Source organism: Dasypus novemcinctus, chromosome 24, assembly GCF_030445035.2.
Source record: "Dasypus novemcinctus isolate mDasNov1 chromosome 24, mDasNov1.1.hap2, whole genome shotgun sequence".
NCBI lineage: Eukaryota > Metazoa > Chordata > Mammalia > Cingulata > Dasypodidae > Dasypus > Dasypus novemcinctus.
The window spans coordinates 4,922,723-5,066,606 of NC_080696.1; the positions used below are offsets into that span (position 1 = coordinate 4,922,723).

General features: G+C 46.6%; 1 protein-coding gene across 2 annotated transcripts; it reads right to left on the reverse strand.

Annotated features, from left to right (window-relative positions):
- Positions 1–1,944: 1,944 nt before the first annotated feature.
- Positions 1,945–87,574, reverse strand: FERMT1 (FERM domain containing kindlin 1). Of its 2 annotated transcripts, none has more exons than XM_071211541.1 (15): positions 87,488–87,574; positions 84,359–84,530; positions 77,711–77,944; positions 74,129–74,275; positions 49,821–50,034; positions 47,680–47,782; positions 37,285–37,392; positions 36,754–36,885; positions 35,181–35,230; positions 29,589–29,713; positions 28,471–28,577; positions 27,144–27,365; positions 26,240–26,364; positions 22,784–22,925; positions 1,945–21,118 (listed from the first exon to the last, which is right to left on the reverse strand). In XM_071211541.1, exons 2-15 carry the CDS (start codon positions 84,507–84,509, stop codon positions 20,945–20,947), a joined length of 2,034 nt encoding a protein of 677 aa, XP_071067642.1. In that variant the 5' UTR covers positions 84,510–84,530; positions 87,488–87,574; the 3' UTR covers positions 1,945–20,944. The 2 variants fall into 2 exon arrangements, with proteins under 2 accessions (XP_071067642.1, XP_058143522.1); XM_058287539.2 differs by lacking the exon at positions 87,488–87,574 and adding an exon at positions 86,887–87,082.
- Positions 87,575–143,884: the final 56,310 nt, after the last annotated feature.

The following is a 143,884-nucleotide window of genomic DNA, read 5'->3' on the forward strand; positions in this document are numbered from 1 at the left end:
ACCACAGCTTAACCTTGTTATCTGGACTGAGGCAAGCCTTGATTACGGTGTCAAATTCACCTGTCATTCATGCACTCACTCAGCACTTTGTCAAATGCCCACCTTGCAGTAGATAGTCCCCCAAATGCTGGAGCCGCGGGGGCCTTCCTCTCCGGGAGCTTTCATCCTGTTGCAGGCTATGGATGGTCACATGCCAGGAAATAACAGAACTTGGTGCTGGTAGATTGGGCTACAGTGAGCATGATAAAGGAAACAAAGAGGGTAATATGAAAGCAGGGAGAGCCTTCTGTGCTTGAGCACTGTGGCCGGAGACGTGGCAGGGGCCGTGGCGTTGAGCAATGCGCGTGGCAGGCTCCGTGTGTTAGGTCACTCCGGCGGCTGTGTGGATGGTGGGCAAGACTGAAGCTGGAGAGTTACTTAGGAGGCTGTTGAAAGTGTCCGGGAGGGAGGCGATGCTGGCTCGAGTGTGCCGACAATAAAGGTGGAAGCAAGTAAACACGGTGGAATTAGATAGTGGAGGTGGAACTGACAGGATATAGGAGGGATTAGATGCGCGGGAGAAAGGGAGGCTCTGAGCGTGGTTCCCACGCATGGCCTGAGAATCGGATGGGGGTGCTGTTTCCTGGGAAACAGAAAACTAAGAGGGCCTCAGATTTGGAGGCATGGAGAGGACAGGCTCTGGCGTCTGTGAGGCCTCAAGGAGAGGCGGGGAGGAAATGGGACCTACAGATCTGGAATGTGGGAGAGGCGTGAGCTGGAGCGATCCACCGGGAGGCCTCTGGGTAAGGACCGCCTCAGGCTGAGATCACCTAGAGAGGTGAGAGAGGAGGGCACTCAGCCAACCTCCGAAGTGGGGCAGGGGAGGAGGAGGAATCGGCAGAGGCGGCCGAGGAGGGGCCGTCAGTAAGTAGGAGAAAGCTCTGAGGTTTGGAATCACAAAGGTTGAGAGAGGGAGTGGATGTGGCTCAAGGAGTTGAGCACCCGCCTCCCACATGTAAGATTCCAGGTTCAGTTCCTGGTGCCTCCTAAAAACAAAAATGTTGAGGCGCGAGTGTGGCAATGCCGGGGGCACAGCCAGCCTGCTTCTGGCAGGCTGACTGCAGGGAGGACGGAGAACTGTCCACTGGCCTTGCCCTCCTTTATGACCTGGACAAGAGCAGGGCTTAGCGGGGCGGTGGGGACAGAATCAAGGGAGGATTGAGTTAAAGAAACGAAAAGTGTGTTTTAACCTTAACTCTTTGGAGAAGTTTTTTTTGTGAGATGAGCTGAAAAATGGGGTAAGATAGATTAAACTATTTTTTAACTTTTTTTCAGGGTGGGAGATACTGTCCTGGTTATCCATGCCCGGGTAGTAAGTACCCCAAAGCTTCAAGGCTGGGACCCACAGGCCTTGTATTCTACTCCCTGACTTTGTGGGTTAGGAATTTGTTCGGATGAGTCTCTGGCTCTCCACAGCTCTTCTGGGCCCTCCTGCTGGTGTTGGGTTGGCGAATGAGCTGATCCTGAGGGCTAAAGTGACTCCACTCAAGAGTCCAGCGCCTTGGATGGGGTGGAGAGAAGCTGGGCTCAGCGGGGACTGCCTGGAGGAAAGCCACGTGGCCTCCTGGAGGAAAGCCACGTGGCCTCCTGGAGAGTGGCCTTGGGGCATTGAAGCTCCTGCCGGGGGCAGCTCAGGGCCAGGAGAGTTCCAGTGAGGAAGGTGGCAGCTGCAGGGCCTTTTGTGACCCAGCTGGGGAGTCACACACAATCACTGCTGCTGTACACTGTCGGCCAAACCAGCCTCAAGCCACCCAGACTTAAAGGGAGGGGCAGAGACGCCACCCCTGACGGGAGGATGGCTGTGTCAGAGTAGTCAGTGACCCGAGGGTATCGGGAATGAAAGAAAGAGAAAAGGGGGAAGGAAACGAGAAAGAGCGAGAGAGAAAAAGAACGAGAGAGCTGGGATCAGGGGATCTGTGAGTAGAGACTCATCAGACAACTTTATTGATTACAAGGGGCTCTTATATACCACAGTGTACGTGTCTACAAGCAGGCCCACAGCAGCCTACATGCCATTAAGCATAAACATTAGCATTAACATAGTGTACTGTGACATCAAGGAGCGACACGTATTAACCATCAACATTACCTATAGTCTAAAGAATTTTTTTAAAATCTTATTTCAAGGTGCAAAGTCTAAGTGTTCTATACATTACAAAAGGTATGAGCTCATCTTTTCCTTCAGCCTTTAACAGCTTCAGCCCATTGCTGGGAACTCCCAAATCACCGCATTCCTTAGGTTGCAAGTGTAGTCATGGAGACAGCACGTCTCTCCTTGAGAGGCCACTGTGCCTCAGTTTCCAATATTTCCCCCTTTTTGTTTTAGTCGAGGTGACTGTGCCTGTCTTAGGTTGCCCTCCTCTGAGGGTCTTACCTGTCATTGACTACCAGCCAAGCTCTTCGACTTGGGGAAATTATTGAAGCACTTTTGCTAGCACCAGATTATTCACATGTCCCATGGCTGTTACGCTTTGCAATTTTCTTCGAAAGCACTGTCCGGCACAGGTGAGAATAATGAGCAACAGAACAAATATGATTAGCTCTAATCCTAAAGCTGACAGGAAATGCTGTGATTTCTAATTTACTGGATTATACTTATTGAAATGAGAAATCAAATCATTAAAGACATATCCTTATCAGCTACATTAATCTGATTAAGGGATTTCTAATTATCTTTTTCTGTAATTCTTCTATTTCTATTGACATATTACCTTTATGACCTATCAAATGATTCTATATCTGATTAATTATATGCAGTCATAAAGAAATTACTTTCATTCCAACCACACCTCAATCCCCTAAACAAGTTTAAATTATACAATTGATCTCCAATATGCTAAACAGCAGATTCTAAATTATTAACCCAATTATTTAACTGTTCATCAATTGTGCTCTTGGCTGTGCCACAAATCACTAGCATTTTTATGCCTATCATGCACATATTGTTGAGTCTGTACTTTCACGCAAAGCTATCATAGCAGTAGCAGAAGCTGTAATGATTCCAATTAGTCCCAAAATGCTTATAATAAGCAGTCCAATAAAGAATTTAGTCCATTTCAAGAATTTTTATGCAGCAATAATTGACTTTCAGAAGATGACTGCCAAATCAACATCATTCTCACCGGTATCCAGATGCATTTTCTTCTTCTGGTCAAGGCTATTGTTTTTCCGTCCTGCAACACACTTCCTGATATGTATACAAGGTACCATTTTCATAAAACAGTGAATCATTCTTAATAGTTATCTAACCAGTTATGAAAACAAATGGGCTCTTCAACACAGGCTTTAAAATGGTATGTTTAAGGATCAAATATATTTCCCAGCCATTCATACAGAGGGGCAATTCCAAAAATTATTTTCCACAAATTATTTTGCAGGTTATGACTATGAGTGCCATTGGTCCAAGGGGCTGGTATCCATTTTCTTTTGTGATGTTAACAGTTCCTGCTACAGTAGCATAAGTAGATGGCACACAGGCCCAAAGTCCATAGGCAGACACAAGCTGCAAGTTCACAGTTCCAGAATTTGTAAAGTTAATGTGATGCATGGCAGCAATTGAAAAATTTTTATGATTAAAGTTAAAATTGCCACATGTTTCAGTGAAGTTATTTTAATCTCCGGCCGTATTTCCACATTTCCCCCTTTTTGTTTTAGTAATGAATACAGCTTCAGTGGGTTTGAATAGTGCATCTGAGGGCTCATTCCTCTCAGGAGCAGGAGGGCTCTGATGTCACAGTCATTGGAGTAAGCATGAAGGAACTTATGGGGGATGTTTATGAGCTGTTGGCGAGTAACCGGAATTGCTGGGCTAGGCACCACAAGGTTTGGTACTCACGATGTTCGCCTTTCTGGTGGAGCCACTCTGCCTTTTCTCAGGTTTCAGTGGTAAGCCCTGGATCTTCACAAAGGCATCTGCATCAACAGTCTTGTTAGAGGAGTGGCAGGGACATGACAGTCACCTGTTACTACCAGCAGTATCCTGGATGTTTTTTCATAATCTGAGGGTGATTTGTAACAGTCCATCATTTCTGTCTTGTTTTCAGTATTTGCAATCTATCCCTGGATAGGGATGGCCATCTTTAGAGTGACCAGACACTATTGGGTTAAGTCTTTCACTTTTAGCAGGGCCTCCCATGCTGCACACAATTGCCTTTTATATTGCACTTTTGACCTCCTTCCAGAATTGTGATTAAAACCCAAGGGTTACTTTTAGAATTTTGCTTTTTCACAAACTCCACCCAAAGCCAATATGGGTGCTTGCTCCATCCAATTCACAGTTAAAGTCCAAAATTTACCTTCTTTTTATTATTTAAAGCAGCTTGCTGGAGGTTTAGGTTTCCCTACTTCCATGAAGGACCTTTCCCAGTTAATGCATACAATGGTTTTAATGTTTGAGACTAAGTGAGAGATGAAAGATTTTTAGCACTTCAACATTATTACAAACTCTGTTAACATGAGAAAACATTGCATTCCATCATTTATAACAAGAGGGCATAGTTTTATCCCATCCAACCAAACCACATTTTAGGAATTTGGTAGAGCAGCAGGGACTTTGCAACCTGTCCCAATTGTTTGCTTAGTTCAGGCTTTTAAGAGAATATACTATTATCTCTGATGTTTCTTTTCATTCTGAAAAAAGGATTACTGGCTAACATAATGTCATCAGTAGAGTTTCAGCCACCAATTTTATGCAGCTAGATTATTATCACCATGCCAGGACAGATGGTTGGGCTATGCACACAGCCTTGGAGAAGCACTGCAAAGTCCATTGTTGGGTTTTCCATAGGTAGGAGAATGCAGGCTGGCTTGATTTGCCTAAGGAAATTCTCAGCACGTTTTAAAACAAAGTGATAGTGACATAGTTGGATGTTAATTTTTTGCAACAAACTAGCAATATTTGTGACTGCTGCATACTACAATGTTGCTTTAATTTATGATGAGAGGTTGTTTTTGTGACACATACTCTTAATATAATTAAAACCATAATTAACCACATTGTAATTCTCTAATATTATGCTAAAATATTGGTAAATTTATACACTCTTAAGCATTCATAGGAACCTTTTACTCATACAACTTTAACAGAGGGTTAAAAAATCCTGTTAATTTTCTAACACTTTTATATAAACACTCAACTTATAACATTAAATGAACTTAACTGTTACTTTAATTTTTCTTTCAAGGTAAAAGAACAAATCTCTTGTAATTAGTTTGAAATAAAAAGAAAGCAGGTTTAAACATTATTTTCCTTTAAAAGAGATAAGAACCTTTCTTCCTTGAACACTGAGGAAATGAGGTTAAAGCATAAGAAGCTGTTTTGATAAAACAGACTCTTTGTATACTGATTATTCAGGATATAAACTTTCTATAAACTTTCACCAGAACAGACTAATGATTTCAGAGACTTTGAAAAAGGACAAAATTTTTAACTTTGATACATACTACTTGATACTAAGGATTTTTCAAACTTTATAGACAGGCCCATTAAATCTTACTTAACTTTAACCATAAAAATTTCTTTCCACAAACCTTCTACACTTTCAGTATTCATTCAGGTTTTGTCCCACATTTTACTCTTTCTCAATAATCAACCATTTTATCTTAGGACGAAATCATCTCCTGTTTCCTTAATAATAAAAACTCATTCCATATATCCCACATACTAAGTTACCAGGCAAACTTCTTACAACATATCACTGCCATCAACACTAAATGAGCTTGTTAAAATAATGAACTTTCTTCACTTTAAATACTTAGTAGTATGTAATACCAGAAACAGTCCCCTAGAAGCCAGTTTGCAGGGAAGACTAGCCACCAACAAGTTTTCCTGTTATAAAATTACCTTTTATTATTATCATATCAATTCAGTTTTATGTATATTAAATAATGACTTTTTGGAATTAGCCACTTAAATACCTTAATTTAAACAATGCTTCATTAAACTTCTTATAATTATTTATAACTATATAGACTATATTATTTTAAGACAACTTTTACCTTCACAGAACACATTCCCTTAATTAAAGTTACCACAATACCTTCTACAACTTGCCACATGCAAATTAAGTTCTAAGAGTTAATGAAAAATTAACCATCCTATTTTAGGACAAAACACATCTTTTAGAAAAAACTTACTAAATTTCAGTCAGCATTCCCACAAACTTTTAACCTTCTTTAATATTCATTTAAGTTTTACATCCTTCATTTTATCCTGTGAAGAAAAATAAACTATTCATTTCAATCTAGGCAAGAACCATTTTTTTATGAAAAGGCATAGTAATTTTGTTAATCAAGACTTACAATTTTTATCATTGTAGATATCAGATATCTTATTAACGTTTAAACTTAAGTATTAATGTAAGTGCTTATTTAATTTTTGGCCACTTGAATAGAGCTCTTTTTTAAAAAAAATTTTTACTAATTTAATATTTACCATCCGGAGGTATCACAATATACACTGACATTGAACCAACAGACAAACACAAAACAATTACAACACATTAACAGAAACATACAGTTTATTTACAATCAATTCATAATTCTTACTTTCTTGGTATAGCTGCTTTTAAGTCCTCTGTTATACATCACACCTTAGATTGTACTTTTTAAGATTTCTTCTGGAACCCGTGTTGCCTGTAACATGCAAGCTTGTGCTGGGAAACATTTTTTATTAGTTACCAGCAATCAGTTAAGATAACTTGAGCAACATAAATGTAGTTAAGTTCTTATTTTGCAGACCATTAACACACATTTTTGGATTATTACTCTGTAAGACTATACTGAGACTTGGAATTCCGGAGTAAACTATTGATTTAAAACTGAAAATTCCGGGAAACGGACTTGGCCCAGTGGTTAGGGCGTCCGTCTACCACATGGGAGGTCCGCAGTTCAAACCCCGGGCCTCCTTGACCCGTGTGGAGCTGGCCATGCGCAGTGCTGATGCGCACAAGGAGTGCCGTGCCACGCAGGGGTGTCCCCCGCGTGGGGGAGCCCCACGCGCAAGGAGTGCGCCTGTGAGGAAAGCCGCCCAGCGTGAAAAGAAAGAGCAGCCTGCCCAGGAATGGCGCCGCTCACACTTCCCGTGCCGCTGACGACAACAGAAGCGGACAAAGAAACAAGACTCAGCAAATAGACACCGAGAACAGACAACCAGGGGAGGGGGGGAAATTAAATAAATAAATAAATAAATCTTAAAAAATAAAATAAAATAAAACTGAAAATTCCTTTTAGACCTTGATAAAAATTTTGTACTAATTTTATTATCTTGGTTAAATAAGCCCAATCAGAATTAGCATGGAAACAGAACACACCAATGTTGCCATGTTTTTCTCTATTTCCAGTGGCTTAACTCTATTAACCCTCACTAGCCCACAGCTACATTGTCATGTAGACAGCAGGGGATTTGCAGAGTTGCTGCCAGAATTGTTTCCTCATCTTAACACTTTAACGGAGAGCTTTCTTACAAGCCTGATCTCACTAACAAGGACTTTATTTAGTATTTTTACCTCTTTTAAATCTTTCAATAGTTTAAAAGGTTTGGGCTCATGATGAAACTGGACACCGCTTGCAGATTCTTTGTATCTGGTGGTATTAATAGCATGTAACCTTACCGGGAAAGCAGATAATTGTTTAACATAAGGCAAAGCATCGGCAACATTTGAAAACATTTCTAATTTAGGCTTAGTAACAGCAGGCAATTCAGTAGGTGCAAAGGGTTGTACTGGATACACAGAAGATATTTCACTAGGACACTTCACTGAGCTTTTGTTGATGAAAGGGTTAATATCAGGATGAGGGGAAAAACCTGACAGTTCCCCCTTCCCCTCAACCTCCTGTTCTTGGTCCAATTTACTTTCTTTTATTTCAAATTTACTTATGGGTTTAGAAAATATAGTAATTTCATCTTTCTCTCCTTCAGACTGTAAAGGATCTAAGGCAGCAGCAATTTGCTGGCACAAAGCCCACACAGATAATAGTATAGTTTCTCCCTTTTTGATATGCTCTATGTAGCACCCTCATTACCTATTTCCACTGTTTAAAGATTCTTTAAATCTGCAGTTTTCACTGCGACTCCGACAGTTAAAAAAAAAAAAATTCTTCCAAGCGTCCTGGTTGATTACCCATACCCTGATGCTAGCGGAAAGCAAAACTTAATAATATGAAGCAGCAATCTACCCGGGTTAATTAATTTTGACGCTCCTTACCTTAAAAAAGGCTTTTCAGCTTCCCACGTTCCCGATCCAGAGGTGGGAGATCCTATGCTGCCGTGTCTTGATGAATCCTCTGCCTTGGGCCCCACCTCTGGGCACCATTTGTCGGAGTAATCAGTGACCTGAGGGTATCCGGAATGAAAGAAAGAGAAAAGGTGGAAGGAAACAAGGAGAAAGAGCGAAAGAGAAAAAGAACAAGAGAGCTGGGATCAGGGGATCTGCGAGTAGAGACTCATCAGACAACTTCTCTGATTACAAGGGGCTCTTCTATACCACAGTGTACGTGTCTACAGGCAGGCCCACAGCAGCCTACCAGCCGTTAAGCATAAACATTAGCATTAACATAGTGTACGTGACATCAAGGAGCAACACTATTAACCATCAACATTACCTAAAGTCTAAAGAATTTTCTTTTTAAAAATATCTTATCTCAAGGTGCAAAGTCTAAGTGTTCTATACTTTACAAAAGGTATGAGCTAATCTTTTCCTTCAGCCTTTAACAGCTTCAGCCCATTGCTGGGAACTCCCAAATCACTGCATTCCTTAGGTTGCAAGCGTAGTCATGGAGACAGCACGTCTCTCCTTGAGAGGCCACTGTGCCTCAGTTTCCAAGAGGCATGTCTTCAGACCTCCTCAGACACAGATGTGTTTGCAGGCAGGACAGGAACCCACCAGGAGATGGGGAGAGGCGGCGGTTCTGAAGAGCAGAGGAAGCCGCAGGGTGGGGTCCTTTGGGGCCAGCGGGGGCAGCTCCTAGGGGCTGGAGGTTGGGCACTTTCCCCACTGGGGCAGGAGGGCAGGCGAGGCTGGCAAGTGCAGGCTGCTCTCGTGTGACGGCCACACGCTGCTCAGTGGTGCACAGGTGCACAGGGGCACAGGTGCACAGGTGCACAGGGGCACAGGTGCACAGGTGAGAAGGCAGGTGTTGAGGAGGGTTGAAAGGAATAAAAGGTCTGACAGGAACAGTAGGTACATTTTTAAAAACAGATTTCAACAGTGATGGCTTTCTATCATTGCTCAAAATAATATAGATTGTCCGTACTTGATTATTAACCCTCAATATATTTTAATAATGAATCACTTTATTGGTGGTTCTTAATCATGCCTCATAGTTATGGAACCTGTCAGAGATGCTCCAAGTTCTAGGTAGTTGCTGGTCAGTTCTTGTTCACACCACACTCGTTTTAGATGGGATCTACAGCCCATTATTTCCGTTATATTGCTGGAGAAACTGAGATTAAGTTCATAAAGTATGCCTGAGAAAGAACCCAGGATTTAGAACTCTGAAGTCATTTCCATTTTGAGGAGAACACCTTTTTGTTTTACTTGAGAGGAAGTTTGGATCACCAGCTTCTGAAAGTGATTTAAAAAAAGAAAATGTCTGTCAATCGATGGCCATCGGTAGGCTATGTCCTTTGCAAATGCTTTGTCTGTCGTTAGAAAAATGGTAGTAAAAAAAAAAATGGTAGTAATTCTTGTTCTGGAATTGCTTTCAGAGAGACTTTATGACTCACACAGAGACTAATCATCAGGATTACTTTATTAAGTCAGTCACCAAAATATTTTGTTTATTACAATCTTATAACCCACCTTATTTGGTCTTGGATAGTTCTCAAAACTGAATCCCCACGAAAGCAATGAAGATTCATGAACAGTAAGGATGTTGCAAAAAAGGTGAGTCAGGCTTGCCCGAGAATGTCAAAAGGGAAGTTCCAAGGACGCTTTGAGCAGCTCTGTTGAAAAGGTCCATATGCATTTCATAGGGTCACGTCACGTCAGGCACAGATGCGATCTTGAAGTCACCCAAACCAAGCCTGTTCCCTATGCCCACTGGCTCCCCTTCTTCCAACGTTCATTTATATTTCTTTACCAATTGGGGTTCCATCCACCCAACTAGCCACAGTAGAAACTACAGGCAGCTTGACCTTCTCCTCCATCACTCTACAAATTCACTGTTCACCATGCACCACAATCAGCAATGCGCTCAGATGCAAGGTGAAGGAAACCCAAGCAACAATGGCTGAAACACATAGGCTCATTTTTCTTAACTAATAAGAAGTCCAGAACTAGGCAGCCACTGGCTATTCTTTGGCTGCTCCTTGGTGCCAGAGACTTGTTTTTTGGCTCCATCCTCTTTAGCATGCTCCCTTTATTCTCATGATTGTTGCCGTCTGGTTGCAAAATGACTGCTGTTTCTCCAGGGGTCAAATCCATATTCAAGCAGGAAGAACTGGGAAGAGCGAAGGGTGAAGCCAGCTGCATCGCCCTGTATCAGGATAAAAAAGGCTTTCCCAGAACCCCCCAGGTCAGTGCACCCTTTAGGCCTCACCGGTCAGCACTGGGCCACATGGCCACCTCTCTGCAGGAAGCTGGGAAGTTGGAGAATGGGCTTGTCATGGTGGGTGTTAGACCGCTAAAGATCGCCCTGGGGCTGGACACACTGCCCAGCCTAAACCAAGTTCTGCTAGTGTGTTAGTCAGCCAAAGGGGCGCTGATGCAAAATACCAGAAATCGGTTGGTTTTTTAAAGGGTGTTTATTTGGGCTAGGAGCTTACAGGTACTGGGCTATAAAGCATAAGTTACTTCCCTCACCAAAGTCTATTTTCACATATTGGAGCAAGATGGCTGCTGACGTCTGCCAGGGTCCAGGCTTCCTGGGTTCCTATGCTCCTGGGACTTGATTTTCTCTGGGTTCAAGCTTCCTTCCTTCCTGGGGCTGCTTCTCTTTCCTCTGAGCTGACTTCCCAGGGCTCCAGTTTAAGGCTTCAGCATCAAACTCCAACATCAAAACTTCAGCATCAGAACCCCTCAGATCTGTCCTTCTCCATGCCTTTTATCTGTGAGTCCCCACCCACCAAGGGTGGGATTAGTTAACGCCCTAATCATAACTCAATCACGCCCAGGTACAGATCAGATTACAAGCATAATCCAATATTTCTTTTTGGAATTCATCAATCATATCAAACTGCTACGGTTAGCAGGAAAAAGGGACCAAGGCTGACAGGTCAATGGTGTTGGCCGCGATGGCACAGTCTGCTGACTTCAGTTCTGAAACAACTCTCGGACCTCCCTTTCCCTCCTCTGGCTTCGCTCCATCCCCCAGTGTCCCTTAACTAGTGATCACAGCAGCCTCTGGCCTGACTCCCTATTCCCAGTGTGGCCGCCCTCCAGTCTTCCTCCATCGGCTGCCAGACTTCGATTTCTAAAATGCACTTCTGGGGAAGCGGACGAGGCTCCACTGATAGAGCGTCTGCCTACCCTATGGAGGGTCCAGGGTTCAAACCCAGGGCCTCCTGACCCATGTGATGAGTTGGCCCATGCGCAGCACTGATGCGTGCAAGGAGCGCCATGCCATGCAGGGGTGTCCATTGCGTAGGGGAACGCCATGAGCAAGGAGTGCGCCCCGTAAGGAGCGCCGCCCCACTTGAAAAGAGTGCAGCCTGCCCAGGAGCTCGCAGAGCTGACACAACAAGATGATGCAACAAAAAGAGACACAGATTCCCTGTGCCGCTGATAATACAAGTGGGCGCAGAAGAACACACAGCAAATGGACAGAGAGAGCAGACAACCGGGGGGAGGGGGGGGCAGGGAGGGAAGGGGAGAGAAATAAAAATAAATCTTAAAAAAAAACGCACATCTGATCATTCACTGGCTCCCTCCCTCTTGATGGCCCCTCTGCCAAGTGCCCTTCTGTCCACGGCAAACCCTCACTCATCATTCAAGGCTCAGTTTTGATGTCTCCTCCTCTGAGAAATCCTCTCTGATTGGTCCCTGACTCTAACAAAATTAATTATTCCCTCTCATGTCTTTTTTCCTATTTCAAGCAAACTGCTTATTATACCCCATTATAGTTATTTGCTCAGATGGTTATAAGTGTCTCTCTGGTTAGCTTATAAGCTCTGTCCAGTGTACCACCCTTAGCAGCTGGCAGGTGCCTAGCACGTGGCAAGTGTTTATGGCAGAGACAGCTATTTGTCTCCTAAGATCTCTTCTCGCCTTCTTCTTTAGTTAAAGAACCTTGATTTAAGCCCATGGCTTCTTTGAATAGAGACCTGGAGCTAGTTGAAGACATGGGACATGATGGTTGGAACTAAAGCAGCCACCTTGGGCCCAGGGGATAATTCTGTGAGCAGAAGCTGTGTGTGGTGGCCCAAAAGGATGAAAGGAGGTGGGTTCCTGTCGTGGTATAAAATGCCTTATACCATGCCTTAGCAATTTTAGGGGAAGAGAGAAAAAAAACTCCTTTCTTATTTGAAACAGTATTGAGTTTTCTGTCACTTGCAGCCAACCTTAATTCTACCTGATGGAGTTCTTTATATACATATGATTGAGGTGGTCTGAATTATAATGGGCTGAATTCTAGCGTATGTTGAAAACAAATGGCCCCTACAGAGGTTTCAGATACATATCCTGACATCTTTCCTATGGGTCATGTAGTATTTCAAAAACATGCGAGTCCCAGGCAGGGCACAGCTCCCGAGCCCACGTGCACCAGCTACCTCCAAACGCAGTGGCGCCCGACCCCTTAGCCTGGAGCGGCTTTGCTTGGGTCACCAGCAGCGGATGATTCCACAGCTTCGTGCCACGTGGCTTGGCTGCCACGTGCTTTCTCGATGTCCACCTGATTAGAGGACGTTTATAAAGGGAAGAAGAGAGCCCGGCAGGAGCTCGGTTCCGTGGCCGCCGCCCCTCCCGGGTGGGCATCTACATCCTGGCACTGTGAGCCGTCCACGTGCCGTGGGGCGAGCGGGGCCAAGCAGCGGTGGAGGCCGAGCTGGGCTGGGCGCGTGGGCGCAGCTCTGTCAAGCTCCTGGGTGCTCTGTCGGGGAAAAGGAAGAACTCTCTCCTCTCCTTAAACTCCCCTCACCCAGGTTTGCAAACGTACGTGATGGTCAACGAGCGGGTCAGCTGTGCAGAGCTGACTTTTTTTTTTTAACTGGAAGTATTCACAATTTTGGCATTTGAAATCTAGGGTCAAGTACCTGGAGGAAAAACGATAAAGTTTTGGAGGCCTTACCCGAACTGCTCTGAGAAAAATCAGAGCAACCAAGGTTCTTGGCCCAGGAGTCTTTGCAGTTCACACAGGAACCTCAAGAGCACGGTTCTCGAGTCAGAAGTCCTGGGTTCAAATCCTGACTCCCCCACGCTAGCTGGGTGACTTTGGAAATTTGCCGGCCCTCTCTGAGCTGCTTGAGAGCTCGGTGTGCGTTTCTTCCCAACTCCATGTTCACTGATACCATCTTTGTAGCTTGAAATTGACCCTGGTGGGGTCTGTACACCCCAGAAATCTGCTGCAAATCAGGGCTCCCCGCCCCTAACCTGAGAAAGGTGATGCCGCCTGCCAGCTCGCCGCGGCGCCGTTGCACGCGTAAGTGGCGCTAAGAGCTCCCTCTCCCCGAGGCGGGGAGGAAGGCACCGCGGGAGGCGCCTGGACGGGTGCGGCACGAAGGCACATCGCGGGCGGAGCCTTTGCCAGGAGTCAGGAGCTGTGCCCTGGGGTGGGGAGCCCGAGCTCGCGCCCTGGCTCGCAGAGCCGCTGACCTCCTGGGTCCCTCTCGCCCCTGGGGCCTCCCACTGCCCCGACGCCCTGTCAACCTTCCCAAAATGCCTGTTAAATGGCACAGACGGTGGGGGTGGTGTTGACACGTGATGCCCGAAGAAGCCCACGCACAGCACAAGACCACCTGGCAGTGGAAACTGGGCCATGACCGAGGAATGCTGGAGTCCAGGACTATGAGGAACTGAGCAATTCCACATCCCTGTGTCTACAGAATTGTTAGTTTTCACGTATGCTCCGAGACCGCAGCGAGGGTTTCCTTCTCTTGTGGTTTCTCCGGTTTCCTTTCTTGACCAGGAGGATGCTCTTAGCTTTTGGTTATGGTAAAACCACTGTCACATTCAGAATCTGCAAGAGAATTTACTGGATGGGTCAGAAGAGCAAACAAGAGACTGTCTTAAAAGATGGCGCATTGGGAGCGGATGTGGCTCAAGCAGTTGAGCGCCTGCCTCCCCCTTGGGAAGGCCTGGGTTCAGTTCCTGGTGCCTCTTAAAAATACAAACAAGCAAACAAAAACCAAGTCCGGGGAGCCAATGTGGCTCAGTGGTGGAGCACTGGCTTCCCACATATGATGTCCCAGGTTCAATCTCGACTCCAGGTACTTAAAAAAAAAAAAAGATGAAGCATTGAACAAAAACAGAGCATCCATATTCTACGTCCTCGGAGGCTTTACCTTGCGTTGGTTAGGGAGGAAGCTCCATCCCTGCACTGCTGGAACGCAGTAAATGGAAACTTTGTCTTCCTCTTTTTGTTTTTTACTCATCAATGAATCAGTCCATTTCCATGAATCTGGAAAGGCTCAATAGCTTAATAAAATATAAAAACTCAGGATATGGGACAGTATGTAGCCTGAAAGGACACACTCCAAAATGCTGGTGCCATGTGGACAGATTCCTCCTTCTCCTCTTAGGGATGTTCCGTCTTGCATTAGTCAGTTATTCCACAAGCATGCTGCGTAATAAACAAGCACTCCACTCGGCCAGGCTGGGCTCCAGGTTGTGGACTAGGTTCTGATCGGCTTCGTGGCTCATTCCGTGGCTCAGGCTGCAGGGGCAGCGACCACCTGGAGGAGCCCGCTGTCACAGTGGGACGGCAGCGGCGCAGGAGGCCAGCTGATGCGCCCATGCCCACTGGAGGCCTCAGCGTGCCTCGTGCCCACCGGGCCAGCAAGGGGTGGGGAGGCCATGCCACCCAGTGTGTGTGTGTGGGGGGGTATTTGCTGAGCAGTAATTTGAAACAAAAGCACATGAGCTTTTATAATTGAAAACAAGCTCTCATTTAAAGTAATATTTTACATTTGTGTTGCATTCCATTGTTTTTATTTTATTTTATTTTTTAAAGATTTATTTCTCTCCCCTCCCCCCCCACCCAGGTTGTCTGTTCTCTGTGTCTATTTGCTGCGTCTTCTTTGTCCACTCCTGTTGTTGTCAGCGGCACGGGAATCTGTGTTTCTCTTTGTTGCGTCATCTTGTTGTGTCAGCTCTCCGTGTGTGTGGCGCCATTCCTGGGCAGGCTGCACTTTCCTTTCACGCTGGGCAGCTCTCCTTACGGGGCGCACTCCTTGCGCGTGGGGCTCCCCTACGCGGGGGACACCCCCGCGTGGCAGGGCACTCCTTGCGCATCAGCACTGTGCATGTGCCAGCTCCACACGGGTCAAGGAGGCCTGGGGTTTGAAGCGCGGACCTCCCATACGGTAGGTGGATGCCTTAACCACTGGGCCAAGTCCGCTTCCCCATTCCATCGTTTTAAAAACATTTTGGCACCATTCCCTCATATATACCTTCCAATAGCCCAGTGACACGGTGGGAGAGGAGGCACTCCATTTTTTTTTTTAATCCCCATTCCCCCTTGTCGCTTTTTTTGCTTGCTGCCTACTCTCTGTGTCCATTCACTGTGAGTTTCTGTGTCTGTATTTATTCCCCCCCCCCCCTTGCAGCTTGCTTGCTGTCTGCCGTGTCCACTCGCTGCAGGCTCTTCTGTGTTCTCGCTTTTCTCCCTCTTTTTTGTTGTGTCACCTTACTGAGTCGGCTCTCTGCGGCGCTTGTGGGCCGGTGGCTCTCTGCGGTGTGGGCCAGCTCTGCCTTCACAAGGAGACCCTGGGACGCGAACCCAGGCCTCCCATTTGGTAGACGGGAGCCCAGCTGGTTGAGCCGCAGCCGCTTCCCGGCACTCTGTTTTCAGGAGGAGGAGCTTCTGGCTTACGCTCTTCCTTGACCATTCCTCCCCGATTCCACTCTCTCCTGCCATTTTAAGCACCCGAGGCTGGGCAGGGCTGGGGAGGAGGGGGTGGGTTCCTGGGTGGCCCGGACACTCTCTGGGTTCAGACCAACCTGGCTCGGAGCCCCAGCTGCGCCTGGTGGCAGGATGCTCCCTGGGGCAGCAGCTTCATCCCCTGCCCGTTTCCTCACGTAAAATGAGAAGGGCAGCTGCGCCCTCGAGGGCCAGCGGAGGGAGGTGCGGAGGGAGAGCTGTCTGTCCACGTCGCCCTGGCCCCTGCCCGTTCGCCCCTAAAATCAAGTGCCTACTTGTGGGGAGGGCAGGTGGGATCGCTGTACGTGCTGCAAACCTACCACTGCTTTGAAAATAGAGTGAAACCGTAAGAGAGGCATAGCGACCCACGGCGGGCAGGCATCGGGGGCCCCAGCTACTCCTTGGCTGCTGGATGCTCCTTGCCTTCCGGGGCCGTTTTCAGCAGGTAGCGGTGCAAAGGGACAAGACGCGCTCACAATAAAGCAGGCCCTGTCAGGGAACCCGGTGACAGATTCGGGGGAGAACGGAGTGGACCAGCGATCGAGCGAGGCTTCGAGCTGACCTCTGAGGACCCAGGCTATCAGCTGCCCCCTGCCCTGCTGGGGAGGAGGCACTCAGGCTTGGATTTCTGAGAAGCATGTTAAACCTGAAAGCTACTCTTGAAAATATTCACCTTTTTAGACAGAGCATATTGGAGAGGCTATAACTAGACAGTTCTCAAATCCACATATACCTTTAATTTAAAAGCCATGTAAAATAATAAAAAACCCCACAGATTTCTCCAGGTAGTGTAGCCAAGAAAGCAAACGGTTATGGAAGGCACATGAGTTTAAAACTTCATCCTATGAAGTCAGGTAACATTTTGTCCCCCAACATTTAAAAGGAAAGTCCTTCAGTAGCTCTTTGGCACAGCAGCCTTTAAGGCTTTCTTCTCTAAAGTCTCACTGGTTTTTCCTTTGGGACGTCCCATGTAAGTCACAGGAAAAACGCTCCTTGGAAGGTGCAATCAACAGAGACAGTTTGGTCAAAACAGCCAAATCCTTTGCGTGTTTTCATGGAAATGCCAGACAACTCTGAAAAGCTAAGAGGACTGGACAGAAGGTGCAGCTTTGGTCCTTGTGCAGAAGTGTTGTTGGCAGCTGGCAGGGATAACTTGACACCAAGGTGTATCGATCCACGATGCTGAAAAACAGCCGAGATACGTTAAAAACCACCAAAGTGCCGGAACATTCGGCGTCGACATCGGGGATCCTCCGCCGGCTTATAATCTTCAAGACCCAATGAGGTTCTCAAATCACAGAGCCCAGACTACAGAAATACCCAACCCCGAATTAGGGAAAGTATAGTTGGCACTAGCTTCTGCAGGAAACATTTCAGGGAGAGTTCTTTGTGGCATGCACCGGATTTCCAAGAGCCCGAGCTCCTTGCCAGCTTTGAAGGAGGCCCCAGCAGTTCAGCTGGCAGCGGAGAAACCTGCTGTAACACCCACCTCCGGGGAGAGGCCGAGAGAGTAATTTCCAGACCACAGCTTCTGGCTTGGGGCCTGCGGGGATCCAGCCACGGCCAGCTGCGTGGGCTCCTGGGATTGCTGCGCGCCCCCTCTAAACAGTCTTGCTGGAAAGTAGCGGACAGCTGACCGCCGGGCTCCTGCAGGCCCGGAGCGGCACATCCTGAGGACGTCTCCAAAAGGCAGCGGAGCCTCTGCCCACGGCTGGCAACCCCGGTTCCTGGTGCGGCAGGAGAACACGTCTGAAAGCACGACAGAGCACCCCTCGTGTTTCCCTGCACACTGGGTGCTGCTTTTCACCGCCTCAAAACCCACCCCTCCCGCCACCAACAGACCAACACAGAGAGCGTCAGCCCGGGCAGCCCTTAGCTGGCCTCGAGCAGGGACGGCACAGGGAGCAGACGTGGGGGAGGCCAGCGCTCTCCAGAGCAGCCGCCAAGGCCAGGAAGGGCGCTGCAGCCGCCCCTCTTGGGGCCAAGCGGGGGTGCCGGCTGGGCCCGAAGCTCCGCCGCGGGGTGTTTTCCGAGGGGAGCCCTGCCCGGGCCGTCCCGGGGCAGCGCCGTGGGGCGAGCCACCGTCTGGGCCGAGGGACCCTTAATGCCGCGCTCCTGCGTCACCCGAGTCTTCAGGAGCTCAGAAGCGGCCGGGGGACCCCAACCACGCAGGGGGGCTTGGGGTGGGGGCGGTACCCCGAGAAGACCCGTGGCCAGGACCCGATGGGTCGTCGGTCATTTGGGCAGAGGTCTCCCCAGAGCGCTGAGTCTGAGGGCGGGGGACCAGCCCCGGCCCCCCAAAAAGTGTGCGCGTGGACCCCCGCTGCCGGGTGTACAAGACGAGAACTAAAGTCGCTCAGTTAAAGATAGACGTACTCCGTTTCACCCCCGAGTTTATGGGATAAGATTTGTACTGGCTCCGTGTGATTTTTTTTCTGTATTCCAATACACCTTTACGGACCCTGAAATTTGAATTTTGTATGATTTTCTTGTGTCATGAAAGATTACTCCTCTTGATTTTTTCCAACCACTTAAAACCGTGAAATCCACTGTAGCCCACAGGCAGTACAAAAACAGGTGGTAAAAAAAGAAAATAAAAAAACAAAAGAAGAAAAACAGGTGGAGGCCTGGACTGGCCCACAGGCTGTAGCGTGCCAACCCGGGTTCCAGGAACACATGATGCCGCTCATGAGATGCTGGCAGGCCGGCTCTCGCCGTCGCTGTCCTCGGTTTCCTCAGCCGGGCCGCTCCTCTTGCTCTCTGTGCTGGACGACCTGACGGTGATCACAGCCCTTCACCACCGTCGCTGGAAATCCCCAAAGCTTTAACTGGGGCTGACCCTGCTGCTCTGCCTCAGCTCCACTCCAGGGTATCTGCTGCGTAACAAATCACCCCCGAGCTCAGGGGCTCTCCTTACTTATTTTTTTTTTTTAAAGATTTATTTAATTCCCCCCCTCCCCCGGTTGTCTGTTCTCTGTGTCTGTTTGCTGCGTCTTGTTTCTTTGTCCGCTTCTGTTGTCGTCAGCGGCACGGGAAGTGTGGGCGGCGCCATTCCTGGGCAGGCTGCTCTTTCTTTTCACGCTGGGCGGCTTTCCTCACGGGCGCACTCCTTGCGCGTGGGGCTCCCCCACGCGGGGGAAACCCTTGCGTGGCAAGGCACTCCTTGCGTGCATCAGCGCTGCGCATGGCCAGCTCCACACGGGTCAAGGAGGCCCGGGGTTTGAACCGCGGACCTCCCATGTCGTAGACGGACGCCCTAACCACTGGGCCAAAGTCCGTTTCCCCTTACTTAATATCATTAGCCTTGCTGTGCACGAGGCAGTGGGCTGCCGGGGCGGTCTCCCCCATCTGGCTGAGCGTGGCTGGCCTCACCGGTCTCTCTCATCCACCTGCGCGCCCGTGGCTACAGGTGGGCGGCTTTATTAACCTCTCCTGGCTCCCTCTCGCTGCTGTATTAACCTCGCCTGGCTCCCTTTTGCTGCTGGTCCTTGGTGAGGACATGGGGGCTGCCTCGGCCCCAGCCCCAGCAGGCTCCTGGGCCGAGCAGGCTCCTGGCAGAAGCAGGAGCCCCGAGACAGAAGGTCCAGAAACACCCAGAACTCCTCGTAGCCTGTGCTGAGAACTGGTATGCCCTCTTTTCCTCGGTGTTCTGTTGACCAAAAAGCCACAAGGTGTGACAGTTTGAGATTGTTCACGAATTCCCAAAGGAGGAGGATTATGGTATTGTGTTTGTCAACAAATCCGTTCCCCTGGGTGTGATGCCCTTTGAGGGTATGAAATTCAGTGGGGGCATCTAATAAAATCAGCTCAGGGCTTCTGATTCGGCGACGTCAATGAGGCCTGATTCAGGTCGAGTCCCCACCTACTGAGTGGGCTGATAGGAAGGGACACTCACTCAAGAACATGCTGGGAGAGAGTGAGCGCTGGCACTTTTGATCCTGGGGCCCCGGGGAGAGATGAGCCATTCACCTGATAGTTTGCAGCTGACCTTGGGAAGAGAGCCTTGACTGATAGAGAAGCCTGGAAAGAAACGAGCCCTGTGCAGGGAGAGAGGAAGCCCTGCGGGCCAAGCCCTGGGCCAGCTGCAGCTGAGAGGAGCCCACGGGGAAGCCCTCGCCCTCGCGGGGACCATCTCGCTCCAACACGAGTTAGCAACCAGTGAGACAGCAACCTCAGGTAGCACTCTTTAGGGCTTTCTCACTCTGAGTTTTTACCCTCAAATAAATACCCTTTATAGAAGCCAACAGATTCCTGGCACTTTGCATCAGTACTCCCTTGGCTGACGGCTACACAAGGTAAGCCCAGATTCTCAGCCCAAGGCACTGAGACACACAGGAGGGACAGCTCATGGCCAGTTTTGCGATCCACACACCCACGCTTTCACCTCACACAAGTATGTCCAGATAACGTCTGCAATCTCCACCCACATTGCCTTTCCCACCTGCATTTTCTACGTTAGTGGCAGCTCTGCCCACCCGACTGAGAAACCTGGGTGTCCTGGGCTGGTCCATTTCATCTCGTTTCTCGCGCGTGAGCCCAACACATCGACCTCTCTCCATCTTATCCCCTGAGAGCGATCTCAGAGACCACCGCCTCTCCCCCCACTGCTCCCCCAGCAAAGGCAGCTGAGGCCCCTTCCCCACTGGGGGCGCAGAGCAAGGGAGGAGCAGGATGTGCCGAACAGCGAGTTCCGAGTGAGCCGAGGACCTGGGCGACCGGCGGTGCCGACACCCCGTCTGTTGGTCTGGGTGAGCGGAGGAGCCCATCTGTCCAGGAGAAGCCCGTCTGCCCGGGAGAAGCCTGCCTGTCCAGGAGAAGCCCGTCTGCCCGGGGGGCCGCAGGTGGCCTGCCCCGCACGCAGGTGGCTCGTCCTGCCCACGTGGCCGCCTCACTCCTGGCCGCCGGTGAGCTTGTGGAAGAGCTCCTCGTCGAGCGCTTCGTCCTGGCCCTTGGAGCGGGTGGACAGGAAGATGTAGCCGCCGATGTTCTCGTGCACCACCTTGCAGTCGGCGCTCAGGCAGGTGAACGCCACGGAGACGTTCTGGTCGAAGTCGATGACCACCTGCAGGAGGAAGGCGTGGGCAAGGTCAGGCGCTGACAGAAGGGCGAGGAAGAAGCTGCTTGGCTGGAGGGGGCCCTGGAGCTGAGGGGCTGCCTGGCGGGGCTCCCCAAAGACAACCCAACCGCAACAGCAGCCCTCCACGGAACGCTACAGAAAACCGGTCTGCTCTCTTGCGCCCTCTTGTGGCGTGGACTTTGCTGCACACTTGGCAGAACATTCTAACAATTTCCCAAAGGTGTGCATTCATTCCACCTCCTGACCCCTTTAGGAGTAAGAACCTCCCAAGCTCGCCCTGTGTCGAGGGCAGGGTGTTTTGCAGACTCTTTAGTGCAGTGTAAAGGGCCCAGCTGAAAGCCAGAAACTCTAAGAACAAAAAGAAACAGACTTTGCTGCTTCTCAAACTTGGCTGCTCTTTGGAATTATATTTTAAAATATTATATTAAAAAATATTGATACCGCGCCCTGTCTCAGAGATTGTTTTTTTTTTTTTTTTGAGGTACGAGGGCTGGGGATTGAACCCAGGACCTCAAATGTTGGAAGCTGGCGCTCAACCATTGAGCCACATTGGCTCCCCTGAGTTGGTCTTTTCCTTTGTTTGTTTGTTGCTTGTTTTTTTGTTTTTCAGCAGGCACCGGGGACTGAAACCAGGACCTCCCCATGTGGGAAGCAGGTGCTCAACTGCTTGAGCTACATCCGTTCCCCAGAAATTCTGATTTAATTGGTCCGGGTGTAGCCTGGGTGGTGAGTGTGTGTGCCCGCGTGTGGATTTAAAGCTTTCCAGGTGACCTGAGCAGGCACTAAGGTTTTAGAGCGGCTGCCTCCGAGGTCCTCCAATAGCCGGCCTTCGTTTTACCTATAGGTCCCTGGGTGGCTGACAGCACTGCAGGGACAGGAATCCGGGGTTCTTGAAAAAAGTGTGAGTCGCTCACCGTCACTCTATGTTAATGGTTTTCTGCTGGAAAAATGAGAATGCCAAAGGAACGAGGGGAAACATTCTATATCAGCATCATCGGCATGTTTAAATTAGCAGACGCTGATGACTCCAATGTCATCGAGAATTTCCCATCGTGCTTGTGAGGCCTGACCCTCGTCGCTAGGGGGGAGGTGACGGAGCCTAACCACGAGCAGAGGGCTCGAGGGCTCCCAAACTCAGCACACTGAGCATTTCTCAGGGTGCCTGTGTCCCCCACTTGCTTCTCAAACAAATTTTCCCTTTTGGGACTGGGATGCTCTCCAAGTGGGCAAATGAATCTGAGTCTCAGCCAGGTAGACCTCCTGGCATCCAGTAGGTAGGATTTTTTGGGATTTATTTTGTCTGATAGTTACATCTCAGGTGGTTTCTGCTAAGTAATTATCAGCCTAAGTCTTACCTAATCCTATGATGAGGACATGCAAATGAATCAAACTGCCCAGCAATTTTAGAGTCTGTATGGAGAGTCTATCTGTTGACTAAGCCAACTGGTGGGGTTAATTCAAAGGCATTTGGCTTGTACTTGTTGGGAAATTGCCCAGAGTTACATGTGATGATTTTAGCAGACAGTTACCACCTGCTGTGTTTTGTTGGTTCTAAAGATAAGAACGCCTTTTAAAAATCAGATGATCTGCAAATCTGAGGGCACACACATTTACAGGCTCAATGCTGGATACCAGAAACTTTCATTTTACCTGGCGGATTTCCCAATTTACATTCCACTGTTTCATATTTGTAAATCTCCATGTTGTGAGTGGAATTCCAGTGGCTGCATCAATTCTAATCAACCTATTATATGATACTCCCAGAATATCATCTTTCTTATATCCTTTAAATCTGAAAAAAAAGAGATAACATTAAGAGAAGCAACTATTTCCTATAATGTACTGATTCACAAACAACTTCATAAAGAAAAGATAATACCAACATTTCTAAACCAGTGAAGAGCTAATGAGGGACTAGCTCCCTATAGGAAGGCATTTTCATTGTGATACTGGGAAAATGAAGAAAGGAGAAGATTGGGCTATCCTTGCCAACATTCTTAAGGTGAAACTGACATCAGAGGAAAGCGAAATAAGAGGTCAAATAGACTCATTCAAACTTAGCACCAACTATATGCTAAGGACCTCTTCTAGACACTAAGGATATAGCAGCGAAGTAAACAGAATTTCTTAGTGGGGTGTATATTCTCAGAGGCAGAGGGGCACAGATAAGTGAAATATATACGTGTGAGATAAGATCAGGAAGAAAAACAAAGCAGAGGAGGAAAGGGAATACTGGCAATGAAACTGTTGCAGGTTTCAACAGGAAGTTCTCAGTGAGAGGGTAACATTTGGCCAAATACCTGATGGCGTTGAGGAATGAGCCACAGGGATATCTGTGGAAAGAGGATCCTCGACAGAGGGACCGAGTGCAATAGCCAGAGCACGTTCCTGCATGTTAAAGAACCTGCAAGATCAGCGTGGCTGGGCACAGTCAACGAGCAGGAGAACATGCGCGTGGAGGGCGGAGGTCCTGCCGGCCATGGCGAGGATTTGGCTTTTACTCTGGGTAGGCTGAAGGCCTTCCGCGGGCCTCGAGTAGGGAATAAGATCTGACTTAGGCTTTAAAAGGACCACTCTGGCTGCTAAGTTGAAAGTCTGGAGAGGTGAGGGTGGAGCAGGGAGATCAAGTAGGAAGAAGCCAGGATCCAGGTGGGAGATGATGGACAGCTGGCCCCTGGCCGTGGAGGAGGCAGTGAGAAGCTGTCAGGTTCTACGTAAACTCCAAAGGTGGAGTCAGTAGGATTCGCTGATGGGTAGGATGTAGGGCGTAAGAGAAAGCAAGGAGTCAGGATGGCTTCACGGGATCTGGCAGGAGAATCTAGAAGAGGCTGCTGCCATTTACTGAGGCGGGGAAGGATGCAGGCGGAGCAGTGGAGGGCGAAAGGTGGGGAGCTTGGGCAGGCTGAGAAGGTAAGTCCGGTGCACATCCAAGGGAGATATTAAGTAGGCAGTTGGATTTATGAGCCTGCCGGTCAGGAGAGAGTTCTGGGCTCCGAAAGATACACGTTTCAGAGTAACCAGCAGATACAATTAAGCCAGAAGAGTGGCTGAGCCCCAAAAGGGTGAGCACAGATTGAGAAAAGGAGCAATTTAAGGCCTGGGGCCTGTGTCCTCCAGGATGAATGAGGTGGGAAGGTGAGAAGGAACCAGCAAAGGAGGACAGAAGAGCTGGCCCGTGGGGGAGGAGGAGAACCAGGGGCCTCCTGGAAGCCAAGTGAAGCAAATGTGTCAAGGAGGGGGGCACCCACTGTGTCAGATACTGCTGGGGGGGGGCAGCTGCAACAAGGCCTGGGGACTGGCCGCCGGCTTCAGCAGTGCGGAGGCTGCGGGCGGCCTTGATGAGAGCGGTTTTGGAGCAGTGACGGTGGGAGACACCTGCTTGTAGTGGGTTCAAGAAAGAAAGGAACTGGAGACAGTGGGTTCAAGGAGCTTGGCAGTGAAGAAGGGCAGAGAAAGGGGACAGCGCCAGGAGGGGGACACGAGGTTAGTTAAAACACCCAAGGTCAGAGAGCTGGTCGATGTCAGCCGCCGGCGGAAGCTGGGTCTGGTTGGCTCAGGAGCCCATGGTCCTTCCAGTCCAGGCTGATCCCAGAGCTGTCACTTGTGAGCATGCGCATGGGCAAGGGTCCAGGGCTCTGTCCCGCCCCCTTGGCTGTTTTGCTGGGATAAACGAAACCAGGAGTTGCTGGTTTGGGACAAGCACTGGGCACAGATGTTATATGAGATTTTTTTTCAGTGAACAGAGAAGTCTGAATAGACTCCCGTGCTAGAAGGGGTGGTAGATGCCATGTCTTTGGAGAGATGGAAGCAAACACCGTATTTTCCTAAAAGTCAGCTCTTTAAAACACAAACCAATCTTCCGTTGCACTGAAAAAAGGACAAAGTGGGGGAGAGTACTTGCCTTATTTCTGGAGCAAGCAAAGCTTTTCCTTCGACATCCACCTTCCTTACTGAAGGGAGAAATGATCATCTGACTCACTCGCGTGCGTGCTTGGGGACCCCTTGGGGAACCGTTCATTTATAGAGTGGGAATGAGCCACCAGGGCGGGGGTCACCACGGGACACGGGCCTGTGACCCTGGCTAGCAGGAATCTGGACGCGTGTTCTCTTTTGCTCATCTCAGTGTTCTCAGTCTGTGAAAAGGGAGGGCAGTGGACGGGCCAGCAAGGTCTTCAGGCCCCGGGAACCTGAGCTCCGCGGGAACAGGGCGCAGGGGAGAGACGCAGGCCCTGCTGAGGCCTCTGTCTGGAGCCCGACAAGTTCCCCAGAGCCACAGCACGAGACACCAGATGTAACCCGACAGGGGACCCTGAGATGACAGGAAGCCAGAGTGCCTAAAATCCACACGGGACGGCCTTCCTCTGGCTTTGCAAATGAAGCTACCCTAAAAGAAGCCAAACTTTGGAAAGTTTAAAATTCTCTTCACATTTAGCCAGGTTTCAGGGGAGCTGGTGCTATGAAATGAAGGCACGGAAGACTGCTCTGGGCAGCCAAAAGTGTTTCAGCTGCTTGCGAAAGGGCAGTATTCTAAAATGCAAAGTCTTCCATGTTCTTGAAGACTGGGCTCCTGGGAAGTCACTTAAAATCAAAGGGAGGGAAACGGATGTGGCTTGACCAATTGGGCTCCTGTCTACCATACAGGAGGTCCAGGGCCTCCTGGTGAGGGCAAGCTGGCCCACGTGGAGTGCTGGCCTGTGCGGGACGCGGCTCTGCGCGGGAGAGTCGCCCTGTGTGGGGAATGCCACCCAGCGCGGGGAAGTCGCCCCAAGCGGGAGTGCTGACTGGCACAGAGAGCTGGTGCAGCAAGATGATGCAACAAGAGACACAGAGAAAAAATGAGAACACATAGCAGAAAAGGGAGCTGAGGTGGCACAAGAGAGGAATCACCCCTCTCCCACTCTGGAAGGTCCCAGGATCGGTTCCCAGAGCTGCCTAATGAGAAAACAAGCAGACACAGAAGAACACACAGCGAGTGGATACGCAGAGCAGACAGTGGGGGGAAAGGGGTGGGGTGGGGTGGGAGAAATAAATAAAAAATGAATTAAAAAATCTCTGGGGAAAAAAAATTGAAGGGAAAGCAGGAGAGGCAGGGAACGGTGGAATCACCTGACCAGGTAGTAGGTGAGCCCGAATTCAGGTAGAGACTGCCACGCCTGGATGAACCGCAGCTTGGCTTCGACCAGGGGCATCTGCGCCACGTTCTGATGTGCTTCCAGGATGCGGGCTGCCAGCTGGACAGGAGGAGGAGGAGACATGCAACGCTCGCCGGCAGGCACTGATGCTCTGCCACCATCCCAGGCACTCCAGAGCCCCCCGAGAAGAATAAAGGCAAGGCCGGAATGCGGCTCTTCAAAGACCACTCATTCCCTCTCTCTCTCTGTCTCTTTCCCTCCCCTTTTCTACAAGACATGACCATCACTGAGAAGCAGGAATAACATCGGCCAGCACGTGAGCTTCTAAGGTCCATGCTGGTGAAAGTTCTGGGATTCCTTTCTCTGAAGCTGTCCACGGATAATGAATCTATTTTGAACCTACTCTTAAGAAAGCATAATTTAAACTTTTAATTTGTGGAGATTAAACCATTTTATTCTTAATTGAATTCCATTTGGGAATCTCACCATGTTCAGTTGGCAATATATGATTTCATTTCTTTGTTTCTTAAGGAGGTACCGGGGATTGTGCCCAGGACCTCCTACATGGAAGCAGGCGCTCAACCACGGAGCTCCTCTACTCCCTAAGGAGAGTTGGTTTTTTCATTTGTCAGTTTGTTTTTAGGAGGTACCAGAGATTGAACCCAGGACCTCACACGTGGGAAGCAGGCACTCAATCACTTGAGCCACATCTGCTCCGCCAAATTGTTTTTTAATATCATCTAATGGCTAGTCCATCTTCAAATTTCCCCACCCGTGGATTCCTCATGATGATGCCCTTAATCAGACGGGATTCCTCCCTTTAATTCAGAACATGCCGCACTGGCTACAAACAACTGCCCCGGCCCGGTCAGCAGTACCTGTTTAGATTTGTGTTTTTTGGCACACCGAGGCGACACAAAACATTCCGGGTTCACGTCCATGCTCTCAGGCCCGGGAGCCGCCTGCGGTGCGGAGTTGCGGTCTTTCATCCTCAGGAAGGAGCGGATGTTCTGGACCTCCGGATGGTAGGAGCAGTCCGCCATGGTCTTGCCCTTGGAGGCCAGGGCGCAGGCGGCCATCCACTGGGCGTACTGCTTCTCCTGCAGCGAACGCCAGAGGTGGAGAAGCAAGTTCAAGTGCGCGGCCATGCGCTGGGCACAGAGCGGGACTCGGGCTCTGACCACAGAGCTGTTGCCTTCCAAGCAAGGACGGGGGTGAAGCAGCGTGCACTCTGAGGGCCAACCACCCAACTGACCACCCACAACAGCTCTGCAGTCCCTTGTTGACTGTCTAGAAGCTGAGGGGCTCGAGGACAAGAACGCCAGCTTGGACCAATTCAGGGCAGGGACCTTTGCCTTTCAGGGTGAACAAAGCACCAAGGAGGGCAGACGGGTGAAAACTCAACTTCCTTGACATGTATTTCCATTTTCACATCAAGTTTGATCTCTGTGATGGAGGTGATGAAAAACCACTCACTGATTTCCTGAGGTGGTCCCACCCTGGCCAGCCTCAGGGCAGAGTCCAATATCCTGGTAGGCACAGGGCCACTGACGAGGCCCGTGCCAGTCAGTGACGCGCCCACTGTTCTTTGATATCTGTGTCATTTTTTACCCTGCGGAGCAACGACGAGTGCCTCAGGAGCTGCATCGATGCAGCGGGAGAGGGGAATTCTTCAAATCAGCAGAAGAAACGATGGACCCTCACACCCCTGCACCCACGCCCTTTGCCGTGCCACTTTACCATCCCTCGCGTCAGAGCCAGAGTATAACTCCGTCTCTTGACCACGGGCTCAGCCACGGACTTGCCTCGGTTAATGGAATGTGGGTGGAAGAGGCAGGGTGCCCATTTCAAGACTAAGCCTTAGGAGGCTCATGTTCCAGTTGCCTTTTGCGCTTCTGCCATCACTACGAGGAAGAGATTCCCCCAGGCAGCCTGCAGCCAGGATAAGTGTGCCCAGCGCAGGCCTGAGTTGAACCTGAAGCAAAGGCAAGGCGAGCCATCCCTGCGGCTTTGACACTAGTCAGCCTGGCTGCCATCAGTGTGAATCACCTAACCCCCAGCCCATTTGCAGATCAGGTAGACTTTGTAGTTGTTTGTTATGAAACAATAGCAGACTGATACAACAGTGCCCTGATTTGAGAAAATATCTTGTGTGCTTTATCCTTAATAAATGTGAAGTGACAACACTTTTGGGGTTTTACTTACATGGTCACATTTCAGATACACTTCATTCATACCGTCAGCAACAGGGATTAGCAACTTGATTCCAAATTTTCTTCCTGCTACATTTACGTCCGGCATAACTTCACAGCCTGAATGATGGAAGGCAGGGACAAAACTGAGTGCTGAGGAATCGGTTACGTAAATACCAGGTGTGCATCTAAAATAAGGACTTGGAACATAAGCCCCTCCTGTTTGGTTTTCTTCAGAAAAATGTAGAAGCAAGTTGATAACATCAGTTAAAGGACAACTAGATGAGATTATCTTATAATAAGATTTATCAGCAGTTAAGTCCCCGCGTGGGGGAGTCCCACGCGCAAGGAGTGCGCCCGTGAGGAAAGCCGCCCAGCGTGAAAAGAAAGAGCAGCCTGCCCAGGAATGGCGCTGTCCACACTTCCCTGCCGCTGACGACAACAGAAGCGGACAAAGAAACAAGACGCAGCAAATAGACACCAAGAACAGACAACCAGGGGAGGGGGGGAAATTAAATAAATAAATAAATCTTTAAAAAAAAAAATATGGATAAAGAAAAAGTTATTTTCTTGAATATAGCATCCTCTATAGAATTCAATATTTTAGATCGAAATGATCTATCCAATCTCAAAAGAACAGTTATGCACAAGAATTTCAAAACAAACCAAAGTAGAGGGCATTCTCTGATTGCCACCAGGATACAGGAGTTGAATGTACTGGTGAATTAAGTGCTTCGACTAACAGAGTTACCAGTACAATCACAGTCACTTTCAGAAATTACAAGAGGCACTGAAGTGACACTGAAATGACCATCGCTATTCCTGGGTGAAGAAAGCTCTTCAGGATCCTACCAGGCCTCACCGCTGACACTTAGGGACACCAGTGGTCACTGTTCTGTGGACGCCGGGACACTGGGAAAGAAGGGACACCATGTGCGGGTCCCACCGACCACGCTGCGGTCGAGGCCCCCGTTCTGCAGGGAAGGGGAGCTGCAGGCAGGCTGCGTTTGGAACACAGTGACACGGGGAGGGTCCTCTGGAATTGAACCTTGCTGGTTTTGTAGGGCTGTCACCTCTGGTCTCTTGCTGGGCGTGACGAGCAGAGAAGGAAGAGGACAGGACCTCCCTTACCTCTCAGGTTGAGTTTTTCTATTGGTTCTCCTTGCTCCAGCTCCTTATTTTTGAAGTAGGCTATAGACGTGTCCTTGAAGACGAACCAATACTGTTTGAACGCCTTTAATACTAGTTTCTTTGGCCTGAAAGTGAGAGCACAGCGAGAAGGTAAACGATCGCCATGCCCACCACTCTGCAAATGCCACACAGATCGAGGTGCTCTAGAGCTCCTTCCAAACAGCAAATGCTGTACTTTTAAAAAGAGCTGCCCAGCGCGAAAAAGGCGCAGCCTGCCCAGGAGTGGCGCCACACACACGGAGAGCTGACACAGCAAGATGACACAACAAAACAAGATGCAGATTGAGGGTGCTGCTGATAAGAATAGAAGTGGACACAGAAGATCACACAGGGAATGGACACAGAGAGCAGACAACTGGAGGGGGGAGGGGAAGAGAAATAAAAATAAATCTTAAAAAAAAAGCAAAAAACAATTCTCAGATTGCTCACTCGCTCCTAAACAGTAGAAATGAGGTTCTGACACTTGATGGAGGTGCTAATACACTTGAGCACACACCTGATCTACTCCTGAACCACATGTGTGACTCTGGGAAAGACGCTTCATCTGTCCGGGCACATTCATTGTGATGGGGATGGCAACAGTCTAACTCACGACCTGGCAGGACGGAACAAGACTTCTACGTAAAGGGCTGGCTCGGCAGAGCGCTGAGCTAATCTTAAGTGCTCAGTGCATCCTTACTATGCGTGAGAGACACACAAACAGATCTGGTGACACCGAAATTCCAGAATGCTTCCTGGCTCTGAGAAAGCTATCTTTATGGATGGGACAAGTTTCAAGTTATCTTACATAAGAGTGAGCAACTTCTCTGTAGTTTCTTCTTGATCCTTAAAAGAAACGACCAGAGAGTTCTCAGTGTGCAATGGAAATCACTAAAATCTACAGGAATTCTTTGCAGATTCCCCAAAATATTTTTGGGGAAGCTATTTAACAGTGAGGGTCACAGACTTTTGTACTTGGGTTAGGGGGGTCAGTGGTGCCAAAGGCAAGCAAGCCTTGGGAGCGAAACACGATCTGCCATGATTCTATAATAACCCAAATAAATGCCTCTCCTCTATAACCTTGTGGAGTCCTCTTATTTATTCCAAAGTGGTCATACCTGACAGTTTTTGCATAAATCATTGTTTTTACTAAATATGTTATTTACTAGTAGGCGTGTATCTTGTCTGCTTCATCTTTTAATGGTTTGCAAAAAGTAGAAACTTGTAAGATAGTGTGGTTGGGCATTAACTTCTAGATTGACCATTATCTTCTCTTCACCCTTTGAAAATATCTTCCAGCCTTTATTTGTGCCTGGTGAGAAATCTGTTGTTAATCTAATTGCTGCTCCTCTGTAGGGAATCTGTCTTTTCTCTCTGATTTTGTTTTTGTCAACGGTTGGCTTTATCAGGATGTTAATTTGTGTTGATTTATTTTGCCTGGGATTTGTGATCCCTAAATTTGAGGATTTTTGACTTAAAAAATTATGGAATATTCCCAGGCATTCTCTTTTGAGACTGCCTCCCTTGCATTCTTCCCTCTGGAACTGCTAATTGATGCCTGTCGGACCTCCCATTCTAACTCTATGGATTTTCCATTTCTACCTTTCAGAGGTCCCTCTTCAACTGTGTCTTTTAACCTAATGTTTAATGTGCCTGTTGAATTTTCAATTTCTATGACTGTATTTCACTTTCAGAATTCCTATTTGGTTCTTTTTCAGGGTTGTCTGTTCTCTTTTATTATAATTTCTACTTTTAAATCTACTTAATGATTTTAAGCATACTCATTTTATAGTTTCTTTAGGTTATCCTATTACCTACTTATTGAGACTACTAATCCTCTTGTTTGTTGGGTCTGTTGTCTCTTCCATATGGTTAGTTTTACTGGGAGCTCACTTTTGTAGGGAGCTTTTGTTTTCTGCAGGGAGCCCATGCACACTGGTTGTGGATGTCTCCCTCTGAGTGTTTTTGCAATGACATTAACTAGAACTTCATAGCTTTTTTTTTTTTTAAGGATGTACTGGGAATTGAACCCAGGACCTTGTACATGGGAAGTGGGCACTCAATCACTGAGCTACATCTGCTCCCCATAGGACTTCATGGGTTTTTGTGGTTCTGGACCAGTTTCTACTTTTCTTTTCAATTTGAGATTCTCATATCATTATAAGACATTTAAATTTAGATCTAAATTCATCAGAGTCATGGCACAGGCCATGACTCGTTATCTCAAGGGAATCGTTACTTCTCCCCATGCAAGGATGAGGTTCCTTACTGTTTCCTTTGGCTGCTGGGGAGTGTAGCAGTTTGATATTATTTATAAATTCCAAAAAAAGGTATTGATTATGTTTGTAAACTGGTCTGTTCTTCTGGGCATGATACCCTTTGATTGTATTAAATTCAGCTGAGATGGCTTTGATTAAATTATGTCAAGATTAGGGCTTTAATCTGACAGTGTCACTAGGTGTAACTCACGTTAAGTGCTCTCCCCCTTTGGTGGGCTATATAAATGGACGTTCACTCAAGAAGAAACACAGAAGAAGACACATGAGAAAATAGAAAGCTCCAAAAATACCAGCAGAGATAACTGAGTCATAACACAGAAGAGGAGAGAACTTGGTCATGTGACAGAGAGGAGAAGGCTTAAATAGCTCAAGCCCGGGGGAGAGCTGAGCCTTTCACCTAATCCTTTGCAGCTGAAGAGACCAGAGCCCTGAGCAGCTGAGTAGGCCTGGGAAGAAATGAGCCTTCCGGCCTCCAGCTGACATTGGAACAAGCTGGGCCCAAGGATCCTGAAGAGGACGAGGAAGGAGAGACCAGGCAGAGCCCATCTGCCATCTTGCTTCACCTCGTGGCAGCTGACTTTGGTCAGAAAGCAACCTTGAGCTGGACTCTTTAGGGTCTTGTAACTGTAGGCTTTTACCCCAAATAAATACCCTTTATAAAAGCCAACAGATTTCTGGTACTTTCATCAGCACCCCTTTGGCTAATACAGGGAGGTTTTCTACTCTGCTACACAGAGAACGAGCCCTCGCAAGGCTCCATCTTTAGGCAGGGGCTTCCATTCTGACTTGCTGCTTTACTAGGTCCAAAATTTCATCTCTTATCCCTCCCTGAGAATTGAAATCCCAGTCCCAGGCCATTAGGTCCTAGGTCCCTGCCTTCAAAGCCTCTGGACTGCTGAGGCTTCACCGGTTCTCTTTTTATTTGCTGCAAACTGGGCTTTCCAGCCTCACTTCAAGCTCCATTTTGTATTTACAATTGGTTTAGAGTTATTTCAGCCAGCATTTCTATGGATTTATCATAAGATTGCGGTTTGAATTAGATCACACCCATGTTACTGCAAACTGAAGCCCACTATTTGATATAGTTGGTTCAATAGGAGATTTTGTTTAGATAAAGTGTCTCATTATTAAAGAAAAAAGGAAAAGAAAATCGAAGGTCTAGTTCAACACTCGTACACTGACATAGGAGGCCTGGAGAAATGAAGGGCGATGGAAGGTCACATGCTGACTTTGTTTTTTTTTTTTTTTAAAGATTTATTTATTTCTCTGCCCTCCCCGCCCCCACACACCCTGGTTGTCGGTTCTCTGTGTCTATTTGCTGCATCTTCTTCTTTGTCTGCTTCTGTTGTTGTCAGCGGCACGGGAATCTGTGTTTGTTTTTGTTGTGTCATCTTGTGTCAGCTCTCTGTGTGGGCGGTGCCATTCCTGGGCAGGCTGCACTTTCGCGCTGGGCGGCTCTCCTTATGGGGCGCACTCCTTGCGTGTGGGGCTCCCCTACATGGGGGACACCCGTGTGGCACAGCACTCCATGTGCACATCAGCACTGCGCATGGGCCAGCTCCACACGGGTCAAGGAGGCCCGGGGTTTGAACTGCGGACCTCCCATGTGGTAGATGGACGCCCTATCCACTGGGCCAAGTCTGCCGCCCACACGCTGACTTTGAATAGTGCGGCCCACCTCCCTCTCCCTCCCTCCCTCCCTCCCATGATATACGTCTTATGGTGGAGGAAGTGTCCACCGGCCAGTTACAAGAACAACTTGCTCAGTTTGAGTGTGAGCCACACCCACGTCCTGTGTTCAGGGTGGCATGGGTGAGGTGGATTTAGGGACTAACTTTATCTTTGCTTCACTGGGAACATCTGCAGGAAGGGGAGAGTCCTCATTTGGTTTAAAAAACACCCGCATTTGCTCTACACAGAATAGGACAACCCAATTTCTCTGTAGAACAATGATCAATACTTTGGAAAGATGCATTTGTGGGTTCCAGCGGTTCTGACCCTGCTCTGAACAATATGCAAACACACCACGGAGGTTAGATTAGTGACTGTGGCAGGTTGGGTTCTGTAGCTCAACAAATACATGTTCTCAATCTTGTCGGCGCCCCTGAGGCTGAGTGCCTTTGCAAATGGTCCCTTTGGAAGACGTGAGCCAGGGCGGGCCTTACCCTGGGTAGCTGGAGGCCTTAGAAAGAGACCCCGGAGCTGAGGGGGGCAGGGACACGGACGAGGAGCCCCGGGCCGGGGCAAACCAGCTCCAGAACGGTCTTCAGGGAGAAAGTGCGGCCCTGCAGTGCCTCGATTTTGTTTTTCTAGCCTCAAAATTATGAGGCCATCAATTCCTGTGTTTCAGCCAGCCCACGGTATGGTATTTGTCACAGCAGCCTGGCAAACCGACACAATGGCCCCTTTGTTGGGGAGCACACCTCAGGATCACGTTACAAAACCCAGTGACAAGTACTGCGACCTTCGGATGCCGGTTTCTCATTCTATCTGATTCACTGTTCATTCTTTCCAAGTCTTTCTTCGCCGCGTGTGTTATCAAAGGTAACCCTGGTTTCCTCTGAAGTCCACTGCCCCGAGTGAAGTGCGGGTTTGTTCAGAAAAGTCAACAAACCATAAAGTGACATAAGTAACCGACAGCACTTCAAAGGGCCTTTCGCTTTCACCCGAACGCACCTGGGCGCACCACAAAGACCCTTTCCTGCCACGGAAGAAACTTCTCTGCCGTGTGAACAGTTTCAGGTCAATGGACGATGACTGGGGAGTTTATCGGAACACTTGCCGGCAAAGCTGGATAAACTACAATAATTGAGTCCAAGGCCAAAGCTCTGGAGACGACGGATTTCTCAACCATGAAAGAGCCTTCAAATGGCCAGAGTCCGGAGCCCCAAAACCGACCTCAGGATAGGCTGCTGTCTAAGGAATAAGTGCTCGTTATCACGATGCCAGCCTTCCTTAACCTACTGTCTACCCGGCGTGTGCTCTGAGCCGGGTGCTGGGCTACGAGCTCGTACCCGTCATTTTATTGAATTCTCTCAAGCACACTAGAGGAGGCATAGCCCCATTTTATAGGTCAGGAAACTGAGGCTTAGAGATGGAAGGGTGTGGCCCAAGGTCACCAGCCAGAGGGGCTGTGGAACCAGGAACCGACCCGACCTGCGATGCCCCAGGCTGCACTCGATCTTTTGACCCTACCTCCTGGATGTGCCACTAAACTGACGCTTTACCTGCAGGGCTCGTCCTGAGCAACCTTCCCCCCTTTAGGGTTACTTACCTAAACAATTTCAGATAATCTGCCAGTCGAGGAATGTCCGTGATATCCTCCTAGGGAAGAACAGATAACAGCCTTAAGTCCCGCTTTGCAGATGGCGCCCAGCGTCGGCCCCTGCGCGTCCAGCACGGGAGGGAGCCACTGGCCCCCTGGGCGGTTTAGACCTGAATTATCTTAAATTAAAATGAAAATTCACTTCCTCCGTTGTATTAATCACGTTTCAAGGAGTTCCCTCAAGGCGGGCGAGGGGTGCTTGGGAGTGGGATGGGGCACGGGAACGGCTGCTGGAGTGGGTGGAAAGTTCTGCTTCTTAATTCGGTCATTTAATATTAATTTGTTAAGCTGGACAATCATGTTTTGTTTTATTTTTCTGTTTGTGTCCTTGAGTACAGAAATAAAAAAAGCTAAGAAAACGGACCATTCCCTGTGTATAAGATTCATGTTAAAATTTGTGCTAGAAACCACTATTTTTGTTAAGTAGACATTTGACAATTTTTACTAATTAAACTCTCAAAAGGAACCAGGTGCAAAGTTCACTTGGCAGCTTCAGGTGGTACTTACTTTCAAACTGAAAAGCCTGTTGTTTCACATCCCATAAAAATATTCAGGGCGTGAGGAGGGCAATTTCCATTTTTCTACGAAGTGTTATTATCCTGTTATGGCTGTTCAGTGGAGGAAGCAGACAAAAGGGAGCTCCCGGCTCACGGGAACCGTGTCTGCTATAAATGTAAGACAGGGCTCTGGATTTCCACAGAATCTTGACATGTGGTTTATAATAGGTATTTGCTTTTGCCTCACTCTGATTTCCTATTTTAAGGTGCTTAAGAAGGAAACACACATTCAGTGCATAAGAATATAGTGACTCATATTTATTATTACTATTTAGATCCAATTACAACCCACCTCTCTGATTCAGTGTGATTGCACTAATACCCCCAGGACTGAAGGGGTTAGACAATAGGGTAGCATCCGAGGAATGTCTCACACAGGAGTTGCTCTCTGATGATGAAGCTAATATTCAGTCACGTTCACTGGCTAAGGAGCAAGGGACAGTTTTAGTTCTTTAGGTTTTACTGGAGAGTATTTGCTTATTTCCTGTAGACAAAAGGGTTCAGGAACTTTTTACAATGGCTCAAAGAAAGGCCCTCACTTCTGTTTACCTTGCCCAGTTGAAATATGGAATAGGTAAACAGAGAATAAGGCTTTGTGTCTGTCAAGCATTTTGTGTGTGTGCTGCCTTATGCAATCGACAGGGCAATTCTTTCCAGACTTGAGGGATCAATTCCATGTTCAACTAAGTGAAGTGGGGCCCTCATACCACATCGGCTTATCCCTAAGAAGAGATACGAAAGTACTGCCATTACCAGGACAAAACATCTAGTCTCTCCGAGCTAACCAAGACATGCTTGTCAAGTCTCGCTGGGTTTAAGCTTGGGGCAGATGAAAAGAACATTTTCTGTTTTTAAAAAAATCAGACTAAACATACTCTCATTTCTAAGGCAGAAAAAAAAGTTAATCTATGTTTTTCAATCAATCAGTACAAAATCAACTTTGGAGTCATCAGAAAAATTCATACCAAGATGTTGTCTGTCCTTCTGCCTTCTAGGGTAGCTTCCAAATTAGACAGGGCTGCGTCAACTTCGTCAAGCTCAGACTCGCTGGCAAAATCCTGGATTTCAGCGGACAAGGACAGTTTGCTAATGTGATACTAAAATGAGACAGAGGGTGTAGAAAGGTTAAAAAACAAATGAATCCAGTAGCCACTTCTTCCTCCTGGAAGACAATACTCCAGTAATAACACACCGCCACCAGGACTGAAAGTTTCCTATGGTGTGCAAAGAAAATGATTTAACCTGATTCTAAGACTCACAGTTAGTTATGTTCAACCTTATTTTCCCTATCAGTGAGTGTGCTTCTAGTCAGAAGAGATAAAGATGCAAAAAGAATGCCTTACATATTACATGCTGTGTCCTTGTGGGAACTATGAAAAGCATTTTCAGTTTAAATTTGTCCCCTCAGTTTTGCAAAAATGAAAAAAAAACCAAACCTCTAAGGAGAACAAACTCCTTTGTTTCCTTCCAGAAAAAAGGTCCTGGAATTCCCATACCTGGAGTGCTGCAAAGATCAACATTTCTTCCTCCGTGCAGTCGATTTCTTCTAAGAGAATGGCCCACCTGGCTTGTTCGTAGAGCTGGTTTATTCGCACAGCATCGTACTAGAGAAAGAAACGTGTGGGGAAGAGGGGGTATATTAATATTCCACAGTACAAAAATTCTGGAATATCGGAGGCCATTCCCTTTGATCAGGTCACTGAAAGAAACACCCTATCTTCTCACTGCCCCAGTTCATTTTAGTTCTGAATTCAGAACTCTCTTTCCCAAAATACTTTCCAGAGCGTTCTCAAGGGCCAGATGGACCCTTCTGACATTATAATGTTTTTCCTCTCTCATCAAATGTGTACTGTAAACCAGTCGTGAAAATGGTTTATGTGATACATGTCCCATAGGAAATGGGACAAAGGTAAAAGCAGGCAATCCACCGAAGAAACCAAGATGGCCACATAAATATTGGAAATGATGCTCAATGTCACTCATAATAATCAGATAATCCAAATTAAACAAGGTGATCTGGGAGCAGATAGAGATCAAGTGGTTGAGTGCCTGTTTCCCACATATGAGGTCTGGGGTTCGATCTCCAGTACCTTCTAAAATCAAAAACAAAACAAACAAAAAAAACCAACTCAGGGGATCTGGGGTAGCTCAGTGTTTGAGCGCCAGCTTCCTACATACGAGATCCTGGGTTCAATCCCCAACCTCTGTACCTCAAAAAACAGAAAAAAAAGCCAAACAAACAAGGTGATGTTTCTGTAAACCTTATATCTGCACTAATAAAAAAAAAATTAACGAAAAAAATTTAAATCGAGACAGTATAATTTGAATTATTTGCCCATATTGTATGTGTTAGTATCAGGTGTTGGTGAGAATGGGGGATGACTAGCACTTTCACACCTGCAGTGAGTAGGAAGGCAACATGGCAGAACCTTTCAAATCCTTTTGCCCTTTGACCAAGTCATCTAGAGTTACTACTGTAAAGAGATACAAAGACACTTGTACAAGAATGTTCACTAGTTTTTGAAATAGCAAAAATTGCAAGCCATCCACATGCTAAACTATGGTATAGCTTTGCCTTTGATTAATAAGCACTGGTTTAAGACTTGAGTTGGACTTATACATACTGACATCAAAAGAGAGTTATGATAGATCGTGTAGCAAAAAAAAAAAAAAGCAAGCTACAGAGCAAATAAATGATCCCATTTATGTATGGGAAGAAAGTCATGAATATATGTTGAAAAATATGTTTATAAATGTGTGTGAAAAAGACCGCAGAGGTGGTGGGTCCTCGAGTTGACAACGGTGGCTGTCCTGGGAAGAAGGTCAAGGTGAAGGACCAGTTTCCACTTTTAATCTAAACTGTGGGAAGCTACCTCTGGCACTGGTACGTATCGGCCATCTAGTTACGAACGCCATCTTAGCTACTAACGCAGGTAAGTCTATTTCTCCGTCCCCGCGCCGCTCCCGTGGGCTCCGACCGGGCACTCCCTAAAGCGCGCGGAAGTCTTTCCGCGGACGTTGCCAAACAACCATCTGCGCATGCGCGTGGCGGGAAGTCGGCAATCTAGTTACCCAATGTTTTACCGACACATGCGCTAACGCCAGCACGTACCACTTCCTTCATTCCTGCCTCTAAATACCCCTGATTGGCCCTCAATGAACGAGACTTGATCAGGACCCTGTCTTGTCTCCCCCATTCTCACTCCCTTCTTCAGGTTCCAGTTCAGTTGACCCGTGGGCTGGGTCACTAAATAATTCCCTTTTATGTTTGATTTTTTTTTCCCACAGTGAGTATACATTTTACATACTTACAGCTTTTTTTTTTCGGTTACATCTTAATCATTTACATAGAACATTGGCCCAATAACATAAAAATAGAGAACGTTCAGCAGCTGGAGATTTCTCTCATTCAATGTTCAGAGATAAAAGGGTTAAACACCCTTCCATTATTTTCTGTATACAAGTCCTTTTTTCATCTTGAAATCTGACTGCAATAAAGTTCTGGCAGTGGCCCAAGCTATTGTACAAACAGGCTACGGAAGGCCACCGCTCTACAGCATGCAGAACACCAGGGCCGTGTGTTCCCCTCGCCTGGCACACTTCTAAAATACACCCAACGGCCCAGGCTTATGTCTGTCCAGGACGCTGGGTGCCAGGGATGGGTATTAGCACAGGGACACAGAAGCAGCACGATCACAGCCAGCACGCTCTAGACTTGGAAAGCGCAGCCTCGTGAGGCTGCAATGCCCCAGCCGCCTCGCCCTGTGTCCTTTTTAAAAATAAACTAAAGATGTTGAAGAAGCTATATAGAGAGAATAGACAGGTACTCAGAGTAGCCAACAGACTTGTCACGGGGCGAGCAGCATGAGTTTATTTTCCCTTCTGCACTGACCCCGCTGCGCGCTAGGAAGGGCAGGGCAGGGCAGGGCAGGGCGAGCGTGAGCCTCCCGAGGAAGCCCCAGCAGCCCAGGGGGGGCCCGGGCCAGCCGCAGGCGTGGAGGCGGCCGGCGGGACCGTGAGCCCGCGTTCTGTGAGCCTGGCGTCACGGCACGTCTCAGGAGCCGGCCCAGACACTCCAGGAGCCGGGAAAACACCCCGTCCGAGGACGCGGACGCAGCTCGGTTCCTGCTGGTCCCCAAGTGGAATCCGAAGCTGTTCCTCACGTGGGAGCAGGTAAACAGCCTGCGGCACCCCAACCTCGGTCGCCACTGCGCAGTGCAGAGGGAGAACCCCTGAGGCACCCCGACAACCCACAGCAGCATTCTGCCCGGTGAAGGCAGCCGGGCCTGGAAAATCACGTCGCATGATTCCACCCACACGGGATTTCAAGGAAAGGCAAGCCAGGCAGGGAGCAGCCGGGGGCGGGGAGCAGCCCGGGGGCGGGGAGCAGCCGGGGGCGGGGAGCAGCCCGGGGGCGGGGAGCAGCCCGGGGCGGGGAGCAGCCCGGGGGCGGGGAGCAGCCCGGGGCGGGGAGCAGCCCGGGGGCGGGGGGCAGCCGGGGGCGGGGAGCAGCCGGGGCGGGGGGCAGCCCGGGGCGGGGGGCAGCCCGGGGGCGGGGAGCAGCCCGGGGGCGGGGAGCAGCCCGGGGGCGGGGAGCAGCCCGGGGCGGGGAGCAGCCTGGGGCGGGGAGCAGCCGGGGCTTGCCTGGGGCAGGGCTGGGGGCAGACACTGCACCCTGGCAGGAGGAAACTTGCGGGGAATGGCAGTGTTTTAAAACTGGATATGGTGAGTGGTTGCATACCTGTGTAAATTTACCAAAAGTCATGGTATTGTACATTTACAGTGGAATTTTATGGAGTAATAAAAACCCAAGCCATTAACGCTCCCCCAAAGACCCCTGCTTTAACTCGCAATTTAAAGGCAACATTTAAATAGTAGGTACAGCTGCTGAAATTTGAAGTGGACTAACCACCTCTCCTATCTGCTTAACTTATCAGCTGTCCTCCTATCTTCCTGGCTAACCAGCTGTCCCGGCCCGGCTAGCCAGCTGCCCTGTCGTAGGCCCCGGCTAGCCAGCCGCCCTGTCGTCGGCCCCGGCTAGCCGGCCCCGGCTAGCCAGCCGCCCTGTCGTCGGCCCGGCTAGCCAGCTGCCCTGTCCCGGCCCGGCTAGCCAGCCGCCCTGTCGTCGGCCCCGGCTAGCCAGCTGCCCTGTCCCGGCCCCGGCTAGCCAGCTGCCCTGTCGTCGGCCCCGGCTAGCCAGCCGCCCTGTCGTCGGCCCCCGGCTAGCCAGCTGCCCTGTCGTCGGCCCCCGGCTAGCCAGCCGCCCTGTCGTCGGCCCCCGGCTAGCCAGCCGCCCTGTCGTCGGCCCCGGCTAGCCAGCTGCCCTGTCCCGGCCCCGGCTAGCCAGCCGCCCTGTCGTCGGCCCCGGCTAGCCAGCCGCCCTGTCGTCGGCCCCGGCTAGCCAGCTGCCCTGTCGTCGGCCCCGGCTAGCCAGCTGCCCTGTCCCGGCCCGGCTAGCCAGCTGCCCTGTCGTCGGCCCCGGCTAGCCAGCTGCCCTGTCCCGGCCCGGCTAGCCAGCCGCCCTGTCCCGGCCCCGGCTAGCCAGCCGCCCTGTCCCGGCCCGGCTAGCCAGCCGCCCTCCCGTCGGCCTGACTTCTGCCTGCCACCTGCGCGCCTGCCCGAGGGTCTACAGTCCTAACACTGGGGTTTCAGGGAGGGTAAGTCAAGTCTGGACTGGAGAAGGTTAATACAACTTGGACACCTGCACACACTAGCCCCCATGCCAAAGGAGACAGCTCTTCCGTCCCGAGCCTGGAAGCGCCTGTGTCCCTGCTGCATCTCCTCACACCCACCCCGCCCCGCGCGGACACGAAATCACACGGGCACAACCTGCCGACCTGCAGCTTTCAGGTTTGGGAACCGCCACCGTGCAACGTACCACCTCAGGCTTCCCGTCAGCCGGGCGCAGCTTTCAGTGTCCTTCAGACCTCTTATTACAAGTGTGATGTGCTTGCTCTCTTCTGAACATTTAAAAAAAATGCGATGAACTATCAGAGTTATAAAAAGGGTTTTAGACATATCTAAAAGGGGCAAAAGAGTGTGCATAAATGAATTCACTTTGAATAAATTCGTGAGAGACAAAACTTCCTCTGTGGACTCTTGGGCACCTTGTTTTTTTTTCATTCAGTAATGTACCTTGGATATGTTCCAGATAAGAAAAGAGCTGACATTCTTTTCAATGACAACATGGTGTAGATAAGCCATAAAGCATTTAACCGATTTCCTACTGAGGGACGTTTAGGTGGTTTCCGAGCACCTTTTCTACCATAAATAACGTAGTATAACTGTCCTCAAGCTGTGGTATAGGTTCCTAGGAATGGTTGTGCTGGTTGAGGCTATGTAGAATTGTGGTTTTGATATACAGAGCAAACTGCCTTTCACAGAGGTTACTGCACGGGAGAGCCCATGCAAAGATAGCGCGGGAAACTTTGATCCTTGCCAATCTGATAAAAGGTAAACAACCACTCGCAGTTCCTTTTCTATGATCTACATGTTCATATCTTTGTCCAGGATTCTGTCGGGTTGTTGGTCTTTATCTGATGGTCCCATATATATATAGCAGGAAAATTAGCCTTTAGCTAATTAGCCAGCGGTATTGCAAAGACCTTTCCCCTCCTGATTTAATACTTTATTTCCACTATCAATTTTAAAACTTTACCATCAGTAGAATGATCCCATTTAAAAATTTTAATGTACATCATTTTTTTCCAGTTCTTGTGTTAATATAAGTTTTTTTTTTTAAAAAAATAACAGATTTTAATATCAACAATGGGTTTTGCACATATTCTGAGGTATTCCATCTTTTACACATATGAAGAAGATAAGAATATACCTTTTGGCTTCCAAATTATTTAGAATAAGTAGATAATGGGTCTTTGCCCCCAACATTCTTATAAGAAAGATCAAGATAAAAAAGAACATATTATTCTTAGATTTAGGAAACTAAGACTCCCCATCCAGTTCTGTAATGTACAGGATGTGGAACCAGCCTTGCAGAGACTCTGGGGCACTCTCGAAATATTACGCCTACCCCCTTTCATATATAGCTATTTCTGACCACGTTGCATGTATAATAAAACCTCTGAAGGATCAACCAGAAAACGGAAATTTTCTTGCAAATACTGACAAGTAATTTTAACTTTTGAATACTTTGGTTGTCACTATATAACAAAAGACATTCTCCCTGATACGCTACTAATGCCACATCTAGGCACAAGACACAGGTGACCAGCCGCAAATCCTTGGTGTGCAATGATCTCTCATTCTCTTCACCTACAAGTTTACTTTTATTGACTCAGGTAATTTTTCAGGAAAATTTGTATTACTACTCCCATCTAAGTTTTCACTGAATTGACCCCTTTTCTCTCCATTTGCATTTATGGGCCTACCATGGCCCAAACACTCTAATTTAGGTGATAAGGAATCAAAATCAAATAAAATTTAGTCCCTGAAATCAAGGGCATTTCAGTCTGCTGAGAAGGCCTAAATTGGTCATGGACTATAGAACAGACAAGTTTTGCTAGACAATTGGGTTTTCTTAATTCATTTGTATTTCTGCTTTTATAAATTATTTTTGGAGCCCTTGTTTATTTGTCTATTATTAAACTTGTTACATTTTCTGTAGATATTTTCTCATCTTTTTAAAAAATTCTGTCATTTTAAAAGGTAAACCTATATTTTTTGTGCATAAAATCTTTTTTTTTTTATACATTAGGCTTCCTCTAGACAGGAATCAGTTAAATAATCAACTCTTTTTTCTTTTGTTAAATTTGGGGAATGAGGTTTTTGTTCATTTATTTTTTACCTATAATCTTTCAATCCATGGGGATAGATGGATAAGGTTTGGACAATGTATGAGATAAAGATCCAAACTTACTTTTTCCCCAATTTCTTGAGTAATTTTTAAGCACCATTTTTTCCCCAGTAATACAAGGGTAACTGAAATCTAAATCTAAGCGTTCCCTTTTCATAAATTTCTTAAGCTAGAACGAAAGCCTATGTTAGATGAGCTAAGGAAACTAAAACTTACCAACTAGTGTTTATGGAAAGGAGGGGGTTAAATATAAGTATTATTTACTAAGGATAAATTTAAGATATAACTGTGTCAACAATTAGGACATGGAGAGAGGACTGTGGGGAGACGGCCGGGTGGGCCGCTCCAGGGATCACTCCGGCCACCAGGACGTCTACTAACCAGGCAGGAGCCACCGGGTCGACGGTTCTGGCCTCCGGAGTCCAGGAGGGCACTGCACAGCAACCAGGACGGCTGCTCAATTCCTGCCCCGGAACTCTCTGGAAAGGGAGTCTGTCCTGGGAAGTAGAGAGGGTGTTCAAACTCCTGGAGAGTCTGTCCTTCTCCCCCTGTTCAGGGAGAGCACGGCACACACTCTCGGAAGAGGAAGTGCTGCTGCTCCATCGGGCCCAGGTCAGCCGCTGCTGATCCCCGGGTGTTGCCACGAGGTGAAGCTGCAAAGACTTTTTAACTCTATCTTTTTGGGGGCCAGGCAGGGTATGTTCATTTATTATTAAAATGTCTCAATCTTTTTTTTGGAAATGGATTCTGGATTTTGCATGTTGTGTGTGTAGTATCTTTAAAATGATTGATTCCAGTTCTTTTCCGTAGCTGAGCTTTAAATCCGCATCTGCTACTTCAGCCCCACGGCCTCCTCTGGGAGACAGACAGCCTCCGCAGGCTGCGTGGGGTGCTCTCACTGTGACTTGTGGGCGCCGTACATGTCTGCCGTGGTTTCATGGTACTGCTTTTTTTCCTTGATTCTAGTGTAGAGTCCATGAGAACAGGGGCTTCACTTTAAATTTCTGTGCTACCCGAATCAGCCAGTGCATAATCGGGACCCCATAAAGGGGTTTTATTGCCCCTGCACCTCACTTCAGGGGGCAGGAAATGGAGCACTGTCACGGCTCCACCGGGGTCGGCGAGCATCGTTCCCACCCCAAGCCGTGCCCGCCAGCCTGAGCCCGGCGCACGCTTCTGGTTGGCAGCTGCGTTTGGCTGGTAGGTTCAAGTGGGCTTTGCTTCATGGGCTATGAAGAGAGAATGCCAGCTCCATCCAGCAAGCGGAGGTTGGAGGCCAGAAAGCCTGGACAGTGGCCTTGGCTTTGCCAGCCTGGCCTTCTCCTGGGGGTATAATTCCTCTCACTTCTTCCACTTTTGGACAAAAGTGCTGAGCACTGCTCCTCCAGCTTTGATATTTATGCTGATGACCTGCCAGGTATGGAGCCTCTCTTTGACTGTAAACTCACCTACATGCTCCTGACAATTTTTTTCAGGGGCAAATGACTGAGCTGCTTTCTTTTTAGCACTGAGCTCGATGGCCAAGGCAGGTGGATTTAATAGGACTCTCCTGGCAAGGAAATTGCTGGTTGGGTCCCCAAGGGCCAGTAGATCCCATTATTGAGCAGGAGATTTCCACAGCCTCCTTGGCAGCACACAGGGGTGGGCACAAGGAAAGTATCAGATGTGGTCTCGCTCCAAGGAGCGAGCCATCTATTTGTAGAGAAAACCCAGGAAGGTGGTACGATTAGAGCGAGTCCTGAAATCGAGCTGAATTCAGCTGTGGTCCAACCTGACCAAGAGTGGAAATACACTCCTTTCTGGAAGGGGGGAGGCTTGGATGTGGTCTTGAGGGGGGTGGGGGGTCCTGGACCTGGGGTTCTTGGACTTGGAGTCTGAATTCAGATCGTATTAGTTAGCCAAAGGGGTGCTGCTGCAAAGTACCAGAAATCTGGGGGCTTTTATACAGAGTATTTATTTGGGGTAGAAGCTTACAGTCCTAAAGCCATGGAAAGTCCATCTCAAGGTACCATAAGAGGTACCTTCTCACCAAAGTGGGCTGCATGTGTTGAAGCAAGATGGCGGGCGACCTCTGCTGGTCTCCCAGGGCTTCCTATACCAGTCTCTGGCTCGTTTCTTTCCAAGCCTTCTCAGCTGCGCTGTTCTCGTCAGCTGCAAACCATCAGGTGAATGGCTCATCTCTCCCTGGGGCCCCAGGATCAAACATGACAGAGTCCTCCTTCTTCTCTTGGGTGTCTTCTTGAGTGGGTGTCCATTCATATCAGCCCTCCAAGGGGGCCCTCCTGACGTGGTCGAATCAAAAGCCCTAAATTGATTTTATCAAGTCTTTGAATTTAATACAATCAAAGGGTATCACATCCAGAGGACTAGATTAGTTTACAAACATAATCTTTCTCTTCTTGGGATTCATAATAATGTCAAACTACTACAGGGGTCCATGAGCTTGGATGGGGAAAACACTCCATCTTCATTTGTACCAACCTTAACTGGACAGCATTTCCTTCCATGCCAACGGTCGGTGACCAACTGCAGAATTCTAGTAGTGCCTGTGCCTCTGGGACAGACAGAATCAGGAGTTTTCTGTCGTATCACTGTCTTGAAAGAATGTTCACACTCAGCACTACCTGCAATCACGCTAGTCATCAGACCTGCTGCTGGACCTTCGCATTTATGCAGCTAACTGGGGAGCCGGTACATTACTATGTCTGTTTGTAAAAATATTTTGATTACCATAGTTCAGTATAGTGGTTTTATTTTATAATCTCACCACATATTACGTGATTCTATTGATATGAAATGTACAGGATAGGGAAACCTGCAGAGAAAGTCGCTTGCAGGCGCCTACAGACCTAGGGGTGTGGGGGGGAGTGGGGAATGGCCGTGGTGGGCACGGGGCTTCATTGTGGAGGGAGGAAAAGGTTCTACAATCGATCGTGGTGATGGTTACAAAGCCGTGAACATTCCCCCAACCGCTGACCTGTATATTTTAAATGGGTGAAGTGTACAGTACGTGAATTATATCTTCATAAAGTTGTTATAAAAACAGTCACTCTGAGAAGAGGTACAAAGGTGTTCCCAGACTGCTAGAGGAGCCCGTGGACCAGAAGAGCGGACGCAGCCCTTCATTACAGGGTGAAAGGGAACGAAATCCAACCGGAAGAAGGAAAATACGTTCTAACTGGGAAGTGCACGTGACAATAGGCGAAGAGGTCTGCCTTTCCTGCCCGGTCCCCAGCTCAGACCAACGCTTCACATAGCGCACGGGCCCCTCCGCCCAGACCTCCCTCACTGGTCTGCATTTTCAGCCTGATTTTTTTGTTCTTTCCCCACACCCCACATCCCTGCAAACTTCAGTCACCTCAGTTCTCACAGCTCTGTGACTGTGCACACCCAGCTCTGTCTTCATAAAATGCCATTTAACCTGTGGCTTCCTTTATGAACTCCTATTCATCCTTCAGTACCCACTTCAAGCATTATCACCATTTCTGAACCCCCACAGGAATTTAGAGCATTCTCCTTTGTGCTTCCACGGTTTGCCAAATAATCATCCTTGAACTCATTCAGTGTCGGTCATTATGTGTTTATATGGCTATTTCTCGCACTTAAGGGCAGTTTTGGGTTCTCAACAGCTGGCTCATCTGTATTTAAGGGATCTCTCTCATTTCTGAAGACTTAGGAAGCGCTGCAGTGGGGGGTCCTGTAGGTGCCATCACGTGGTCCTGGGTTGTTTCCAAGACCCTGCCCTTAACCTCGGCCGTGACGGTGCCTCTCCTTCCTCAGTGGGAAGGACCCCGGTTCCGTGAGCCGCTCTCTGCTTTATCCTTCATTCCTGAAGGCATGGGGACCTTCCTAAAAGCCTGCTGGAGACCCCCGCTAACTCAGGGGCAGACGACTGTGCTGACCAGAAACTGAAAGATGAAAATCCAGAGACCCGTCTACGTTGATCTGCCTACGTCTGCAGAGCGAAGCAGACTACGACTCACACAAATTGATTCTAATTTTAATCATGAAATGAGTGTCTTATACCTCTACGTGTTCACATGGAAAAAAAAAAAAAGAAAGAGAAAAGGGTTCTTACCTTGGGATTCAGGTCAAAGAAAGTGTAGTATTTAAATCGCAACAGCAGTTGGTCGTCCTCTTGGATGCCTTGCTCCAGAAGGGAGCGCGAGGAGTCCAGCCAGCTAGAGAGGGACGGGGAGAGTTTTAGAGGTCAAGACCCTGCATGTAAATATATACCTTTGAACAAAACCAGAGTTTGTTATGACCAAAACCCAGCAAGGAGAGGGCTGCAGAACGACTCCTACTTGCATTTTATCTGACATTGTCAAAGTGTTTTAATAGACAGTTTTCCTCCTTGGCACCTTAAAGTGACCCAGTGAAGGAGCCAGGGGAGTTCTTATTTTCCCAGCTTTACAGCCAGTGCTGTGTCTAAGGTCAAGGTGGAGCACCTGACTCCAGCGCCACCTGCCCCGCTGGCCCAGGGGCTCCTGCTCCAGGCTGTGCTATCTTCCTGGACCAGCAGAACTTTCTGCTGCGATGGAGGTGTTCTCTGTATGTGCTGCCCAGTGTAGCGGCCACCAGCCATGTGTGGCTACTGGGCTTTTAAACGTGGCCAGTGCCTCGTTTTAATTCGGATTATTTTAAATGTTATATCCTCATGTGGCTAGTGGTTCCCATGGGAGCAGCAGAGTTCTAAGGTTGAAAAATAACAACAGACGGTGGTGAGGGGTGGAGGGCTCTAGAGTCGATGCTGTCGTCTGGAACTGTGGCCTCGGGACGGCTTGGCCTGCCAGTCCCCTGGCCCCTTGGGGAACACGGTGACGGAGACCTGCCTCCATCCTAAGCGGATTTGCCGTCCGGTGCACAGACCAAGCCTCGTAATAAAGGGACAACGGGACACCGGGGCCATCGGAGGGTTAGAAGAGAACTAGAGGGAGTGACTGAGCTTGAATGGTGACCTTTGAGTGTTCAGGGACAAGAAGGGACTTGCCAGGAGGAGAGTGGGAGGAGACGGGTCCCGGCGCAGCACACGGGTGGGGAGGAGCGACAAACAGCGAGTGTGTGGGTGCAGGACGGGGGATGACACCCCAGCCAGAGAGACGCCTGCAAGGGTCTCGGGGCAGCTGATGGCTGTGAAAGGCTTGACTGGGGAGAGCAAAGGCGAGCGGAAGGAATGGCGGCGTGAGAACCGGCAGGGGTGTGTTTTTGGAGGCGACTTCAGACCCAGCTCAAGGAGGGAGAGAAGGGCACTCCACGGGGGGTCAGCGAGGGGCCTCTTCGCTGATGGACAGACTGCCGTTTATGTCCCGCGAGTCGCCTTCGTGCTCCGCAGGACAAGAATGAACCCTCCCAGGTGGTCGCGCGCTCAGTCAGCGGGACCCGCAGGTCTTGTGGGACTTTTAAATGTACTAAAAGGACAAAGGCTGCGCTCCCCACTTCTGTTGTTAAAATCAGCCCTGGGGAAGTGGACTTGGCCCAGTGGTTAGGGCGTCTGTCTACCACATGGGAGGTCCGCGATTCAAATCCCGGCCCTCCTTGACCCGTGTGCAGCTGGCCCATGCGCAGTGCTGATGCACGCAAGGAGTGCCCTGCCATGCAGGGGTGTCCCCCGCATAGGGGAGCCCCACATGCAAGGAGTGCACCCCATAAGGAGAGCCGCCCAGCGCGAAAGAAAGTGCAGCCTGCCCAGGAATGGTGCCGCACACACGGAGAGCTGACACAGCAAGATGATGCGACAAAAAGAAATACAGATTCCTGTGCCGCTGATAAGGATAGAAGCTGCCACAGAAGAACACACAGCAAATGGACACAGAGAGCAGACAACAAGGGCGGCGGGGGAAGGGGAGAGAAATAAATAAAAAATAAATCTTAAAAAAAAAATATCAGCCCTGAATTTGTTGGGCTCGGGATTGTTTGCTGGAACGCCACTTCTCTCCTGAGACGCTCGAATGAGCAAGCCCTCTAGCTCCTCTGAAGCGTTCCAGATAATATATCCAAACTAGTTCCCAAACCACCATTTCCTCCACTCCCCCACTGCCCACCAAAGGAAGTCAAGTTTGCTAAAAGTCCTGGTGCTGGCCCATGTCTCTGGGCTCCTCTGTGAATGCAGATCTTTAGGAATACCAGGTTAAAAATCAAACACCCCCAACCCCACCTCGGTGCATCGCTCACACAGTCAAAACCCAGGCAGAGAGAAGCAGACGGGGGCCACGCCCTTACCCGGCGTTAAATTTGGCTTTATCGATAAGAGACCGAGGCTGGTACATCTCGGCGAGCACTTCCGGCGACTGGCTGGGCTGGCTGAAGGCCAGGACGCTGCAGTTTTGTTCGGTCAAGGGACTGTCGCTGAACCAAGTCATGGTGGACGACGCCGGGGTTCCGTTGACGGGATCATACACAGGCGTCATGGTCTTGCTGTACAGACCAGAACTTACTGCAAGACAAAGAGGGGCAGGCACGGTGACAAGAAACTCTGGCAGGAAGACTTTCAGAAAAATGAGTACCAGCATGGCTTCTACTTAAATGGATTTTGGATTAGAATGTTTGTGCCATTTAAAATAACCAGCACATGGGAAGCGGATTTGGCTCACCTGATAGAGCGTCCGCCTACTACAAAGGAATTCCAGGGTTCAAACCCAGGGCCTCCTGACCCGCGTGGTGAGCTGGCCCATGTGCAGCGCTGATGTGCACAAGGAGTGCTGTGCCACATGAGGTGTTCCCCATGTAGGGGAGACCCACGCGCAAGAAGTGCACCCCTCAAGGAGAGCTGCCCCATGCAAAAAAAGCGCAGCCCGCCCAGGAGTGGTGCTGCACACACGGAGAGCTGATGCAGCGAGATGATGCAACAAAAAGAGACACAGATTCCCAGTGCCGCTGACAAGAATACAAGTGGACAAAGAAGAACACACAGTGAATCGACACAGAGAGCAGACAAGGGGGGTGGGGGTGGGGGAGTCGCTGAGAAGGGGAGATAGAGAAATAAATCTTTAAAAAAATAAAAAACAATAAAATAACCAGCAGAGTCATGACTTAGGGCAACGTAAGTTCCACAGATAGAGCCCTCGCCTGTAGCCTTGTTTCCTGCAAAGCTTAAGAACACAGAGGCTGTAAAAGCTTTCAAAAAATTCAACCCAGACCCTCTCCTTCCTAATAATCTACAGTTCTCCCATTTCAGGAAGGGTCTTGGAGTTGAGACCTGGAAAACTCACAGAATGAGTGCACATTGTTGTGGGAAACCAGCTTACCTGTTTCCTATTTGTTGCACTTGCCTCCAATTATTGTAAACCTTCCCGTGCTGATGAGGAACACCTGCTTTGGAGTTCTTACTAAATATGATGCAGAAACTAGGGTAGAGGTGCTCAGTTCCAGAAGCTGCGAGGCCCCTGGTTCCATCCTTGGTTCCTCTCTCATATTTCTCTTTGTTCATTATTTCTGTAAGTTCTGCGTTGCCTTCCCTTCCAGCAAACCTATTGCTGAGCTTGTTCTCAGCAACTGGCACCCAACGTGGGGCCTGAAGGGAGTAAGTATCGCTTGGAACGAAACTAAAAGGTGGTGTGACAGCTTAAAGCCCTGAGTGGAACAGAAAACCTTCCAAGTCCTCAGTAAGTAAGGACACTCTCGGGTGTTTTTGCAGGGTTACGACGGGAAACAGAGACAGTTCAACAAAATATCAGGGAAGTGGACTTGGCCCAGTGGTTAGGGCATCCGTCTACCACATGGGAGGTCCACAGTTCAAACCCCGGGCCTCCTTGACCTGTGTGCAGCTGACCCATGCGCAGTGCTGATGCGCGCAAGGAGTGCCCTGCCACGCAGGGGTGACCCCTGTGTAGGGGAGCCCCACGTGCAAGGAGTGCGCCCCGTAAGGAGAGCCACCCAGCGTGAAAGAAAGTGCAGCCTGCCCAGGAATGGTGCCACACACACGGAGAGCTGACACAGCAAGATGATGCAACAAAAAGAAACACAGATTCCCAGTGCCGCTGACAACAACAGAAGTGGACAAAGAAGAAGACACAGCAAATAAACACAGAACAGACAACCAGGGTGGGGTGGGGGGAGGAAGGGGAGAGAAATAAATAAATAAATCTTTAAAACAAAAACAAAAACAAAAAAACCCAAAATATCACCCATATGTATGTCTCTTGAAACAACTTCTCAATGCAAGAGGAGCTGTGGTCACTGAGCCTTGTATTTTGGAACTCTTACAGGTTATAGAACAATATTGCCCATGGTTCCTAGCAATAGGAAGTTTAGAATTAGGAGACTAGGAAAAAGTGGGAAAAGAGTGAGAAAAATTACGTGTACGAGGTGTTCTGCTCCCCATTACATATTTGGCCCACTTTGACTATAATTAAATCTGTTTTAGAACCCTTGCAAACAGAAGAGGATGAAGATAGAAAATGGGAGGAAATGCCTCTCATTGTCTTGCCTTCAGCCCCTTCATTAACTGACTTTAGAAAATCAGTTTCCCCTCCGCTGACTCCCTCTCCCCCTCCCATATCTGGAGACGCTCCACCCAAGCTGTCCGCTCTACAACAGGGCATCTTACAGGCTAGAGGGGAGGGTGACTGGAGGCATTTCAAAAGGCCTTTCCGGTTAACATACAAGAAAGACTAGCTCCCAGAGTAGATCCTCAAAACCCGAATGGAGTTTATGAGTTCAGCCACGAACCTTTCCCATTTACAATATTGAAAGTTAAAAGCAGCAGTGCAACTGTATGGTCCAAACTCTCCTTTTGCCTGTGGTGCCGTGCAGAGGCTGGCCTAAGGCCCTAGGCTGATCCCAGCTGACTGGACCGCGTTAGCATGCATCACCCCAGGGCCTGGAGAATTTTTACAATTCAAAACCTGGTGGAGGCAGCCTGCAGAGACTCAGGCTGCTCACAATACAGCCCATAATATCCCCACTTCCTTGGACCAATTAGTGGGGGTGGGGAACTGGGCGGGAGCAGATCAGCAATTAACAATGAATGATCAAGCATCGCACAGGTTCCACGCTGTTGCTTAAGAGCCCAGGAAAAGATTGAGGCTAAAGGCCAGCCTCCAGTGTCATTCCCAAAAATATTACAGGGACCTACAGAACCCTACTCTGACTTTATTGCTCGGTTACAAGAAACTATCAAAAAACAGGTCAATAACTTAGAGGCTGCGGATACTATTTTGCAGCTAATGGCTTATGGAAATGCTGATCAGGATTCTCAGAAAGTGATAGGGTTTATGAAGGGTAAAGTGGATTTGTCTGGATATATTAAATTTTGCCGGGATGTAGGAACGGAGGGCCACCGCGCTACAGTGATGGCTCAGGCTGTAGCAGGGATCAAAATCAATAAGAGGTTCTCTGGAAAATGCTTTAATTGTGGAAAAACTGGTTATATGAAAAAAGATTGTTGGAAAAGGTCTGAGGAAAAAACGCCATTCAGACAGAATATTTCAGCTCGGAAACGACCTGCGCTGTGTCCCCACTGTGGTAAAGGATATCATTGGCCTAACCTACGTCAGTCTAAATACCGTAAGAGTGGCACCCCCTTGCCGGGAAACTTCCAACGAAGCTGCTCCCAGCCCTGGTCCAAAAGGGGGCTTTCCTGGCTCAGCAGAGCAATCCCCGCACTCCCCCCCCCCCCCCCCCGGTACTCTGCAGGGCCCTGGACTTATCCCTGCCACAGCAGGAAGCGAGCCGTATATCCTTATGGCTGAACCTGTTATCTTACTTCCAGGGGATACCCTGGTCTGTGTGAAAACGAGAATAAAGGGACCTTTACCAATTGGCACAGTCGGACTTCTTCTTGGGAGAAGCAGTCTTATCTCACAGGGAGTTTGAGTACACACAGGAATAACTGATCGTGACTATCAAGGAGAGATCCGAGTTATCATGTCCACCTCAATTCCTTGGAAAGCCGATACCGGAGATCGCATAGCACAATTGTTGTTGCTCCCTTACGTTTCGATAGGAGCTAGTAAAAGTTCGAGGAAAAGATGACTTTGGAAGTACAGGAATGACAGGATTATTCTTAAATGAAAAAATTTTAGAATCGTGTCCTGTTTGTGAAGTAACCATTCAGAACAAACGGTTTAAAGGACTTATTGATACTGGAGCAGACATTTCTATCATTAGTTCTAACTGATGTGGGCTGCGGGTGGGAGGCTGTTCGTCCCTTCGTAGATAACCTGAGCTGTCTGTGTCCTGACTTGTGGGTGTGGGACAGTGAGAGGCTGCAGCCCTGCCCTTGGTAACCATGGCAACAGCTCCAGTTCCTGGAAACAGTTTATCAATGCAAACTCTATAAACTTTAAATACTCAGGGAAAATGCAAACCAAATGTGCTAAAAACCTTTCTAAAATATATGAAGTCCATGCTAAAAGCTTACCTAGGATGTGAAAAATATATGCTTATTCAAGCCTATTGAGCACTGAAACAAAAGAACCATTTGGCCCTTCCTCTGTATAAAAGAAACTCAAAAATCTTGTTCGGGGCTCGGATTTTGAAATGAGAAGCTCTGAGCCTGGCTGGTTTTAAGTAAATAATTTTCCCTTCCCAAAAATGATTCCTGAGTCCTGGCCTTTCTGTATGCAAATAATTAAACCTCTCAACTTCTACAACATTAATGGGGGCTCGTCCGGCATTGCAAACAAAGGCCAGAGATGGTAGCATTTTACTACCCCTTCCAGATCTCTGAAGCCAGGAGGACTCGGGTAAACCCCAATCTGGGTGCCCCAGGATTAAATTTAATCCAGAAAATATGTGGGCTCCACTAGATCTTCCCCGAGGGCAATGTAAAGTCTGAAGAGAAAAATTCTGGGAACAAAAAAAAACCTCCCCAGGGGAGCATAGTGGGGGAAAAGCCCTAGCTTTAATTGCTGGGGAGGAAGGCTGATCACCTTCCAAGAGAGGACCCCAGTACCTCCAGAAATGTGGGGGGAAGCCATTCTCTTTAGGTCTGGAAAAAGGAGAAAAAAAGGAAAAAAGCCTGGTGTTTTGGGTTTGTCTAACCGCATGTTAGAATCTAATACTGGTCTTGCTCCCACTAAAAGAGTGGAGGCTTGATTATAATAAAGAAATGTTTATAGGTTGGAGTCCTAATGTCCTGGAAATTGGTCTGGATTTTAAAAAACTTGGTTACAGGAAAATGAATTGGCTTTTCTAGTGAAGCTTGGTCTGGGTGTAGAGTTAAACAGTGAAAAAGGTCTAGCTGGAATCTTTTGTCATGGTGCTGAATTGCAAACGAATTTGCTTTATACCAGATGTTAATGTTAAGTGTTCTCTCTAAAGTCTGTTATGGCTGCGGGGGCAGCCGTGCTGAAGAATATATATATATATATAACTTGTGGGTCAGATTGGTGACCTTTGTGCGTCTGTCTGTGTCAGCTCAATGCCGGTGTTGGAGCTGTGTGGTTGTGTAAAGTGGTGGAATTTGGTTGAGCTGGAGCTCATTTGCCCCATTTTGATTATGGGGCAAAACTGTGGAGTCTGGGTGTTTGCGCATGCTCTGCTGTCTTGTCTCTGGTCCACCCCTTTGCCGGGGCTTGGGGGCCAACCATGTCTGTGCCATACACCTGGGTCTGTTGGGGCTGCCCCAGGTAGGGGCGCTGGGTCCCCAGGAGGGGTGCCAAATTTGAGTAGGTTCTTTCCACCCATTTTGGTGAAAAGCTGGAAAGGTGGAAGCGGCTTGCCCCTTTCCAGTGAGTCATGCCTTCTCTTCATAAACCACGTTCCTATTAGATCGCTGTGAACCTGACTGCCTGGAAGGGGGGAGGTGCAGGGGATGAAAAGCAGGATCAAAATAAATGCAGTAAAGTTCCCTCCCTAGGGTGTCAAAGGCCAAAATAAATTTGCATTCTACCCAGGTTCTTCTGCTTTTCCTAATCTCTCTCTCTCTCTCTCTGTGAGACTATGTAGAAATGCTTTGAAATGTTTTAAAACTGTAAACTTGTCTAAGGAAAGGAGGCTATTGCTTAAAACAATAGACCTCTAGTCACTTGATAGCCTTTTTAATGGTCTGGCTGGGAACATCAGGGTTGTAAAACTACAGAGGGAAAAACCTGTGTTTGGCTTTTGTCAGTTGCTGGCGCCTAAGAATTCATGGTAAAAGGTAATTTAAAAATGAATATTTAAATGCCAATACTCTCTTGCTGGTGAATTAAATGCATAACTCGCAAATAAAAATTTGTTCCCTTACTAGGAAAAGGCAGAACTACACAGGATTGTTACTAATAAAATTCTTGTATCTTAATTAATAAAGGTATCCAATTCACCTTAAGGTTATAACTTAATGAAAACTGTAACTAAGAGTTAAGATCATTTATAGATGCATTTATATTATAAAACAGTGGAAAAATAATAACTGAAATTATAACTGGGTAAATTTAGCCTGAACCTATTATTGCAAGTATAAATTCTAAACAATGGTACCTTCATTTATGGTCACTTCAAGTCTAGCCTCACCCTTGCCTTTGCTTATGGTTATTTCATGGCAGATTCTGCCCCTATCGTCCAGGGAAAAGCAAACGTGAAACATCCCTGTCTCCCGTCCTATTGGTATTAGTAACCCTGCTTTCTCTCATGAAATTCAAAGTAAAATATAAGGCTCTGAAACAAAAAAAAAATTGTATTAAAGCATTGGGAACATTTTGGTTATAAGCTATTAGTTAAGAAACAAAATTCTTGTGCAAAGCTGCATGGTTATAGTGCAAATTAAAAAAATTCTTTTAAAAATCTTCAGTTATTTTGCAGCCACATTTGTTCTGTTAAAAAAAAAAGTTTTAAGTAACTAATTTGTGTTTCTGTGTCAAACTATTCCTGTCTGCCTATTTGCTCAAATTATTGGAGTTAAACATGCAGTTATAAAAGTAATATATATATTTCTAAAACCCAAATTAAACTAAATGGTATATAAAATAATGCAAATTATAAGTAACATCAATAAGTTGTTTCTGTGTCTATTTGTGTCTGCATATTTGCTCAGTGTATATCTTCATACATCAGGATAATAATATCAAATTAACAAATAAAAATTCTTAAAAGAGCTCTATTCAAATTGCTAAAAATTAAATATGTAGTTATATGCATGAATAAATATTCCTGGAGCCCAAATTAAACTAGGCAAAATGAAAAGGTCATATAAAAATCTGATTATAAAAACTATTGGAAAAAAACCTCTTTGTAAAAGCTTTGAGGGTGGGACTAGGTGTGGCAAATTAAACCTCTCTACTAGGCTGGAAAATTAAAAATCAGTTTGCCCTGTAATTTTCCAGTTTAAACCTTTTAAAAACCTTAAAATAAGGGTGGTTAGTAGTTCTGTTGCCAAATTTCAGTAAGTGAAGAAAGGTTCATAAAAACTATTGAAAAATTTTTCCTAAATTACAATTAAACAAATTATGTGATTATATTTCAAAATCTAGTAGTCATAATGCTTTCAAAATTATTCACAGTTTCAAAACTTAAACAAAAAAAGAGGTTTTAGCTTCCTGTAGGGAAAGGGGGGGAAAGGTTCCTTGCATAAACTATAATGGTTTCAGTTTTATTTAGCTTGGGTGTAATCTCCCTTGGTTTATAAATTACCCATTAAATAAATTAACATTATATGTACAAAATCTTTGGAGTAATAAAAATTGTAAGTTCATGTTAATAAAACTAAGCTAAAAAATTGTAGATATGCTGTCTTAAATAAACTTCTCTGTTTGGTAATTGTAATTAAGTTTATTTAAATGTAAGGTAATTAGTCTATGTGGTTGTGGTCAATTATAAAAAATTTGTATAAACATCTTCCAAACTAAAACATTTAAATAGTTCTAGTTCTAAAAGTCATTATTAACTAAAAACCTGAATTGGTATTGGTGGCAAAGAATAACTGTAACAATAAAACCTGTCTAAAGGCCACCATTAAAGGTGCATATTTAAGTAAATGGTAATAAAAAGTTATCCTATTTTATTAGAAATCTTTTGTTTTAATTTTAATAATAAAATCCTCCCCCTCTATTACTAAAGTAAAACACCTGCTATTATCTTCATGGTAAAATTGCATAAATAAACAAAGTCATTTGATATATAATGTGTTGCATTAAAATGTTTAAAATATATAAAATAAAAAAATAAACTTTAACATTGTCAAAGTCTCTTGTGCATTCCAACCAGGCCTTAAATACATTACAGGTTGCCTCTCCATGTAAGTTATTGGCTAAGCTGGTCACTAACCCCTCAAATAAAAATATTTCCTATATCAGCCTCTGGTTATACTCCTAAAGTCAACAGAAACTATGTTGCAGTTTTAAGCTCCTGCAGCAGCCAATGATAACTCAGTACAACCAAGTGTACAATAAATATCTCCTCCAAACTGGCACTGTTCCATAGTGCCAAAGAGCACTATGCACCAGGCTGGTAAAATACTGGAAACTCTCTCTAGGATCAACGATGCTGCAACTTGCTCACTGTGTAAAAAACATACTACATAGAGAGAGCCATGATTACCAAGATACTGTAAATAAAACTTAAACACAATTGGCATTATAGCCTACTCCCATGGAAAAATAACAAAGTATTACAAACCTAAAACTTAAAACCATTAATTGCAACTCAAAATCCTTATGCATTAAGCAAAACATTAACTAATATTAAACGCTATTCTTTTATCCTGTTCTAAATAAATGCCTAATAATTATAACGTTATCTTTTCTATTCTAAATCAGGTACAAAAGTGCATTACACATGTTAAATTCCTGGTAACCTCATTTTCTAAATAGTTAATAAACATGTCCATAAAATAAAATGGCGGTCTTAGCTATAAAACAATAAAGCCGCCAGTAGCTTGCAAGCAGCCAGTTAATTGGTGCCAGGCTCAGCCACCCTACTGTACTATTGTACTCTCCTGTGTAGCAAAAATAAAGCTTCCTTGCTAATAATAGGTCAACTATTAAACAGTCAAAATTACCAGAAATTGTACAATTAAAACTAAAATGTAAAAAACTTTACTCTGTAGTTCTGATCACTCCCACAGCTAAATACTAAAAAAAGTTCCAACTTGGTGCACTAATCCTAAATAAAACCAACTGCCCAAAAAGTGCCAGTTCACCAGGAGCATCTAACAGAGAACATGAGTGCCAATCATTAAACAGCCTAAAATGCATCTTCAAAACAAAGCTAAGTATCTGTTGCAATTTCCCTCTGAAAATAATTAAAAAAAAAAAAATATATATATATATACTGTTCCCACCTTTTAAAAGAGGTGCCATCTTTATAGGTATCTAACTTTGTCTACCTCTGTAACTCAATGTTCTTTTAAAAATGGGTATTCCAAATTTTTAATTAAATTTGTTTCTTTCAGAATAAACACCTTATTAACCATATAAAAATTTCATCCAGCTTTATACAAAATGCCAGATCCATCTTCCTCTAGTTGAAATAAAAATTTTTTTTACACCTTGTTAGGCAATAACTACAGCCCATGCCCAGCAAAAAGCAGTTAAAAAAAAAATCATCTCTGTTCAGCACCCCTTTACAATGAAAGGAGTAAACTCTTTAAGGGTAAAAGAAAATTAATAGATGGATCTGGAGCCTAACTGGAAATCCAAGTGAGCGCTGGTGGCCCCAAAATAACTGCAGGGGGGCTCTGCCCCAAAATTCTGTCTAAAACAAAAACTTTTAAAAACAAAATCCTGGATGCTACCCAGAAACTGTCTTTAAGTCCTCACTGAAAATCAATAAAGTAATCAATTAAAACAACAACCAACCACCCACCTCATAATGCCAATAATAATTATGCCAAAGCTTAACAAGTTAAGTTCTACATAGGGGGGAAAATGATGGGGGCTATGGGTGGGAGGCTGTTTGTCCCTCTGTAGATAACCTGAGCTGTCTGTGTCCTGACCTGTGGGTGTGGGACAGTGAGAGGCTGCAGCCCGGCCCTTGGTAACCATGGCAACAGCTCCAGTTCCTGGAAACAGTTTATCAATGCAAACTCTATAAACTTTAAATATTCAGGAAAAATGCAAACCAAATGTGCTAAAAACCTTTCTAAAATATATGAAGTCCATGCTAAAAGCTTACCTAGGATGTGGAAAATACATGCTTATTCAAGCCTATTGAGCACTGAAACAAAAGAACCATTTGGCCCTTCCTCTGTATAAAAGAAACTCAAAAATCTTGTTCGGGGCTTGGATTTTGAAATGAGAAGCTCCGAGCCTGGCTGGTTGTAAATAAATCATTTTTCCTTCCCAAAAGTGATTCCTGAGTTCTGGCCTTCCTATATGCAAATAGTTAAACCTCTCAACTTCTACAATATAACCATTCGCCCCCTGCTTGGCCATTACAAGATGCATCTATTTCTGTTGTGGGACCTGGCACTCCCAGAGGTTTGAAACAAAATGTGAAGGTTTTTCCGTGTCTGGGACCTGACAGGTAACCTGCCACCTGCAGCCGTATGTTGCAGAGTTGCCTATCAATTTTTGGGGACGTGACCTATTAGAACAGTGGCAGGCTGAAATCTATATTCCCCAGGAGGGCCAATACAGTAAACAAAGTAAAAAATTAATGAGGAAACAAGGCCATATTCCAGGATTAGGGTTGGGTAAGCTGCACCGGGGAATTGTTAAACCAATCGATCCCACAGCTCATGGTAATCGTGAAGGATTAGGATATTCACCTTTTCCTAATGGCCACTGCTCAGTCTAGCCTCCTTGGATCGCCCAAACCCATCCCTCTCAAGTGGACGACAACTTCTCCGGTTTGGGTTGAACAGTGGCCATTAACTCAAGACAAACTGGAGGCACTCCATAAATTAGTTAAGGAACAATTAGGCAAGGGGCATATTGAAGAATCTTTTAGTCCTTGGAACACTCCAGTGTTTTTTTTTTTTTTTTTTGAGTTAGGCTAGTAATTTATTAAAGTAGGGAGGGAAGAGAAATGGGAGAAAAGAACAGATCAGGGGTTCCAGATAGAGAGGAAGGGGCTGAAAAGTGACAAAGTGGGATGCTTTACAGACAATTTCCCATTGTAGATTATAAATGCCCAGGTTTTACTTGTGTGGTGACCATGGCAGGGAAAATCAGCAAGAGCAGGGTGCAGAGGGCAGGAACAGGGGTTCAAAGGCAGGAGAGAATGAGTTCAGGCCTCACGCCTGTTTTTTTTTTTTCCTCACACCTGTTTTTTGAACTGTTAATTATTCCACCCCTTTGCTAATGTCATAGGAGTTCCAGCTGTGTGCTGTTTTGATTGAGTACCCCACACATCAATCCCCCATGATAGGCCGGCGACAAAATCCTTTGGGAATATCCAGGGCTTCTCCTGGCTTTGAGAGGAAATCTTGTTCTGGATGGCAGAATCTTGGGGAGGACCTTCCAGCAGCTATCTTGGGGTTTTTGATGTCCAAGTGGACTTCTTAAGAGGTTCCAGATCCATCTACTGCTTCCCTATCTTACTAGCCAGCTTCATTCCTTTCTCAGAGAATTTACACGTTTACTCATAAAGGGGATATGAAGGATGATGATCATTCTATATTGGGTGAAGGAAGACAGATCTGGCATCCTGGGTGAAGCCAGGGGGAGGAAGTCCTCATATGGCTCACAAGATGTTTATTCTCCAGCTTATCATAGATTTTACCCATGTAGGTGTCAGCTTTCATCCTTCCTCTACGCCCCAATTTCCTTTAAGCCTATCATCCATCTCTAGCTCTCTGAGGCAGCTTGGTTTACTTATTTCATATCATTGAGGTCATGTAGTATTTGTCCTTCAATGCCTGGGTTGCTTCACTCAACATAAGTTTCTTAAGATTCATCCATGTTATCACATGTGTTTATAGTGTATTCATTCTTAAAGCTGAGTAGTATTCCATTGTATGTATATACCACATTTTACTTATCCAGTCATCTGTTGATGGGCATTTGGGTTGATTCCAACTTTTGGCAATAGTAAACAATGCTGCTATGAACATTGGTGTGCATATACCAGTTTGTGTCCTTGTTTTCAGCTCTACTGGGTATATACCCAGCAGTGGAATTGCTGGGTCATATAGCACATCTATAGCTAGTTTTTTGAGAAACCGCCAAACTGTCCTCCAGAATGGCTGGATCCTTCTGCATTCCCACCAGCAGTGGATGACTGTTCCCATTCCTCCACATCCTCTCTAGCATTTGTAGTCTTCTGTTTTTTCATAGCTACCAATCTTATGGGAGTAAGTAGGTATCTCATTGTAGTTTTGATTTGCATTTCCCTAATAGCTAGAGATTTGGAGCATTTTTTTCATGTGTTTTTTAGCCATTTGTATTTCTTCTTTGGAGAAGTGTCTGTTTAAATCTTTTCCCCATTTTTAAATGGGTTGTTTGTCCATTTATTTTCGAGATATAGGAGTTCTTTATATATGCAGGTTATAAGTCTCCTATCAGATATATGGTTACCAAGTATTTTCTCCCATTGTGTAAACTCTCTTTTCACTTTCTTGACAAACTCCTTTGAGGTACAGAAGGCTTTAATTTTGAAGAAGACCCATTTATCTATTTGTTCTTTTGCTGCTTATGCTTTTGGTGTGAAGTTCATGAAGCCATTTCCTATGACAAGGTCCTGTAGATGCTTCTCTACACTGCTTTTCAAAGTCTTTATGGTCTTGGCTCTTTTATGTAAGTTTTTGATCCATCTTGAGTTGATTTTTGTATAAGGTGTGAGTTGGTAATCCTCTTTCATTCTTTCACATATGGATATCCAGTTCTCCAGGCACCATTTGTTGAATAGGCCATTCTCTCCCAGTTGAGAGGGTTTGGTGGCTTTATTGAATATTATATGACTATATATATGAGGAGCTACATCAGAACTCTCAGTTTGGTTCCATTGGTCTGTGTGTCTCTCTTTGTGCCAATACCATGCTGTTTCCACTATTGTAGCTTTGTAGTATGTTTTGAAGTCAGGTAGTGTGATTCCTCCAATTTCGATTTTCTTTTTCAATATGTCTTTGGCTATTTGGGTCCTCTTTCCCTTCCAAATAAATTTCATAGCTAGTTTTTCTAGTTCATTAAAGAATGCTGTGTTGATTTTTATTGGGATTGCATTGAATGTGTAGATAAATTTTGGTAGGATAGACATCTTAATAATATTTAGTCTTCCTATCCATGAACAGGGAATATTCTTCCATTTATTTAGGTCTTCTTTGATTTCCTTGAACAGTGTTGTGTAGTTTTCTGTGTATAAGTTTTTTACATCTTTAGTTAAATTTATTCCTAGGTATTTTATTTTTTTATTGACTATTGTAAATGGTATTGGTTTCTTGATTTCCTCCTGAGCTGGCTCATTATTGGTGTACAGAAATGCTACTGATTTTTGCGCATTGATCTCATAACCTGTGACTTGACTAAACTCATTTATGAGTTGTAGAAGCTTTGTTGTAGACCTCTCAGGGTTTTCTATGTATAGGATCATGTCATCTGCAAATAATGAAATTTTGACTTCTTCCTTTCCAATTTGAATGCCTTTTATATCTGGTTCTTGCCTCAGTGCTCGAGCAAGTACTTCTAAGACAATGTTAAATAGAAGAGGTAATAGTGGGCATCCTTGTCTTTTCCTGATCTTAGAGGGAAAGATTTTAGGATTTCACCATTGTAAACGATGTTGGCTGTGGGTTTTTCATATATGCTCTCTATCATGTTCAGAAAATTTCCTTGTATTCCAATCTTTTGCAGTGTTTTTATCAAGAAAGGGTGTTGTATTTTGTCAAATGCTTTTTCTGCATCTATAGATATAATTGCGTGATTTTTTCCCTTCAATCTGTTTACATGGTGTATTACATTGATTGATTTTCTTATGTTGAACCATCCTTGCATACCCGGAATGAATCCCACTTGGTCATGGTGTATAATTCATTTAATGTGTTGTTGAATACGGTTAGCAAGTATTTTGTTGAGGATTTTTGTGTCTAGGTTCATTAGAGAAATTGGTCTGTAATTTTCCTTTCTTGTGGTGTCTTTATTTGGCTTTGGTACTAGGGTAATGTTGGCCTCATAGAAGGAGTTAGGTAATGTTCCTCCTGTTTCAATTTTTTGGAAGAGTTTCAGCAAGATTGGCATTAGTTCTTTCCAGAATGTTTTGTAGAATTCACCTGTGAAGCCGTCTGGCCCAGGGCTCTTCTTAGTTGGGAGTTTTTTTTTTTTTTAAAGATTTATTTATTTATTTAATTTCCCCCCCTCCCCTGGTTGTCTATTCTTGGTGTCTATTTGCTGCGTCTTGTTTCTTTGTCTGCTTCTGTTGTCGGCAGCGGCACGGGAAGTGTGGGTGGCGCCATTCCTGGGCAGGCTGCACTTTCTTTTCACGCTGGGCGGCTTTCCTCACGGGCGCACTCCTTGCGCATGGGGCTTCCCCACGCGGGGGACACCCTTGCGTGGCACGGCACTCCTTGTGCACATCAGCACTGCGCATGGCCAGCTCCACACGGGTCAAGGAGGCCCGGGGTTTGAACCGCGGACCTCCCGTATGGTAGACGGATGCCCTAACCACTGGGCCAAAGTCCGTTTCCCTGTTGGGAGGTTTTTAATGACTGATTCTATCTCTTTGTGATTGGTTTGTTGAGATCATCAATTCTTCTTTCATCAATATAGACTGTTATGTGTTTCTAGGAATTTGTCCATTTCCTCTGAATTGTCATTTTTGTTGAAATATAGCTTTTCAAAGTATCCTCTTATGATAGTCTTTATTTCTGTGGTGTCAGTGGTGATATTTCCTTTCTCATTTCTTATTTTGTGTATTTGCATCTTCTCTCTTTTTTTCTTTGTTAGTCTAGCTAGGGGTTTGTCAGTTTTATTGATCTTCTCAAAGAACCAGCTCTTGGTTTTGTTTATCTTTTCAAGTGCTTTCTTATTTTCTATTTCATTTAATTCTGCTCTTATCTTCTTTCTTTCTTCTTCCTGTGGGGCTATTTTGTTGTTTTTTTTTACTAATTCCTCCAAATGTGCAGTTCTTCAATTTTTGCTCTTTCTTCTTTTTTGATGTATGAATTTATGGCTATAAATTTCCCTCCCAATACTGCTTTTGCTGCATCCCATAAGTTTTGGTATGTTGTATTATCATTTTCATTAGTTTCAAGGTAGTTATTTCTTTTGAGATTTCCTCTTTGACCTACTGTTTTTCTAAGAGTGTGCTATTTAATTTCCATATCTTGGTGTGAAATCTGGGCCTCTGGTCCTTGCAGATTTCCAGCTTCACTCCACTGTGGTCAGAGATATTATTTTGTATGATTTTGATCTTTCTGAATTCATTGAGCCTTTCTTTGTGGTCTAGCATATGATATATCTTGGAGAATGATTCATGTGCACTTGAGAAAAATGTATATCCTGCTGTATTCGGGTGTAATGATCTGTATATGTCTATTAGGTCCAGCTCCTCTAATATATTGTTCAAAGTTTTTGTTTCTTATTGATTATCTTTTGAAATGTTCTGTCCAAAGTTTATAGTGGTGTATTAAAGTCCCCCACTATAATTGTAGAGGCATCTATTCTTTCACTTAGTTTTTCCAGTGTTTGCCTCATATAATTGGAGGCGCCCCTGTTAGGAGGATAAATTTTTGTGATTGTTCATTCTTCTTGAAAGATATGTAGTATCCATCTTTGTCTCTCACAGTTAGTTTGCATTTAAAGTCTATTTTGTCTGATATTAATATAGCTACTCATGCATTTTTTTGGTTATTGTTTGCTTGTAAGATTGTTTTCCAGCCATTCACTTTCAACCTCCCTGAATTCCTGGATCTAAGATGTGTTTCTTGTAGACAGCATATAGATGGGTCATATTTCCTTATCCAATCTTCTAGTCTGACTCTTTTGATGGGTGAGTTTAATCCATTGACATTCAGTGTTATTACTTTCAAGGAATTATTTATGTTAGCCATATTTTGTTTGGACTTGTGTTTGTCATATTTTGTTTGTTTTTTTCCTTCTTTTTTTGTCTTTTTTGTTGCTCTTACACTCTCCTCCAACTCTTCCTCTACTGTTTTTTTCTTTCTTCCTGCAGAACTCCTTTTAGTATTTCTTGAAGGGCAGGGTTCTTGTTGGCATACTCTTTTAATTTCTGTTTATCTGTGAATATTTTGAACTCTCCATCATTTTTTAATGCTAGCTTAGGTGGGTAGAGGATTCTTGGTTGGAAATTTTTTTCTTTTAGTACCTTGACTATATCATACCATTGCCTTCTTGCCTCCATGGTTTCAGATGAGAAATCAGCACTTAATCTTATGGAGTCTCCCTTGTATGTGATGGTTTTCTTTTCTCTTGCTGCTTTTGGAATTTTCTCTTTGCCTTGAGCATTGGATAATTTGACAAGTATATATCTTGGGGTTGGCCTGTTGGGATTTATGGTGCTTGGGGTGCATTGTGCTTCCTGGACAGGTACATCCATCTCCCTCAGTAGATTTGGGAAGTTTTCAGCCATTATTTCCTCCAACATCCCTTCTGTCCTCTTTCCCTTCTCTTCTCCTTCTGGGATGCCTATAATACATAAATTTGTGTGTTTTGCATTGTCATTCAGGTCCTTAAGTCCCAGCTGGATTTTTTCTATCTTTTTATTGATCAGTTCTATTATCTGTTTGATTTCATATGTACTGTCTTCCATGTCACTAATTCTCCTCTGCCTCTTCAAATCTGCTGCTATTTGCTGAGAGTGTATTTTTGATTTCTTGAACTGTGGTGTTCATCCCATCATGTCTTTTTGTGTATGACTGCAATTTTTTCTGTATTCTCTCCAAGTGTTTTCTTCATATTGTTAATCTCTTCCTTTACTTCATTAAGTTGGTCTTTAATGCATGTTTTGAGATCTTTAATTACTTGTCTGATGTTCTATTCCTCTTCCTGGTTTTTAGTTTGTTCATTGGATTCGGCCATGTTTTCCTGATTATTGGTTTGGTTTGTAGTCTTTTGTTGCTGTCTGGTCATCATTTTATCTTGACAGGTTTAATCAGTTCCTTAGCTTCTTTTTCTAGTCTTGGGGATTAATTTTTTGTTGTTCGTGCATAAGTGTTATGTCTTCTCTTTGTCACTTTGTTCTTCTTACTCTATTTTCTTGCTGCTGGCTAAGTTCACTTTGAAGGAAAATATTAGGGCCAGGGAAAGCAAAATGAGTAAGAAAAGAAAATGTATAAAGTAGTATTGGTAATAAATGTTAACAGAGCAACAATGTGAGATCTAGGAGAATGGATATTAGACTCATGTCAGTTGTGTAGAGTTATAGCAGTAAGTAGAGTACCTATAATGAGACAGTCAACTGAATATGGGGAGGAATATAGTATGAATTAAAAAGCCAGTGTTTTCATGAGAGAGGGAAAGAGAAAAGAAAGACAATAATATCAAGAGTGAATAAAAGAAAACAGAACAAAGGTATTAGGAATAAAAAGTCAGACAATTTGGGGGCCAAAGAAAGGGAGGTAGAATGTAAGAGAAACAGCAGATGATGGAGGATAGAAAGATGTGGGGGAAAGGGGATAGTGTAGGTGGCCAAAATCAATACACAGAGAAAAGAGGAAATGGAGAATGAGGAAACACAACAAATGTGAAGCGCTCCCTGCAGCACCTCTTGTAAGAATCTCTTCTGTCACTGTCTTACCAAATCGACGTCCAGACACCTCCTGCCCTGCAAGCCGCTGAAAAGCCCACTCCAGCAGGACTCCGACCCTACTCAGCCGCTTTGTTGCAGGAGAGATTATGAGGTACACTCACTCAGATGCCATCTTGCCCTGCCTCTCCAAATGCAGGCTTTTAACAGACCTCTGAGCAGTAAACGCAGTCATTCACCCTCTGAGTGCCCTGCTGCCAGGTTTGCCCACACCAGCTATGATCCCTTGTAGCTGGCCACTTGTTACTGATTTGAAGGATTATTTCTTTACAATACCTTTGGCTCCCCAAGACTGTGAGAAATTTGCATTCTCAGTGCCTTCTTTCATTAACAAAGAACCCATGAAATGGCTTCAGTGGAAATATCTTCCTCAAGGAATGCTTAATAGCCCTACTAAATGTCAAAACTTTGTAGCCAAAGCGTTAGATCCAGTTAGAATGGCTTTTCCTTCCTGTTACATTATACATTATATGGATGATATATTATGTGCTGCTCCCTCTTCCCAGACTTTAGTTTTAGCATATCAGGCCTTAGGAAAGAGTTCAACTGCAGCAGGGCTAAAACTTGCCCCTGAGAAAATTCAAAAGGTTACTCCCACTTCTTATCTTGGGACTATTTTGTTGATAAAATTACAATTAAGCCTCAGGAAGTTCAGATTAGTAGAGACTCTATTAAAACTTTGAAAGATTTGCAAAAATTATTGGGAGACATAAACTGGCTGAGGCCCAAAGTGGGCATTTCTACATATGAATTGTCTAATCTTTTTTCCTTATTATGAGGAGATCCTCAATTAAACAGGCCCCGAGTTCTGACAGAAGAAGCAGAACAAGAATTAAAACTTACAGAGGAAAAAATTCAAAGTGCCCAAGTTGAATGCATTAATCCAGAACAGCTGCTGCAATTGCTTATTTTGCCTTCTTTATAGTCTCCCACGGGAGACCTTATGCAGCAAGATCATATCGTAGAATGGATATTTTTGCCTAATAGTGTTGTTAAAACTATATCTTTTTTTTTAAAGATTTATTTTTAAAAATTTTTCTCTCCCCTTCCCCCCCTCAAGTTGTCTGCTCTCTGTGTCCATTCTCTGTGTTCTTCTGTGACCGCTTCTATCCTTATCAGTGGCACTGGGAATCTGTATTTCTTCTTGTTGTGTCATCTTGTTGTGTCAGCTCTCTGTGTGTGCGGTGCCATTCCTGGGCAGGCTGCACTTTCTTTCGCTCTGGGCGACTCTCCTTACGGGGCGCACTCCTTGCGAGTGGGGTTCCCCTACGTGGGGAGCACCCCTGTGTGGCATGGCACTCCTTGCGTGTCCACATGGGTCAAGGAGGTCCGGGATTTGAACCGCAGACCTCCCATGTGGCAGGCGGACGCCCTATCCATTGGGCCAAGTCCACTTCCCAAAACTTTATCTTCTTATATGGATTTTTATGGCCCTGATTATACTCAAAGGCTGTGAATGCACTCGTGCCCTTCACTGACCCTTCTCATATCATTCTCCCACTTTTATGCAAAGTAGTTGAGGCTTGCTTACAAAATCACTTAAAATGGCAAATAGCCCTTGCTGATTATATTGGACAAATAGATAATCACTACCCTAAGAATCTTATATTACAATTCATTAAGTGCACTCAATGGATTTTACCAAACATAACTAGGTTTCAACTATTATCTGATGTCCTTACAATCTTTACTGATGGGTCTGGCAATAGTGCAGTTGGGTATACTGGTTATAAAACCAAGAAAATTCCTTCTCCTGGACTCTCAGCTCAGCAGGCTGAATTAGCAGCAGTGCTTACTGCTTTGCAGGACATACAAGAGTCTATAAACATTCCTTTGGATTCTGCTTATGTCATTCAAGTATCCCAATTAATTGAAACAGCTTTTATCAAACCCAATATAAATCAATTTCTTTATAAACTTTTTCACAAACTTCAACAGATAATTAGGAATAGAAAAAGTCCATTTTTTATTACTCACATTTGATCACATTCAAATTTACCCAGACCATTGGTACAGGGCAATGATGAAGCTGATAAATTAGTTACTCCTGTTTTACAAAAAGCTACTCATTTTCATAATTTAACCCATCTGAATGCAGCTGGCCTCGGAGCTCATTTCCCTTTAACATGGACGCAAGCTAAGTGTATTGTTTGCACTTGTCCATCCTGTCAAATTCTCAATAATCCAAAACAATCAGAACCTGGAGTAAATCCCCGTGGTTTAACTATTAACTCTCTGTCGCAAACGGATGTAACTCATATCTCCTCCTTTGGAAAATTATGTTACGTTCATGTCTCTATAGATACTTGTTCAGGATTCATTTGGGCTACAGCTCAGACTGGAGGAACTGCTCGACACATGTAAGACAGCATTTGTTAGCTTGCTTTGCTGTAATGGGACTTCCCCTGTCTCTAAAAACAGACAATGCTCCTTCCTGCTTATACCAGTGTCTCCCTTAAAAGGTTTCTAGATACTTGGGGTATTACACTATAGGACTTCCTTATAACCCCCAAGGATAAGCTATTGTCGAGCAAGCAAAGCAAACCCTTAAACGCATGTTACAAAAACAAAAAGGGGGAGACAGGGAGACACCGCAGGTGCAGTTACACAAAGCATTATTCACTCTTAATTTTCTTAACTGTGGAACAACCCTGGAAGGGACAGCAGCTGAAAGCCATTTCCAAACTAATTCTAAAACTCAAACTCACACTCTGTCTGGAAAACCTTTAATTTGGTGGAATGATCCAGTGACCAATGAATGGTCAACAGGGAAGCTCTTAACTTGGGGAAGAGGGTTTGCTTGCATTTCCCCAGGAGATGGAGAACATCTTGTGTGGGCACCAGCTTGTCAGATAAAGCCATACCATGAACGCCGAAAGACAAGGAAAGTGGGCGGCGGACTTGGCCCAGTGGTTGGGGCGTCCGTCTACCACATGGGAGGTCCACAGTTCAAACCCCGGGCCTCCTTGACCCGTGTGGAGCTGGCCCATGCGCAGTGCTGATGCGCGCAAGGAGTGCCGTGCCACGCAGGGGTGTCCCCCGCGTAGGGGAGCCCCATGCACAAGGAGTGCGCCCCGTAAGGAGAGCCGCCCAGCATGAAAGAAAGCGCAGTCTGCCCAGGAATGGCGCCACACACGGAGAGCTGACACAACAACAAGATGATGCAACAAAAAGAGACACAGATTCCTGTGCCACTGACAACAACAGAAGTGGACAAAAGAAACGAGATGCAGCAAATAGACACAGAACAGACAACTGGGGTGGGGGGGAGGGGGGAGGGGAGAGAAATAAATAAATCTTTTAAAAAAAAAAAAGACAAGTAAAGTTCCTGTGGAACCCAGAATTTCAGTTATACGGATGGAGAGACAGACGCTGAAAACTGCGCGGCTGGGTCTCATTCTGAAGGCTAGAATGGCTTTACATCAAAGTATCTAAACGACAGAACTTGTTCAAGCATGGCATCATAAAGCAAGTATGGTTTGGGGACAGAAAGCGATTAAAAAGGAAATTGAGAGGAGAAAAACTGGAAAAGAAATGTTGGATTATAAAAGAAAGCAAGAAGAAGAATTAACAAAAAGAATGTTAGAGGAAAGAAACAGAAAAGGCAGAAGATAGGGCAGTTTGAGAGCATACAAAAAGTCAATTTAAAATCAATGAAGAAATTCTAAGTTAGTAGATTTGGAACTGCTTTTGTGTTTGTTCAATGTCAGTGTGTATGCTGTAATTGTTTCAGTGTATGTTGTAACTTTTTTGTGATTGTTCATTGTCAGTGTATATTCTGATACCTCTGGATGGTGATTTAATTTGATAAAAATGAAAAAAACCAAAACAAAACTGAAAGAGCTGTATACAAATGGCCAAAAAATTAAATAAATGCTTATATTATTACCTGTTTAAAATGTTAATGAGATCTCTATAATAATAAAAAGTGTAAGTCTTGATTAATAGAATTACTATGTCTCTTCATAAAAAATAATTCTTGCTTAAATTGAAAGGAATAATTTATTTTTCTTCATAGGATAAAATGAAAGATGTAAAAGTAAATATTGAAAAAAGAAAAATCTTTGTGGGAATGCTAACTGAAATGGTAGAAGGTGTATTTTGTCCTAATAAGGGATGTACAAGTTAAGCGAATATTGAAAAAGGTAAATGATTTGGGGGAATGCTAATGGAAATTTAAGGTGTATTTTCTCTTAAAACGGTTAGTTTTATAAAATCAGAAAATGGAGATATGTGGGACAGAATTAGTACGCATATAGCAAGTTGTAAAGGCACTGTGATTCTATTCAGTGAGTTTATGTGTTTTGTAAAAGTAAAACGATCCTGAATGAATTTAAAAGTACAAAAACTGTGTAAAAGGTCAGCAGTGGACTTCTGCAGTTCCTCCTCAAGTCTTTCTGCCCTGGTCTGATGGCAATGAATCTGGCTGCAGAGAAGAAACCTGTGGCAGTGACCCTACTAGGAAACATCAGAGACAATGGTATCTCAAGGGCCTGGAATAGGCAAACAATTGGGACAAGCTGTAAGGTCCCTGCCACTCTATCAAATTCTTAAGTGCTGTTTGGTTGGGTAAGACAAAACTATATCATCTACTGTATTTGATGAAGTACAATGTTTTCTCATGTTAATAGAATTAGTAGTATTGTTGGAATACTAAAAGTCTTTTATCCCTCACTAGGATGTGTTAATTAGGAAAGGTCCTTCATGGGAGCAGCAGGACCTCCAGCAGCCTGCTTTAAAAAATAAAAGAGGGGAGGTGGACATTGACTTAGCCTGTAAATTGGCTGTGGCCGGCACCAGTATTGGCTGTGGGTGGGGTTTGTGGCAAAGGCAATATTCTGAGTACCCCTTGGGTTTTAGTCATTAATGTGGAAAAGGCCAAAAGTGCAATATAAAACAATTGTGTGCAGCATAGCAAGTCCTGCTGAAAGTGAAATATCTAACCTGAGAGTGTCTGGTCACCCTGAAGACTGTCATCCCTATCCAAGGGTGGACTGCAAATACTAAAAGCAAAAGAGAAACAACGGACTATTGTGAATCACCCTCAATGGAGGAGAGATCTGTGGAAGAACATCTGGGACACCTGCCAGCAGTGACAGGTGACAGGTAAATGCCTGTCATGTCCCGGCCCCCTCCTCTAACATCCCTCTCAGGACTGTTGAGGCAGATGCCTCATGACGATCCAGAGCCACAGAGCTGAGACCTGAGAGTGAGGCAGAGCGGCTCCACCGGAAAAGTGAACATCACGAGTCCCAGACCTTGGGGTGCCCGGCGCAGCAGTTCCCCTGCCTGCTCTTCACAACAGCGTGTGGCCTTAGTGCCCACTTCAGTGACTGTGACATCAGCACCCTCCTGCTCTTGGCAGGGGCAAGACAGGCTTTTACTACCACAGATACTGCAACGGGAACCCTTTAACAGGTCAGCTATTGTTTTCTGTCTGGAAAAAGAGTCCTCACAATGATGGACTAAGTTTAATTTCAACCCTGAGTTGTGGCCCCGGGTCCAGTGAAGATGCTAAGAGCAGGACCAAGGAAGGCACTGAAATTATGTGATAAACTTCCAGCTGACCCGCAGCCCAAAATGGGGAAGTAAGAGTAAGTTGTCATAGCCTATGCCTCAAACTATACAAATTGGGGAAAATGGGGTCATTTTTGATCGAATGCTGGCCTATACAGCCTTGCTGGTAGGAAATCTTAAGCCCATGAGAAATAAGTCATCGTTAGTTGGAAATTTCTAAATCTACTGTAGTTAGGGATTATGTATAAAATGCTGTTCTAAATTGGAAGAAAAATTACAAAATGTAACGATGGCTGGAATTGCTGATGGACTACAGTCACTAAACCCTATGACTTGGGGGAAAGTCCAGGAGGAGGTATTCTGGGAGAAATGTTCCTTGTTTGTCCTTGTTTCTTTTGAACTTAGTCCTTAGTCCTCAAAAGCACGCAACAAGCCCTTCAGGGTATGAGGCAGGAAGAAACCACCAAATCTGCCTTTTTTGCTTAACAAAAACAGAAAGGGGGAAATGTTGTGGAAACTGGCTTACCTGTTCCCTATTTGTTGCACTTGCCCCCAGTTATTGTAAACATTGCCATGCTGATGAGAATACCTGCTTTGGAGTTCCTAATAAATATGATGCGGAAACTCAGTTCCAGAAGCTGCGAGCCCCTGCTTCCGTCCTTGGTTCCTCTCTCATATTTCTCTTTGTTCATTATTTCTGTAAGTTCCGTGTCACTTTCCCTTCCAGCAACCCTACTGCTGAGCGCGTTCTCAGCAGCACATCACTTATTTTCAGGAAGCGCCTTCAAACAAAGAGCAGCACTTACCAATTTTAAGAGCCGCCAAGCGATGACTTATGAATCCTCTGGCTCCAATATAGATAAGGGAAGTACAAATAATCCCTTTTATTCTTTGCATTGGAATATACTAGGCAAGAAATCCCTCAATGATTCGAGCAAGTTAGAGATCTACTTATTTTTATATGAAAAGAAAAGGGCGTCTCCTCCCCAGGATTGAGTTCTGCCCCCATAAAAGGCACGTGCGGGTCCCGAGCCCCGTCCTGTGGGAGTGAACCCCTCTGCAAGTAGGGCTTTGAAGATGCTATTCCTTGAGGTGTGTCCAAATCGAAGGAGGTGGCTTCACTGTGTAGGGCTGAAGTCCTTATAAGCAGAGGAAGTTAGTCACAGAGAGAGAGAGTAAGCCACGGGACCCACCAGGGGCTGGGCCTCAGTGGACCCAGAAGAGAAAGGAGGTGCCGCCACGTGCGTCGCCATGTGGTGGAAACGCCGAGGACCCCCAAAGATGGCCGGCCAGCCAGAGACCCCCACCCGGAGGAAGCAGACCTCCTGCCTTGGAAAGTGAGAGCCAAGAAGGCCCTGTTGTGGAGCGAACCCGCGTTACGTTTTCTTCCGGGGTCATATGAAACTCTGGTTCATGAATTACAACAACAAAGCAACCGTCACGGATTTTACCTGGTGAACCTGAACTTGTTGGAGAACTCTCCAGGTTTAAAATATCTTCAATTACGGGCTCCTTGTTATTTTTGTCCTTTTTCTTCTTCTTTTTAAAATAGTCACCAGCAGGCTTTAACAAGGACAGTTCTTCTGCTCTTCTAATATCTAATGATAATAGGAATAATAAAAATATAAAAAAGAAAAAAAAGTCCTAAGATTTAAAGTCATTTATTTATTCGTTTATTTTTGCATTTGAACCTGTTTCTCAGGAAATCCCCCAGAAGTACCTGGACCTAAGTTACATCTTTTTTTTGAAGAAACTGAAAGGAAACTGGCCCCACCTCCCCCCCTGCAAATGGGTGGGTGGGGGGTTCATACAGGGGCAGGAGACTCAGTCTAGTAAAATGTCCGGTTTGTTTTGTGACTTACTAAGAAAATATTTCAAACACCCCCGAAGTTACAGCGAATGGTGTGATGCTCCCCCATGAGCTAATGACCAGCTTCAACCACTTCAGCACTGTGATCTTGTGTCTTCTGTTTCATCCCCAAACCCCAGGTCATTTCTCTCTTTCAATTTTCTTTAAGTTTCTTTTAAATAACCAAGGCGCCCGGCCTCCTTTTTCTTTATGGCCCGCATATTCTGAAAGACTTTCCCGCATGCCCTGCCAAGAGGCAGTCTCGTGCCTGCGTGACGTGCCTGCGTGTCGTGCCTGCGTGTCGTGCCTGCGTGTCGTGCCTGCGTGACGTGCCTGCGTGTCGTGCCTGCGTGACGTGCCTGCGTGACGTGCCTGCGTGTCGTGCCTGCGTGTCGTGCCTGCGTGACGTGCCTGCGTGTCGTGCCTGCGTGTCGTGCCTGCGTGACGTGCCTGCGTGACTTGCCTGCGTGACTTGCCTGCGTGACGTGCCTGCGTGACGTGCCTGCGTGTCGTGCCTGCGTGACGTGCCTGCGTGTCGTGCCTGCGTGACGTGCCTGCGTGACGTGCCTGCGTGTCGTGCCTGCGTGACTTGCCTGCGTGACGTGCCTGCGTGACGTGCCTGCGTGTCGTGCCTGCATGACGTGCCTGCGTGACGTGCCTGCGTGTCGTGCCTGCGTGACTTGCCTGCGTGACGTGCTCCGAGCCTCCCCTCTCGGCCCTCACCGGTTCTGCAGGCATTTCAGCCCGCGGGCTCCGATCGCCAGCAGCTGCTGTGTCCACAGACAGGGACAGGCCACCAGGCCAGGGACCCGGCTCCCCACCAGCAGGCCTCAACGGGAGCAGCAGGGGCTGGTGCAAGAGCTCCCCATCCTTGCCCCCCGGGGGGAGAGCACACAGGCATGTCCACCTGCCTCCGGAGGTCCCCGGGCAGTGACACGTCCCCACTGAGGATCTGTTCCCCGGCCTCACCTCCCCATTGCCCTACCTCACCTCCCCAATAACCTCTTTGCCCTTGAACCCTTACTGCAGGCGCTGCTTCTGCAGAGCCCAAAATAAGACAAGCCCCACTTGCCCCATGAATCAAATATGCTTTTAACTGTGAGCAGAACCCCTGGTGATCATTAACCACAGCGAGCTGCTGGCGTTCCAGGAAAAACCAGGGGATTTGGACATTTTAGAGCCTCTGGGCAGCTGCCTTGGAGGAAAATGCACTCATTTTATGAGTCTCCGTCTTCTTGATTCACACACTGCTCAGCGCCCAGACAGACAGTTCTGCTTGAGTCTCAGTCAGGAACCAAGGACGTCTGACTGTCAGGTTGCAACTCGCTCCTGTGACTGCTCCCAAGGCTTAATTAACACGCAAAACCTGGCGATGAATCAACATTTCCGGTGGAAGCGTTAAAAACAGCAAAAAGGCAAAACAAACGCCTAGATCTTCAAGCTCAAAGACTTGTGTCTTTCCTTTCTTCAAGGGAAAACCATTATACTACTAAATTTGATTTTGCTTCAATTGATCAGATACTAAAAAAGCAATTTCTAGAAATGCCAAGTTGAGCCCTTTAGAACTGCCAGGAAGCTATGACCAGGGAATGAGAACACCAGACTTTTCCCATTTCTTTATTTCACTATTTTTTTTAGCTACCAGGGCTGGGGACTGAACCCAGGACCTCTTAGGTGGGGAACCAGCGCTCAACCACTGAGGCACATCGGCTCCCCCACGTGGGCTTTTTCGTTTGCTTGCTTGCTTGTTATGTTTTTGTTTTTACGGAGGCAGCGGGGATCAAACTCGGGACCTCCTGTGTGGAAGCTGGCGCTCCACCACTCGAGCCACATCAGCCCCCCTCCATTGATGTTGATGCAGCAAGTGTTCGCTCCCAGCTGCGATGTGTTTCCATTTCCATTGTGGAATTTAAATACAGATGTGCTTTATTTAATCATTTACTCTTGTTTTCAAATCCTCATTAGACTCTTATTGGAAACAAGGTGCCCTTGCGCTTGTCATTTGTCCACCCTATCATCGGGGACACGACTGACACTTCCATTCTCTAGTTAAAGGAGCGCATTCGTGTGTTCACTCAACAAACACACACCAAGCAGAAAACGCGCCCAGCACCGTGCAAGGTGGCGGGAATGCGGAGATGGCTCAGGAAACGGTTTCCCATCCACACCCTACTTACACCCCAGCAGCCGCCCACCAGCACACCCAGTCCCGTTTATCCCTTACATTTTACCCTCTTTTCTCTACCTCTTACCGCCTTTTACTGTCCTATATCCTTTTCTTACTCATTCCATTTATTGTTTATTGTCTGCCTGCTAAAATGTCCGCTCCAGGAAGACAGGGATTTTTTGTCTATCTTTATTGCTAATATGTCCCTAGCACTCTCCACAATGCCCGATCCATAGTTGGTGTTCAATAAATATTTGCTGAATAAACCAATCAAGCAGTTTATAGTTGAATGGGGAAGACAGATAATTCACTCGTATTGTCTGTGCTGTGTTCAAATGCTCAACTTTGGCTTTGGAACCAAAGACTGCACTACCGTACTTTCAAACACTAGAAAATAAGAACACCTTCATGGCACAAAATTCTGCTCTCTTTAGGGAAGTCCCCGTAGTGAAGAAAGGTTCTGGACAGTGTTGTCCCTCATGGGACACTGAGCTATAAGAAGCAGGTTTTGATCTACAAATACGTGTGCTCTTCTGTTTAACATAAACTCTGCAAATAATTTTTAGAACAGAGCTATTTACTAGAGCCAGGTGTTCGTGAAGCAATGAAGACATTGCAACACTATTATCTCAAACACAATAAAGACAGATTGCCTCTATCCTGGTGAATGACTTAATGGAACTTTGTTTTAAGTATAATAATGATCTTAGCATGGCATGGAGAAAAGACATTTTGGGGAAGAGTCTTAATGAGTTTCTTTCTTCCCATTTACAAATCTCGTTTGAGATGGTTTCAAGCTTTGTGGAAACGAATCTGATTATTCCAATAATGTTCCATTCGGTTTAGCTCCACTGAAAGGGCTACAGTACCAGGAACTGGAACTGAAACGCGCGCTTCCTCAGAAAGGCCACGTTCACCAACGCCACCGCTAGAGGCGGACGGGAAGCACGGGTAATTTCCATGTCCTCCTTTGCTAAGGGGCAGGGGTCTTTGGCCAGGAGGCCCCTCGGTACTCACTCAGGGTCTTGCAGATATCGCCGACAGCTCTGAAAACGACAGCCGAGAAGCTCACTCGCAGCCGCACGGTCCTCAGGTTTGGCAGTCGCAGGCGGAGCATTTTGTGCTGAGGTGTGAAGAGAAGCTTCGCGTCGGCCTGGACACCAAACTTGTCCAGTGTCCAGTGGGTTTTCAGAAGCCAGCAACGCTTCTGTTCCCACCAGAGAGCAAAGTCCGACCAGTCTCGGGCTATGTCTGCAGACACAGAGAAGAAAAATGGGAGGACAGGCTAGCCTCAGGGAGCCAGGCACGCCAAAGCCTTGATTTTGCTGCATGCGATGGAAAGAGACAACTGACTTTTATTTCCCCGTCTCCTTTCCCCACCCCAGGCTCAACAATTCTTGCTTTCTCTCTAAAGCTCGAAGGTGGGGCAGGTAGAAAACAGTGTCTGCACCTTATTATCATCTACATTTAAACACTCTGGAAGGAACAGAAAGAGAAAATATTGTGTCCATGACGAAATGCTAGTTCTGGGCCCCAGACTCGTTAGTGCCATGGTTCTTTCTGGGAAGGCCAGAGGAGTATGATTTTTGTGAAGTCAAGATTGCCTCTCTCACAGAAGGCATCTTACACCATAGATCAGGGGGGAATACCAACAGCCCCCAACAAACGCCCGCACAGAGTACTGTAAAGCCGACACCGAGTCTCCACAGCAATACCCAACTCTTATCTGGACTGCCATAATCCCGTTTCCAAAGTGTCTACACAGAAATCAGAGGTGCTTTCTCCCCCTCAATGTCTGTGTCGACGTTGAATCTTCCCCGACTTCCATGTTGGCCTAGTTGACTCTTTCCTCTTTGTTAAAGTTGGGGTCAATGTTTTAGTTCACATTTTTCTCTTGTCTTTAAAGTTGGGGCAAATGTTGACTCTTTTCCTTTTCATTCTCAGATGCCAGAAACTTCCACTGCACACCTTTTATGTATCTGATGACTTTTCTTTATTCCTACGACCCATTTCACACCCAGGTCCGTATCAGTTCCCATCTTGATTACAACAAAGGTTTCTGAGCAGATCTTCCATTAGTCTTTTGGATGCCACTTGTGTGACATTCCACTAATCGGGAACATGCCGTGGCTCCCTGCTGCTCCTCGACAAGTGGTTTTCGAGGGCATCTGTACCCCGATTCAACCTTCCCTGCCCAGGCCCTTCCTCCACCACCCGAGAGCCTCCCTGGCCAGCCCGAGCGCCCCAAGCTCTTTCCCCGTTTATATTTTAACTTGTGCGAATCACCCCTGCCAGGAGCAGCCTCGCCTCCCTCGCGCCTGCGTGGAATTCAGGCTCAGCTTCTCCCCGGATTCCAGTCCACGGCGAAGCCGGCTTTTTCTGGACGAGTCAGGGACACACAGCCAGGCAACGGCAGCTCGGCTGGCTTGTAACTGTCCCCGCTGCCTGTACACCACGTTCCTCTTGTTCCTCGAAACGGGCCTTTGGGTTCGAGTCGGTGGGTCTTGCCAGAGCCTTTCGTCCTCGGCACAGGGCTCCATAGCTGGTGGGCGTTTCCAAGCTGGCTGTTGGAAAGGGCAGGAGGAAGGGGGGGCCGGGGGCTGACAGAGAGGGGCCTGGGCCACCGCCCACCCTCCGCGTGAGGAGCAGACGCGGCGGTCCTCCCGCTGGGAGCCTCCAGGCCCAGAGGAGCTGCCGAGCAGCCGATCACGACCACCCTCCCCTCCCCGCCGCCCCACCGACTGCCCGGGGGGTGCGCCTTCCCTGGCCCAGGGTCCAGGGCCCGCCCCGCTTCACCAGCCTGGGCCCAGGTCCCGAGACCGAGACCGTGGGGGCGCGGAGGCGGGAGGATGACAGTGGCCCCTGTCCTTCTCCCTTCCCCTGGGGCTCTGTCCCCACGCCCGGCCCTGGTCAAACGAAAGACGAATTCCCCTTCTCCACGGCTCGCCCTGCTCGGAAGCCGAGGCCGCATTCGCTCCACTCCAACCACCGTGTGTGCACCTGCTCGTGCCGCGGGGGCCGCGGCTCTGCCGACCCACATCCACTTTGCCAGTTGCCCCGACAGACTCTGCGGTGGTGGGTGGGGGTGGTGGAGGGGGCCTGGGAGCTGAGCGTGGCAGGGAGAACTCTTCCTGTTACTGGGTTTCCAGCACCACCCTAAAGACAAATTTCACCCTCCTTCTACAGGGGAAGCCACTGAGGCTCAGAGAAGTCAAGTAATTTGTCTAAGGAAACCCAGCCAGTAGCTCCAAAAAGCAGGGAATTTCTAGTTAGCATGAAGGGGCAACCTCCCGTGACACAGTTCCATCGTTTTCATCTCATGGCAGATTTGTTCAGTATGTTGCTTTGCTGTTACATAATCAGGAAAAGTACACAGAAGTTATTGGTACGGTTCAACAAATAATCGGAAAGCAAATACCTGTGCAAACCCCACCCACATCGAGAACACCTCGGGGCGCCCTCCCAGAACAGACCACAATGGGGCCTCCGTGCGGCTTGCTTTCAAGAGGCTGTTAGGAGCCGACAGGGAGGCCTCTGAACTTTGGCCAAGGACAGAGGAGGGAAGGGAAAATAAGGAGCTGCAAGACGCTGCTGAAAGGATCTGCTGCTGGAAGTGCTCTCCCTGGTGCGGTGGAGAATAAAGGTCGCGGCTGTCGGGGACAGTGCACAGCTGCTCTAAGCGGCGCGCTGAGGGCAGGTGCTGCGGGCCCTGTCAGCCCCCTGCCGCCCCCTGCCCAGCCAGCTGACAGCACCCCCCTACCGCCTGAAACAGCTCCTCCTCCTCGAAGCCAATACCCCGGAATCCCTTAAAAACAGAACTATTTCAAAGGGCTTGTCCTGTGGCAGGTAGAAAATACCTTCAGAAGCACCATCGCCCACTAACTACGCCTATTTACACAGGACTCACTAAACAAACCGCGCCTTGCTTGCCCCGCGGCCCTCTGTAGCCAGAGCTGGCTCCTGGACAAGCCCTGCAGGCCGCCCTGGCTGTGGGGGCAGGACGTGGCATGCTTCGGCCACTTCCGAGGCTCCCTGCTTCCTTCTGTGCTGGAATAGGTAGCCTAGAGACAACGTGGCTGCGATTGCCCAAATGCCTGCAGGCCTGTTTTTTTCCCTATCCACACCGGGGGATTCCTGCTTATGTAAAGTTATGTCACAGTTAGGATGGGTAGTTTCAGATGCTCCATAAGTGGCTAAGCCAGCACCGAACTCAAGTCATCTGGAAGAACGGAAATCACCCAGCATTTCTGCAAAACCGCCAGTCACCATGAATCAGGGGAGACGTGCACCCCAGAAATCGCCCCTGATACCACATGACTCACCCAAGGCTAGTCGGCACTGCCTGCCTCCGGTGAGCAGGGCTGGGGGCTGACTCATGCCCCCCTCGAGAGGCATGTGCCGGTGCCAGCCCCTGGGTGTCAGGGTCAGCCCGTTTGTAACCAGGGCCTTTGAAGATGGTACTGGCCAAGGTGCCCAAACCGAACGGGGGCGTCCTTGAGCCAATGGGGCTGGGGACCGTCCAGGCAGAGGACACTGGGCTTGCGAGGGAGCCACCGGGAGCTGCCAGAGGCTGGAGTCAAAGGAACCTGGCAGAGAGGGGAAGACGCCACGAACATTGCCTTGTGACGGAAAAGCCAAGGAACCCCAAAGACCACGACCCGGAGGAGACAAACGTTCCACAGCCTCCGACACTTCGAGCCAAAGTTCAGCCAAGCCGTCGTATGGCATCTGCTTCAGCAGCTGGGAAACAAAACAAACAGGATGGAAGAGGAGGATTTCACAGCCCGCGGCCAGCGCCAGGAGCGCCAGGAGCGCCAGAGCGCGAACACACGGAAGCTGGGTGCTCGGCCACCCAGAACGAGAGGCACCGGAGTCCTGGACCCGAGTCCCGGAGCACCGAGGGCTTAAGGAAAAGGCCACGGGCATTTACATGCTAGACCTTCTTTTCTCTTCTGGAAACACTGCCACAAGACACACAATCAATTCCAGAGCCCAAAGGCAGAAAGGTAGCGTTTAGATCGACCTTGTCAGTTAGCAGTTAGTAAAACGGGGTCCCCTGGTGGGAGGCAACTGGTACAAGGGCCCAGGGCGAATGCCTATCACCGAGCGCATTCTACAAAACCTCCTTTACACCTCGCTCATCTGAGCTTTACTTTGCCAACTTAAGGGCCACCAGCATTTTTATTGACTCGTTATTTTTTCTTAAAATGTTTTTCTATCATTTTAAGAATTATAATCATTTTTACTGAAATGTATTCATAAACCATACATGCCATCTAAAGTGTACAATCAATCGCATTTGGTATAATCAGAGTTGTGCATTCATCATTTCAGTCTATATTAGAGTATTTTAATTACTCCCCAACCCCCCAAAACAAAAACCAAAACTAAACAAAAAGGAGAGCCCTGCTCCTTAGCAGTCACCTCTCAGTCTCTCTATCCTTCCCTGCCATACGTAACTGCTACTCTAGTTCCATCACTATAATTTATTTGTATTTACATTTTGTATAGATGGAGTCAAACATCTAGACTTTTTGTCTAGTGTCTTTCATTTAGCATACTTCCTTTTTTTTTTTTACCTTAAAGGAAGATTATTAATATATTATTGTACACTACTCTCCATAGTTTGCTTTGGTTGTATTTTTGTCCCAATTTTTTATTTGTAATTCCAAAAAAACTTCCTCTCTTGTATGCTGTTAGTAGAAGTATATATTAGTGCAATCATTTTGGAAAACCCTATGATCCATGGAACTAACTGCACTATGCAAACTATGAACCATGGGTTAAATCATGGAGAATTAATAGTACAACTCTAAAAAGGTGCTTTCCTTGATTGTAACAAACATACCACACCAGGGTAAGGTGTTAAAAATAGGGTGGGATATGGAATCCTATATTTTATGCATGATTAATTTTGCAAACCCACAACTTCTCTAACCAAAATAATAATAATAATAAAAACACAAAGCACCCTAGGAGCCAGCAGTTCCACTCCGAGGCACATGCCACATAGAAATGCAGTCACACGCTTACCAGGACAAGGAGGAGGGCAGCCCTAACTATAAGGATCCACACACGGAAACAACCCAAATGTCCATAAATGGGTGAGTGGATGCATAAATCGTGGCATATTCATACAACGGAATATCATAGAGCAATGAGAATAAACAAGCCAACAGTGTATGCAAAAATAGGGCTAAATCTCACAAACAATACTGAGCAAAAGAAAGCAGATGCTAAGAGTACACCTCTATAACTTCACTTACATGAAGTTCAAAAACAAGCAAAGCTAATAGCTGAAGTCAGGGCAAAGGCTCCCCGTGGCGGGGCAAGGCTCAGGTGGGAGCTTGCGCGGGGGCGGGTAACGGTGCATGTCTTGATCTGGGTGGTGAATCCGCGGCTTGGTGGAAATTCTTTGAACTGTACACTCGTACTTGCTATCGGTGTATATTATACTTCATTGGAGACTTGCTTCCAGAAGACTTTTCTCACTGGTGGGAGTGAAAATCCAGCATCCACTGGCTTCAACAGAAGAGAAAAATAAATCCAGAGAATATAGAGTATCATTAAATTCTGGCTCGGAAATAAGTTGACACCTGATGAGAGGAATCTGACCCCAAGTCTTCTGCCTCTGTTTCAAGAGAGAGAGCAGTGGAGATGGGGAAATGTGAGATGGGGAAACGTGACGTCAGCACCAGCAGATGTTAGCACTGAGCGATCAGAAGCATCACCGAATAATTAAGACAGCAGATGGAGCCAGGCCTTGTGCCATCCTGGATGGCACCCGTCCTCGGGGAAGCACCGCGTAACATCCATGGGTGAGCTTTAGTTTGCTGCCAACACTTGAGCTGGAGCAGGGAAGGCTGGCTTTGGTTAGAGGCCTTTGCAGGGCCTCATCCGGCTTCCCGGGAACTCCCTCTCTGTTCAGATGAATAAGGAGGCCAGAGCATGGTCGGTGATAGATGCGGAAGACACGTGTTTGGAGAGATTGGAGACAATCTGGGTGTAGCAGTTTGATATTACTGATGAATTCCAAAAAGAAATATTGGATATGTTTGTAAACTGGTCTGTACCTGGGTGTGATTAAATTATGATTAGGATTTTGATTGGGCCACGTCAGTAGGGTGTTGAGTCCCCGTCCCTTGGTGGGTGGGGACTCACAGGTAAAAGACACGGCAAAGGACAGAGCTGGAGCTTTTTGATGATGGGGTTTTGAGGTGAAGCCCTAGGAAGTAAGCACAGGAGGAGACTGGTCCTGGGGAAAGAGAAAAGGCCCTGGGAAGAGAAACAAGCCATTTGCCTGATAGCTGGCCTGGTAGAGACAGACCTGAGCCTAGAGAGGAGCAGGCCCCGGGAAGAGAGGAACCCAGGAAGCCTGAGCCCTCGCAGACATCGTCAGCCATCTTGCTCCAACACATGAAAATAGACTTTGGTGAGGGAAGGAACTTACGCTTCATGGCCTGGTAACCATAAGCTTCTACCCCAAGTAAATACCCTTCATAAAAACCAACCAATTCTGGAATTTTGCATCGGCCCCCCTTTGGCTGACTAATACACTGGGTTTCCCCATTTCTGGGGCTATTCAGGACAACCCGGATCCGCCAGGGTGGTGATGCGACAGAGGGTTTTCAAGTACCGAGAAGCCGTCAAAAAAGAGCCACTTACTGATTTGTTCCACGAGTTTGAGCATCAGCCCCCCGATGTGCAGGTCCCCGGACACCGTCAGCGTCACGGCCTTCTGCTCTCCTTCCCCTGGGTGGTCAACGCGGACCGCCAGCTCCCAGGAAGCAGCTGCGAAGGCGCTGGGCGAGAGCATGGTGGCCCGTGCAGGCGTTCACTAAAGAGACAGACGCGGTTGGAGCGGGGAAGGGTCCCGACCTTGCCGCTGAGCACCTGCTGAGCAGACCCCACCCCACGTGCTGCATTGTAGTCTCCTCTTCAGAAACCCCACAGGGATCCCAGCACCCCAGACGTTAAATTCAGCATCGTTAGAGACAAAACGTCGGGTAAAATGGTCTCAAACCACCTAAACTGATGCACTTTCTCTTTCGATTCACCCCATTACCCCGGGACCAATGAGCTGTTTATTTTCTGTGTCACTGCATCCATCTTTTTTATCCCTCTACTGACTCTTCTTGACCTTCTTTGAACTATTCCAGTGAAATGCACAAACCATGGCAATCTTCAACCCCTTTAAAAAAAAAATCAACTTTATTGAGGTATACTTTGCATACAACAAAACACAGATATTAAATATACATGGTTCATTGAACCTGATTGTATGTAAATTATACCCCAATAAAGTTGATTTAAAAAGTGGATATGATAAATTCTTTAATAAATAAACATGTATAAAAATATGTACACACATATGTATTGTTGGCTTCCTGTCATAAATATCGGTGGCAACTTCCAGCATGAAAACTCAAAAATAGAGCAAAAAATAATTTCTGTCAGTAATATCAAATAATATATAGTCATAATATAATACATAGTTTTTACCTTAAATGCACAGAAAGATGGGGCCATTAAAATGATTGCCATATAGTTGATTGACTTTGGTACTCTTTTATATCGTATAAGAGTTGATAGGTAAATGCAACAATTAAGTATTTGGATACATCTTTGGCAGGCAAGAAAGACAAAGCCCACTGTGCAAAGTACACATGGAGGTGAGAACGTCAAACTCAAAGTTCTCCCCCAGTCGAAGGAGCCAGAATGAAAGAAACTATGCAGCATCAAAACTGAAATACTGGGGAGCAGGTGTAGCTCAGTGGTTGAGTGCCTGCTTCCCATGTACGAAGTCCGGGGTTCAATATCCCGGTACTGGAAAAAAGTGTATACATACACACATACATACGTATATATATATATTTGACCTGTTTGATTTTAAGACCCTTACAATTTTGAAAATGCTCTGATGTGATGTTTAGTTGTTTAAAATGTTTTGGGCATAGAGAAGATAACCTTTCTTTTGAAGGTCAGTTCTTAAGTGTGGGAATCATAGGAATCAGAAACAGGACTCTTTCCCCAGCCCGGGGGATCAAAATTCTTCTCACGTAGGTACTAGATGGAGACAGACGCCCAAAGGGCAAAATTCAGGCGGAGATTGGACGCTCTGGCTTCCCCACATTCCTGTCCTTTCTGCACCTTCATTTTTGCCCGCACTCCTCATCGCTGCAGCAAGCCCCTGCTTGTCGGGGAAAGCAGCTGACTTCACCTGGGAAGGTGCACCCAAGGAGAGCAGAAGAAGAAGCAAAGCTCCCAGCAGATGTGCCTGCCCTGGGTGCAAAGCCCAGCTCCCCACTGCCACCTGCCCTTGATAGAAACTTCTAGAAAGAGTAAAAGGGAGGGAGAAGGAGAAGGAGGCGAGAGGGGAGAGGGAGAAAGAGAGAGAGGAAGGAGAGAGGAGGGCTACAGATGGAAACCTGTCCTTTGTGAGCTAGAGCAGATGTAATATTCAGTATTGCAGGGTGGTGGGAATGTGGAGAAGCATGGGAAGAGTATGACTAGTCACGTATGGACGGTGACTTTCAGCAATACTGTAATATTCATGCACCTGTGCCAAAGATACAGGGCAGTATGGAAAAAGCGTGCCAATGGTATGCAACGACCACAGTATGTAGTAAAAGTCTGATGTTGTTTTATAATCTGTAACAAATGTTCACAACTTCTGTAATAAAAATGTTCCAAAAAATAATAATAGGTTAGGTTTGGGGAAAAATACACCAAATGAAAGATATGGACTATATAGTAGTAAGATTTTTGACAATATTCTTTCCTAATTTGCAACAATGTCGCACAACAATGCAAGGTGTTGGTGGAGGGTTGACAGGGGAGGGAGAAACAGTCCCTGCTGCCCCTTCCCTTGGGGGGGGGAGGGCCTCAGTGTCTGAAGGCCTTGTCTTTGGTCAGCTGGGGACCTGGGGCAAGTGGGGAGGTCACGGGTGGACAGAGCCCTGCCCTGCGCACCCAGGAAAGGCAGCGCCCGGACCGGACGCCGGGACGCAGAGCCAGGGAAGTGAATTGGTCGACTCTGGGGAGAAACGACGTGGACCTCAGCAGCCGGCGCGTGCCAGGGGCTGCAGCGAGGAAGCGCAGGGCTCCCAGGGCAGCCGTGCCCCCGGCCCCTCCCGCCCGCCGCGCGCCCTGCCCCCCCCCCCCACCTCCAGCCCGCGCCCCGCAGCACCCACCTCCTTTTCGGGGGCCGGCTGCGTTCAGCCTCAAGGCCGTTCAGCCCCAAAGCCTAGAAACCAGGCAGGGGCCACTTGAGCCGAGCGTCCGTTCCACTCGCTGCAGCAGGCGGGGGCCGGGCTGCAGGGCGCGCGACGAGGCCCCCCGGGACCTCCGTCCAGCCGCGGCGGGAAGCGTCTGCGCCCCGCGCCTCCTCCCGCCGCCAGGCGCGCGCCCGCCCGCTGGGGTCTGCTCGGCCGGCTCCCGGGAGAGGAGGCGCGCCCCTGGGTTTGCCAGGGCAAAGGGTGGCACGGCCGGTACACACGGAGGACGGGAACACTGGGGCGCGAGCTCGCCGCCCGCGGCCCCCTCTTTCTGTTCTCGGCCCGCCCCCTCCACGCCCCTCCAGGGCCCAGCCTGCTGTCCCTGGGCTGCGCGCGCGTGTCCCCAGCTTGCAGCGCGTGCGGGGTCGGGGCTCCCGTCTCCTGCCTGGAGCAGCTGCTTCTTTAGGGAGCCCCGAGGAGCCAGCTCAGGTAACAGGGTGAGTTAACGCCTTCCGCCCCTACCCGGTGGGTACGGCGCCCATGGAAGGCCCCGGCCCCGCGCTGCTGGGGGGCTCACCTCAGGACTCCCGCTCAGCCCCCGGGCACCGTCCTGTCGGACTGACTTCTGAGCAGAGCTAGGCCACGCGGGGAGGGTGGGTGAGCTCGGGCAGCTTGGCACCTCTCCAAGAGTTTCCTGCGCAAGGCGCATTGGTGGAGTGGTTGCAGGGTGTCAGGCAAGGGGTGTCAGGCTCGGGGGAGGCTCTGAGGAGACGAGCTTCCTAAAACAGATGCGGGAACCAGGCTTCCTCGTCTCAGGTGGGCCCAGGGTGGACCGCCTGCTGCCAGCCCCTGGGGGCGTCCACACCGCCAACACAGACTTGAGCCGTTTACCCCAAGTACAGAAAGATTCTGGAAGGGGGCCGTTCTTAGAGCCTAAAATTAGGGGTTTTAAAAAGGAACCTAGGGAACTGGTTTTGGCCCAGGGGTTAGGGCGTCCGCCTACCACATGGGAGGTCCGCGGTTCAAACCCCGGGCCTCCTTGACCGGTGTGGAGCTGGCCCATGCGCAGTGCTGATGTGCGCAAGGAGTGCCGTGCCACGCAGGGGTGTCCCCCACGTAGGGGAGCCCCACACGCAAGGAGTGCGCCCGGTAAGGAGAGCCTCCCAGCGCGAAAGAAAGTGCAGCCTGCCCAGGAATGGTGCTGCACACATGGAGAGCTGACACAACAAGATGATGCAACAAAAAGAAACACAGACACAACAAGATGATGCAACAAAATGACACACAGATTCCTGGTCCCGCTGATAAGGATGGAAGTGGTCACAGAAGAACACACAGCGAATGGACACAGAGAACAGACAACTGGGAGGCTGGGGGGGGGGGGGTGGGTTTAAAAAAAAAAGGAACCTAAAAGATGAAATCAAATTGTTGAATCTTTGAAGGCTTCTTCTCAGAGACTATCACTTTTAGGTTGTGAGCACAGGAACTGTGTTTTTTTTTTCTGGCATTAGGTATTGTAACTGTCCTAATCAGATTTCATCTCAAGTTTATTAGTAAGTTTATTGAAAGTTCTGAGGTCAGAACTTTTCCCAAAGAGGATGCCTCGGGAAGCAGCTGCTGTAGTCTTGGGAGTTTGAATCTCAAACTATACCCCAGCCTGGAAGACGAGGCAGGGCTGAGGGCTTTTCCAACACTCTGTCTTTATTTTAGATTTGATTCACATTGTCAGCAACTACAGGCTCTTATGATGAACCTAAGACACTTAAAAGCTTGGAACTGAGTTTCCCCACTTGGTGGGGTTTGGGGACGGGCCCTCTTGTCACGTGGCTGTGCTTCGCCTCTCGCTCACCTGCAGCCAAGGATGTGCTCTGGGCAGAAGGGCTTGAGCTGTGCGCTCTGGAGGCGCTGCTCCTGGCGGGTTAGACTGTACTTGAGATCTGGGGTGGGATCTGGAAGTGGTCACGGCTCTACCGACCCCAGTGTCATTTCTCCTTTTAGTTGAACATATCTGTATTGAGCTAAAAATTCAACTGGTTTTTAGCTTTTTGCTGGTCCTATGTAATTTTTTTAAACTTTTGACTGAAATATAATATATATTCAGATAAGTGCCTACATTATGAATATACCCAGAATGAACAGATCTGTGTAACCAGAATCCAGATGGAGAAACAGGACAGGCAGTGGCTGAGCGCCTGCTTCCCACGTACGAGATCCCAGGTTTGATCCCCCGTGCTGCCAAAAAACAGACTTAAATGTATCTGTCAAGACACAGGACGTCAGCAGCCTCTTCTGGTCACTCCCACTCCCAGCCGCGGGCGACCCGTGTCCTCCCGCCTACACGGGGTTCGCCAGGCTCTGCACTTGCTATGAATGGAGTCAGCCGGTAGGGACTGTTTTGTATCCTAGGTTTTAAATTTTATACTTTACTCCTTAAATATCTAAATGTCATTCTTGTGACATGGGTCCAACCCCCCGTCCCCCAAGGTCCTGGGTTGGAAGTGAGTTAAAAAGTGTATTCTGGATTAAAAAAACAAACAGAATCAACAATTCCACTCACTTCTCTAATGAGCTCCTGACTGTGAATCAGTCCGTAGTTTAATCAGCTTATGTTCGGCCTCCGAGCGGCTATGGGCTCGACACTGTAGAATGTACGGTAACTCCTCAGACGGCCTTGGCACATACTCCATCCTAAAATTGTAAGTAATGCTGAGGCTGCCAGAAGTGGGTGCCTGCTTCTGCCAGTGTGAGGAGCGTGAGAAAAGGCTTCGGAAGGGAAGTGATTTTTGAACTGGAATTTGAAGCTTTGGGTAAGAGCTCGATAGTTGCCTGCAGGTTCTAAAAAACCGTCCAAGTAGTTTCCAGCGGACGTGTAGTTCTTGCACTCCTTGAAGGGAGCAGTCTAAAGAGGCACTATCCCTCATGCCTTCAAGATCTTGCTGCTCCTGGTGCAAATGTTGCAATGGTATCTGTTGTCAGGTAGGTCCTGTTTTGGTTTGACCTGCAGATCAGCACCTTCAGGAGGCATGTCAGTTGAGTCACATCCTCATAGCGGACGTGCGTGGACAGGAGACAGGCAGCCACATTCCTCAGAGGACGCGCCCGGGAATTGGCGAGCGGGGCGGCTCCGCGTGCCCCGGCGGCTGGAAATACAAGGGCCTTTCTCTCGAGCACTTTTGAACGTCCGCTGGATGAGCCTCCAAAGTTTTAAAGATTTTACACCTTTAATTTAGACAGAATGAGAAAGCTGCTTGCGGGAGAAAAGAGGCGGGGCGTTTCCTTGATGGGTGATTCAGTAGATGATGAGGTTTTCCCACCATCACTTCCTTCCTTACATCTTCGGTTCAGAAACATGCTAAAAATCCAGCAACCAAGAAGTGGTAACGGGCCCCGAACGCGCGTTTTCTCTTTTCTGTGAGTCCCTGGACGTTCACAACAGGAGCTGTGCACGTGCGTGTGGAGAACACGTTTTTTTGGTGCCAAGAATGAGCCCGTTTCAGCTACGGCCTCCTTTTGGCTAGCGAGCCCTTGTCCACCAGACGGCCTCTCGGGTTTTCTCCTTGCGAGGGCGGGAAGGTGTGCCCTGCCAGGCTCTGGAGGAAGCTGCCTGGGCGCAGCAAGGAGAGGGGAGTCCACTTTGAGCCGGACAAGGAGCAAGAAGCATGACAAGCCTCTGACGCCCCCTCCTTTCTTCCCGCCCCCCTGAACCCAGGGGACCCGTGTCTGGTGCAAACTGTCTGCCGGCCACCCCGGCGATCCATTTCCGGAGATAGCAATGAGTAATAATGCCAAGGGCCAGAGAGGACCACCGCCCCGCAACTCCAGGAGCAGCCTGCGCGTGCCAGCTCACGCTTTGCCTTTCACCAAGGGACAGCATGCTGCACGTATTGTTCTGCATTTTGCTTTTCTCACTTTAAAATGGCTTGGCGATCGTAGGAGACGTTAGTCACAGGCTGCCCACTGCCCTCCATCTGTGTGGAAACCCCATCTCGGTCGACCAGTGCACAGGCCAGAACCCGAGACCCCTACGTGCCCTGCGGCGAGGCTCAGTGCCTGCCATTCGCCGCCCCGGGCTCGCCTGTCATTTGGAAGCGAGTCTGCTCAGACGGGCTGGGCTCGGAGCTTCCTTCTTCCCTTTTGTGGCAGAGGAGACCGGCCTCTGTGGTGGACGTGGCGGCGCCGCGGCTGAAGGTCAAGGTCCTGGTGCACGAGTGCCATCAGCGCTGGCTAGTGGAATGCAGGACAGCCAAGTCCAGCCCAGGTGCTGTGCTGTGCCCCCTCTGCAGCCCCGCATCTGCCCCAATGGTTCTGTGACTATTGCTGTTATTTTTGTGTGAACGTAATTATTTTTCTGCTTAAACTAACCATAAAAGATGGGTGATTTGTACTGAAAGACACGACTAACACAGACTCTGGTGCCTGGAAGTGGGGTCTGCAAGGGACGGCACTGAAGGCGGCAGGTGCGCAGTGGAGCGGGTGGGGCTCGGGCAGCAAGGACGTGAACACTGCGAGGCTCGCTCTGGGCTGGCAGAGGTTCGCTCAGACGCTACTTTCTGATCCAGGTCACAGGCTGAGCGCGGCCGTGCCTCAGAATGGCAGCCTCTTGCCTCTTCTGGCAGGATCTCAACAGGGAGGATGCCTCCAGACCAGGGCCAGCCAGTGGGCAAGCAGAGCTCACAGGACCATTGCTTTGATTTTATTTACACCCCCCCCCCCTCGCTGTCCACTCTCTGTGTCCGTTTGCTGTCTGCTGTCTGTGTCTGTTTGTCTTCTCCAGGAGGCACTGGGAACTGAACCTGGGACCTCCCATGTGGTAGGCGGGAGCTCAGTTGCTTGAGCCACATCCACAACCCTGAACTGCCTCTTTACTTCAAGCTAAAGCTGGCCTGAACAGCTGCTGATGTGAACTTAAAAGTGGAACCCTTATAATAGTGCTTTTGTGAGGACAGTGGAAAGAATGAAGGAGACCGTGTGCCTGATGCACTCGCAGCAGTGTGTCTCAAAGCATGATTGTGATTTACACTAATAACGTGGTGATGACTATGGGCTGTGCTGCTTCATTTCTACCTGCCCACGGGGTGTGGAAGCTGGTGCAGTGGTGGTGGTTTGAAGGGGAGCCTCAGATTTGTACTTAACAGCCTTATTTTGAATTAATTCCAGACTTATAGGACAGTTGCAGAAAGAATACCAACCTCATACAGAGAGCTCCAAATCCTACCCAGACACTTAAAACACCAGCTTTTAACCTTTTTTCACATTTGCTCTATCATTCTACTATCTTCCCTCCCTTGCTCCCTCCCTTCTGTCCTTCCTTCCTTCCTATCTCTATCCATCCATCCATCCATCCATCCATCCATCCATCCATCCATCCATCCATCCATCCAATCTAATCATTATCTAAATATCTGAGAGTAGGTTGAATCCATCATGCTTCTTAAACACTGACTACTTCCATGTACATTTCCCAAGAGCAAGGATACAGACTTATAATTCTTGTAGTCCAATAAAGAGTTAATTACACTTTAAAGAAAGACCTTCAGAATGTTGGGTGATTGGATCATTGTTTCCCAATTCCACATGCCTTCCCTGAGTTAGAATTGCACAGTCACGCCCTCTGCCATGGGCCTTGGCAGTTCTTCACAGCTAGAGGGGGTTCCTGCCTGCCCCTTGGCGTCGGGTTGACCTGCTTTGGCCAAGCAGTAGGCGCGATGCAAGTGGAGGCCTGAACAGGCACGTGCGTGTTTGGCTTGCTCTGCCGCTCAGCCATTTGCCTTGAGAAGAGCGTGTCCTGCCTTGGAGAAATGTCTGACTCCAGAGCTGGGACAGAGAAGTACAGACAGGTCTGGAGCATCTTGGGGTGCCAGAAAGCAAAGACGTGCTCGTAAAATGCTGTGGGCCTGCCAGAGGACGCAGGAGCCAATGGGAAGCAGCTTGGGAGGGCCAAATTTGGGGTAACTGGAGCAGCGAAAAAAAGCGGTAATAATGCAGAAGATTCCTGGTGCTGCTGACAAGAGCATAGGTGGACACAGAAGAACACACAACGAATGCACACAGAGAGCAGACAACTTGGGGGGGGGGTGGTACGGCGGGGAAGGGGAGAGAAATAAATAAAAAATAAATCTTAAAAAACAAAAAGCAACACAAGTCATCTTTCTACATCTAGCCAAGCTATCAGTCAAGGTATTTTCAGACATTAAACGACTCAAAAGATTTAATTCTTATATAACCTGTCTTAGAAACCTTCTTGAAGATGTGTTTTGCAAAATAAGACAGTGAATCACAAAAGAGGGATCCAGAAAACAGTAGATCCAGCCCAGAGCAGTGGAGAGCTGAGGCCTCAGGAGGGAGGTCCCTGGGGCCAAAGGGAGCCCCCCAGGACATCTGAGGTATTAGAATTTGGAAAAAGATTCAGGTTGTAGTGAAGGAGAACAGTGCAAGAAAAAAATAAAGGCAATTAGATATCTGAGGAAAAGAAATGGCTGTAAAACAGGAACTTACAATAACATGTTCGACTTTAAAAATTAACCTCCAGGTTAAGACTTAATTACGGTTATAAAAGAATGCAAACACAGTCAACCTCAAGAATGCAGAAATAACCATACAGTGGCAGAGTGGAGGGGGAGGTGGAGGAAGGAGCGAAGAGCTGAAGGCAAAGGCAGGGTGGCTAAGAGCCTTATGTCACAAGATGGGTGTCAAAAGATGATTGGTGGACTGAGCAGTTGAGGTATTGGGGTATTAGTATACTGCTTGAAGTGACAAAGGCAAACAGCAGAAGAACCAAAATAGACATAAATGGAGACAGACAGATGGGGGAGGCGGGAATAGGTAAGAGAACTCAGCCTTCATCTCTTATGGCAGGAAGGCCATAGCTGATGTGTCTAAATTTGGTAAATTAAGAACTAGCAAAGTAAGGGAAGTGGATTTGGCTCAATGGATACAGCCTCTGCCTACCACCTGGGAGGTCCAGGGTTCAAATCAGGGCCTCCTGACCTGTGCGGTGAACTGGCCCATGCGTAGTGCTGATGCGCGCAAGGAATGCCCTGCCATGCAGGGGTGTCCCCTGCGTAGGGGAGCCCCACGCACAAGGAGTGCACCCCTCAAGGAGAGCTGCCCCACGTGATAAAAGCACAGCCTGCCCAGGAGTGGCGCCACACACACAGAGAGCTGACGCAGCAAGATGATGCCACAAAAAGAGACACAGATTCCGGGTGACGCTGACAAGACTAGAAGCAGATACAGAAGAACACAAAGCGAATGGACACAGAGAGCAGACAACGGGGGTGGGGGGGAGAAATAAATAAAATATAAATCTAAAAAAAAAAAACCCAAAACTAGTAGTAGCCCTATAGAGTGAGACAGATTTAACACCCAGTAGAAAGAGCTAATGGAATTACATCTGGCTGCCTCAGGGGACCAGGACGCTGGGCGGGAAGGAGTGGCCCGGGGAATTACAGATTTTAATTTGTCACCAAACTAAAATGATTGCTTTTCCCCAGACTCCTTAAGGCAGCCTCCCCCTCACATCTCCCCTTCTTCCACAGTCACGGGCAGCTTGGCTATGTCATCTGCCTTCACTGAATCTTGCTTCCCCAACGTCGGGCAACTCTGGGAATCTCAGGGCTTCTTGAAGGGCCGCCCGCTCTCGGTCCCCATGGGTCCCTGAGAGCCGGTGCCTCCTCTAAGCACTGTCCTGGAAGGAAGTGGCTCTCTCTGAGCCCAGCGTGGGCCGGGGTCTCGTGCTGTGGCCCCAAAGCGTCCCTGAGCTCCTCCTGGCGTCACTGCTTGGGGTGTGGGGGGTGAACCTTTGGGGCTGGAGCAGAGGGGCAGCCCCAAGGGCTCAGGGGGCACTGGGTGGCTCAGCTGCTTTCCGCCCTTGACCACTAGGGGGTGCGAGCCCCACCTGCTCCCAGAGCCGCCCCCTGGAGGAAGCCCTTTCTCCACCCCAGACACAGTGCTAAGCTCTGCATGCATTCATTTATTTAATCCTCAACCTCAGAGAGCAGCATTTGACAGTCGAGGGAAGTGACGCTTACAGACATTAAGCAACTTGCCCAAGGTTCCCCGGCTATTAAAGGGCAACTCTGGGATTGGAACTGATGTCCATTTAACTTCCAAACCAATGCTTTCATTGGCTCACAATACTGTCCACACACAGGAAATATTTCTTTTGCAGATTTCCAACTGTACCTAGTTTTGGTAGGTGGAATTTCTGGCAGCTTCTGAAACTTGATTGCTCTTTTAGAGGGCATTGCCCTCCCAGGGTGGCTTACCCAGCACTCATAAAGGAGGCATGCTGTTTCTTGCCTCCCCACCTCCGTTTAGGGGGTCCCTTCCACCTGGACTGCCTCCCCCATGCTTTCTTCATGTACATTTCCTGCCATCCTTCAAGAACTGGTACTGCCCGTGGCCAGGTGTCAGCAAGCACAGCTGGAAGGAGAAATTTTAGCTTTGAATGACGGTTGACATTTTTTTAACTAATCAACTTTATTGATGCATATTAATAAAGTATACAATTCATCCCAAAGTGTACAATCACTGGTATTTGGTATAATCACGTAGTTGTGCATCTATCACTTCAATCATTATTAAAGCGTTTTCATTATTTCAATAATAATAATAATAAAAAACAAACATGAATATTCCTTACCTCTCAATCTCTCCATGCTTCCCCCACTGCACACAGCTGCTGTTTCTGGCTATTATTTCCTAGGTGTATAATCAATGGCTTTTCATCTAATCACAATGTTGTACATTCATCGTCTTAAAAATTCTAGAACAATTTCATTACTCCAAAAAGAAAGACTCCAAACCCCACAGTATTCCTTCCTCAGACCTACATCACAACTAATCTTCCATCTTTACGAATTGATTTATATTTACATTTTATATAAATGGAATCATACTATATGTACTACTCTGTATCTGGTCTCCTTCACTTAGTATAATGTTTTTTGGTCTGATATGAACATTGTGTCATTAATTACACAATGTAATCTACATTTGTTCAGCTTCAAGGAAAAATGGTTTTATATATATAATTCTACCCATATTCATATTTCACATAATATATTGAGTTCATAATAAGGCAATTATACCGTATTTTTCCTTTTGTGTCTGACTTGCTTCACTTGACAAACATAATGTCTTCCAGGTTCATCCATGTGTCATATGTTTCACAACTTCATTTTTTCTTACCACTGCATAATATCCCATTATGTATATACTCCACAATTTGTTTATCCATTCATCAGTTGTTGGCACCTGGGTCATTTCCAACTTTTGTCTATCATGAATAAAACTGCTTTGACCAGCAGAATATCTCAGCCTACATGTAATATCAGGAGTTAAAAATGCTTTTTGACCCTGAATAAATGGGGGAAATGGAAAAGACAAATGAGTTTATATGGGTATGAGTCTCCAAAAAAGAGCCGGAAGGTCATCAGAGGGGTCACCCTTACGCACACCTCAGCAGAGTCCCAGAGACAGCTAAAGTAGATACAACCCCAGGTATTAGTTCTTCTGAGGGCTACAGAGATCCACAGGTTCTATGGTCATGGCAGATAGACTTGAGTGCCATGTCAGTTGGCCCTACTTTGAAGTTTGTGTTTCTGAGTGTGATGGAATTGGACTCAGATGTGATCTTTGTTCACAAGCCTCTCCTGTCACTTTTACTGGACCTGTGGTTGGCGCTGGGGTTTAGTGTATACTCAAGAGACCTGAATCTCTGGACTCTTCATGTGATAGCCAGGCTCTGAGCCTCAACAGACTTTCAACTCCTACCCTCTGGTTTATTGGACTTATCCCAGCCAGCTAACAGGGAGGTGAAGAAGGTCAACCACCACACCAGGGAGCCAAGAGTGCCTACAACTGCAACCAGAATTGCATCCATCATCCAAGTGGAATTGAAGCACCCTCTCGATACAGAGGTGCACTGGACATAACCATCCCATGGTCCACAGAATGGAGGAATAGAGTATGGATTAGAGTGGACTTACTGATACTCTATTCTGGAACTAATGTGATTAGTAATGGAAGTAAATGTAGCACTGAGATGGAGAAAGTGGCCATGGTAGCTGCTGAGGGTGGGAATGGGAAGAAGAGATGTTATGTGGGGGCATTTTCAGGACTTGGAGGTGTCCTGGGTGGTACTGCAGGGACAGTTACTGGACATTGTATGTCCTCCCATGGCCACTGGGGGGACTGGGGGAGAGTGTAAACTGTAATGTGGACCATTGACCATGTGGTGCAGCAGTGCTCAGAGATGTACTCACCAGGTGCGGTGGGTGTCCTGTGATGATGGAGGAGTTGTGGTTTTGGGGGGGTTGGGGGATATATGGGGACCTCATTTTTTTTAAATGTAACATTAAAAATAAATTAATTAATTAAAAAAAAACCTGCTGTGAACATCCGTGTGCAGATAACTATTTGTGTCACTCTCTCAGTTCTGGGTATATACCTAGCAGTGGTATTGCCAGGTCCCATGGCAAGTCTGCACAGAGGCTGTACCACTGTACATCCCCACCAACAGTGAATAAGCATTTCTAGCTCTCCATATCCTCTCTAACATCTACAGTTTTCTGACTTTTTATTTTTTATTTTATTTTATTTTTAAAAAAGATTTTATTTATTTATTTATCTCCCCTTTCCCTCCACCCCCCCACCCCCACCCTGGTTGTCTGTTCTCTGTGTCTATTTGCTGTGTCTGACTTTTTAAATAGTGGTCAGTCTAACAGGTGTGAAATGATATCTCATTGTAGCTTTGATTTGCATTTCCGTAATTGCTAGTGATGCTGAACTTTTTTTCATGTGTTTCTTTGCCACTTGTATTTCTTCTTTGAACAGCTCTCCAAGTCTTTTGCCCGTTTTTTAATTGGGTACTTTGTCTTTTTATTGTTGAGTTGTATGATCTCTTTATACATCATGGATATTAAATCCTTATCACATGTATGATTGCCGAATATTTTCTCCCATTGAGTGGGCTACCTTTTCACCCTTTTGACAAAGTCCTTTGAGGTGCAGAAGTGCTGAATTTTGAGGAGGCCCCATTTATCTATTTTTTATTTTGTTACTCATGCTTTCGGCATAAAGTTTAAAACTACTGCCTACCACAAGATCTTGAAGATGTTTTCCTACAGTATCTTCTAGGCATTTTATGGTTGTCATTTTTATACTTATCTTCAATCTATTTTAAGTTAATTTTTGTATAAGGTGTGAGCTAGGGGTCATCTTTCTTTCTTTTGGATATGGCTATCCAGTTCTCCCAGTACCATTTATTGAATAGACTGTTCTGGCCCAGCCCTGTCAAAAATCGCTTGACTGTAGATGTGAGGGTCAATTTCTGAGTTCTTGATTTGGTTCCATTGGTCAATCTATCTGTCCTTATGCCAGTACCATGCTGTTTTTTTTTTTTTTTTTAATTTTAATTTTTTAAAAGATACTTAGATTACATAAATGCTATGTGAAAAATGTAGGGGCCTCCTGCATGCCCCACTTCCCACATCTCCCACACTTTCCCACATTAACAACATCCCTCATTAGTGTGGTACATTCACTACAACTGATGAACACATTTTTGGGCATTGCCACTAAGCATGGATTACAATTTATATTGTAGTTCACATTCTCTCCTGCACAATTTTGTAAGTTATGACAAGATATATAATGGCCTGTATCTGTCATTGCAATGTCATTCAGGACAATTCCCAAGTCCTGAAAATGTCCCGGTATTATACCTGTTTTTCCTTCTCGCTGCCTCTCAGAACTTCCAGTGACTGCTGTCTCCACATCAGTGATAGTTTTTTCCATTGCGTGAATCACAATGAGTCTATAGTAGAATACCAGTTAAGTCTATTTTAGTCCATAGTTCATTCCCCAGTCCTGAGGATTCTGGGTTGGTGATGTCTACTCCACCTCTAATTGCGAGGGGGCTTTAATCCCATGGGGCCAATTGGGTGGGACTCTCTTGTTTATAGTTATAGACTCTCTTGGATCCTTGGTATGGTGGTTGTCAGTCATCACCTCCTTGTTAATTGTCTTGGGTGAGTCCAATGAGCTGGAGAGTAGGTGTTGCAACTCTGTTGAGATTCAGGGCCCATCTGGCACATGGATAGCCCAAAGATTTAAGTCTCCTAGATGTATACTGTATTGGTCAGCCAAAGGGGTGCTGATGCAAAATACCAGAAATCTCTTGACTTTTATAAAGGGTATTGATTGAGTGTACCGGGTTATGTCCCTCACCAGTCTTTTGCCATGTGTTGGAGCAAGATTGCTGCTGATGTCTGCCAGGGTTCAGGCTTCCTGGGTTCCTTTCTTCCTGGGGTTTTCTGGGGCTTGCTTCTCTCTGGGCTTAGCATTCCTCTCTTCCTGGGGCTTGTGTCTCTTTCCTCACAATCAAACTCCTCTGTGTGCTTACTTCCCAGGGCTTCAGTTCAAAACTCCATCATCAAAAAAAACTCCAGCTCTGTCCTTTGCCATGTCTTTTATCTGTGAGTCCCCACCAAGGGGTGGGGACTCAACATACTACTGATGTGGCCTAATCAAAGCCCTAATCATAATTTAATCACTCCCAGGTACAGACCAGTTTACAAACATAATCTAATATCTATTTTTGGAATTCATGAACCATATCAAACAGCTACATATACCTACCAACTCTAATACTAACTATAGGTTCCAATAGAAGAACAGAAGAGCCATGTGTAGGGAAACCACAACTGAGTCCAACTCCATCACACTGGGGAGCATAAATTCTAAAGTAGGGCCCACTGGCAAGGCACCTAACTCCCAAACTATCTGCCCTGACTATAGTGCATGCCCTGACATACAGTGTATGGACTACAGTGTACAGTGTACCCACTATTTGGGGTAGTATCTACTTTGGCATTCAATGAGGTCCTGCTGGGATGTGCATAAGTGTTACCTCTGGAATGACCTCCTGACTCACTTTGAAGTCTCTTAGCTATATAAACTCATTTGTCTTTACCTTTTCCTCCTTTTGATCAAGGTCTTTTTCCAGTTGCATTGCTAGTTGGCATTTGGTATTAATCCCTTGGTGCCAGGGATGCTTATCCCCAGGAGTCATGTCCTACGCTGGAGGGAAGGTAATATATTAATATTTATATATTGAGTTCGGCTTAGAGGGAGGCCATATTTGAGCCAAGGAGGCTCTCAGGAGGTAACTCTTAGGCACTCTACAATACTAGGCTAAGTTTCAACTTCATGAGTTAAGGTTCATAAGCACAGTCATCAGTATCAAGGGCCCATCAATGGACCATCCTCCTTCACTAGTTATTGTCGGAGTCATGGACCCGAAGGGTATCAGGAATGAAAGATAAAGAGAGATTGGGATCAGGGGATCTGAGAGCATTGATTTCTTAAGCTCATCAGACCCCCGGATCCCAATCTCTCTTTATCTTTCTTTTTTTTAATTTAATTTAATTTTTTTAAATTCATTTTTTAAAAAAATATTACATTCGAAAAATATGAGGTCCCATTCAACCCAACCACCCCCACCCCCCACTCCCCCCACAGCAACACTTTCTCCCATCATCATGACACATCCATTGCACCTGGTAAGTACATCTCTGGGCATCGCTGCACCCCATAGTCAATGGTCCACATCATAGCCCACACTCTCCCACGTTCCATCCAGTGGGCCCTGGGGGGGTCTACAATGTCCCGTAGTTGTCTGTGAAGCACCACCCAGGACAACTCCAAGTCCCGAAAACGCCTCCCCATCTTGTCTCTTCCTCCCATTCCCCGCACCCAGCAGCCACCATGGCCACCTTTCCCACACCAATGCCACATTTTCTCTGTGGGCATTGGATTGGTTGTGTCCATTGCACATCTATGTCAAGTGGGGGCTTAGATTTCACATGGATACTGGATGCAATCCTCCTGCTTTCAGTTGTAGGCACTCTAGGCTCCATGGTGTGGTGGTTGACCTTCTTCAACTCCATGTTAGCTGAGTGGGGTAAGTCAAATAAATTAGAGTGTAGGAGCTGAAGTCTGTTGAGGCTCAGGGCCTGACTATCATATTGTCAGTCCAGAGATTCAAATCCCCTAAATATATCTTAAACCCCAGCACCAACTACAATTACAGTAAAGTAGCATGAAAGTCTTGTGAAAAAAGATCCCATCTGAGTCCAGTTCCATCACGCAGAAACATCAGCTCCAAAGAAGGGCCATCTGATATGGCAGTGAACCCCATCTGCCATGACCATAGAACCCGTGGGTCTCTTTATCCCTCAAAAGAACCAATACCTGGGGTTGTATCTACTTTATCTGTCTCTTAGACTCTGCTCAGTTGTGCATAAGGGCAATCCTTCTGACAACCTCCAGACTCTTTTTTAGAGACTCGTAGCCATATAAACTCATTTCTCCTTTCCATTTCCCCCTTACAGTAGGTCAAACAGCATTTTGAAGTCATGTTATTATATGTAGACAGGGATATTCTGCTGATCCGCATTGAACCTTTAATTCAAGGTCATTTTCTAGTTGCATCTTCAGCTGGTATTTAGTAGTGATCCCTCGGTGCCAGGGAGGCTCATCTCCGGGTGTCATGTCCCATGCTGGGGGGAATGCACTGCATCTACATGCTGAGTTTGGCTTTGAGAGTGGCCACATTTGAGTAACATGAAGGCTGTCAGGAGGAAACTCCCAGGCACAATGCTGCTTTAGGCCTTGTTTGTATTGCAGGTGTATAGGCTCACAAGCATAGCCATTAGTATCAGGAGCCCACTGTTGGACCCTCATTCCTTCCTGGTTCTTATGGTTGCACCTGGAGGACTGCCACTGCCCCCCTAGGGACCACGACAGAGCCCCCCTGGCCAGGAACCCAGTACCCCCTCAGCTGTTGTTTTTAATTGTTTCCACTATGAGTATATCTAAACATTACCATGCACCCTGGACATATGCCCTTTATAACTCCCTGTCAACCATATATAGCCTGTCAATAACATCCCATACCGGTATTCCTCTGCTGCCATTGTTGAACCACTCTGTGATCCAAAACTTCCCATAAAGTGAATCCCAATATAATGTCAGTTTCCCTTACTAGTAAAATGGAATATAGTGATGAGTTTAAAGGTTAGATCTAGAGTACATATTGATTTGGAAAAATTTCTACATCCTATCTTTTTCTTTTCTTTTTTCCTAATTATTGAGCTTCTCTTCACAAGAGTCTTAGATCACAGTAATTCATATATACAATATACAGTACTCCCACACATCCACCATAAAACCTTTTCCCTTCCACAGCGATAATCTTTTAATTTATTCATATCATATTTCCTGAAACTGATGTACAGACTCCAAAACAATAGCTTTCAAACAAGGTGACATCTGTGCTTACAATGTGGTCCATACTTTAGGATATACAGTTTTCTAAATTTTTTAGTTATTCTATGTTTTACATTATGGTTTACATTATTAGTCTGTCATCCCCTATATGTTTTTGGTGTAATATTACATGTTTTATATTCATCCTCGTGTACTCTCGCAAAACTCCTCTCTTGCCCCCACATTTACCTTGGTTCCATCCATTCCACATCCATTTTCCCCTCCCCTTGGGGCCCACAGCGACAGCCAATCTCCATTTCCCGAGGATCCACATCCAGAGATACTTGCAGCAGTGTTCAGGACCTGACTTTCTCAACTGCCCTAATGCCCTGGGAGCCACCCTTTCTCTTGAGAGATACAGTTCTCTCTATTTGATGGCATTAGTCCTCCCCAGGATGTGGGTCCACCCCAACTCTCACTTCTTGGGTCTCTACCCAATGGTACAACCCACCCTGGCAAAATGAGCCTTCAGCCATTCCCCAGGAGTCCGTCCCGCATCAGACCATCCCCTCTGAGCATCCTAAACAGGTAACCCTCCTAATTATATTTTGATACGATTTTCTCAGCATTTTACTCTCAACCAACACCTGACACTCTCCTATGTTTGTATGTTGCCCCTCCCTCCCCCCAATTTTTTGGGCAATATTACCCATCCGCCCATCCCCAGCCCCCCTCAAACCCGCAAAGCCCCACCCGAAGGCAACCCCTTGCCCCCATTTTATCTCTTCTTTGTGCTCATACTTACCACCAGCTCATCATAGATTCCACCCCTGCAGACTTCGGCTCACATCCTTCCTCCACCCCCCGATTTCCTGTAAGCCTATTTTCCAGTCTCTAGCTCTCTGAGGCAGGTTGCTTATTTCATATCATTGAGGTCATGTAGTATTTGTCCTTCAATGCCTGGGTTGCTTCACTCAACATAAGGTTCTCAAGATTCATCCATGTTATCACGTGTGTTTGTAGTGTATTTGTTCTTACAGCCGAGTAGTATTCCATTGTGTGTATATACCACATTTTATTGATCCACTCGTCTGTTGATGGGCATTTGGATTGATTCCAACTTTTGGCGACAGTGAACAATGCTGCTATGAACATTGGTGTACATATATCAGTTTGTGTCCTTGTTTTCAGTTCTGATGGGTATATACCCAGCATTGGTATTGTTGGGTCATATGGCAAATTTATGGTTAGTTTTTTGAGAAACTGCCAAACTGTCCTCCAGAATGGTTGGATCCTTCTGCATTCCCACCAGCAGTGGATGAGTGTTCCCCTTTCTTCACATCCTCTCTAGCATTTGTATTCTTCTGTTTTTTTCATAGCTGCCAATCTTATGGGAGTAAGATGGTATTTCATTGTAGTTTTGATTTGCATTTCCCTGATAGCTAGAGATTTGGAGCATTTTTTCATGTGCTTTTTAGCCATTTGTATTTCTTCTTTGGAGAAGTGTCTGTTTAAATCTTTTTCCCATTTTTTAAATGGGTTGTTTATCTTTTTATTTTCAAGATATATGAGTTCTTTATATATGCAAGTTATAAGTCTCTTATCAGATATATGGTTGCCAAATATTTTCTCCCATTGTGTGGGTTCCCTTTTTACTTTCTTGACAAACTCCTTTGAGGTGCAGAAGGCTTTAATTTTGAGGAAGTCCCACTTATCTCTTTGTTCTTTTGCTGCTTGTGCTTTTGGTGTGATATTCATGAAGCCATTTCCTATTACAAGGTCCTGTAGATGTTTCCCTACACTGCTTTCCAAGGTCTTTATGGTCTTGGCTCTTATATTTAGGTCTTTGATCCATCTTGAGTTGATCTTTGTATAAGGTGTGAGATGGTAATCCTCTTTCATTCTTCTACATATGGCTATCCAGTTCTCCAGGCACCATTTGTTGAATAGGCCATTCTCTCCCAGTTGAGAGGGTTTGGTGGCTTTATCAAATATTATATGGCTATATATATGAGGTTCTATATCAGAACTTTCAATTCAATTCCATTGGTCTGTGTGTCTCTCCTTATGGCAATACCATGCTGTTTTCACTACTGTAGCTTTGTAGTATGTTTTGAGATCAGGAAGTGTGATTCCTCCAATTTCGTTTTTCTTTTTCAATGTGTCTTTGGCTATTCGGGGCCTCATTCCTTTCCAAATAAATTTCATAGTTAGTTTTTCTGGATCCTTAAAGAAGGCTGTGTTGATTTTTATTGGGATTGCATTGAATGTGTAGATCAGTTTTGGTAGGATAGACATCTTAATAATATTCAGTTTTCCTATCCATGAACAAGGAATATTCTTCCATTTATTTAGGTCTTCTTTGATTTCCTTGAACAGTCTTGTATAGTTCTCGGTGTATAAGTTTTTTACCTCTTTAGTTAAATTTATTCCTAAGTATTTGATTTTTTTATTTACTATTGTGAATGGTATTTGTTTCTTGATTTCCTCCTGATCTTGCTCATTATTAGTGTACAGAAATGCTACTGATTTTTGCACATTGATCTTATAACCTGTGACTTTACTAAACTCATTTATGAGTTCTAGAAGCTTTGTGGTAGATCTCTCAGCGTTTTCTATGTATAGGACCATGTCATCTGCAAATAATGAAATTTTGACTTCTTCCTTTCCAATTTGAATGCCTTTTATATCTGGTTCTTGCCTCAGTGCTTGAGCAAGTACTTCTAAGACAATGTTAAATAGAAGGGGAGACAATGGGCATCCTTGTCTTGTCCCTGAGTTTAGAGGGAAGGATTTTAGGATTTCTCCATTGTAAACAATGTTGGCTGTAGGTTCTTCATATATACTCTTTATTATGTTCAAAAAATTTCCTTGTATTCCGATCTTTTGGAGTGTTTTTATCAAGAAAGGGTGCTGTATTTTGTCAAATGCTTTTTCTGCATCTATAGATATAATCATGTGATTTTTTTTCCTTCAGTCTGTTTATATGGTGTATTACATTGATTGGTTTTCTTATGTTGAACCATCCTTGCATACCTGGAATAAATCCCACTTGGTCATGGTGTATAATTTGTTTAATGTGTTGTTGAATACGATTAGCAAGTATTTTGTTAAGTATTTTTGCGTCTAGGTTCATTAGAGAAATTGGTCTGTAATTTTCCTTTCTTGTGGTGTCTTTGTTTGGCTTTGGTACTAGGGTAATGTTGGTATCATAGAAGGAGTTCGGCAATGTTCCTTCTGTTTCAATTTTTTGGAATAGTTTCAGCAGGATTGGTGTTAGTTCTTTCCAGAATGTTTTGTAGAATTCACCTGTGAAGCCATCTGGCCCTGGGCTCTTCTTAGTTGGGAGATTTTTAATGACTGATTATATCTCTTAGCTTGTGATTGGTTTGTTAAGATCATCAATTTCTTCTTTCATCAATATGGGCTGCTTATGTGTTTCTAGGAATTTGTCCATTTCCTCTGAATTGTCATTTTTGTTGAAATATAGCTTTTCAAAGTATCCTCTTATGATAGTCTTTATTTCTGTGGGGTCAGTGGTGATATCGCCTTTCTCATTTCTTATTTTGTGTATTTGCATCTTCTCTCTTTTTTCTTTGTTAGTCTCACTAAAGGTTTGTCAATTTTGTTGATCTTAAAAAACCAGCTCTTGGTCTTGTTTATCTTTTCAAGTGCTTTCTTATTTTCTATTTCATTTAGTTCTGCTCTTATCTTTGTTATTTCCTTCCTTCTTCTTCCTGTTGGGTTACTTTGTTGTTGTTTTTCTAATTCCTTCAAAAGTGCAGTTAGTTCTTCAATTTTTGCTCTTTCTTCTTTTTTGATATATGAATTTATGGCTATAAATTTCCCTCTCAGTACTGCTTTTGCTGCATCCCATAAATTTTGGTATGTTGTGTTATCATTATCATTTGTTTCAAGGTAGTGATTGATTTCTTTTGAGATTTCCTCTTTGACCCACTGTTTTTCTAAGAGTGTGCTGTTTAATTTCCAAATCGTGGTGTGAAATCTGGGCCTCTGTCCCTTGCAGATTTCCAGCTTCACTCCACTGTGGTCAGAGATATTGTTTTTTATGATTTCGATCTTTCTGAATTCATTAAGCCTTTCTTTGTGGCCTAGCATATGGTCTATCTTGGAGAATGTTCCATGTGCGCTTGAGAAAAATATATCCTGCTGTGTTTGGGTATAATGATCTATATATGTCTATTAGATCCAGCTCCTCTAATATACTGTTCAAATGTTTTGTTTCTTTAGTGATTCTCTTTTGAGATGTTCTGTCCAGAGTTGATAGTGGTGTATTAAAATCCCCCACTATAATTGTAGATGCATCTATTTTTTCACTTAGTTTTTCCAGTGTTTGCCTCATGTATTTAGAGGCACCCTTGTTAGGAGCATAAATATTTATGATTGTTCGATCTTCTTGACAGATTGTCCCTTTCACTAAAATGTAGTATCCTTCTTTGTCTCTCACAATTGTTTCACATTTAAAGTCTATTTTGTCTGATATTAATATAGCTACTCCTGCCTTTTTTTGGTTATTGTTTGCTTGTATGATTGTTTTCCAACCATTCACTTTCAACCTCCATGAGTCTCTGGGTCTAAGATGTGTCTCTTGTAGACAGCATATAGATGGGTCATATTTCCTTATCAATGTCCCAGTCTGAATCTTTTGATAGGTGAGTTTAATCCATTGACGTTCAGTGTTATTACTTTCAAGGAATTATTTGTGTTAGCTGTATTTTGATTGGATTTGTGTTTGTCATATTTTGTTTGTATTTTTTTCCCTTCTATTTTTGTCTTTTTTGTTGCTCTTACACTCTCCTCCAACTCTGCCTGTCCTGTTTTTACCTTTCTTTCTGCAGAACTCCCTTTAGAATTTCTTGAAGGGGAGGTTTCTTGTTGGTATACTCTTTCAGTTTCTGTTTATCTGCAAATATTTTGAACTCTCCATCATTTTTGAATGCTAGTTTAGCTGGATAGAGTATTCTTGGTTGGAAATTTTTTTCCTTTAGTACCTTGACTATGCCATACCACTGCCTTCTTGCCTCCATGGTTTCAGATGAGAAATCAGCACTTAATCTTATGGAGCTTCCCTTGTATGTGATGGTTTTCCTTTCTCTTGCTGCTTTTAGAATTTTCTCTTTGTCTTGAGCATTGAGTAATTTGACAAGTATATGTCTTGGGGTGGGCCTGTTGGGGTTTATGACCAGTGGAGTGTGCTGTGCTTCTTGGATATGTACATCTGTCTCTTTCAGTAGATTTGGGAAGTTTTCAGCCATTATTTCCTGCAACACTCCTTCTGACCCCTTTCCCTTCTCTTCTCCTTCTGGAATGCCTATAATACGTATGTTTGAGCATTTTGCATTATCATTCAGGTCCCTAAGTCCTAGCTGGATTTTTTCTATCTTTTTATCAACCAATTCTACTATCAGTTTGATTTCCAATGCACTGTGTTCCACATCACTAATTCTCTGCTCTGCCTCTTCTAGTTTGCTGATATTTGCTGCAAGTGTATTTTTGATTTCTTGAACTGTGGTGTTCATTTCCATCATATCTGTTATCTTTTTGCATATGTCTGCAATTTCCCCTCCAAGTGTTGTCTTAATGTTGTTAACCTCTTCCTTTACTTCATCAAATTTGTTGGTGATAAATGTTCTGAGATTTTTTATTGCTTGTGCGAAGTTCTGCTCCCCTTCCTGATTTTTAGTTTGTTCATTGGATTCAGCCACGTTTTCCTGATTACTGGTTTGGTTTGTAGATTTTTGTTGCTGTCTGGTCATAATTTTATCTTGACGGGTTTAATCAGTTCTTTAGCTTCTTTGTCTAGTCTTGGAGATTAATTAGCTGTTGTTTTTGCATAAGTGTTATATCTTCTCTTTGTCACTTTGTTCTTCTTATTCTAATTTCTTATTGCTGGTTGAGTTCACTTTAAAGGAAAGTATTAGTGCCGGGGAAAGGCAATTGTGTAAGCAAGGAAAAAGTGTAAAGTAGTATTGGTGATATATGTTAACAAAGCAAGAATTTGAGATCTGGGAGGATGGAGGTTAGATTCATATAAATTGTGTAGAGTTATAGCAGTAGGTAGAGTACCTATAATGAGGTAGTCGACTGAATATGGGAGGAATATGGTATGAACTAAAAAGCTATTGTTTTTGTGAGAGAGGGAAAGAGAAAAGAAAGGCAATAGTTTCAAGAGTGGATAACAGACAGAAAACAAAACAAAGGTATTAGAAATTAAGAGGTAGACACTTTGTGGATCAAAGAAAGGGAGGTGGAATATAGGAGAGACAGTAGATGATGGAGGCTATCAAGATGTATGGGAAAGGGGATAGTGTAGATAGCCAAAATCTATTCACACAGAAATGAGGCAGTGGAGGATGAGGAAACCCAGCAAATGTGAGGTGTTGCCCGCAGCACCTATTGTATAATTAAGATAAAATAGAAAAAGAAGAAGATGAGGGACAAGAGAGAGAGAAAAAAGAAAAAAAAAAAGAGAAGAAAGGAAGAAATAAAAAGGGGGTGGGTAAATGGCGGGGAACAGATAGGGAAAAGAGAAAAAAGATATACACCAACCACCACAGCCACAATACCAATAAAAAAAAAACAAAAACCCCTAAATAACTGAAAAAAAAAAAGACTTTGGGGGATACACTGGGAGAAAAGACTAGGGGATAATGCAATGTTAGCAATCAGAACATTAAAAAAGTAAAATAAAAATAAAATAGAATAAAAATAACAAAACAAAACAAAACAAAAAGGAAAAAACGCAAACGTTGAGGGCTAGGACATTCAAGGACCTCAGATGGACCTCAGGGCGTGATGGATTCAGGGATGGAAAGTCTGAGATATTGAAGACTCAAGAGGTGTGAGTCTCTGGGGTGTGGGCCACCAGGGTTTAGGGGACTCAGACCTGGCAACGTAAAGTCCGGTTAACAGGAAGCCTGGGAGCACCACCTTCAGGGATCCCCGCAGCTGGGTACCAGCCTATGGGTGAGGTCACATCTGTAAGCTCTATCCTGTGTTCTGTACCCCACAATTCACTCACTCACTGGGATCTATTCTGTGGATGTATCACCAATTGACTTCAGGACCCCTCCCACCCTGTGATCCCCCAGAATGGCCACCTGTGGGCGCCTCTAGACTGCAGCCAATTTAATGATGCAGGTCAATAGCCAGGTCCGGGGGTGGGGCTCCAGCCGGAAATGCTAATACCAGAGTCCAAACCTGAAATTCCCATGCTTCGCAAAATATTCCCCTAATCAGCTTCCAAATGTCTCCCACCCTGCCAGACCCTGGTGGCGTCTCTTTATTGCTATCAATTTAAGTCCACTGTAGATCGGCAGCCAGGTTTGGGGGGGGCAGGGCTCTAGGCAGAAGTGCTATTGTTTGTGTCCGCTATCAAAAATTCCCCCCGCTTCGCAATAAAACTCCCGTTTGTCTCCCCAAATCGGTCTGCAAGTGCCTCCTGTCCTATTAACCTCCCAGTAGGCCGCTCAGGGCTTATGAATTCCCTAGTACTGAAGAGCCTCCAAAGACAAACAAACAAACAAAAAAACGCCGTGGCAGCACCTGGTGCCGTGGCAGCGCCTGGTGCCATGGCTCCGCCCACCCAAGGAGGGAGCTTTCCTCGCGCAGCCAGGACCTTTGTGTATATTTTATAGACGTATTTTCTCTGTTACCTTCCCACCAAATTGATGTCCAGATACCTTCTGACCTGCAAAAATCCTGAAACAGCCTGGTCCCGAAGAGCCTCCAATGCTGCCCAGTCCTTCTTTGCAGGAGATATTATCAGGTAAGCTCACTCAGCCACTATCTTGCCCCACTGATCTGTTGTTTTTAATGATTCCTATGGAATAGTGTGGGAGAGTGCCCCAATGGGGAGTCCCTCTCCAGATAATGACAGATTTATTTGGTATGGTCTAAATAGTAAGGGACAACAAAAAATAATTTTTACTAAAAATAATAGTGTTTGGAAATATAAAGGGAAATGGATCCCTTCTCCATGGTGTAACATTACATCTATACATAAACAGAAGAATTTGTGGAAAGTTTTCTAGGAATAGCTCCTACTATAGAATGGATTTGGAATAATAGTAAGAATGGTCAACATCTGCATTTAGATCATTTTCAATCGTGTGTGAGAGATCCTTATATGTTTGTGGTCAGAAAATTAACCATAACTGAGAATGCTCTATTTTATAAAAGTGGGGCCTTGCATACTTGTTTGTCTGAGAACATTTTACAGAATGGAGATTTCATTACAATGGCTTGAAGGTGGCAGGGAGTGTGGATCCCAGTGCGACTGAACTGAATTTGGCAATCGTCACCTGAGAGTCAACTGCTGTTCCACATGGCTCAAGAAATCCTGAAGCGTTTAAAGCAATTTGTGGGACTGATAATAGCTGGCATATTAGGACTGATTGGTGTCATTGCAGCTACAGTGGCCTTGCATGAGATGGTGCAGACTCAACAATATGTGCATGATTGGCATAAGAATGCTAGTGACTTATGGCATAGTCAAGAATATATTGATGGAGAATTAAACAGTAGAGTTAATGATTTAGAATCAGCAGTTTTTCATCTTGGAGATCAAGTCAATAACTTAAATCTACTTAGGGGATTGAAATGTGATTGGAATGAAAGTAACTTTTGTATTACTCCACTTGCTTATAATAATTCTATGTTTGATTGGGAAAAGATTAAAAATCATTTGATAGGTCACAAAGGTAATATGTCTTTAGGAATAGAAGAATTACAGAAAAAGATATTAGAAATGTCTCATAGTCAGATTTATGTAGCTGAAGATAAGGATATCTTTAATGATTTGATTTCTCATTTCAATAAGTTTAATCCAGTAAATTGGTGGAAGTCTCAACATTTTTTATGAGCATTAGGAAAAGGACTTTGTGTGTTGATCTTGTTGCTCATTGTTGTTGCTTGCCTAGGATGAGAAGTATGCCAAAGACTGCACCATGTTAATGCAATGGGACAAGCTAATAATTTGGTACTTGCAAAAAACCTGATATAGTTCCCCATGGTCAGAGTGCTTGGCTGGTGGCCAATGATGGGTAAGACTCTCAGAGGAGGGCAACCTAAGACAGACACAGTCACCCTGACTAAAACATAAAGGGGGAAATGTGGGAAACAAAGGCATGTTGTTTCCATAATAGCAAGTTACCTCCTTAACCACTGAGTCAAGCTGTCCTTGGAGATATATGTGTAGGTCACAAAGCAATCAGGGAGATATAACATTCTGGTGGAACAAGGACTTGCTAGAACGGAACAACCTGAGCAACAAGATTAATGAGTATATTTGTTTCAATAATATAATAGAACATTATGAGCTTTGGTAACTATCTAATTCACTGTGTTAGTAAGAATGAGGTAATGGTAATAGTTATCTAGAATAGTTCCTGCTTCTCATGACCTATTGGGGTATATAAGTAAGACCCTGAGACTAATAAACTGGTCTGATGAGCTTGAGAAATCAATGCTCTCAGATACCCTGATCCCAATCTCTCTTTATCTTTCATTCCTGATACCCTTCAGGTCCATGACTCTGACAAGTTATTGGACCAGGCTGTTTTTACCACTGTAGCTAAGGAACAATACTTTAAAGTCAGGAAGTGAGAGTTCTCCCAATTTCATTCTTTTTAAAGACATATTTTGCTCTTCAGGGTCCCTTACACTTCCAAATAAATTTGATTACTGGCTTTTCGATTTCTGCAAAAAAGGCTGTTGGGATTTTTATTAGGATTGCATTGAATCTGTAAATCAGTTTTGGTAGAATTGACATCTTCATGATATTTAGTCTTCCAATTCATGAACATGGAATGTCTTTCCACTTGTTTAAGCCTTCTTCAGTTTATTTTTAGCAACGTTTTGTAGTTTTCTGAATACAGGTCCTTTATATCCTTGGTTAAGTTTATTCCTAAGTATTTGATTGTTTTAGTCACTATTATAAATGGAATTTTTTTTCTGATTTCCTCCTTAGATTGCACATCAGTAGTGTATAGAAATGTTATTGATTTTTGCGTGTTACCTTGTATCCCACCACTTTCCTGAATTTGTTTATTAATTCTAGCAGCTTTATTGTGAATTTTTCAGGATTTTCTAGATATACGATCATGTCATTAGTGAATAGTGAGAGTTTATTTCTTCCTTTCCTATTTGGGTACCTTTTATTTTTTGTCTAGCCTAATTGCTCTAGCTAGAACTTCTAGCACAATATTGAATAATAATGGTGACAGTGGGCATCCTTATCATATTTCTGATCTCAGTAGGAAAGCTTTCAGTCTTTCATCATTGAGTACAATGCTAGCTGTAGGTTTTTCATATATGCACTTTACCATTTTGAGAAAGCTTCCTTCTATTCCTATCTTCTGGAGTGTTTTTATCAAGAAAGGGTGCTGTATTTTGTCAAATGCCTTTTCTGCATCAATTAAGAGGATCATGTGATTTTTCTTATTCAATTTATCAATGTGGGTTATTATACGCTAATTGATTTTCTTGTGTTGAATCACCTGTACATACCTAGGGTTAAACCCACTTAATTGTGGTGTATAATTCTTTTAATGTACTTTTGGATTCTGTTTGCAAGTATTTTCTTGAGGGTTTTTGTTTTTGCATCTATATTTTGGTTCATAATTTTCTTATTTTGTAGTATCTCTATCTGGTTTTGGTAATAGGGTGATATTAGCTTATAGAATCAGTTTGGTAGCCTTCTTTCCTGCTCAATTTTTTGGAAGCACTTGGGCAAAACTGGTATTAATTCATCTTTGAATGATAGGTAGAATTCACTGTGAAGCCATCTGGTTCTGAGCTTTTTATCTTTGGGAGGTTTTTGATGACTTTTTCAATCTCTTCACTTGTGATTGGTTTGTTGAGATCTTCTATTTCTTCTAAAGTCAGTGTAGGTGGTTCTTGTCCATCTCATGTACATTTTCTAGTTCTTTGTCATACAGTTGTTCATAGTATCCTCTTATGATATCTCTTATTTTTACAGAATCAGTGGTAATGTCCCCCCTCTCATTTATGGTTATATTTATTTGTGTCTTCTCTTTTTTTTTCTTTGTCAGTCTAGCTAAGGGTTTGTTGATTTTGTTGATCTTCTCAAAGAACCAGCTTTTGGTTTTGTTGATTCTTCGTGTTGTTTTTTTTTTTTTTTGTTCTCGATTTCATTGATTTCTGCTCTGATCTTTACTATTTCTTTCCTTTGGCTTGGTTTGGGATTAGTTTGCTGTTCTTTTTCTAGTTCTTCCAGGTATGCAGCTAGATCTTCAATTTTAGCTCTTTCTTCTTTTTTAATATAAACATTGAAGGTTATAAATTTCTTTCTCAGAACTGCCTTTGCAGTGTCCCATAGATTTTGATATGTTGTGTTCTCATTTTCATTTGTCTCAAGATATTTGCTGAATTCTCTTGCAATTTCTTCTTTGACCCACTGGTTGTTAAAGGGTATGTTGTTTAATCACAATATATTTATGAATTTTCCCTTTTTCTGTCTATTATTGATTTCCAGTTTCATTCCATTATGAAAGAGAAAGTGTTTTGTATAATTTCAATTTTCAAAAATGTATTGGGACTTGTCTTGTGACCCAACATGCAGTCTATCTTGGAGAAGGATCCATGAGCATTTGAGGAGAATGTATATCCTGCTGTTTTGTGGTACAGTGCTCAATAGAGGTCTAGTTCATTTATCATATTATTCATGTTCTGTTTCTTTGCTTACCCTCTGTCCAGATGATCTATCCAATACTGAGAGTGGTGTACCAAAGTCTCTAACTATTATTATAGAGACATTTATTTCTCCCTTCAGCTTTGCCAGTGTATGCCTCATGTATCTTGGGGCACTGAAGTTAAGTGCATACGTGTTTAGAATAGTTATTTCTTCTTGTTGAATTTGCCCTTTAATTAATATATAATGACCTTCTCCATCCCTTATAACAGTTTTGCTTTTAAAGTCTATTTTGTGTGATATTAGTATTGCTACTTCAGCTCTTTTTTTGGTTACTATTTGCATGGAATATCTTTTTCCAGTCTTTCACTTTTAGCCTGGCTGTGTCCTTACATCTGAAGTGAGTCTCTTGTAGACAATATACCGATGGGTCGTATTTTTTAATCCATTCTATCAGTCTGTGTCTTTCGATTGTGGGGTTCAAGTCATTAACATTCACTGTTGTAACTGTGAAGGTGTTACTTACTTCATCCATTTTGACCTTTGGCTTTCAGCTGTTGTATCATACTACAGTGGTTTTTTTTTTTTTTTTTTTTTTTTTTTACCCTTTCTAATATTGTTTTTGTGAGAACACTGAGCCTTATCTGCTAATCTAATGACAGGTTCCCACAGTTCTCTGACTTTTTTTAACTAATCAATTTTATTGTATTTTGTTAATAAAGCATACAATTCATCCAAACTGTACAATCAATGGTATTTGGTATAATCACATAGCTGTGCATCCATCACTTTAATCATTACTAGAGCATTTTCATTATTTCAACAATAATAATAAACAAAAACAAACAAGAAAATTCTTCACCTCTCAATCAGTTGACATTTATTTTATTTAATTAATTAATTTGTTTACTTCTCCCCCCATTGTCTGCTCTCTGTGTCCATTTGCTATGTGTTCTTGTGTCCACTTGTATTCTCATCAGGCAGCACTGGGGATCTGTGTTTCTTTTTGTTGTGTCATCTTGCTTCGTCAGCTCTCTCTGTGTGTGGTGCCACTCCTGGGTGGGCTACAGTTTCACGGGGGTGGCTCTCCTTGCTCAGGGGCCACTCCTTGCGAGGGGGGCCACCCTTACACGGGGGCATCCCTCATGGGCCGGCACTCCTCCCATGCAGCACTGCACGTGGGCCAGCTCACCACACGAGCCAGGAGGCCCTGGGTATTGAACCTTGGACCTCCTAAATGGTAGGTGGATGCTCTATCTGTTGAGCCACATCCGCTTCCCAACATTTTACTGATTACATTGGACTGGACTATCCATTGCCAAATTGAGTTTTTTTTTTTTTTTGACCAGCAGTGTCTGGGGCACTTTTCATGATCTGAGAGGTCTGCAGATGTCTCATGAAAGCTGTCCTGGTCTTCATCTAAGGAAGGAGGAATAAGTACCCTCCCCTAGTCTCAACATGGGGAAGGGGAAACAAAGAACTTATTTTTTAAGGAGGGACCAGGGATTGAACCCAGGACCTCGTACATGCAAAGCAAGTGGTCAGCCACTGAACTACACCTGCTCCCACAAATAAACAGTTTTAAATCACATTGTGTGAGTCTTGCATGGTCAGTGTACTGGAGATACAAATATTTCCATAATATTCAACATGATTGCAATTTCTAAAGTTTGGATATACGTAATTTACTTTTAGCCATTAAATCTACTATTTTGAGTTGTCTCCAATTTTCCCCCAACATAAGCCTGTGCTTCTTATCTTTGTTGCTAATCTTTGTGCATGTGCTTAATTTCTTCATTAAGACAGAGTCTTACAAGTAGAATTGCTGGGTCAAAGACTAGGCATATTTTAAGGGTTTTAGACTGATGACCACATTACTGGCCAGAAAGAGGGTATTGATGAATATTCTCTCCTGCGATATACCAGAGCTCCTCCATGAATCATCAGGTATTGCCAACTACTTCCACTGACTTGCATTAAAAATCTGGACTCTGTGAAGTATTCCAGGCCCTAGGGATACCTGCCTTTGATACATAAACAAAATGGCTGGGGTATATATTGGAAACAATTGCAAATGTAATAACGATAATGTATGCTTTAATTGCCTTACAGTTTACAAAGCACTTTCATGCATGTTCCTTTTTATTTTTTATTATTTCTCTTCCCTTCTCCCCGCTCCCCCGCCAGTTGTCTGCTCTCTGTGGCCATTCGCTGTGTGTTCTTCTGTGTCCACTTGTGTTCTTGTCAGTGGTACCTGGAAACTGTGTCTCTTTTTCTTGAGTCATCTTGCTGTATCACTCTCCTTGTGTGTGGTGCCACTCCTGGGCAGGTTGCACTTTGCGGCTCTCCTTAGGGGGTACACTCCTGTGTGTGGGGCTCCCCTACACGGGGGATACCCCTGCATGGCAGGGCACTCCTTGTGTGCATCAGCACTGTGCATGGGCCAGCTCCACATGGGTCAGGAGGCCCTGGGTTTGAACCCTGAACCTCCCATGTGGTAGACGGACACCCTATCTGTTGGGCCAAATCTGCTTCCCTAATGTATGTTCCTTTAAGGCTTTTCAGACTATTTAATACAATGTACAGGAATCACCCAGTAGTCTTGTTAAGTGCAGCTTCTCCTCCAGCAGGTGTGGGTGTGGGTCTCAGAATCTGCATTTCAGCCTGCACCCTGGTGATGTAATGCTGCTGCTCTGCAGACTAGTAATTCAGGCTGAGCCCATCTTGATTCCTGCAATAAGACAGCAAAATAGGCTTTATCGCCTGTCATTCAAGGACGAGGAGATCAAGGCTCCAGCTAAGGAACCTGCCCACAGTGCCAGCCATGCAGCGAATTTGGAGCTTGCTTCATCCATCCATCCATTCATTTATTCAGGCACTTCAGACACAGCAGTGAGTGAAACCAAGTCCTTGCCTCTTTGCTTTTAAACAGTTTTTTTGTTAGGAGGTACTGGCGATTGAACCTGGGAGCTCATATATGGGAAGCAGGAGCTCAACCACTGGGCTACATCTGCTCCCTGTAACCTGCTTTTAAACACCCCAATGCTGGCTTCCTCCCCGCCATCCTCCAGGCGCCTCTGGGGAGCACCTCCCCAGGGGCTTCTTATGCTCGGTGCCTCGTTGCAGGGCTGGTACGGGCAGCCCCCTGCTGCATTTGCAGCTGCTGCTGAGAGGCAGGGGAGCACCCACCTGCTCGGGCACAACCACCTGGGTGCTGCCGGCTTCTGGGCAGGGCCAACATCGCCGGGGTCCCCGGGTGAAGGCGGGCAGCACAGACCCTTCCTGAAGCAGCCCACCCTGGGACCTTCGGGGATGCCGCAGTCCCAGGAGGCAGACGTGGACATGGCAGGGCACAGAATTGAATTGTCCAGGGCTGGGTGGCAGGAAACAGAGAGCCCGCCCCGTAGAGAGGGCGGCACAGGTCTCTTGCCCTGCGCCCGCAGATGAGATGCAGACAGCGCTCAAGGGGAGCGGCCCCGGGGCGGGGTCAGGGCACGTGGTCTGCTGATGGAGACGGAGTGAGGGCAGCAGGACGGGCAGGGGGGCACCAGCGGCACCTCCGCCTGAGCGATCCGTGCTCGAGGCAGTGGCTGGCCTTTCAGACCCCCTTGGGCTGCCCGCCGTTCCCAGGAGAGGGGAGCTACGACGCCCCAGGCAGGTGGAGCCCCTCGGCCGCGCCAGGCTGCGGGGCAGGCGGCGGCGGTGAGCTGCAGCGGCGGCACATGAGGCAGCTAGGCCACGGGGTGCCGCCCTGGATTGGGGTGTCTGCTGCAGGGGGCCGTGTGCGTGACATGCTCGGCTTTACCTGGAGGGTGCTGGTGTCACCCGTGACATGCCATCGAGGAAAGAGCAACGGCCTGAGTTATCCCCTGCTCCCTGCCTCACGCCATTCAGAGTTACGAAAGTGGAGGAGAGGAAAGAAAGAAGGCTCGTGGGTCAGCTCGTCCTCCACTCACCCGCTCATTTTCTCACTCGCTCATGCGGGAAACATTTATCCAACACCTCCTGTGTACCAGGCGCTGCACCACCGACATGTTCAAGCCTTAATCATGTTTCTGTGATTTCCTGCTGGCTGGAGCACATGAAATTCCTTTACAACTCTTGCTAAATAAATTAAAATCTGAGGAACGCCCGTTCTTCCCACTTTTGTAACTCGCGACGGTCACTGTTTACGTGTCGAGAGGCAGGAGCATGGACTGGGCCTGATCCAGGGGCTCCCCAGCCCTCACTGAGCAGCACCTGCAGACAGACGTGGCACCCGGTGCCCCACGACCTCGGCAGGTGCCGGCCCAGGGGCCCGCGGCGCTCCAGAGCAGACCACGCTCTCCAGGTGCTCCCAGCACTGGAAGTGGGGCTGAGGGGAGTGGGCAGCGGTTATGTGCCCAATCCCCGTCTCCCGCCCTGAGAGGCACGGCTGCCCTCTCCTCACCCCGCTGCCCCCTGGCCCCTGGGTGGACGTGAAATAAGGACGCCACGGTAGGAGCTGAGACGCCACCAGGCACGCCCAGGTGCAAGCCGCACGCGGAGGGAGGCTGGGAGAGCAGGTGCACAGCCGCCCGCGGGCCCTGGCTGCGACCCGGGCTCCTGGGACACGGCGGCGCCGGGGCCACGATGGTTTTAGCTCTTTGGGGACAGCAGAAGTGAAGCCTCTACCCGCGGGGTCACTGTGGGCTCGGCGCTGCTGACGGAACAGCGGCTCCTCCAGGAGAACGACAGCCCGGGCCACAGCGCCAACGGCCTTCCAGAAGGGGTGACCTCAGTGCTGAGGGGACCCAGCAGGGCTGCTGCTCCAGGGCTGCTGTTGAGTTTTCCATGTTGTTTCTAACAAACTAACAATCTGTCTATAGCCTTGATGAATAAATTAGAGTTACTTAGAAGTACTTCCTGTTTTCATTCTTATTAAAAAGTACTTGGGAAGCGGCTGTGGCTCAGTCAGTTGGGCTCCCGCCTACCATAGGGGAGGCCTTGGGTTCGAGTCCTGGGGACTCCTTGCGAAGGCAGGCTCACCTGCATGCTGCAAAGTGCCGCCTGGCCTGCAAGCGCCACGGAGAGCTGACTCAGCAAGGTGACGCAACAAAAAAGGGAGACAAGTAAAAACACAGATGAGTGCATAGTGAATGGACAGAGAGCAGAGAGCAAGCAATAAGAAAAAAAAAAGCCACAAGGGAGGGGGCATAAGGAAAAGTACCTCCTGCTCTTCTTGTGGCAGGACTGCCTTAGACGGCACGGGGATATCAGGAGCCACACCCAGCACTGTCACCAGGATCCGTGTCCCTAGCGCTGAGGTCACCCCCTCAGCCGTCCGTCCACCCACCCACCCACCAACTGCCCCGTCCCCCTTTCCACCCAAACCCCCCATTACCTCACCTAGCCACGTATCCACCGTCCGTCCTACCTTCTAGTCATCCTTCTAACTATCTACAGATGAGCACCAACTCCCTGCCACGCAATATTCATACAGCCAGAAACTAGAACACAGGTTGCCCGGCGCTGGGGAGGACCAAGGAACGGGAAGTGGGCGCTTCATCGACAGTGTCTCTCTGGGGTGACGGAGACGCGTTGGTAACGACGGTGGTGATGGCAGCACGATATGGTGCTCAAAGCAGCACGGAATTCTCTCTCCGTGTGGGGTTAAAAGGGGAAATTTTAGGTTGTATGTATGCTACTAAAATAAAAATTAAGAACCCATAGGACTGTACTACACAATGAACCCTATTGTAAGTGATGGACTATAGTTAATAGTACAATTAGAGAGTGTTCTTTAATGAATTGCAACAAGTGTACCATACTAACGCAAGGTGTGAATGACAGGGTGGTATATGGGGACTCTGAAATTTATGTATGATTTTTCTGTAAACTTACAACTTTTCACATAAAAAATATAAAAATGTATTAATCATAGTTCCTAACGTTAAAGGGATTACAATTTACCTAAGAGAGAAAATACACATTAAAGTTGGTATGGCAATAAAAATACAAGAGAGAGTTATCAGACAGTCCCCCCCTTATGGCACGGTGGGGGTGGGAAGATTGGCTGGGGGGATAGAGGATCAGATGTCTGGAAATTATCTCAACGCTGTTGTCCACTGAGTTTGTCAGAGAACCACGTCCAGTGTCCTCATCTTACGATGGGAATGATAAAAATAGTGCCTACTCAGACGTGTTGTTTCAGGGATAAAATAATCACAATAACAGTAATAATAGTAATGACAATAGCAGGCACTTAGATAGTTCTCACCGGGCGGCGGCGTCTCAGTGCCGGGCCCGGGCAGGTTTAGGGAGGCCCACGTGGCCGGTCCGTCTCGCCCGGGTCTCGGTCACCCCGGCTCTACAGGTGCGCGCAGCCCTGGGTCCCAGGGCGGCCGAGGACCCCGGCGCCCCAAACACTGCCCAGACGTCCCCCTTCCCCTCGGGCCTCTGAGCGCTTCGGGTTTGTTGGGGAAGGAGAAAGAGCGCCCAGAGGCGGGGGGCAAGGCGCGCCGCGGGCGGTTCGTGGCCACCTGCGCGACCCTCCCCTAGAGCTGCGTCCGTGCGCGCGCTCTTCCCTGTCCCCACCTGCGTCCGTGCGCGCGCTCTTCCCTGTCCCCACCTGCGCCCGTGCGCGCGCTCTTCCCTGTCCCCACCTGCGCCAGTGCGCGCGCTCTTCCCTGTCCCCACCTGCGCCCGTGCCCGCGCTTCGCTCTGTCCCCACCTGCGCCCGTGCGCGCGCTTCGCTCTGTCCCCACCGACTACGACCCTCCCCCAGGCCTGGGCAGGTGCACGTGCTTGGCTTTCCCCCTTGGCACCGAATCTCCAGTGCACCTTAGGCAGAGAGGGCGGCCGGAAGCACCTGCTGTGCGCGCTGCCCTCCTCGGCACCCCGCGCCCCGCCTCTTAGCCCCACCTCTTAGCCCCCCCGCCTCTTATCAGCCCCCGCCTCCCCTGTCCCTGGCCCTCGGCTGCAGTGCTGCGCTCGGCGCGCGGGGACGCTCAGGATGCGGGCGGGGGTCGGGGGGCGAACCAGCGGCGGGCTGCCTGGCGGAGGCGCGCCTCCCCGGGAGGTGGCTTCAGGACTGGCTGGGCTGAGGCGGGGGCCGCACCTGAGGTGCGCTACCCACGGCGGCCACTAGATGTCAGCGTTGCCTCGTTCGAAAGCCTACGGTCACGCCTTCAGACTTAGAACGCAAAGGCGTACGTCTGTCCTCGAGAGGGCTGACTTTCCTCCACACGTTCTTGGAAACTTGGCTTATTTCCATGTTGTCACTGACCTTTTATTTTTGTTGTTTTCCTTTCCCAAAGAGGGCCTCTGAAGGTCGCCCTCTGCAGCAGGTGCTTAATACAATGAATTGAAGGCGAAAGTTTCTGGGGAGTGGAGAGGAACGGACCTTACCTGAATTCACTGAAGTATTATTTATTTTAAAAAAATTAAGTAGATGCCTTGGTTCCAGCTGGGGTTCTTAGGCAGCTAACTTCTAGCTTCGAGCTGGCATTTCTTTCGATTGGAGTATGGGAGCACGCCACAGTGATGCCACAACAGACATCAGGATTTCTCCTATCCCATTAGTCCAGGTAGCGTTTATATTTGTCTCTGCTTTGAAATTAAAGCATTTGGGGTCCTTGTTCAATCTTGTTATTTAATGTGTAAACAACAGAAGCACATATATATTACCACACCACAAATTTAAAACTATTTTGATAACTGTATCAATGGAATCATATGTATGCTACTTTATGCACTTAGAAGCATTATCCCGAGAAGGGGTCCATCGGCTTCACCAGACTGACTGCAGAAGGCCGAGGAACGCAGGAGAGCTGCCCACCTCCCAATCCCTGGAGCCCGGGGACAGCTGCATTGCACCGCAAGGGGCAGTTAGGGCTGCGATGGAATGCTCACCCGCTGACTAGGAGGTAGAGAGTAGCCTGCGTAACCCAGGTGGGCCCCACTAATAAAAAATGAGCGGAGGCAGAGATCCAGGGTCAGAGCCGCAGGATTCGTGAGTGTGGAAGCGGAGGCTGGAGAGCCGGGACTGCGGCTCAGAGGCAGAAGTGGGCGATGGGTTGTGGAATGCGGCAGCCACTGGGGGCTGGAGGAGGCATGAAAACAGCTTCCTTCCTGGGGGCTCCACGAGGATCCAGGTCTGCCAACACCTGGATTTTAGTCCCCAGTGACTCACTTCAGACTTCTGATTTCCACAATAAATTGGTGCAGTTTTTTTTTTTAAGATTTATTTTTATTTATTTCTCTCCCCTTCACCCTCTCCCCAGTTGTCTGTTCTCTGTGTCCATTTGCTGCGTGTTCTTCTTTGTCCGCTTCTGTTGTTGTTAGTGGCACGGGAATCTGTGTCTCTTTTTGTTATGTCATCTTGCTGTGTCAGTTCTCTGTGTATGCAGCACCATTCTTGGGCAGGCTGCCCTTTCTTTCACGCTGGGCGGCTCCCCTTACGGGCGCACTCCTTGAGCGTGGGGCTCCCCTACGTGGGGGACACCCCTGCGTGGCAGGGCACTCCTTGCGCGCATCAGCACTGTGCATGGGCCAGCTGCACACGGGTCAAGGAGGCCCGGGGTTTGAACCTCCCGTGTGGTAGGTGGACATCCTAACAACTGGGCCAAGTCCACTTCCCAAATTTGTGCAGTTTTAAGCCTCTAAATTTATGGTAATTTGTTACAGCAGCAGTAGGAAACTAATAGACCAACAGTGGTGTCCATGGCACAAAGAAAGAAGGGGCCCCTATCTCTACACTAGGGAGCAGACAGTACAGTTCTATGGGAGGTGGTAGTGAGCTAAGATGCCGTCCAGTGCTGCATAACAAATGACCCCAGATTTAGTAGCTGAATAACAAACATTTACTATGGTCTAGCTTCCATGGGTCAGGCATCTGGGAAGGGCTCAGCAGGGTGGTTCTGACGGTCAACAGGTCAGCAGGGTGGAGACTCTGCTTCCAAGGTGGCTCATCCTCAGGGCTGTAGGCAGAAGAGCCTGTCCCGCGCTGGCCATGGGCAGGAGGCCCGAGTGTCGTGCCGCGTGGACCCTTCACAGGGCTGCTTGGTGGCTGGCTCCTTTGAGAGTGGTGATGCAGCCGAGAGAGGAAGGGGGAGGCCACATGCCTTTTAGCAGCACATCCCACTTGCCGCTCCGTCACACCTGCCACATTCTGCTCGTTGGAGGTGAAGCTGCACTCCAGGGAGAGGGGCCAGGCGCCGCTGTGAAGGGAGGAGTATCAGAGCATTTGTGGACGTATTTTAAAATGACCATACCAGTTGTCTGCTCTTTGCTCCTGTTTTCTTTCTTTCTCTCTTTCATTCTTCTTCTTCTTCTTTTAAAATTTCCATTAATGGTTCCATGCCAAGAACTGAAATCACAAAAATTTGGATCAAGAGTATAAATGATTGACAAGACTATGGATAGAACATTTCATTTTAATTTAATTCACTAACGCTTTAACTTCATCAAATTAGTTGAAGTGTTAAGCCAAAGAAATGAAGCTCTCCCTTGGAAATTCTGTTGTTACCAACTTGGCCTGGAATGGTATATTTATTTAAAATAAACTTTGAATTTTAGAACACTTTCAGAATTGTAGAGAAGTTGCAAAGATAGTACAGAGAGTTCTGTTCCCACACCCAGTTTCCCTGGGCATTTGCGACAAGTAATGAACTAATATTGATACACTATTATTAACTAAAGTTTGTACTTTATTTGGATTTCCTTAGTGAATACCTAATGTCTTTTTTCTGGAACAGTATATTTTCAGGGGTGTGTTTCTGCCACGTGTCTCTGGCATCTAACCAGTGCCAGGACTTTTTTTGAAAACCGCAACAAAATGAATTAGGCGTTGTAGAAGGGACAAAGACTCCAGGGACAGATGGATTGGGATTTGAGTCTTGCCTCTGCCACTTGCTAGCTGAGGGTTCCTTTTCAAGTTACTTCCTCCTCCTCACCTCAGTGTCCTCATCTGTAAAATGGGAATGAGGATGTGTCATAGGAATGCTGTGAGGACTGAACACATTCATGTATGGAAAGCACCTGGGACCAAGTACACAGACTTTTTTCCTCTGGGTGTGTTAAATCTACTGATGATACCAACAGTGGCCTTCATTTCTGTTACTGTATTTTTGGTTTTCAGTGTTTTCTTTCAATTCTTAGTTTTCGTCTCTTTGCTGATATTGCCCCATTTGTACATTGCCTGCTTTTCCATGATCGCCCTTACCATTTTAAGCATAGTTGTTTTAAAGTTTCTATCGCCAGCCTCTGTGCTGTGTGGGAGTCTGGTTCTGAGGATGCCCCTTCACGCGTGCTTTCCTGGCCTCGCCGCCGGCTTTGTCATGTTTTCGTTGAAAGCCGAGCGTGTTGGGTGAGGTGGTGGGGGCTTCTCTGCTGGTAGCTAGGAGCTGCGCCCCACGTGAGCGGGGTCTGCAGGTGCCAGCGGCCCCTCCCCAGCGTCTTGCGCCTCCCTCTGGGCTCTGAGCGCCCTGCCCGCACCGGGGGCCCCTGGCCTGCCGGGAGCCTGGGCAGGTGGGCGCGTTCCCCCCGCTCGTGGCGAGCCCGCGGGGGACCGGCCTTCCCCAGCGCCTGCCTTCTCCAGGACAGCACGCAGCCCCCCCCTGCTCTGCCCCTGGAGGGTCCTTTCCAGAAGCCCTGACCCCGTTGGTTAGGGAGCTCCGCCCACCCCAGCCCCCTGGGGAGGCGGGAAGGCCGCGGGGGCTGCGAGGGCTGCGGGGGGCAGTTTCCTTCTCCCGGCTGGGCAAGGCTCTTGGGAACGGCCGTTTCCCTGGAGAGGGGCCTTCGCTGTGGACAAGCTCGGGGTACCTGGCGGTCCCCCTTCTTCCCGCCCCAGGCCAGACCCACTCGCCCAGCCTGCCGGGGTCCTGCCCTGGGCCCTGGGGGGCTCCCGAGTTCCCGCACAAAAGCGCAGGGTCCCAGGACCCCAGCCCCGGGAGCTCCCCCGCTTGTGCTCCCCACCCCGGCCACTAGCCCCTCCTCACGGGGACCCCCCGGCCGCCAGCCCCTCCACAGGGACCCCCCAGCCGCCAGCCCCTCCTCACGGGGACCCCCCGGCCGCCAGTCCTTCCTCACGGGGACCCCCCGGCCGCCAGCCCCTCCTCACGGGGACCCCCCGGCCACCAGCCCCCTCCACAGGGACCCCCCAGCCGCCAGTCCTTCCTCACGGGGACCCCCCGGCCGCCAGCCCCTCCTCAGAGGGACCCCCTATCCCCCCCCCCCCCGCGCTCCTGCCTGTCTCTGGAGGCGTCTGTCTGTCCACACTTGGAGGCAGAGGTTTGCCCTGGGCCTCAGGGCTCCGATGGCCCAGCGGGGTCTCGGTTCCCACTCGCCTGGCGAGGCCTCAGGGAGGGCTCCCCGCTCCCTCCACGTGGGGGCCGTGCCCCAGGCCCACGAGGCCGAGGACAGTGCCAGGCACCCAGGCTGGGGATATTTGGTGGAATTATTTTTATTCCGCCTTCCCAGCAGCCCTAGGGAAAAGTTCTAATATTGTCCCCATTTTACAGGTGAAGAAGCTGAGTCTAAACAGCTCACTCCAGTCCCCCAACTGGGAATCCAGGTCTGTGGTTGATTCTTGCCACCCGCTTTCCAGGGACACACCAGAAACCCTCCTGCCAGGGGAGGGAGGGAGGCAGGAAGCGGATGCACAGGTGACCCTGTGGAACGAGGACTTCAGAAGAGAAGAAACAGGCCGGAGGGACCTGTGAAAAAGAGGGTCGAAAAATAAGCTTCAGGCCTGAGCTTTCCTGGAGGACACTTTCCAATGGCACGCGTCGGTTTTGGAATGAGACTTATTTATCTATTTTTGTTTTCTTTGGTTCGGGAATGCTTTTGGTTAGACTGGTCATGTGACTATTTGTTTTGGAGAATCAGAGTAAGGTTCGTTCTCTTTTGGCATTTATTGGAGTTTTGAAAAAAAAATTCCAGGGGAACAGATGTAGCTCAGTGGTTTGAGCACCTGCTCTCCATTGTACCAGGTCCAGGGTTCAGTCCCCGGTACCGCTATAAATAAACAGCTGAAAAAAATCCTCCTGGATTCTAAAGATCTGATGGTTTATTTCAATTCAAAGATTTTTTTTTTTTGGTTAAAATAGTTGGTTGACAACCTGTTTTGGATTATCCAAGATCACACCTGTTATAGCGAGAGTCATCAGCTAGAATTTAGTTTCTTTCGCGCAGGGAGGATGGGCTCTGCCGCGTGGCCGGCGTGCGCTGCGTGCTGGGCCTTCCCGCGGGCCCAGGTGACGACAGCTGGGAGGGAGGGGCCGCTCCTGCTTATTCTCTCCCTCAGTGACTGGTCAGCGGCTGGGGTTAGGGGCAGACGCTGTGGCCCCTCTCGGGCACCGGGGGGCGGGTGCTGAGGTGGCCTCCCAGGATCCTTCTGGGTAAGGGTCCATGGGTTTATGGCTCCAGATGGGAATTTGGGGGTTTCTCCCGCGGCCCTGTCTCTCTTTAGGCATAATGGAAGGGCCGCCGGGCCCAGCGCTGCTCGGCCGCACCTGCCGTGGGGTGACCGGTGGCCCTGGAATGCGCAGCCTCCGTGTGTGCCCGCAGGAGCGGGCGCTGCCACCTGCGCCGGCCCCCTGGGGGCTGCCGACCCCGCGGCCGCCGGGTGGGCTTCACGGAGCTCGGCCAACTGTTCCAGTGCTGCCCCCTCTCCTCCCAGACACAGCCAAGGGCAGGGTGCTGGCTAATTTGGGTCGTCTGCCGCTTTTTACTCTTGCCTGGTGACCCCTAACGAGTGGCAGATTAATGTGACCGTTCTTGATAAGTGGGTTGTCTGTGACTCGCGGAGGAAGGGAATTATTTGTAGCTCCACCTTGAAAGTCTGTCCGCAGGAGGGCAGTGACTGAGTGTGCGCGTGAAAGGCCACTCAAGTTGCTTCACAGCCTGTCGTCGATCATCTCGGATCTTTCTGTTTTTATTGTTTTGATCTCAGACGTTTTTTAAAATGTGAGGGCTGGAAGGGGATCCTGACGGAGCTGCTTGTGGTCACTGTGAGCAGTCAACCCGCCTCAGTGACAAACGTTATAAACCGGTGTCCTTGGAGCCCAGGCCTTCACTCTCCACTTTAATTGCTGGAATTTCCCGAGCTCCACGCCCCCTGGATTCAGCTTCCTGCCCAGACTGCGTGATGCCGCCCCCTGGCTCGGTGGCCCTGCTGCCGCGCCCTGGGGCCGCGCTCCTCTTAGCGCCGTTCCTGGCTCTGCACACCTGAGGACGGGAAGCTGGTCACTCGCAGGTGCCCGGAGCTGCTCCCCGGGCCCCTGCCAAGGGAAGAGACTGCCTGTCAGCACTCTGCGTTCAGAGGGCTGAGCGCTTTCTTCCTCCCCCAGCCCCCCGGCCATGTGGCTGTTGAAGATCCAGCGTTGCTGAGGCCAGTCGAGGGGTGCTCGGACGCCAGGCCGGTTTGTCCCGTTTGCTGCTCCCAGCGGCTCTCTGGAGGGGCCGCTCCTGCACCCAGGTGAGGCCTGGTTGGCGAGGTTGGGGGCGGGCGTCCCCCTGGTGGGCGGCACGTCCACCGTGGGCCTGAGCTCCCGGCCAGGGTCCATTCTAGGCCGTTCCGGCTGCTTCCCCCGGCAAGTCGCTGGGGATGTGCCAAACTGCCAAGGTGGAGGAGAGGGCAAAGCGAGCCAGGGGCCAGCGCGGAGAGAAGGGAGCCCACCCAGGGCACGCTCCTCCAAGGTATTGGAAAACAAGCGGACCTAAATGATGCAAAGATAACTCACTGATAGATAGCATAGTTCTTATGGCAGACAAAATACACTCGGGGGTTCGAAGATCCCAAATGAATATTGATGTCTTGTTCTGAGGTGAAAAATGGGCAAAGGGAGGGGATAAAATTTCAGAGGTGGAGGCTGGACCAAGAACAGACCAAATCCGTGAGAGACTGTTGATGTCAGCGGCTGATTCCTCTCCTGAAATAGACAAACTTCAGAACATGTTTCCAAAGTCCCAAGGCAATCAGGGGCTGAAAAGGTGATACTGAAGACGGAACTAGCTGACACATTGATTCATGGGCTTACCAAGGGCACCTGTTTACACGAATACTGTCGCATGTACCTAAACGTTTACAAACACAACCAAAGAGGAGAGAAAGTGGTGGAAAGTCCATCAAACAGAATTCCATTTAGGTTAGTCCTCCAGAATAATGGAATAAGACTTTTTATCATTATTTTAGTTTCTTTCTTTCTTTTTGTCATCACAGGAGGAAGAAGAGTTCTGTCACTATTTCCCCTTCTTTTCCTTCTGTAGTATGTCTCGAGCTGCTTCCCGTGTTAGCACATACGGCTCTATGTGGCTCTTTTAGCTCCCGCTGAGTATTCCACTGTGTGAGTAGTTGGTTATTTTGTCGAATCTGTCAGTAGGGTGGTTTACAGTTTTGCTGGTTCGCTGTTGCTGAGAGCGCCCTTTGGGCCAGCGTCCCGGGGCAGCTGACGCCCTTCAAGAAGAGCCCGCAGCCAGAGGACAGGGGACCAAGAGCCTCACCCCACCCCCGGGACCTTCGCAGCCAGCCCACCCGCTGCTCACCGAGGGGCGCAGGGCTCCCGGAGCCAGTGGGGTATATTCTTGCCTGCTGGGCGAGTGGGAATGGATCCAACTGGGAATCGTTTGAGGCACTTTAATAATTATGACATCTCAATCACACCACCAGAAATTCATATTTACTTGTTCTTGGGTATGTCTTGGCCATTAGGATTTTTAAAAGCTTCTCTGTTGATTCTGATGATGGCCAAGATTAAAGACCATTGTCCCAGATCTAAACGAACATCAATCAAGCATAAGCCTCAAAGATGAATTCATAGTTGACAATGAGGAATCATTGTCATGGGAATAAAAGAAACAAGGGTCCATAGGATCATTGCTCTCTTCACCTGTCAGCAGACACAGGTGGGGGCCAACTCACCATCAGAAGGGGGTTTTGTTAGGGTCAGGTCGGAACTAGGAGACAGGAAGGGCGTGCATCTCAGCCTGCTGAGCCCAGGGAGGGTCTTGCCAACAGAACCAAGTGCTTCTCGGGCTGGAGCAGTGGTTCTCAGATGCTGACGTGCATGAGAATCACCTGGAGAGCAGGCACGGCACAGGTGCCTAGGCTTGTTGAAATGGGACACGACCCAGGTGATGCTGATAAACTCCGACATTTGAGCACCATCGGGCTAGCTGCCATCTGCCTCCATCTCCGCTTTACCAAGGGCTTTGCCAATGGATGAGAAGTTTGTCTGTTGACTAAAGCTCCCCCACCCCAGGTCAGTTCTCAGCATTGCTTTCCTTTAGTCACCTCTTCCTGCTCCCCATAGTCATCGCTCCTTTAACACTTGGCAGTCACCCAGTCTTGCCTGCGCCCCCATTTCCCGCCAGCACCTCTGCAACGTGTCTGCTCTGATCTTACACTTACTCAGAGGGAAACAGGAATTTGCTTATTTCCCAGTTCTTAGGGGAGGCCAGCCAGTTGTTGACCACAAAGGCTGGTACCTGGCTGCTGTTATTTCTTTTGCCAGGCTGGGGTGAACCTGAAAGCAAAGCCAGAAGGAACCAGCAGGTCGGCAGCAAGTGACAGAGCGGCATGGGGCAGGGAGGAGGCCGGGCCGTAACCAGGCCAGGGGTGGGGGGTGGAGGGTGGGGGGGTGGGGGGTGGGGGGGGGAAGCCTCAGGGTGGCCCGAGAATCTGCTCATCCTCATAATCAGCAGGTTCGAGCCACATATGGTCCTGACTAGAATAAAAGCAAAACTGGATGGCACCAGCTAGACTAAAATTCCAATGGGATGTCCTCCTTTCTCATTAAAATGTAAAATGTTTTGAAGGAATGCGAAGCTGAGTAATTTTATGGTGTTTTGACAAGTTCCTGCATTTTGAACATTTTCTCATTTCTTGGCCTCATCTAAGAGAGAGAAAGAGATGCTCAGTGTTAAACTTCATAGAGAAAATAGAAAAGGTTGGGGTTCGTCATTTTTGCATCTCCCAACTCTCCCTTTCTGTATTAGTTAGCCAAAGTGTACTGATGCAAAACACCAGAAATTGGTTGGCTTTTATAAAGGGGATTTATTTGGGGCAGCAGCTTACATTTACTCCCCTCACCAAAGTCTTTTGCCATATGTTGGAGCAAGATGGCTGCGACATCTGCCAGGGTTCAGGCTTCCTGGGCTCCTCTCTTCTTGGGTTCATTTCTCTCTGGGTTCAGTGCCTCTGTTTTTTCCACAAGGTCAGTTGTAGACTATCAGGTGGTTGGCCCTGTCTCTCTTCCTGGGACTTCTGCCGTGTCTAAGGAGCCATCTCTGTTCCTCTGTGTTCTTTTCCTGTGTGTTCACTTCCTGGGCTCCAGCTCAAAACTCCGGCATCAAACCTCCAACTCTGTCCTTTGCCATGCCTTTTATCTGTGAGTCCCCAGCCACCAAGGGGGCAGGAACTCAACACCCTACTGACATGGCCCAATCAAAGCCCTAATCATAATTTAATTACCCCAGGTACAGACCAGTTTACAAACATAATCCAATATCTATTTTTGGAATTCATGAACCATATCAAACTGCTACACTTTCTCTTATCCTCTCCTCATATTACAATACAGAAGTCTTTCCCCTTCTAGCAAAGACCAGATGTTGTTCTCTAGGGGTTGTGCAGCCTTCTTGCTCTCCCAGGTCCTCACTTTCTTTTAACTTGGATTTCTGTCCTTCTAGAGCAGGGTTTCTTAACAAAGTGTCCGTTCTTCTTGTGGGGATGTGTTGGTGCGGGTGTGATATTTTAAATAGCATGTGGTACTTGCATGTGTGTACTTAGTAAGGGGTCTGTCGTTTTCACCTGGCTGGCAGAGGAGTCCATGGAACAAAAAAGTTAAGAACCCCTGTCCTAAAGAGTTGGACTCAGATAAGACTTCTCTACACATGCCTCTTCTGTCCCTTTTATTTGAACCTATAGTTGGTACGGGAGCTGGTAGGGGTATTTCCAAGAGACTTGAATCTCTGGGATGTCCATGAGCCTGCTAGGCCCTGAGCTTCAGCAGAGTTGCAACACTTACTCTCCAGTTCGTTGGACTTACCCAGGACAGCTAACAAGGAGGGGAGGATGGACGACCACCACACCAAGGAGCTAAGAGAGTCTACAACTGCAAGCAGGAGAATCCCATCCATCAGCCATGTAGGTTCAAAGTCCCCTCTCAATTAGAGGTGGAGTGGACAGCACCATCCCAGAGTCCTCAGGATTGGGGAATAAAATATGGACTAGAGTGGACTTACTGGTGTTCTACTATAGACTTATTGTGATTCTAGCAATGGAAGAACTTATATCATTGATGTGGAGGCGGTGGCCACTGAGAAGAAGAAACAGTTCAAGAAAAGGAAATACAATAATAGTGCATACTATGTAGTTCAACTCTCAATAATATGAAGACTGTCGAGCCACCCCCAAATTACATTATATGTATCTTGAGCTAATGAGGGAAGAAAACATGTGTGTGTGCATGCACAAATGTGTATAAAGGAAGAATTTAAGAAAACTTAAATGCTCATATTCCACCATAGTACATGAATACATAATAGCTAAAACTGAAAAAAAAATCAAGATAGGGCTGCCTATATACCATATTTAGGAATATGGAGACAAATACCTAAAATAATTGAAAGTGATAATTTGGGAGAGTGGTAATTAGGAAATAGAGAAGGAATACACGGGGGAATATTTTTTCTTTACAAACCTTGCTACATTATTTGAATATTTAAACTATATTTGTTATAACTTTGATAAAAACATATATTTTAAAGAGAATATATCTAGGTGTTGTCAAAGAGAGATATCTGAACTTGGTAGATTTAAGATTTTTGGTGCTTAGAATAAGCAAAATCAACCTCTGTAAGAAATTAATCATTAGGTATAAATATGAATTAGAAATAGCATTAGTGTATTAAGACAATCATGTGGCAGCACCAACAAGCTACAGGAAATGTAAAGTGGAAGCCAGTGAAGTCACGTTACCTACAGATACAGAAGACTCTCTTAGAGGCTTGGAATCCCATCTCTGTATAGGGTCTCAGATCCTAAGCCTCTGTTCATTTCCTTTGGAATGGCTACATAAATCCCTTCCAACATTTTAAAATAACTTTTCGATACTTGGGGAACCCCCATATTATGTGTTCTGAGTCCTTAACATAGAACTTAGACTTCAAATTCCCACTCTCCCTACAACAAATCTCATGCAGGCATATGACTACAATAATAGTTTGAGATGTCAACCATACTTTCAACAATGGACAGAACATCTAGAAAATAAGGAAAATTTATCTGATCTTCCAGATCAATAAGAAAATGTCCCTCTTGGCATTTAAATTGTTCCAGCCATGTTGAAAGATATTTTAGCCATATCTATTGAAATAAAAAATGCACATACTCTCCTATCTATAATAGATAAAGAATTCCTACAAATCAATATGAAGAAAGCAGGCAACCTAATAGAAAAACAAGGAAAAGATATGACCAGGCACTTTACAGAAAAGTATATTCAAATGGATGATAAATATATAAAAAGGTGTTAGCCATCAAGTCAAATCACATTAAAATCATAATTCAATACCAGGACATACCCACCAGAATTGCTAAAATAAAAAAGACCCATAACACTAAGTATTGGAAGCACCAGAAAACTCAGACATTTCTGAAGGGAGTATAAATTGATAAATAACCACATTGGAAAACTCTTTGGCAGCATCTGCTAAAGCTGTCTACCCTGTGTCCCAGCAATTCCACTCATAGCTATACACCCAATAGAACTGCATACAGATATGTTCACTGAAAGATGAGTATAAGATTAAACACCTTGGCACTGGTTTTAGTACCCCAGAATGGGAATTATAGTAATAATAAAATGGATGACCACATTATGGAATGGAACACACAGTAGATGTAAGAAATGAACTACATCTCCATACAAGGACATGGATTAACTCAGAAACACAATATTGAGAGGAAGAAGGCAGGTACTAAAGAATACATACTGTATAGTTTCATTCAAATAAAACTCAAAAGCAGGGAGACTAACTATGGTGTTAGACATCAGAAGAGTGGTTAACCTTGGTGAGGTAGGAAATGACAGAAGTGGGGCATGAGGGAGCGTCGGGGGCGGCTCTGTTTTCTGAGCAGTGTACTGGCCTCATGGATGGGCTCAGTGTGTAGAATTCTTCAGGCTGTTCATTGTTTATGTATGCACTTCTTTGTATTTTTGTTGTACTTCAAGGGAAAGGTAAATAAATATCTAGGTAGAAAATGACATATATGAATACTCAATGGCCCCCAAATTTTATTTCTCAGAGTTTTCCCTAGAGAAGTGCTCAGGCAGTGTGTCAGTTTGGGTCCTCTGGAAAGCAGATGCCAAGACAGGATTAGACACACAAGAGATTTGTTGGGGGAAGCATCTGTGAAGAGTGGGGGAGGGAGCAGGAGTGGGTAGAGAGCCTTCAGCCTGGGGGGCTGCCCTGACACCTGGGACAGGAGAGGGAAGGAAAGGCTGGAGAGGATGACCCTCAGACCACAACGTGGTGGTGGAGAAGAGCTTGCCCAGGCCAATGAGGAGTCTCCAAGCCATGGTGGCTGCTCATGAAACCCTAACCCTAACCCTGACCCTGACCCTGACCCTAACCCTAACTGTAACCCTGACCCTGACCATGCACCTAACTAACCCTGATCCTACCCTAACCCTAACTGTAACCCTGACCTTAACCCTTACCCTGACCATAACCCTAACCCTAACTGTAACCTTAACTGTAACCCTGACCTGGACCCTACCCTAACCCTAACCGTAACCCTAACCCTAACCCTAACCCTAACCCTGGCCCTGACCCTGACCCTAACCCTAATCCTGCACTGAGGCTGGAGATTCTGAGAGCCAGACTCTGGACCTTATCCCGTCCACAAAGGTGATGGCCATGTCTGCCCCTAGGTGGACAGCCTGCTGCCTTTTCTGGAGATAATCTGGACAGCACCCCTCACCTAAACCCACCTTGGCTAAACCCAGATGTGAGCATTTTGTGAGATTTGAAGCAACTCTTGGCTCACCTTTCCCAAAGAACATGGGCAGGGAGCTGGAGTGAGAGCCACAGAATGGGGGATCAGAGGGATGGGGGCAGAGAAGGGAGAGCACTGGGTGCTTGCCTTGCCTGGAGACTGTCCCCTCCCCTGGAAGGTGCCTGGGGGCTGCTCCCTGCGGAGGACGTGCCTGCTCTCAGCTGTGTGCTCCAGGAGCCCTGTAGACCCTCAGGGCCTGCCCCCTGCGACGCCTTCCTTCCCTCCCACGACCCCAGCTGCAGCTTCAGCCCCTTGCTCCTCCCTGAGCGCTGTGGCTGCTGGGCTGCTCCCGCAGCGGCCTTTGGCTTTAACAGGAGGAGAGAATTTCTGAGTAGCCTTGCAGAGCAGAGAGAAGTGTGAAAAGCTCCTCCAGAGGGGGCCTTCTTGGAAATTTAAATAAAGTGACAAGAATGTCTTTATTCAACCAGAATAAAGGGATGGAGAAGGTGGAGGAGAGGGGCCTCGACCAGGACCAGAATAGGACAGGGAACGAGCAGCCCCTGTCGGCTGAAAGACAAGCCAGGGGCCAGGCCAGGGGCCTGTGGTTCTCAGCCAGTCGCCTGGGAAGACAGCAGGGACAGACAAGCGGAGCTGCGGGGGGATGCTCTCCGCGGCTGGGGCCTCGGCATCTTCCTCTAAGTTGATCTTCCAAGCTCTCTTTCCCCCACGCTTCAGACTGAAATAATTCCCTCTACCATGAGAACGAGGACACTTGGAGGGGGCCCCTCAGGGCTTCGTCCTTCGGTGTGAAATGTGAAGTCCTTTGTGCGCAGTGGACAGGAGTGTGCTTCCCAGCAGAGGGCAGCCTCACGCCAGGAATTTCTCTTTGCCCTCAGAATTATTTACAGATACTGAAGTGCACTAGGGAACAGATTTTGCTTTGAAAAGCTTTGCAATTTAGCTTGTTTTTGGCAAGTCATTTATACATAAGGTGTTAAAGTGTTAAGAAGACTTGTTCCAATATTTTTCTTAGTTGGGTAAGTGATAAGTTGTGCTATTAATGGCGGTGGTAGCAGATCATAAAATGGTTTGACTGAATTTCTGCTGATTTTATTTACTCACGAATTCAACAAATATTGATTGAGTGCCTTCTGTGTGCAAGACGCAGGAGGTGTACAAGGGCCAGCCTGAGTCAGACCTTCCTGGAAAAGAACTTACAATATGGAGAGGGAGTCAGACATACATGCAGGAAGTTAAAGTATAGGACTAAATACATGTTCTTGCTTCAAATGCTTTGCTTACTCGAAGCCCTGACTTCTCCAATATTAATTGTTGGGGGACTTTAAAATTCCTTCCATTTTCTGCTGTAGATGGTGTCCAGAATATCCGAGTTGTTTTCAAGTGTTTTAGCTTCTGCCAAAATTCATTTGTTCTGTGCTCCTTTGTTCCTACTTTTGAAATCCAGCTACATTTTAAGAGGAAATGAATCTGTACACTGCAATTCCATCCACTTTTTTTTTTTTATTAGATTATTTGGAAAGACTTGTTCATTGTGTTGATCTTCTCTAAAGTCTTTCCATTTCTAGTGAAAAAGAGGAATTGTTAAAACTCAGCTCTCCTCAGCCTGGAGGAAATCTGGATTGAAATTTGGAAGTGGCAGAGCTGCTTAACTTTCTCTTATCAAAGCGTTGGCAGTGGAAGATTTGTGTTGAGTGATGGGCTGTGGGTTTGGGCCAGGCCACAGGCTCTGGGTGATCCATTCTACTTTGCTTCAGCTGATGCCACCAGACAAGGAAGAGGCAATTCCCCAGGGTCAGACCCACCCAGGAAACCAGTTTCTCTTGAAGGGTGTTTGTACGCCTTCCGAGGCCTCGCAGAGGGTCCAGACAGGTCTGAATCGAGGGCAGGCTTTTGGCCTCAAGCTCATGTCCTATAAAAGCTGCAGAAACAGTAAGTCAGCGGGTAACACGGGTGGTGGAGGGCTGGACTTCGGAACACCCCGGCAGGTTTCTGTGTCCTATGACAGGGGCCGTTGGAATGGCCCGCTGTGCCAGGCATCTTGGGAAGGCGTCATTCTGGAAGGTGGCCAGGTTTCTCAGCCATCAGGTCCTTTTCCAGCTGCGGCATCTATGGTGGGGGTTGTTAGTGCCCCACAACCCCCTTTACCAGCCCACGCCACACAGCTGCTGATCCACAGCTGCTCCTTTCTCCAGAGAATTGTCCCCCATTGGAGGGAGTCTCCATGCCTGGGAGTTTATGCCCCTTCCAGCCCTTCAAAGACAGAGATGGGCTGGAGAGGGGTCCCAGCAGCCAGCCCTCTTGACTCAAGATAGGAACCAACTGCGTGGGCTGAGTCACACTCCAGCCTCACCCTGGGATCAGTGGAGACCACGGCCGCCTTGCATAGCGGCCCGTCCACCCCGCTTTCCTTGTGCCCCGTCTCCTGGGAGCCCTCCTGCAATAAGGTCCCAGGCTCTGCAGCCAGGAACTGACCCGAGACAACACCTCCCCTGACTGGGTGAGACAAGTGGTCCTCTGTACATTATGTACTGTGTTGGCCGCCTGTTAGCAGCCACTTCCTACTTCTTTTCCTTTCAAGAAAACACATTTTATCCATATATTCAGGTGGCTATGTGCTTTGGTCCATTGTGGTCCCAAACAGTGACTCTTGTTAAGTCCAAGCCAATCATGGTAGTTTTATTTTCCTTTCTGGTGATTGATATAAGAATGGTACATGATCCAAATCCACTCAATGACACCTGAAGGGAAGTCTGTTGAGGGGCATCTGGGCATGTGTTCTTTGATTTTAAAAGGAGCTCAAAAGAAAAGATGTGTTTGTATTCCTGTCTCTGGACATTGTTGAGTGAGAATGTGATGGGGGAGTAACAACAGCCATTTTGTGATTGTAAGGGGGAGGGAAATCCAAGACAATCCCAGACTCTTTGGGTGATGATGGCATTGAATCGTTGAATTAACCCATCCTGGAGCTGCCTTACTTTTAGTTATATAAAATAATTAAGTTTATACTTGTTTAAAACAATCTTTAGTTGAGCCTTTTGTTATTTGTAAATGAGAGCATACTAGCAGCCTATACAGCTAGTCTTGGGAAGAGTTACCTTCCAATGACCAAGCCATATTAAGAACATAGACCAGGAAAAAGTTATTGATTCTCTCCATTCTATTTCTATCATAAAGTTTTGGGCTGGTAAGAATTGATACAATTTTTTTTTTTTTAGCTTATCTCACAGGTTTATTGAATGTTTCTAACTTGATAAAAGCAAAACCAGAAATGAGTATATTTTTCATGTCACTGACTTGAAAATTCTCTGGTGCATTTCCCTTGGTCCTCTTCCCAGATGACATTAGATTTTGTTCACTTTCACCTGTAAGAAGTCTCATTTTGGGGTTAAAAATATAGTCCAAGATAAAGAAATACTTGCGGTCCATTAAAAATATGTCCTTTTCCTAGAGTTCAGGCCTCATCACTCATACTCGGGATGTAGAAAAGGGAAGGGACGATGGTTCATTCTTTCATGGCCCCATTTCTGCTCCCACTTTCCAGGGTCTCTTTTTATCAGGCGGTAGTCTTGGCTTGCACCTGCTGGCCACTGTTCTTCTTCTGTGACTGGTGTTCTTTTGTGGACACATTCATGGATTCCTTGGAGACCTTCACTGGGGAACTCTGGAGCTTTGTATTCCTGAAACTGGTGATGTAATCTCTACTTAACCTCGTGGGACCCCTCCTCAGCTCCTGTCTTCTCTCCCCCAACTGTATATCCCCTGGCCTCTCCCTCTTCCCAAAAGGCAGCCCTCTTGTTGGGAGTATCATAAGATGCCTTGAGCCTGGTCATCTCCCATATCACCTCCTTGGTTAATCTACTAATGCGTCCTTGTCCCACTAAAAAGAGACTTGAAGCTTGCCCATTGCTGACCCCTTTCTCCTTTCCTATTGCAGACAGCTTCACCGCCCACATTTGGATTTCTCCTGGCAAGAAGCTGACACCAGTCTCTACCTGTGTATATTCCAGATTCCTGGTGACACTGTCACTTGCTCCTACAATCTCTTTTACCATCTTGGTGGTCACATCAAAATGGGCCTTCTAGTTTCTGCTTTCTGCCAGGGAGTCAGAAGCCAGCCTCCCTGTCTCCTGGTACCACGTTCTCTGTGAGGCCTCCCATTGAGGTCCCCTTTGCACTTGGTCTGGAGCAGGAGGAGGAAGTAAACCACAATACTTTCTGCTCCAGTGAGTCCCTGCCAACACTCTCTTTCAATTTTCTAATTTTCTCTGATTTAGTTTGGAGGTAGGTGATGGCGATTGATAGTCAAGAAGCAGTTTGACCACCTGCTAGAAAGTCTTGAGGAATGGTTGGTTGTTGTATTAGCTTCCTTTGGCTTCTGTGGCAAATTACTACAACCTTGATGGCTTAAAACAGTGCACATTCACCTTCTGGAGGTCAGAAGTCCAAGATCAGTCTCAATGGGCTAAAAATCCACACGAGGCAGGGCTGTGCTCCCTCTGGAGACTGTGGGGGGAATCTGCTTCCTGCATTTTCCAGCTTCCAGAGGCTGCCCGTCTTCCTTGGCTCGTGGTCCCTTGCTCCATCTTCAAAGACAGCATCTGTCTGTCTGCTTCTGTTGGACATCTGACCGAGGTCCTCCTGCCTCTTTGACATGGACTCCTGGGATTACATTGGGCACACATGAGCAATCCCCGGGTAATGGCCCCACTTTTGGCTCCTAATTTCATCACGCCTGCACAGGGCCCTTTGCCGTGTACGACAACACATTCACAGGTTCTAAGGATTGGGATGTGGGCATGTTGGATGGGAAGTATTATTCTCCCTACCACATTTGAGGTAACGTAAGGTTCTCCAAGACATGATTTATTTCCACCAGGGGCATATGAATTATGAAAATTCCTCATTCTCTTGGAGGTAGGTGTGCAGTGTGACTAGTTATCATTTCACTTACAGGCTGAAACGCTTAATTGCCAGCACTTGACTCTCTGGCCCTCTTGCCCCCTACATGGCAAACCTTGAAAACTTGTCTTTGAGATCATGGAATTGTAAGATGGTGGTATGTCAGCTTGGGTCCCTGAGTGGCAAAAAGTCAACCTCTGTTTTAAAGATTTTGAGGTTGTTTGCTACTGCAGCTTTCCTTTGCCCATTCTGACTCATACAGTTCTCAGCTTCGGGCCTTCCACCAAAATTCTGAAGTAAGAGGAAAAGTTCTATTCAGCACCCTAACACCCCTATAATTAAGATTCTAATTTGGGGGTATTTCTCTATACTTCTTGAGAGGTATAATCCCATAATGCTAAAATGACTTTTGAAAATACCTTCCCCTGGACTCTCGTATGGCCTGTCCAGCCTTGATCGCCACCTCCCCCCAATCTGTCACCTCCAGGCTAGGAAGACCCTGAACCCACTGACTCATTTTTGCCTCCTTTCCTGGAACTTCTCTTTCCATTTGGTCCTTCCCCTTCCATGAATTTAAGTCACCTAATCAAATCCTGATACTTCCTGGGCCTTGTCTTCGATTGAAATCATCCAGATGTAAACTCCAAGACAGGGATTCACGAGTAGCTGTGCACTAGAGAGGTGGTGCCAGAAATCGCCAACGGAGAAGAGGAAAGTGGGACTGGGGTGGGAAGAAGACACTACAGAGTGCATTCATTAGCGAGGGCTATTGTTCAAGACAACTGGGGCTCCACCGCGGGGGACCTTGCAGAGCAGGCACCTGAGGGCTCTCACCCAGGTCTCGGGAGCTGGCGGTGCTTGTGCTCCAGTCTCCGGCCATCAGGACTTGAGGGTGCTTCCAGGGATGTTGATCTGGTTCTAGCATGACCCAGCCCCCGAGAGAGTCCTCAGGGCAGTCACAGGTGCATGAACAGGGCGACCATGGCCCAAAGGGTGCCGGTGAGTGCAGAGGGTCCCGCAGAATCTGCTACAGGCAGGTTCTGGGTTCAGAGGGCTGGTTCGGTGCCTCAGGTGACGGGGAAGAGGCTTAGGAGGTACGGCTCTGTGTAAATGGGATGGCTGGAAAGAAGCAGCAGGAGCAGGGGGAGGGAGAGAGGCATCTTGCTTTGGGAGAGCAGAGTTGATGGGTTCTGACACCACTTTAAAGGCTGGAAAGGATTAGTTAAGATGAGGGTCCTCTTTCAGGTCGTGATGCCGGCGTTAGCACAGCCTGGCCCTGCAGCATAGTGCTTGGGAAAATTCTAAGCAGTGGGTTTGACTGGGACAAAAAGGGGTTGAGATAATGCAGGAAATCAAGCTGGAAAAGTCCGGGGCCAGGTTACCAAGGGCCAGGAACTCACTTTGTAACATATGAATGAGAGGAAGAAAGTGCTCTGTTTTAAACATTTGTGATGGACAATTGTAAACTCCGCATCTGGACAAGAGCCTTTGCGTGATGCCAGAGCCCTCCCTGGCTGTCCCGCCCTCCACCTCTTTCACCTCTGGGTTCTTCTCTGGGCACTCTGGTGGATGTCTATGTCCAGGTTCTTTTCGCCCAAGGTCACACCTGGAAACAGCAGTGTTGGGATTGAAACCATGGCCACTGGCTGGGAGTCGCGGTCCCTGGTAACAGGCTGTGTTGTCGGGTGCTATGCTCCACTGCAGGCCTTCCCAGAGGGTGCGCCTTGGACCCACCGCCAGGGAACACGCTAAGAAGGGGAATTCTGGGGCCCCAGCCCCACCTACTAAATCAGAAATTCTGAGGATGGGGCTTAGAAACCTGTGCTGCCGCAAGCCTTCCCAGTGATGGGTGCATGCTAACTTGTGATAGCCACTGATAGACTGCTGTCTGTGTAGCAAGTTTTGTTTTTATTTAGGTCCTGGGACTGGGGATTGAACCTGGGATCTTGTGGGAAGCTGACATGCAAATAACTGAGCCTCACTGGCTCCCCTGAGTTATTTTTTTCACGTGTTTTGCTTGTTGTTGTTGTTTTTAGGAGGTACAGGGAACTGAACCCATGTGGCAAGCAGGTGCTCAACCACTTGAGCCACATCTGCTCCCCAGCAAGTAATTTTTGATTTACCCTTTGTGTTAGGTCTACTTTCAGCTAAGAAGGAGAAATTCCTACCGTCTAAGCCTGCTTTGAGGCAAGAATTTGCTGTTTTCTCCCTAGCCCTTCATTTCCTCATCCATACATTGAGGTAGTGCTGTCTTCCCATCTTCCCAGAAACTTTATTTTATTTTTTTAATGGATCAATTTTATAGCTAGATATTAATAAAGCATAAATCTATCCAAACTTTACCATCAATGGTATTCGGTATAATAGTTGTGCATTCAGCCCTTCAGTCATTCTTAGAGCACTTTCATTATTCCAGTAATAATAATAAACAGAAACAACCAAAACTCATCACCTCTCAGTCCCTTTGTGCTTCCCCTGCTGTACATAGTGCTATTCTTCTTCCTTCTGTCTCGTATATTTGCATTTATATTTTGTAAAAACAGTCTTAGATATGCAAGATCACCCATATTAGTGTTTTACATGGGATTTTACTGTTGTATACAGTTTTTAGTTTGCCTTCTAGATATATATATGTCCTTAGACTTTTCCTTTCATCCACTGTCATACCCCATGCAATAGTACTGCTAGTTACAGACACCAGATGTGCTTTCACCATTTCTATTCATTTGCAAAGAGTTACAAACAACATTTTACCCATTCTGTACATATTAAAACTCAGCTCTCTGTTCTCTAACCTCATTCGATTTTCTGGTGACCTATATTTTAATTATTAACCCCATGAGTTTACACAATATATTTAGTTCATAACAGCACAATCATACAGTATTTGTCCTTTTGTGTCTGGCTTGCTTCACTCAATATAATGTCCTCCAGGTTCATCCATGTTGTCATATGCTTTATGACTTCATTTCTTCTTATTGATGCATAATATTCCGCCATGTGTATATACCACAATTTGTTTTTCCATTCATCGTTTGTGGACACCTGGCTTGTTTCCAACTTTTGGCAACCATGAACAATGCTGCTCTGAACATCGGTGTGCAGATGTCTGTTCGTGTTTCTGCTCCCAGTCCAGAGACTTTATTGAGATTGAAGGAAACACTGTGCTGATAGGCTTTTTTCTGGCCCAAAAGAAATGTATTTTTAATTAGAGCAATTGTACATTTACAAGAATGCAGGAAGTGCAGATTTCCCATGTCCCTCTCACACATGCAGTTTTCCCTATTATTAACATTTTGCATTAGTGTGGTATTCTGTTACAATTGATGAACTTTAGCCCACTGTTTACATTAGGATTCATGCTTTGTGTTGCACACCTCTCTATTTTTTTAATGTGATAATTTATGTACAACCTAAAATTTCTTTTTATCCCTTTGCAAAAAATACAGTTCAGTGGTATTAATTACATTTATAAAGTTGTGCCTCCATCACCATCATCCACTGCCAAAAATTTTTCATCACCCCAAACAGAAATTCTTTACCAATTAAACATTAACTACCCACTCCTCTCTTCCACCCAGAGCCTGGTTATGTATTCTAGTTTCTGACTTTATGAATTTTCACATTCTGTTTATTTCATATCACTGAGACCATACAGTATTTGTCCTTTTGTGTCTGGCTAATTTCACTCAACTTGATGTCTTTAAGGTTCATTCATATGTGTTGTACTAATAGCAGGCATCAGAACATCCTTCCTTTTATGATTGAATAATATTCCCATTGTAGGTATGAACCATATTTTACTTATCCATTCAACTGATGATGGACACTTGGGGTTGTTTCCACCTTTTGACAATTGTGAACAATGCTACTATGAACACCGGTGTGAAAATATCTGTTCCAGTCTCTGCTTTCAGTTCTCGATATACACCTAGAAGTGGGATTCCTGGGCTTATGGTAATTTTATACTCAACTTCATGAGGAATGGCCAAACTGTCTTCCATAGTGGCTGCACCATTTTATATTCCTACCAACAATGGATGAATGTTCCTGTTCCTTCACATCTTTTCCAACACTCCTTCCTTCCTTCCTTCCTTCCTTCCTTCCTTCCTTCCTTCCTTCCTTCCTTCCTTCCTTCCTTCCTTCCTTCCTTCCTTCCTTCCTTCCTTCCTTCCTTCCTTCCTTCCTTCCTTCCTTCCTTCCTTCCTTCCTTCCTTCCTCTTTTTCTTTCTCTCTTTCTTTTCTCTTTTTTTAAATAGTAGCTATTCTAGTGGGTATTTCATTTCCCTGATGGCTTATGATGTTGGACATCTATTCATGTGTTTATTTGCCATTTGTATATCTTCTTTGGAGAAATGTTTATCCAAGTCTTTTTCCCATTTTTAAATTGGGTTATTTTTTGTTATTGTTGAGTTTTATATTCTGGAGAGTAAACCCTTATCAGATATATGGTTTTCAAATATTTTTTCCCATTCTGTTGGTTGTCTTTTTACTTTCTTGAGAAAATCTTTTGATGTACAAAACTTTTTAATTTCGATGAAGTCCCATTTATCTGTTTTTCCTTTTGTTGTTCATGCTTTTGGTGTAAAGTCTAAGAAACCATAGGCTAACACAAGATCCTGAAGATGTTTCCCTATGCTTTCTTCTGGGAGCTTTATAGTTTTAGTGCTTATGTTTAGGTCTTTGATTCATTTTGAGTTAACTTTTGTGTGTGTTATGAGGCAGGGGTCCACCTTCATTCTTTTGCCCATGAACATCCAGTCCCCCCAGCGTTGTTTGTTGAAGAGGCTGTTCTGTCCCCGCTGGGTGGACTTGGCACCCTTATCAAAGACCAGTTGGCCGAAGGTGTGAGGGTTGATTTCTGAGCTCTCAATTCGGCTCCTTTAGTCTATGTGCCTGTCCTTGTGCCAGCGCCATGCTGTTTTGATTACTGTCGTTTTGTAATGTTTTAAAACCAGGAAGTGTGAGTCCTACAATTTTGTCTTTTTCAAGATGGTTTTGGCTATTTGGGACCCCTTATCCTTCCATATGGATGTGATGATTGGCTTTTCAATTTTTGCAAAGAAGTCTGTTGGAAGTTTCATTTGCATTGCCTTGAATCTGTATATCATTCTGCATAGAACTGGCATCTTAACAATATT

What these genes read in the sequence shown, in the direction of transcription:
- FERMT1 (XM_071211541.1), bottom strand. Translation starts at nt 84,509, where the DNA reads ATGCTCTCGCCCAGCGCCTTCGCAGCTGCTTCCTGGGAGCTGGCGGTC. An exon ending in CAAACTCGTGGAACAAATCA is followed by an intron (nt 77,945 to 84,358) that starts GTAAGTGGCTCT and finishes CTGTGTCTGCAG; the next exon opens with ACATAGCCCGAGACTGGTCG. An exon ending in AAAGCCAAATTTAACGCCGG is followed by an intron (nt 47,783 to 49,820) that starts GTAAGGGCGTGG and finishes GTCCCTCTCTAG; the next exon opens with CTGGCTGGACTCCTCGCGCT.